This window comes from Panicum virgatum, chromosome 9N, assembly GCF_016808335.1.
Source record: "Panicum virgatum strain AP13 chromosome 9N, P.virgatum_v5, whole genome shotgun sequence".
NCBI classification, from domain to species: Eukaryota; Viridiplantae; Streptophyta; class Magnoliopsida; order Poales; family Poaceae; genus Panicum; species Panicum virgatum.
The window spans coordinates 2,883,777-3,021,288 of NC_053153.1; the positions used below are offsets into that span (position 1 = coordinate 2,883,777).

The window sequence follows — 137,512 nt, forward strand, 5'->3', positions numbered from 1 at the left end:
AATATTTTATATAAACATACCTAACTCACATTCTACATTTTTGCTACGGTGTGACAAAGAGACCAAGGCCCTCATAACCGCGAGACACGGCGAATCGATCCGATTTAACCTTGCAAGGTGGACCTAACCAACACGGCCCGTATTTGCCCCGTCGGACAATACAAACCAACCATTCCCCTCCCCGCCTCGAACTACAGGACCGCCCCACCAGCGTATAGTCAGCCGAGCTCAACGAGAGACCACCAAAAGTAAATACATGCATCCCAATTCTCCGCGACTACTCGACTCGCCCTAAGGGGTGGGAAGGAGTCCTGTACTTTCGAAGTAAGGCAGTACTCGGCTTACCGGTTTCGACTACCTCCTACTCCCGGCATGCAGTTAGTACAATTCAATCCCCGATCAGCACTGCCACAACGACCGGTCCTTAATCGACACGGGCGGGACTAAGACACACAGGAACCCTGTCCTGCTGCCATACCTATCCATCATCCCCGCCCGGTCTCACATCTGCATATCCATTTCAATCCATTTCTCAATTACTGAAGTATAACGACAATAATGTATCTTGCGAGTAACCGGCAATTACTCGGCTTCTAAAGTTTTCCTATAACTCGGGAGTGACGAGAAGTCACTCGTCTTCTATCGAGAACTTATTAAGCATAGCAGTTCTATCGTCCTATACATACTAGTACAACTCCAGGAATCTAAGGATCATGCAACTAGGGTTCCAATCAACTCCTGAAACATAATGCACAAGTAATAAAAATGTATATAGATATCATAATTTAAAATAATCGGACATGCACCGGGGCTTGCCTGGGATGAACACTGAGTCAGTGTTAGTTAGATGATACTCGCTTGGCGAGCACCTGCCTTCGGTCATGCACATCGGGATCCATCCATCCATCTTCTAGATGGGTCCACCATTCACCATCTTCTGGCTCGGCTTCAATGTCACATCCCTCACGAGGTTCATCTATCGTACCTAAATGAGGTGCAATAATGCATATGTATGAATGCACAGTTCTGAGTTGCTCAACCATATAGATGCTATTATTTTTCCTTCACGATAAAGTTGTAGTCTAACAAGTAACAAACAATCATATCACATGGGCAATCATTTATAGAGTAGTTAACTACATTTCTAACTACCCATGGCATCATGATCAACGGCACACAAGAAGTTCACTAACTGCACAAACAAGCAGTAGTTGATTCCTATAACATGCAGGTCATGGCTTGCTAATAAATAAACAACTCAAAGCACAAAAAGAAATACATTTAGCAAAAATTACCCTAAACATAACATGAACAGATTAAGCTACCCTGTAAAACTCATGCCAAGACATGTAGCCAATTAATCACAATAATTCAATCATTCAGACAACACCTAGAACAAGCTTAAATTATACAGGTCAAACTAGAGCAAAACAGAAGCTCAAAATTTAACATGAGGTTGACACAGAAATGAACTAGCGACTGTGAATTTTTCATGATTTTATCTACACTGAATTAATTCTGAGAAAATAAACAAAACAGATAGTAGATTAGCAAGATTCATTTTTAGCTCCTGTTCTTGTCATGAACTGAGGCTCAAACTTCCTGGACAAGCTAATCTAATCAAAAAGAACATGCAGAAATATTTTCATGATTTATTACTAACAGAAACTATTTACCATAAATAAAGTCTACTAAACAAGGATTAAATCAAATAAATAGCTACACCAGAGAACTGATCATGAAATTTTTATAGCAACACTATTGTCACATGAACAAACTACCATAAAAATTTCAGAGCATAAAAAGGCTCCAAGAATTAATTAAGAAAAAGAATAAACAACTAGCCTTTATGCACCTAGTAACATAAATCTAATTCTACAGCAAAAACTTGCAACTAACACCTACCATATTATGGTTCTACTGCATAGATCTCTTCAAGAGGATTCCAAAACAACAAGATTTTCTATTTTACGAATTTTCTACGAATTGATATTGAATTTCAAAGTTTATAGCTAGAAATTACAAAGAAGTCATTAAAGCACTATTCGTCTGAGTCACAGTCTATTCAAATAACCCCCTGGACTTTCTTGAATTTCAACCCGAGGTCCTTGGTCGCGAAACAGAGCAGGGGCGGTGATTTCGGGCTCGATTCCGGCGGCAGGGCTCAACGTCGGCATGGGGAAAGTTGGGGAAAAGCTAGAGGGACTCGAGAGCTACCTCTGGGTGGTCTTAGAGCGCGAAGAGGTGGTCCGTGGCGGCGGTTCCACGGCGGGCGGCGGGCGGCGGCGGTACTGTGCCGCTGTGGCGGCGTTCCGGCGACTCTGGACGGCGGCAAGCGGGTCGGGGAGCACCGGTGGAGGCCAAGGAAGCTAGCTACGGGCTCGTTTGGGCGCGAGAAAGGGTGGAAGAGGGAGCTCCGCGGGAGACCGACGAGCGGCGACGCTAATGGCGGCCATGGCAAGCGGCGCTCGCGCGAGAGGGAGAGGGAGAGGCGTGGGCAGCTCAGGCAGCATGGAGAGGGTTTGGGAGAGGAGCGTGCTGGCCTACGAGCGAGACAAGGACAGCATGGGCGGGGACGCGCGTCGTGAGCGCGCGCGAGCGGCGTTCGTGGCCAACTTGACCACGGCAACGACGCACGGGAGAAAGAGCAGAGAGCTACACGTGTGCTTGACATTTTTGACTCCATTTGAATCTTCAAACTTCGTTTAAGGCTCCTAATTGAGTGCTAATTGAGGGGTGTTACAATCCTACCCCCTTAAAGAAATCTCGTCCCGAGATTTAAGTGGAGAGGAAGTAAAGGAGAATAATCGATAAACTCAGGGATAAAATCAGCCGATGTGGATGCTAGTTTCTAGATTAAACAATATAGCTGATTTTAATGGTATAAATATTGCCAGCTGATTTGCTAATTCCTTACTCAACTTAGTGCTAAAGGATGTAAGTTTCATAGCAATCATACTATCATTACCTAACTAGAGATTAATCGTGCCACGGTGTGAGCTAATCAATTGTTTTTCCACACTAAAAAGCTCCAGGGCTTCAGCTTTTGCTGTGAATGACTGTAGATAATATATGTGGACACAATCACCATCAATCGTAATCAAAACACCATTACCGAGCATACGACGAGAATTCACATGTAGCATAGATAGGTCATGCATGGATAAGCATTATGAGAATGAGGGATAGCAAGGAGGTGATCTAAAAACGGAGGCATGACATGAGAAAAACAGAGACTAACCATCACAGACTGCAGGAAATAAGACTCTTGCTTAAGTTTCACACACAGCTTGCATCCACGGACAAGATTACCGGATTAACCATCAACATGAAATTCAGTCCGGCTGGGCAGCAACAGGAGATTAAGACCGATAATCATTCAGGAACCTTAGAGAACTATAAACGAACAAGCAGGATACATGGAACGAAACCGATATACTATCCAGAGACTTGGCTGACAGAGCAACGACATGAGTTACAAGGAAAGGATGTTGAGGCCATGATAGAAAAAGAGATTTAACTTTGCACTAGATCATCTTTAAGATAAGCGACAGAGAGGTTCAACAGTGAATGTCAGATATGATTTTGTCCAGCAGGTACATGAGCATACCACAGACATAAGCAATTATTGAGAAAACTTAGTTGGGATTAGCGAGTCAACAAAAGGTCTACATTATGCATAAATTCTGATTTTTGCAGCACAAACAACTATAACTAGCACTGCATATAAGAGTTTATAGCTCCAAACTTTGATCAGGGTCATTTATAGGACTGAAAAGGATACACACACATTTTGAAACCAGGATTTTCTATTAGGGAGGAAGGAGCTTCCACTTGCAAGTAGCTAGGGACGCATCAGTATGACAATGATGCTTTTAAGCAAACACCTGAACTTGATTCTTGCACGGCTCTTCAACTAGATTGGATAACTGGGTAATGTAAGGTTTTCCGATCTAGAAGAAAAGATCAAACAAAACAAAGAATAATGATGAGACAAGGTGATCAAGTTCTCATAGAGCTAAGATCACAACATGAGGAAAACAAATGTCGGCGAGATTCATCACAAGACTTATGGATAGTAAGAGAGGATAGTACGAGAGATTGATTTACGGGTGGTGTTTGGAACATCCCTGCTCAGAGTTTATTAGCTGAATGATTTGTATGATGCTAGTTGTAAAATATGTTCATTTATACCAATGCAATGCCAGTGTAGTGCCATGATGGAATGTTCCTTGCACAAAACAAAATGGTGCATATGACATGATGCATTTGCCATGATGTCGACTCAATGATGCACACATCATGATGCATAATAACGATACTCTTGAGTGATGCTCGCCATGAGATGCATGAGTATGATGCACGCACATATATGAGTTAAGGATGCACATGATGCCATGCCAGTTAGTGGACAATACCCAGAAACTCAAACTTAAACAACCCGTACGCACTGTTATTCGTCTAGGGCCTACCCCCTTAAAAGATCAAACCAGAGAAAAATGATTCCAAAGATTTCACAAAAAGAATTGGCGATGTAGTTTCGTCCACATGCACTCAAGCACCAGCGCGCACCTAGTAGCACAATCGCATGGTGGCCACACACGCGAGGCCCTAGGTTCCATCGCGGCACTAGAGATCATGGGAGAAATCTCCACCGCCTAAGAATCAATAATAGCACTCCGAATAACACGAATGGATAGAAAGAGATTATAGAAGTCGGAAGACACCAGAGAACGCACTCAAAAGCACGAACACACATAGTCAGCCAAACTACCACCAATGTCTCCCATGATCATGCAGTAACCTAGCACGACCCAACAATGCAAGACGATGTAATGCAACAAACGTGCGACCTCATTCCTGCAGGATGACTATAATATCTGTAATCAAGTCATTAATTTATTTATATTATTCGAGCAAGAACGTAAGTGGATCCATTTTAGGTATAGGAATCAAGGCGATCGATATAAACGAATATCAACACTATAAGAACAACAGAAAGTGTGTAGTCATCAAGAATAGCCAGGATGAATTATCTTTGAGCATTTGAATGAATGGCCCAGAAATGAGGATGCACGATCTCAAATTGATATTGACCAATTGTGGAAAAATAGAAATAGCTGAATAAATGGGAATGGGCATTAAGCCACAGATAGGATAATTTTAGCTCATGCGATGGTATGTTAAGAAAAATTGGCTAGGAGATTCTTCTTAGGATAATATCCTTATTTGGGCTTTCAAAGATAATGAGAATGTTAAGAAAGACCTGACCATTACTACTGAGTCGTAGCTATAAGCATAGAAGGCACTGGATCAAGGGGCCAAGTTTAGTCTGGAGGTCCATATGAACATTCCCCTAAGGTCGTTAAAATTTCTATAATATGTAAATCTATAATTTCTCACATCTTTCTCATAATCTAGTTGTTCAGGAAAAATTATTTGGATAGCTAGAAGTTGGACCGATAGTAGTGTAGCGCAAAATTTCAAAACAGCGATGTATGCTCTTAGTGAGCGAGTATTGGATGCACCAGAAAAACCACCAAAAACTCCACACATGATGATATGATGATGCATGCTCGTCTAATTTCGTCCTCTCCAAAATTTGCCAACATAATTATATGGCAATATACGTGGATACTCGGTGGCATACATACGTACTCTCCCAATTATATATCTAGTCGTTTTGTACTCGTTCTAACTCACGCAATCGTTTGTTAGTGTACCTGCAGAAAATCACATGATATACATATATATATATATATATCCACGACTGGACCCTTCGTGCCAGCACACACGAACGGCCCCCATGTGTCCTACGCCACATGGGTAACGCATATGCAGTTGCCCACATATTCACACATACATCACCATCTACTATAGAGATGGCGCCCATGCGTTTAACGCTGCATGGACAGCGCTGCATACGTTACTGAGGCAACGTATTCACTTCCCGTACAAATCGCCTTACGGGACACCCAAGGGTAAACGTGTCCCAAGGTACACGGTCATGGCCAATCGCATGACAGATTTACATCTCGTAACATTGCCTTACGAGATGGCCGTGATTGCAATCACACGGCGGGAAGTCCGCACTCCATATCAGGCGGCAGATAGCGACCGGCTCATTTGAATGGAGCCTTATCACATCCTCGTATGCTCATCATACGGGATCCGCGCACGTATGAAACACGTGGGCTATTCTAAGGGACTACCAAGAATGTTTACCTTGCTTACCTTAGCGTAGGTGCGTCGATACAATATTAAATAAATATTATGTAAGAAAGTAAGTTTTGACATAAATGTAATGTGCTGGAAATCAGTTGATATTATATAGAGCCACCTGATTTAACTTACACTATATAGGGCTTACGTACTAATCTTCCTTAAACCCTTAAGCGCAAAGAGGCGTATCTTTCTAAAACTCATTTTTAATTTTGAAAACACTAAAAATAATCATGCTAGTACCCTCCCTGGTGCATTTCAGCTCTGATACCAGCTGTGACAGAACCGCCAAGTTAAACGGCTTAATTAAGCGCAATGGCCATCATTTGAACGCATCAGGCGCATTAGCTTAATTAAGTGTAACCTGACAGCCTGTTTCCAACCCACAGGCCGATCGAAACACACCAGAAGTCTCGCGCGACGGCGAGCACAGACGGTACCAGCATAATATAATTTCACAAAAATAGTTAATAATATAAATATTTACAAAACAACTTTAAATTTAGAATTTATATAAAATAAATGACAGCAGCGGATGAGAATATGACCTGAGAGGAAGAAATTTGATTGAGAACCAATAAAACGAAATGATAACTATGAACACGTGAGGACGTCACATCGAGCCCACTGATGCGAATCCTGATTAGCTTCTATACCTGAAATAGGGTAAACAACAAACCCTGAGTATACTAATACTCAGCAAGACTTACCCGACCAGTGGATATAACTTAGCCCACATATCTAGACATGCAAGGCATTTGGCTGGTGGTTTATTTTGCAGAAAAAGCAACTAAAATAATTCCTTACTTTCATTATTTTAGCTCCAGGTTCTATATAAATTAACTCTCATCTAATATTTGCATAGACCTACTATAGCAATCATGGTGATGCAAGCAAAATAATTCAATGAGATCAATATTTTATATAAACATACCTAACTCACATTCTACATTTTTGCTACGGTGTGACAAAGAGACCAAGGCCCTCATAACCGCGAGACACGGCGAATCGATCCGATTTAACCTTGCAAGGTGGACCTAACCAACACGGCCCGTATTTGCCCCGTCGGACAACACAAACCAACCATTCCCCTCCCCGCCTCGAGCTACAGGACCGCCCCACCAGCGTATAGTCAGCCGAGCTCAACGAGAGACCACCAAAAGTAAATACATGCATCCCAATTCTCCGCGACTACTCGACTCGCCCTAAGGGGTGGGAAGGAGTCCTGTACTTTCGAAGTAAGGCAGTACTCGGCTTACCGGTTTCGACTACCTCCTACTCCCGGCATGCAGTTAGTACAATTCAATCCCCGATCAGCACTGCCACAACGACCGGTCCTTAATCGACACGGGCGGGACTAAGACACACAGGAACCCTGTCCTGCTGCCATACCTATCCATCATCCCCGCCCGGTCTCACATCTGTATATCCATTTCAATCCATTTCTCAATTACTGAAGTATAACGACAATAATGTATCTTGCGAGTAACCGGCAATTACTCGGCTTCTAAAGTTTTCCTATAACTCGGGAGTGACGAGAAGTCACTCGTCTTCTATCGAGAACTTATTAAGCATAGCAGTTCTATCGTCCTATACATACTAGTACAACTCCAGGAATCTAAGGATCATGCAACTAGGGTTCCAATCAACTCCTGAAACATAATGCACAAGTAATAAAAATGTATATAGATATCATAATTTAAAATAATCGGACATGCACCGGGGCTTGCCTGGGATGAACACTGAGTCAGTGTTAGTTAGATGATACTCGCTTGGCGAGCACCTGCCTTCGGTCATGCACATCGGGATCCATCCATCCATCTTCTAGATGGGTCCACCATTCACCATCTTCTGGCTCGGCTTCAATGTCACATCCCTCACGAGGTTCATCTATCGTACCTAAATGAGGTGCAATAATGCATATGTATGAATGCACAGTTCTGAGTTGCTCAACCATATAGATGCTATTATTTTTCCTTCACGATAAAGTTGTAGTCTAACAAGTAACAAACAATCATATCACATGGGCAATCATTTATAGAGTAGTTAACTACATTTCTAACTACCCATGGCATCATGATCAACGGCACACAAGAAGTTCACTAACTGCACAAACAAGCAGTAGTTGATTCCTATAACATGCAGGTCATGGCTTGCTAATAAATAAACAACTCAAAGCACAAAAAGAAATACATTTAGCAAAAATTACCCTAAACATAACATGAACAGATTAAGCTACCCTGTAAAACTCATGCCAAGACATGTAGCCAATTAATCACAATAATTCAATCATTCAGACAACACCTAGAACAAGCTTAAATTATACAGGTCAAACTAGAGCAAAACAGAAGCTCAAAATTTAACATGAGGTTGACACAGAAATGAACTAGCGACTGTGAATTTTTCATGATTTTATCTACACTGAATTAATTCTGAGAAAATAAACAAAACAGATAGTAGATTAGCAAGATTCATTTTTAGCTCCTGTTCTTGTCATGAACTGAGGCTCAAACTTCCTGGACAAGCTAATCTAATCAAAAAGAACATGCAGAAATATTTTCATGATTTATTACTAACAGAAACTATTTACCATAAATAAAGTCTACTAAACAAGGATTAAATCAAATAAATAGCTATACCAGAGAACTGATCATGAAATTTTTATAGCAACACTATTGTCACATGAACAAACTACCATAAAAATTTCAGAGCATAAAAAGGCTCCAAGAATTAATTAAGAAAAAGAATAAACAACTAGCCTTTATGCACCTAGTAACATAAATCTAATTCTACAGCAAAAACTTGCAACTAACACCTACCATATTATGGTTCTACTGCATAGATCTCTTCAAGAGGATTCCAAAACAACAAGATTTTCTATTTTACGAATTTTCTACGAATTGATATTGAATTTCAAAGTTTATAGCTAGAAATTACAAAGAAGTCATTAAAGCACTATTCGTCTGAGTCACAGTCTATTCAAATAACCCCCTGGACTTTCTTGAATTTCAACCCGAGGTCCTTGGTCGCGAAACAGAGCAGGGGCGGTGATTTCGGGCTCGATTCCGGCGGCAGGGCTCAACGTCGGCATGGGGAAAGTTGGGGAAAAGCTAGAGGGACTCGAGAGCTACCTCTGGGTGGTCTTAGAGCGCGAAGAGGTGGTCCGTGGCGGCGGTTCCACGGCGGGCGGCGGGCGGCGGCGGTACTGTGCCGCTGTGGCGGCGTTCCGGCGACTCTGGACGGCGGCAAGCGGGTCGGGGAGCACCGGTGGAGGCCAAGGAAGCTAGCTACGGGCTCGTTTGGGCGCGAGAAAGGGTGGAAGAGGGAGCTCCGCGGGAGACCGACGAGCGGCGACGCTAATGGCGGCCATGGCAAGCGGCGCTCGCGCGAGAGGGAGAGGGAGAGGCGTGGGCGGCTCAGGCAGCATGGAGAGGGTTCGGGAGAGGAGCGTGCTGGCCTACGAGCGAGACAAGGACAGCATGGGCGGGGACGCGCGTCGTGAGCGCGCGCGAGCGGCGTTCGTGGCCAACTTGACCACGGCAACGACGCACGGGAGAAAGAGCAGAGAGCTACACGTGTGCTTGACATTTTTTACTCCATTTGAATCTTCAAACTTCGTTTAAGGCTCCTAATTGAGTGCTAATTGAGGGGTGTTACAGTTTCTCGAGTGGTCAGTGGTGACTGGCGCCTGACGGACAAGCATGCAGTGGAGATGCAGGTGGGGCGGGGGAACAGACACGGACTACAGAGAGCCGCCGTGGCGGTTTGCCGTGGCCGAGGAAGACGACGGCGCCAAGGACGCAGGCGGACGGACGCCCAGGCCCAGGCCCAGCCTCCATCGCGGCGCGAATAATTGCGCGGTCGCTGGCCTGGATGCCGGTTGGGCGCTAGCGTGGCAGCGCCGTGTCGCTCACCGGCGGCGCCTCTCGCTCTCTTTAGAGCAGCTCCAGCGTATAATCCTCTCAAAACTTACGAAGGTGGACACATCATCCAGGTGCTGCATGGAGAAAAATGCTCCAGCGTATGGCTAACAAGCTAACTACTATTCCCATAAAAAATAATACTTATCAACTTTCCCCTACCAATAGCAACCTACTCTTGCGAAGATGAATGATAAAAAACTACTTTAGTTGAAGCACCCGGTGCAAAGTTGTAGCACCCCCTTAAATATACGCTGGAGCTGCTGTTACTGAGCTTTACCTGCCGTGGTAACCCCACGGGACGGCGCGCGCGCTCCGGCTGCCGTACCGTACCGACCCCTGCTGCTTGGTCGGGCAAGGCTCCAGCTCCGCAGCTCGCGCGGCAGATGAGATCAATCGGAAGAGAAGGAACGGCCGGCGTGGGCGACGGCGGTGGGAGGATCGGATGGATGAGCGCGGCGCCACCCGTGGCGTCATCTGGCCTGCAGCGGCGGACTGGCGGTCCACCGCCGCCGGCAGAAGGTCTGAAGGTGATGAGCTGCCGGTGCCGGTGTATACTGTATACCCGCGCGCCACCGATGACTCACCAAATCAATACGGACAGCCCAGAAGTTCGGGGCCTACGTTGCGCCCGTGGGTTGGGCTGCAAACGGGCCCTATCCGTGGGCCGCGCTGTGCAAGGATTTTGTTTGGAAGGCGGGAGACGGCCTAGTCGGCGGAGAAAGCCCACTGGAACGAGACCGCCGACCGCGACCGAGATGGGCGGCGGATCAGTTCACACTTTCTCGATCAGCCAGCTGACGCTGCGTATTGCCGCGTTTGCTTCTCGAGAGAAGAAAAGAAAAGGGCAAAGAAAGCAGCAACGCACGGAAGGCGTTTGCTTTTAAGAATTCAAGATCTAACAGCCGTTGGACTAGAATCTGAAACCGCGTCGCGGGAGAATTCAAGTCTGATCGCTGGAACCCGAGCTGCCATTGCTCGTACTGCTGCTGCTACTAGTGCTACCTGCTGCCTCAGGGCAGGCCTGGTCAAACTTCCCAGTCCGGTCGCATCCCATTCGAGCCAGCCAAGCCTCCACGCCTTCGCCGCAGCGACGTGCGCGTGCGTCGGTCGCCTCCCTCCCTAGCTCTGTGCCTGTGCGCGGCGGGGATGGCGATGGAAATGGAGGACGCGGCGGTCCCGGCGCTCGCGGTGGTGGACGCGCGGTTCTGCGCGGCGGACGCGGCGTCGCTGGCCGTGGCCAAGGCGCTGAGCATGTCCGGGAGCGACTTCGCCGTCACGGACGCGGCCACGGGCGCGCTCGTGCTGCGCGTCGACGGGGTGCTCTTCAGCCTCCGCCGCCGCTGCGTCCTCGTCGATGCCGACTGCCGGCCCGTCCTCACCGTCCAAGAATCGGTCTCTGCTTCTTCGCCCCTCCGATGCTCCTTCCTTGATTTCTTGATCTCCCTCTCTCCCTCTCTCTTCCTCCGCCTGCCGGCGTCCTGACGTGCGCTGCTTGGATGGGGATGGGAACGCGCAGGCCCTGATGCTGAGCACGCGGTGGAAGGTGTTCCGGGGCGACAGCACCAGCCGCCGGGACCTGCTGTTCACCGTGGTGAAGCCGTCCGTGATCCAGCTGCGGGGGCCGACCAAGGTCAGCGTCTTCCTCGCCAGCAACGACGCCGAGCAGGCCTGCGACTTCAGGATCACCGGCAGCTACCACGACGGCGCCTGCGCCGTCTCGCTCGGCGACTCCGACACCGTCATCGCCAAGGCAAGTAGTGTCCGCGCCGCTCTCCTCCTCATCGGTCAGCGTTGCTTGCTCATCGCGTTCCTCGGCTGAATGGATCGGTGCTTGCAGATCGACCGGCGGTTCAGCGTGGTGAGCGCGCTGCTGGGGAAGAACACGTACAGCGTCACCGTCAACCCGGGCATCGACTACGCCTTCATCGTCGCGCTCGTCGTCATCCTCGACGAGATGCATTACCAGAGATGACGCGCTTCAGTTTCCGTCCCGAGTCACCCTCAGGCTTCAGTCATTCTCGAAAAAAAAAACCATCAGGCTTCAGTTTCGCTGCTCCCCTGTTGTGTCTTCCTGATCGGGCTCTGCAATTTTGATCCCATTGTTGGTGTTCTGCTGCTCCATTTAGGGGTTTCTTGTGAGATGTGGGTGATTCATGTCTTTGCCCTTCTGATTTTCCGAAGGTTGTGATGTTGTCACAACGATAAGCGAAAAATTAAGATTGAAATTCGCGTTGAGATGAGGTTAAACCGCACTTGACACTACAGTAATTATGTTCTGTTCTTTTTGTACCGGATCCTTCCAAGAACCCGGAACAATTTTAGACTCTGTTCGATTGGCTTGTCAGCCAACCAGCCAGCAATTTTTTCTCTCGCACTAAATTAGCACTAGTGGGCAATGCTTTTCTCTCATAACAAATTACCATCAGTCATAGCCAGTCAAATAAAATCTTAATGATCAGCCAGCCGAATAAAATCTTAATGATCATCGAATGAATGGCTGAGTAGGCTAGTCTCAATTAGAGAAACGAGTGCCTCGCGGCGCGTAATTTATTTACTTGTTTCCGTTTGGCAATATAAGTTTATATAGAGGTTTGTAGTAGATATATAGACAAATGGATATACATAGACAGAAATAGAATATTTGTTTTTAAAGCAAAAAAGTAGTACCTGAAATCCGACGTCTCAATCTCGCCGTCGAAGGCGGCCGGGAGCGGTCCTCGAGCATCTCCTCACCATGCAATGCGCGGCTATCACGCCCGACCTGTGGCACCACAGCGTACTGGAGCGAGGCTGGGTCGCCCACTGGTGACGGCATGAACTCGCCGCACCCGTCGAGGGCGTGCCCGACGGCCCGCCGGAACTCGCAGCGTGGCTCTCCGGCCTAGCTTCACTGTCGTTGTTGTAGTAGAGCACACACCCATTCGGAGGCCACCAAAATTACCGGTCGAGAGTTCTAGATTTAGATATTTTGCAGTGACCGAATGGAGAGCTGACGTGTGGACCATTCGTGTCTCAAGGCCTCAAAGATAACGATGGCACGGCTAGTCACATGGACTGTCAATTTAGGATCGAATGGTGGGAATCTTTTTTACTGATGTGGCCGATCTGCCCTTGTGCCGACCTTCGGGGCATTCACATATAGAAATTAGGGCCGTGATTAGATTCAAAAATTTATCCCTAAAACGTCATCGAATATTTGAGCACATGCATGGAATACTAAATAAAATCTATTTACAAAACTTTTTACACGGTTAGGATGTAAATAGCGACACGAATCTAATGAGTCTACTTAATCTATGATTTTGCAACAGTGATATTACAGTAATCGTTCACTAATTATATGTTAATCATGAATTAAGTATGCTCATTAGATTCGTCTCGTGATTTACAACCCATCCATGCAATATGTTTTGTAAATAGATTTTATTTAGTACTCAGAAATAGCAAGATTCCCTTTCATCCGTAGCCAGACAGCGATTCTACAATAACCGTCCACTAATTTTGAGTTAATCATGAATTAAGTGTGCTCATTAGATTCATCTCGTGATTTACAACCCATCCGTGTAAAAGGTTTTGTAAATAGCTTTTATTTAGTACTTTGAAATAGAAAGATTCCCTTTCATCCGTAGCCATACAGTGATACTACAGTAACCGTTCACTAATTATGAGTTAATCATGAATTAAGTATGCTTATTAGATTCGTCTCGTGGTTTACAACTCATCCATACAAAATGTTTTGTAAATAGATTTTATTTAGTAATCCGAAATAGCAAGATTTTCTTTCATCCGTAGCCATCGGATCGCGATCCGACGGCCGGATTTTTCCGGCCTACGTGGCCTGCCTGTCCGCGCGCCGCCCCTCGGGGCTTTAACATATAGAAATGTCTTCGAAGACGACAATTCAGGCAAGTGGAGGACTCGCCCGTGCTCGGGGGCTCCAGGTGGGAGGTGTTCAGGGGGGACAGCACCAGCCGGAGGAACCTGCTCTTCACCGTCGTGAAGCCGTCGCCGTTCCGGATCAGGACCAAGATCTACATCTTCCTGGCCGGCAAAGCCCGCGAGGAGGCGCCTGACTTCGTCATCCGGGGCAGCTACATCGACGGTGCCTGCACCGTCTCTCCGGGCAACTCGGACGCCACCATTGCTCAGGCGAGCGTCATCTTCCAGCTCCAAAACCATGCTATGTTTCATGCAATTTTCATTCGATTTGGCATTGAGCTCATCATGCAAATGGATGGTCTCCATACCATACCATATCATATGAAATGGGCTCCGATGCCACTAATTGCAGCTTGATGGCCGTGTTCTTTTATCCCCAGCCGATGAGAGGCCCAATGCAACATGGCTTTAGTGCAGGGGGCCGGTGCCCGTGCCTGCCCCTGATTTCTTGATCGATGGTCGTGCAGATCACACACGTGTGCAACTGCTCGGTTTCGGGAGGAACATCTACGCTGCAAGGATCAACCCAGGCATAGACCAAGCGTCCGTCCTTGCACCGACCGTGATTCTGGACGAGATGCACTAGAACGTTCAGAATCCCGTTCCTCAGGAGGAGGGACGAGCGATTGCGTTTATTGTCTATATATTGTGTGTAATAACTATGCTGTAAGAGTTTCTTCACTTTCAAGTGATCTGTAGAAATCCCTGCAGGTCTGAAACTCTGAAAATCCTCTTGAACCCACACCAAGCTGCAGGCAAACTTTGACAACTTTAACCTGACATTTGACATAAAAGCGTCAGCGTTATCGTTTCAGGACATGTTTCCCTAACACCGATGGTTTAGGGTTTAGTGACAATTTGACCGCTAATTATGGTGTCAAACAAAATCAGTTTACAAAACCAACTTCAGAACCCCCGCGCTAGTGACCCTAAAGAATCTAATGAGGCATTTGGCCGCGCGATTAGAGAATGGTTACTGTAGCATCAATATAACAAATCATCGATTAATTACCATCATTAGATTCGTTGCGAAAAGTTACACCCATCTCTAAAAAAGTTTTGCAAATAGACTTTATTTAATACACCATATATATAAAATTCTTTTTTAGAATGGAATAGGGTAGAGAAACAAACAAGGCCGGCCTGACTCAAGATCCGTGGGCGCAGAGCCAGCATACCTTCTGTCAGGTCTCAGGATACTCTGAACTCTGAAGACGTCACTTCAGATGGCAAACCCGCAAGTATGTCCGGCTCAACGCTTGGGCTTGGCTGCACGCCCACGCGCTGCTGCTCGTCATCTCCCAACTTACATTGCAGCCAGCCCTCGCTGACACTGAACCCCTCCGTGCTGGACTTGCCGTGAAATCTCGTAGTAGCGCCAGGCACCATGCCAGTATTATACGCCTACTGCGAAACACAATCCAGTAATCTGATGAGCATCCAACAGTGACCCTCTCTTAGTCCCTTGTGTGGATCAAACCTGAATCTTGCTAGCGCAGAACAAGACATGCCGATTCATCTCCCAGTGAATCATAGCGTTGTTACAAGCAAAAACAAAACAAACTTGTGACTCCCTCCACCGAGTAGAAGCCGAACATATCTTGGCTGCATACGAAAGCCTGAAACAGAAATGTGGAATTCTACCATCGGTTTTGTCTACCTGCTCCCGCGTAAGGATCCAAGATACAGGCAGCACCTGGCTCAGTCCCTGAACTCGCAAAAGTACTCCGCACGCTCCCGGCGACGACGAGGTAAACCCATGGGACGGTTGCCCAGACCAGAGCGCGCGACGGCGCGAGGGCTCTTTTCCAAGGAAACGGCCGCGAGGTTCCCCTGCATCCTCTGCTGGCGTGCTCCACCACCCTCGACAGGTGCACCCAACCTGGGACTCCGGCGTCCGCTATGGCGGTGTGGCGCTGCGCAATCCAGCAGCCAGCTCAAGCGCCGGCCTGACGAGGACGACGGAGTCCTTCGATCTGGACCGCACGAATCCGATCCAACGGCTGAAAAGATCCAGGTGGACGGTATTTGAAATACCGTCCACCCTCGATCGGTATTTCGGATACCGTCCACCGTTGGAAGGCCGGCGAGGCTCGCCGGAGAGCCCGAATCCAGCGCGTGTATGGCCACTGGCCCGCCTAGACGCTGCTGCAGCTCACCCGCCAGCGCGTGGCCGTAATTCCTGGCCGCGCGCGTGACCAGCATCGCCGTGGCCCGTGGGCAACGAGGTGTTCACCGGCGATGAAGAGCACCTCAGGAAGACAGGAACAGCCTCGTCCGAGTCGTCCCCGCCGCACGCAACCTGCACGCGGCGCTAGCGCAGCTTGGGATGGACGTGTACGTGCGCGTGTCCACGGACAGCTCCCTCGCCGTGCCCGCCGGAGGCAACAACGAAGAGGTTGACCCAGCGGCTCCGGGGTCCGTTGCCCATACTCGGTTCCCATGGACGGTGGCACCCATGCCTGCTTTGCGAGGACGATCAGCCCCCGAACCCACGCTCGATCCGGGCCGCTCATGTTCGATCGGACGGATTTCAGGGACCCGGGATGGACGGTATTTGAGATACCGTCCACCCCCGGTCAATACCGTCCAGCCCTGGTCGTGGCAAGGGCGCGCCTCTGCTGCACACCGTGGCTCGCCGGAGAGCCCCCGCACCGCAGGGATTGGATAACTCCCTCCCCTGTCTCCTGGTCTCCTGGAATAGGTCAGCCTCCATGGCGTGCGTGAACACAGCTGTGCCCGTCTCGGCGTCTCTCCACCGCACGCAGTGGCTCGACGGGGTGCCGGGTGTCGAGACCCTGAAGGTCTCGCGATGCCGCGGCTGGCGCGCGCGTCCGACAGGCAGCACTGACGCTGACGTCCTGATCAGCCTTTCAAACGACGGCCACAACATGGTCGACGCCGGCGCCTCTTCCCGCCTTGGAGCCGTCAGCCAACGGGCTATGGCTGCATCCTCTGGTGCGCGTCGCGGAGCCTGTTGCTGGCGCTGGGCCTGTTCCGGTGCAAGAACCTGCTCGCCGCGAACTCCCGCTGCGGTGACATGCGCCGCGCCGCGCTGGGACACCGTCTCCTGGAACAAGGAACATATGCGTCGCGGCGGGGAGCTGTTCTTCGGTCTACATGAAGGCATGAAGCTAGATAAGGTATTTTCCGATTTAGGAACTAGGCATTCACATGGTAGTGTGTTATCCGACAGTGGGCGACTATAAGTAAATTCATTTGTGACATGATTTGCAATTACCAAAGCGAGTTGCCGCACGTGAAATTCTTCACAGCCGTGTGCAGCAATGATGCAAGCAAAATGTCTGCAATGAGGTCTAAAGTCAAGTTTTGAACCAGAAAATCTGTCCTGTATCACTGTATTGTATGGTGAATGACATGGCGTGGGCTGCACCGCTGCAGATCTGCAATCACCCGAAAGCCATGGCGCAGTCGGCAGGCTGGCCGTCGAGAACATGCGGTGCGTACTGGGACTGCCAAGGCACTGAGGCCGTTGGCAGAGCCACAAACTGTCTCCGAATAATCTCAAGGGGATCCTTCAGAAGCCAAACCAGGGCTCCTGATCACGATCACCAATTCTAGTCATTCCCTATGCTATGCTCTACACTGAATCAAGGTTCAAGGAATATGCAAGCTTCGCAATTGGTATGGCTTGGCCTGATACTTCGATCTCAGTTGAAATGCATGGCAGCGCCTGGGTCAGTAGTCTCCCTGACCAGCCTCAAGTCTGAACTCTGAACCGAGCTGCAAAGTAGTAGTACAACGCCGCCGCTGCGGTTGCGCACGCTGCGGAACCGTCCACTTCGATCCTGCGCCGCCATGGCATGGAACATGGAGCAGTAGCAAGGCCCGCACTCGCGGCGACGATGAATTACAAGCCGGCGGAACCACGGACCAGAGCGCGTAAGCTGCGAGGGCTGTTCTCGAAGGAAGCGGCGACGACGATCACGCAGGCGTGGTCCACCACACGCTCCAGAGGTGCGCCCGACCTGGGCCTCCGGGCTCCGGCCTCCGCCATGGCGCTGGCGGCAAGCGGCTTCCAGCTCCCGCGCGGCCGCACCTGCTGCCTGATAACGATGACCCAGTCCTCCGCCCGCTCGATCTGACCCGCACGTATTCGATCCAACGGTCAAAGGTGAACCAGGGGGACGGTATTTGAAATACCGTCCACCCCCCGACCCCCGGTCGGGATTTTCGAGTACCGTCCGCCTCGGCTGCATGTCGAGGCTCGCCGGAGAGACGCCGCGGTCCGCGAGTTGCTTGCCTCCCTCTCCTCCGGTCCTCCCTCTTAGAAGAGGTCAGCATCCGTGGCATCAAGATCTGAGCGCCGGGGCGCGAACAATTAACGGAAGAACTCCACCTCCGCCGCATGATTTGTTGCTCGCCGGAGCGCCGAACCCTACTGCCTGCGCCCGTCGGATAGTTTACAGCCGCCTCGCCATCCCTCGACGTCCTTGGGGCGTGCCTCCACCTGCCAGCACGTGTCGCCGCCGGTGACTGCGCGCTGCCTGTGGCCACAGGTCTTGCCCCGGGCGTTCTTGTACTTCAGTCTTCAGGCAGTAGCAATACCAGACCAGACGCCGTCGGGGCCGGGAGCCGGCTCGAGGTCGGCGACGAGCTCGGCGGGGGGCGGCGGAGCATACGTCGACGCTCGCGGTGGATGAAACGGTCGCCGACGCCTCCGTCGTGGAGGCCGCGTAAGAGAGCGACAAGCTCGCCGCCGCTGACGCGATCCCCGGCAGCCATGCTTGTCTCACGAGCTGTTCTCTACCGTACCGGCGAGAGGAGAGGAGGGTGGAAGAACGTATCGTGCGTGGACCGTGGAGTTGTGCCTGGCTTGGCGCAGTGCCGGCGGAGGCGTAGTTTGTAAGTAGCGTCAAATACGCGAGTTCGGCGTGGATTTGATTAGCAATAGCATGCGTCGATGGCAATCTTCCTGTGCTTCCCGACGTCGGTTACAAACAAGAAACAACTCCACCCTGTCCATTTCCGTGCTCCAATGCCAGCCCCGGTGTGGTGCCGTTCGTCGTGGACGGGGAGGCCAAGGCGCGGTGGAAGATCGCCGGGAGCGTCGGCGTCCACCTCTGGACGCGGCTGGCGTGCGAACTCCAATTCCAAGTTTTTTTTTAATGTTAATGCTCGCGACTTTATTTAAGGAGCCGTGCGATCACGGATCAGCAAATCGTTTGCCGTGCATCAACACAGCTTGGGGCGTGTTTAGTTCGTGAAAATTTTTAGGTTTGTCTACTGTAGCACTTTCGTTTTTATTTGATAATTAGTGTCCAACCATGTACTAATTAGGCTCAAAAGATTCATCTCATCATTTTCTGCTAAACTGTGCAATTAGTTATTTTTTAAAACTACATTTAATATTTCATGCATGTGTCTAAAAATTTGATGTGACGGAGAATTTTGAAAAAATTTTGGAACTAAACGGGGCCTTGGTAGCCTAAAATCCATGACTGGCTAGAGAATAGTGCGGTGCGTACTGGGATGTCTTGGATTGCAAGGGAAGGCACTAATCCTCGAATGTGGACTGTGACGCATGATAAGAAAATTGAGCTGACAGATTGGGGAGGAAAATGTAAATACCAGTGGAACACAATCAATCATGCATAGCAGTAACAATTGCTGCAAAACATGATTTCCGAAGTCGGTGTTTATTCATTTGTTTCAGAAATGATTAATCTATAAATTTTGATGTTCATAGGATCCACAGAATGGGTGGTTGTAAGCAAACTTAGATGTATTTTGTTGCAAAAGTTGAGATGCAAGCTCGCTTTGTAAAAAATCATACAAAAATGACAAATTCCAGTAGCATGTGTGGAATACAAATTCCCAGGAATTTTATCTTCTAGTGCACATTCAACTGGAATTTGTCATTTTTGTATGAATTTTTCTAATTGAGTTTGCATCTCAAATTTTGCAACAAAGTACATGTATGGATAAATTATGGATGCGCCTATATTCATTTTTTTAATTTTCAAGTATTACTTTTTAGATGAGTTTTTACGATTCCACCGAAGAAATGGTTTGAACTGAATATTTTCACAACCAAGGATCAGAGTTCCCGGAACTTACTCAGCCTTGTCGTGGGTGTCTGGAAGAAATTTTCTTTACCGAGCACTGTGTAGTGTGTATTGATCAGCTACAGGCTATGGGTATATTGATCAGCTATTGTCAACGGGTCAAAGAAACAGACTCCGTCCTGGTTCACGACTACACGATCAGGGGGAGGACGAGCGTTTTTTTTATTGTCTATATTGTGTGTAACTGTGCCGTGAGAGTTTCCCTTTCAAGTGATTTGTAGAAATCCCTGTACGTCTGGAAATCTGAATTCCCATATATTCACATGCAGGATGAAGGCAAAATATTTATCAGGATAACAAACAATCAATTCACCGGTGCATTACTGCATTCATGATCTTCAGTTACTAGATAGAATCTACTGGCAAATTTTTTATAACAACATACTGAGATACATACAAAAAAAAAGAAGATAAGTGGCCCTCTACTTGTTAGTAGGCAAACTGTCTAGTACTGCCTGAATGTGAGATTCAGGCGCCCAGGTCGAAGATTTGTCTCATCCGTCAGCCACTTTGGCGCCGTCTTAGGTTTCATGTTGGAAACCCCGTGGAATATCAGCCTCGATTTACCACCAAATATAAGGACATCACCAGATTCAAGATCAACCTTTGAAACCTTCTCTTCATCTCTAACATCACCATACAAGAATTCTGTGGTATCACCTAATGAAAAAGAAACGACAGGCAATCCCTTGTCAAGGCTGCTCCTTGATTCATCTTTGTCCTGTCAAATAGCACAATTGTAGAATCCAGTGAGCAATCACCAAACAAGATTGCAACATTATGTCATTTCAATTGCAGATAAGAGAACAAAGGATGCTGTACTAGAAATGTTCAAGAACAAGAAACTTGCATGAGTAAAGCCTGAAACTGAAGCTGCTTTATCTTGTATAGAAAAGTGCATATGCACATCCAAAGGGAGTGTTTAGTGAATTAGTCAAGCAGGAATCAGTTTTATTTTCCTTTTTGCATTTTTTTCCTTTAAAAACAAGTTCAGAACCTTGACTAGCTTGATCCCAACATAACATATAGTGTTTGAAACTGATATTTTATATAATTGCAGAAAGTGGTTCTTTTGTACCTGATGAAGACCTAGCCTCCCACTACTGTTGTAGAAGTTAACAAGGCAGATATCTGGTGACATCAGAGGAAGTTCTTCCACAGCATTGACAGCTCCTATGCGTTGTTTCAGGATTTCATGGGAAGCTTGAATGGCATCTTGAACATACTTCCTGAATTCTTCTGGTATGGTTGGTGGTTGAGCTCCATCGAACGGACGTGTATCACCATATGAGCGTGAATCCGGATCCCAGTTTTTCCCTAAGCACATCATCCAGAGTCTTAACATAGCCCCATCTCGGTAGCCAGGTCTATAAAATCCTCCTGAACCAACACCAAGCTGCTGGCAAACTTTGACAATTTTAACCTGACATGTGACACAAAAGCATCAGGGATATACATTCAACAGTAAGTGTGCATTGGTTGTATTTGAATGTGGTACTTAATAATAGCATATTATCATGGCAGTAAAATCAAAAGTAACAATGTACATTCATGGCAAATATAAAATTTCTGAGAATTATGTGAGCTGTGAACACAATATGCTAATAAAACGTGGAAGACAGAACCCTAAACAAATGAGCATGCAAATTCGCAAAAGGAGAAAACAGCATTTCATACTCTTTTATTGATCAGAAACGTTATGTTTCCTCAGATAAGGCACTATCTTCAACAAAAAAAATGTTTATGTAAATATAAGGGGCTACTTGGTCATGCTCAGATAAGGCCAAAGGGCCTACATGATTGATTTGAGATTACAAAAAAAAATAGTGCATGCAAACATAGACATACCTGATCATTAGGCTTTATGAATCTTTTCAACATAACCATCCCAGGTCTCAAGTACTGGAACGGAGCTACATCCTTGGAAAGTTCCTTGTCCCGTCTTTTTGCTCTGTTGATCTCGAGTAAAGAAGAATTCAACTTGATGGGGCATTTGTTACCACTCATGCATATGTCAAATGGGGAAGCTCCAGAGTCAGATCCCACAGATCCAGCACTATATGGACTGCTTCTGGAGTCTGCAGCTTTCGGTGGTTGAGCAGGTGTAACCAACTGTTGTGGTGAATATTTGCTGCTAACTGAAGGAGAGAATGTACATGCCCCCTGCTTTTGCCGTTCCGATAACCTTCCATAGACCTAATGTTATTGCTAGAATATTAGAAGCCGAACACATGAAAGAAGGATCCAAAGGTTTATCAAAAATATACCTAACATATACAAATAACTTGAGTTCAAATTTAAGCATCATACATCTTGTTATTCCAGTTCACCTGCAATACTAAAACTCATATTGCACAACAGCACAAGCAGACATGAAAATCACCAGTTCATCTCCTGATTTGCATAGAAAGGACGGCACTTGAATTTTGTGATTTTGTCCCCATGGGTTTACCATCTCGGTAGCCAAAGAGATGATTCTAATAAGCTCCCACTTCCCTACGAAACCACGAAGAACTAGCCCGCCTTGAGCTCTAGCCACCACATGACATCGCGCAACTTTTGCAACTCAACACTACATTATACTGTAGCAATCTGCCGCGAACCCTATCCCGTAACGGGTCGGAAATTACTGGAACCAGCGTTTTCGCGGTCGATATATAGAAACGTCGGGGGTGGGGATAGCTGCACTTACCGACGCATGAGGGGTAGGGGCCTTCCGCGGCTGGGCGGAACTCGCCGGTGTCTTCTCGCCGCCGCTGGCCATGGACGGAACCCGAGATGAGCGGAAGCGGAAGGCGGAAGGGCCGAAGGCGAGCAGTTTAAGGCGGCCAGGGGGGACGCTGGTTTGCGTTTTCTTTCGGTTGGGAAACCGACGATTTTATTTATGGTCGGTCACGCGGATTTGCGCAAGAAACGAAACCGACTCGGGTTGAATCGATTGAAAATATAAATACGAGTAATTTCGTATTGGACGCCCATATTTGTACAATGCAAATGTAATGTGGGCCGCTTGGGCTAAAAAGGCTTTTTTCTCATAACCGCAGCCCAGTAAAACGTTCTCAGAAAAGAACAGCCCAGCGGTCCGAAATGAAGGCCCGTCCTGCATTGGGGCTGATCGGTTGTGGGCTGATTTTGGCTGAATGTGAACAGTAGCCGCCATATGCCAACAGTGCTGGGCTTACACTTTTGAAATCAGGCTGATGGCGGCTGATTCCATTCAAAAAACGGCAGCAGTTTATACATTTGAAACTGAACAGCAGCACCAGCAGATTCACACTAGTACTCATTACCGCACCAATTATCAAATGAGGCACTAATCACAACAATTACAACGAATCATTACCACTTATGACCCCATCCTTAAGGCCTCTACAGTTCGCTACAGCATACATATAAGTAGACAATTTACAAAATTTGTAGCTGTCATGAGTCACTAATGACACAGTTATAGGTCTCACAACTGCATCCATCTCCTAGGCAAATTGCCACTACATTACTTTATAAATTCACCTAATCAAACTAATTTCAAGCAGTACCCATTGTAAGCAGGCAAATTCATCAACCTCCAAAAGCCATCTGCAACCCTCTTCCTTAACCAGCCAGTCCCTCATCCCCATGCTCCCAGCCCCTTCCATACCTCATTCATCAAAATCCTCATCCTCCATGTCCTCCCAGGAACTGCATGTTTACAATTGATTCATTAGTACAAACTTTGGCAGTCAACTAAATATTGATCATTGCAGACATGTATGTCAACTAATAAACAAGTTTCACATACTTGTTCCCAAGGAGTCCAAGTCCCAGCATAATCCACTCTCGGACTTCTTGTGTAGGTGCATCAGGACTCAAAGCTATTGAGGCAATTTGACTCAATTGGCCTAGTCCAGCACCTACCCTACGCCTCGGTGGATGTGTAGGCCCTTCCAGCTGATGCACAAAATTGTGAAGTGCCAGTCCAGCCATTATAAGCTGTGATTGCTTTAGTAGTGGATAATGAGGTACGCGATTCAACATTTGCCACTTCATTTTTGCTGCTCCGAAACTCCGTTCAATAACATTTCTCAGCCTTGAATGGTGCCTGTTGAACAACTCCTCTGCGTTTTGAGGCTTCCTTTTCTTGAACTCCTTCACATGGTACCTCCATCCTGGATGTGGCGGCATGTAACCCTCTTGACAAGTATACCCAAAGTCCACCAAATAATAGCGTCCTGCACACAAATACACACATTTTCATTACAAACCATAAATTGTACATGCATCGGGGTTTAATTTTGCAAACAAACCTTTTGATGGGTGCGGGAACTTGCTATCCATGAGAGCCCTCTACTTCAATACCCGCATGTCATGCGCTGAACCCTCCGTGCCAACACCAACATACGTGAACATTATATTGAAGTCACAAACACAAATGACATTGTAAGGATCACCGGGGTGTCCGACCCTAAAGGGGGAGGGGGTGAATAGGGTCGCTAATCGCTTTCTATCCTAGGGCTCAATCTATTTGCATAAGATAAACCTAACATGTCCTACACATGCTAGTTATGACTAAGTTTTATATATGCTATTCTCTACTTACCCCTAAAAGACTTGCAACCTATAGCCAATCCTAATCAAACTAACTAGGAAAGTAAAGGTACGCAAGAGAGCAAATGCGGAAACATAATACGGTAAGTAAAGAGGTAAGGGAGAGAATATGCAAACTCTCGTGAAGACACTAAGACACACGATTTAACATGGTTCGGTTAGGACACCAAGTCCCTCCCTACGTCCACGGCCACTTGTCCAACACGAACAAGTGTGATGCCAAGTCTCTTCGCTTGATCACCGTCTCGCGTTTGCCACCAAGGCTTCCGGCAAGCAAAACCTAAGTGGCGCCAAGTCACCAAGACAAGGCTACCGCCACCGTCTCTCTCAAAGCGTCACCAACGGCACCGTCTTCACTATTGGAGCTTCTCACCAAGAGGGGTCTCCTTCCCCGCACAAAGTGTCGTTGCCGCTCCACACCAAGTCGGAGGGTCACACGACGAGTACACGGTTGCTTGCCGCAGCAAGACTTTGCTCAAGGTTGATCTCGCAAGATCAAGTCCTCCCAAGCACTAAGCTTTTCAAGCTCACACTTGCACTAAGCTATTCTAAGCTTGAATGTGGCACTAAGCTCAATATGGTGGATGGAGTTGATGTTGATCTTCAATAGAACTTCCAGAGTCTCCAACAACCTCAAATGACCCGACCTTGGGGGTATATATAGGCAGCACAAGCAAATATAGCCGTTGGAGAAAAGCTGCCAGAAAAATACTTAACGCCGGTTAATCCGACGCACCTCCAATAGCCATCGTCGGTTCAACCGGTGATACTAAACTGCACGCCTCAAAAACTAGCCGTTACGTGTACGGGCAATCAACCGATGCTGCGTCGGTTTAACCGGTGAGTGTAGTTGTCCTGTGAACTCTGAAAAACCAACTCTCTGGACAACTGCACCGACATTCACCAAGACCCCATCGTCGGTTTATCCGGTGTATAGACCTTGCCTCAGCTTCTGGGTCCATTGCACCGACGTATTCAACTTCCCTAACGTCGGTTCAACCGGTGATACTAAACTTCCTGGTGTGCTCCAAGTCAATGCACCGACGTATGTGATTTTCTCAGCGTCGGTTCAACCGGTGATACTAAAGTATCTCTGTCTTGATTTCTTTGACTTGGATTTCTTCACGGTCTCTTCAATTCTTGTCCTTTGGATCGAACCACCGTAGGGGCGGCCCTTCGGGCCTAGCTACGCCTATATTCTCTTTGTCATCACTTGAACCTAAAAGCCTGAGAATAGTCATATTAACAATCATATTAGTCCAAGTGTTGTGTTGTCTATATCAATCACCAAAACATTATATTGAAATATGGCATGAGAGACCATTTTCGCTACAGACATTTTGGCTTCTCCACCCATGCCTATTAGTGAAGTCAGCTTGAACTCTTCCGGGAACACTCACCTCAATTAGCGTCCCATCAAAGGCTCATATGCAGCTATCAAATAGAGGTGAGTACTCCGCCAACTCCTCAGGCAATTCGGCATAACTGCTGTCCATCAGCCTAAGCACCGCATCTGCAAAAGGCATCATTGACTTGAGCACATGTTGCATCGTATATTGCATATCAAACAATCAAATGCTATGGCTATACAGCCACCAATCAACAATAGTCAACAATAGTAAAGTAACACAATACGGAAGGTTTCGAACAAAGCAAGTCACGGACCTGAGGTGCTTGTGTTGGATCTGCGAGGCGTACACGAGGGACTGGGTCTTGCAGGAGGCCGCGGCCTATGCGGATGCTGGCAGTAGCCGTCCGCGCCCGTCGCGGATGACGGCGGCGGAAGCAGGAGGCCACTCCCGGCGCGGATGGGGATGCCGGCGGCAGGAGTCCACGGCTTGCACGGATGCCGGCAGCAGCCGTCCGCGCCCGGCGCGGATGACAACGGCGGCAGCAGGAATCCGCTCCCAGCGCCGTATGGGGATGCCACACGCGGATGCCGGTTGCGGGCCCAGGGGCGCCCCTCGGCGAGGTGCGGATGGCGGCGGCGGCCTTAGCCCTGCGCCGGCCGCTCCTCGCGTGATTCAAGGCGGCGCTCAGAGGCCGAAAGCGCCGGCGGGTCACGACTGCTGCGGCGCAGCGGCGGGCGGGTGCTCCTTGCGGGATCCTCTGAGGTGGCCGCTGGGCCGTCAGTCCAGGGGCATCCCTACATGGATCTGCAACAGGGGGCCAACAACACGACGGAAGGAGGGCGACGCCGGGCAAGGAGGTGGAGGGAACGACGGCGACGATGGGAGAGAGGCGATTTTTTTCTGACGTCGGGGAGATGCGGGGGGAGCCTGGAAGGAGGGGGGCTGCCGATTTAGGTCAGCCAGCCGAACGGCTGAGCCTGGGCCAGCTGAACAGCTGGGCTGATAAGGCCATCGGCAATCAGCCTACTTCAGCCCAGACCTATCAGCCGAACAGCCCCATTGACGTTGGTTCTAAAAAAATGTTCGCTATCGCTACTTCGTTAAAAAAAGGGCAAAGCGTGATCAAGAAAATCCTAGTACTCACTTTAGAAAAAAAACCTAGTACTTGCAAGAAAAAAAATAGGTCATCAAGAAATCAGGAAAAAGAAGGAAGATAGCGAAAAAATTAATCACACATGTTACTGCTACTGGAGTAACTCCGATATATATATATATATATATATATATATATATATATATATATATATATATCCCCTGCATTTGCAAGAACAGAGTTTGCTATGGAACATTGTACAATGATTGTATCATAGCGTTATTAATATGCATTCAGCCCGGGAAACGACGCGGCATCAGCTCAAAGGCGCGAGGCTGGACGCCGACGCGGCCTCCTCCTGACGCCGAGCGCGGCGAGCAGCGCCTCCAGGACCCAGCCCGCCCGGCACCTCCTCCTCCCCTTCTTCATGTGGGACGAGTAGTACGACGGCGGCGGCGATATCGGCGGGAGCTCAGCGTCAGCGCCTGCCATCTCGGCGGGTGAGACGGAAGCCGTGGCGCCGGCGCCGGCGGCCTTGGGCGTGCCGGGCGTCGACTCCCACAGGAACGGCACGGCGCCCGGGCGCAGGCCGTAATACACCCGGAACGATGCGGTCGCCAGGCCCGACCGCTCCGCCGCCGCGGCCACCTCGCCGACGACGCTGCCGCTTCTCCTGTTGGAAATCGACGGGAGAGCGAGCTGCTTGGTGGAATCCATGGGCAAAAGCGTAGGTTCCAGTGGCAGGAAGCCTGCAGCGGCCAAGGTGCACAAACCTAGTATACAGGTCAAGGCAAGCACGGAGGCAAAGCTTGGGACTTTATATAGGCAGGGGCGGTTTGACTCGTGGCTAGGCTGGATCCGGTGTGAAGCTGCTGGCCTGGCTCGGCGGTGAACATGAGGCTCCGAGAGGCAGTGAGTTGGAAGCTTAGCTCCGATTTGATCATTGATCACCGATTAATATATATACAATCCACAAGCCTGTACTAGTCGTGAATAATGAGCAATGGGCAGTTGATGACGCGCCATTATTTTAGACAGGCTTCATTCAAGAGGAAACCGGATGGAGATGGGCGGTCGGACTCGTCGGCCCATTTACTGAAAAACCTCGCCTTCATCAGTACAGATGACAAAGATTTCGGCCATTATTCAGAAAACCGGCGGGTTGTGTTTCTCCTCCCTCCCTTTCGTTTCTTTATGTAGCTGGTGAAGAGGAGATCGAGTTGATTAGTGAGAGGGAGAGCAACGCGCTTGGAGCCTTGGACACTGACGCGAGGTGTGGTCGGTTACTCGGTTTGTTTGCTGAAGGTTCCTTTCCGACAGTGTCATCTCACCTCACCTTTAGAGGAAGCATCAGCTCTGGTGGGGTGCTCAGAACCTTTTACTGTTGTTCTCCCAAATGTAGGACTGGATGAGATCCTGGAACATCATTGGCAATCGAGACGAGACACACTGACAAACCACATGGAACCAAGCTCACACTATTATCAGGAGTACAGGGTTCATGGGCTTCCTTTTTCTGAAGCAGCAGGTTTGCACAGGAAGATCAACTAGTAGTCAGTAAGAGTGTAGTAACACCGTAGGTTTACAGGTCGCCAAGTGGAATGGTGTTCAGCCAGCCAGTAGTTGGCCTGTTGCTAATTTCTGAAGGACTTTTCGCCGTTCTCGTGCTGCGAATCCGTCATAAAATTCAGACAGGATCGTCCGTTTGTCCATATCACGCTCCAGGATCGACGCCCTTGGCCGATCGGTGACAAAAACGTCTCACCGAGCATGACTGAGATGAAGCTACTGAATACACTGGACACTTGTTTAATAGACCAGCTCGTAGCGCCCACCCATACTTGGTCAATGTCGCCGCGGTTAGGTTAACTAACCATATTGCCCACGGTGCCAAGGCTCCAAGCTGCTGTACCTGCTAGAATTTGAGAAAGTTCTAGCATAGCATCAACCAACCGGTAAACCTGCGGGCATGCGTCGTGTCGTATCGTATCCCATTGCCTGCCAGCGGTCTTGCTGGTATTCAGAAACCTACCAAACCCTGAAAAAAACTGAACCTGTTTTCATACGCTGAAAGTCTGAACATGCTTCGCGGAGTTACAGCGTCATGCCGTCATGCTAACTAACCCACTGCAGGTTTCGGAATTTGTGGGGCCTGCTCCCTTCCTGCCTGCTCAGTTGATGTGCCCTCGCAACGACGACGATGACTGCTTCATCAAAATGGAAGCCGCCAGTTGATACATACGTTCAGTTCTCTCCTCAAAGTTCGTTAAAAAAAAAAGTTCTCTCCTCAAGCTCCCGTTGCAACACAGAGTTTCAGGGTACTTCATAAAAAAAACCTTTCTTAGAAAAAATAAAAAACCTACATTAATCCTAGATTCCTCGCACAAAATATTAGAACAATATAAGTAGTACGAAATTCTCTATTTTTTTTGTCTTTCAGACACCCAAAAATTCTCAGGTTTCAAATGGCTTTTATCTTTTCGTGTTTGTGAGTTGGGCCATGCGCGTCCAGTACAGAGGCCAAGTTATTGGGCCGCGGCCTGTCCGATGCATGATTGTTGTGTAGTTTATGGATCGTGGGCCATGGCTGAGGGTTCATTTTTGAGTAGGTAAGGGTTTAGTGGAGAAACCGGAAAACCTCACCTCGCCGGCGGCGAATTCGTTGGCGGCGGCGGGAGGGGAAGCCACCTTCTTCCTCTCGCTGGTCTCCGTGCCTCTTCATCGGAGACCTTCACCGCCGGCGGACGGACACGAAAAGCCAGGCCTCCGTCCACCGAAGTCCGCTCTCCCTCTCGTCGAGAACCACATCGCCTTCATCCCCACCTTCCCCGCCATCTGCTGCTGCGTTTGTAGGCCTTCTTTCCAAGCGGCGACGACAGGGGAGTGTCGCCGCCCTTGCCAGTTCGTCGCCGGACGCTTTGCCGGCCGACAAGGTATGTCCGCCTTTTCCCTTCCATTCCTTTCTTGCTGTGCGAAATCGAACACCCAAACCCCCTAACGTGTGCTATTTGTATTCAGATCTGGGTCCGCCCCTGGTTGAACCAGGAACCCCATGACCACCCCTGGTGGCCAGAGGAATTGGAGCAGCAGTGGGCCTGCCAGTGGGAGGAAGAACAAGGAAAGAGGAAATGACAGAGCGAAAGGAACCAGGGTTGCAAGTTGGAGCAACAGCGAGAAGAGGGAAGAAAACAAAGGGCGTCGAGGAAATGCAGGATCAACAAGGCGTTCGAGTGAGGGAGTGCCTCGAGTTGCTGTGAAGGGTGTGTCTGGGTTCGACAGGAGGAAAAGGAAGATCGATGATGACTCGTGGGATGATGTTGCTGGTGGCAAGAATGTTTCGTCTTCCAAATCAAAGTTTACCAGAAAGCCTGCTTCCACCATAAGCCGTCGAAAAATTGCTTCTGGAAAATTTGGTAGATTGAAGTCTCAAAGTTTGTCTAAGGACTGCTCACGTGCAGGGAGGAGTACCAGCAAGGTTTCTGATATTAGTAGTGGTATCAGGGGTCGATCAGCGCTCAGTAAGAACTCTGGAGCATCACTAGGGAAGAGGTTTGATGCATCAACAGAATTCAAGCATACAAAAAGGGGTGCAGCTAAAGATGTAGCTTTGGATGAGGAGATTGCATATAGCAAGAAGTCAGATGACTCGGATCATATTACTGAAGAAGAGAAGCCTCGCCCTCGCCTTACTCGAGTGCTGGTCCAGAGTGGGAAGAAAATAAAGCCTGCTAAGAAAGATGTAGTTCCTGATGCTGAGGAACCTATTCCTCCTAAGAAGAGAAAGCGGATGAAGATAGATCCTTACGACACTTCGAACAAAAGGATTGAAGATTATCCTCCTATCCAGGCTGGTGCGAATTTTGTGCTACACCTTTTCAATTGTTTATATGACTATGCTTAATATTAGTATTTCTTATTGCACTTGCACTTATGTCTTGTTGGTTCTATTGTTCTGTGCACAACCAAATAAACCTTTAAACTGTAAAACATTCCTATTTCTTGAATGTTATCTTTCTCTAACATTCAAATAGTGTTCCAGTACCTATTTCTAAGCATATCAGATGAAATATTTTTCATTTTTTTAGGGTTATCAATGACGGGCGAGATGAAATATTGAGATCCTTGTATTATGTTGGTTTTTCGTTATACCAATGTACAACATTGAAAATATTTGTATGGTATGAGAACAGCCCTTTCTAAAAATTTGAACTAAAAAATATAAAAAAGATATCCAAAGGCTGCTCACACATTGGGACCTTTCATAAGGTCAGTTTAATATTAGATTGGAGAACCTAGCAATTTGGAATTTTGTTCCTGAACTCCTGACTTCTGAAATAAAATGAATTATGTCTTTACTTGCTTCCATTTCTTATGAATTGTAAACTCTTGGTCTTTTGAAAAAGATATCTATATTTAATATGTAATCTGGTGCTTTTTTTATATGTTTCATCTACCTTTTTGTTTTCTTTTAAAGCTTCCAGTGCAAAGAAGGTTCTAGCGAAGTGTGCACCTGAAGAGACCGAAATGTCTATAAATGCAAAATTCCATGCTATACAGCCATCTCCCTCAATACTTTCATATGTGGAAGATAATGTACGTATGATTGCCTCTTATCAACCTTCTCACATGCTATGGTTGTATGTGAAACAGACTCTTACCGCTGTTTGCAGTTACTAGGTCGCAGGCGTCTAAATGAGATAAAAAATGCTGGTTACAACGTCAAGATTTCTGCTCCTCTGGATAATGTTCCCTTCTCAGCCAGTACAGAACGTGGGCGCATAGAAGAAAGTGTAAGAACTATGCCATATAATCAGTGCCAGAAAAAAAATGTGTCTTCTACTTTTGCCTTGGATGGTTATAGAGCCATATCTTTAACATAGTTTATGATGTTATCTGGCACTTTGTTGTGTGAATTTAAAACTATAATTAGTGATTGTTATTCAATTAAAACAATTTACAGGTGTTCAGAAATAAGCTGGAATTCTTTGCTGCTGCCAAGATCTCTTCATCATTCCCTCCTCCTACACTTCCAGAGATTGCATTTGCAGGTAACTGAAGGAAACAAAAATGCTGTAGCCATGATATTTTAACCCACTGAAATCCCTGTTAACCAACTGAAATATTAGGTGTATCAAATGTTGGAAAATCCTCACTCCTAAATGCACTTACAAGACAGTGGGGTATTGTGCGAACATCAGATAAGCCAGGACTTACTCAGGTATGATGCAACGAAACTGTGGAAGAGTGGAACAGCAGGCAGGGTGTTGCTTATTTCCTTCTATTGACTTTGTGCGCTTAAATTTCTTTTTGGAATTAATAATTAAATGCAGAGTATAAATTTCTTTCGCCTTGCATCAAAGTTATGCCTTGTTGATTTACCCGGATATGGATTTGCTTATGCAAAGGAAGAAGTTAAGGAGTCATGGCAAGAACTTGTAAGTACCTTGAAATCTGAATTGTAGGATTGAAATGGATCTTGTAATGCTGCATTCTGCATCAGTTGGTCTGTTATTCTTCTTAAACCCACTGTTGCAACTTGTAGGTTAAGGAATACGTTTCTACCAGGGTTGGCCTAGAAAGAGTGTGTCTTCTTGTGCACACTAAGCGCGGAATGAAGCCATTGGACTACGAGCTTGTAGATTTAATGGAAAGGTGTGCCTTTGTTGGGCCTTTCTTTCAAGTTTCAAACACACGATCTCTTTTCTTGTTTAGTTCAGTTTTGAACAGTTTATGCTTTCGGCATGGTCTTGATGCAAGTACATTATAGTCGGTAAAATAAGAATAATTCATTATCATGTGCAAATTTTCTCAAAACATTTAATAACCTTTTTGATATAAACTTATACTAATGTCACCTCTGTTTCTGTATTTGACATTTTTCAAATGTGCGATTGTAGGCACAAGACGCCATACCAGATTGTGCTGACCAAGACTGATTTAGTTTTCCCGATAGATGTTGCTCGCCGTGCTATGGAAATCCAAGAGGTTCTTTTCCCAGTCCATCCTGTTATATTCACATTTCAGTTTATTAGCTAAACAGAATTGTTTGCACACTCAACTGCAGAGTCTAAAGAAGAATAAGTCAGTGGTAAACCCAGTGGTGAGCTTTTGAATTGACCTCTCTTCTTTTTTCCATACAGTATACACACACTCTTTGCATTTTGATGAATTATATTGTCGTCTCACACAATGATACTTCATGCAGATGATGGTGAGCTCTAAAACAGGAGCCGGCATACGCAACCTCAGAGGTGTGCTTGGAAAATTGGCTCGCTTCATCAAACCGTAGCAAAGCGCTGCAAGTTTTGGACTCTGCATCAATGGAGGCTAGCCAATCCTGGAGATAAAGCATTCGTTCTAGGTAGGTTAGGATTTTCAGCCTAGCTGTATCACGGGCTTAGATTCGGATTTGAGTGAACCGTTTTCCTTGTGAGGGGATTATGCCATGTAGAGATCAGATCACATTCACGATCAACTTGATATGTGCAATAATTGAGGTTTCCACATTTGGAGATATACTGTGCTCACAAAAGCGTAACGGTGTTTGTTGTCCCTTGCTGCTTACCGTTGTAATGTATTCGCTCCTTGATGTGGAGTGCATTTTCGGTGATGATTTATGAGCCACTGATGTTTATGTTCTTTGAGGAAAAAAAAATATATCGCTGGCCGTGTAAATTCTGCTTTAATTCAGACTCTCTTCAGCGCTGATCTGAAACGTATGTTCCTGTTGAGGTGAAGGCAACCCATAACTTGCACTAGAATGTATCATTTTCTCCTCATCTGAGCTAAGCAGCTGCTAGTTTCACAGTTCAATGCTCTGCTCTGGTGCCTTGCGCAGCTCCAAGCCCATACCCCGAAGAGAATGTCTGCTGTGGAAAATACAGGAGAGGCCGCTGTTTGTCAGTTCCAGAGCTGGTGCCAAATGCATCCATAAAAATCCAGTGCCTCGTAGCCACTAGCCACACGGAGGTCACACACGAAGAAAGACTCGAGAGTGAGACACCTCGAGAGGAGATGGCGAGCGTGGAAGCCAAGGGGGAGACAGTGATGGTCACCGGCGCCAGCGGCTTCATCGGCTCGACGCTCGCCCGCTGCCTCCTCGACCGTGGCTACAATGTCCACGCCAGCGTCCTCAACCCCGGTCAGTATACCAGCCCTTGTGTGCGTGAAGCCCGCAACAATGTCATGGTTGCTTGCTTGGGTTGCGATGGTTATCAAATCGGGCGGTGGCGGTGCAGATGACAAGGCGGAGACTGACCACCTCCTCGCGCTCGCCGCCGGCGCCGGCGAGGGCCGCCTCCGAATCTTCCGTTGCGACCTCCTCGACGCCGCGCGGGGCTGCTCGGGCGTCTTCCACCTTGCCTCCCCCTGCATCATCGACCCCGTCAGCGATCCCCAGGTACAATTGCCCATTTGCCCCGTACGTCATCGCTGTCCTCTCCTCCACCACCAGCCTGACCTGCTCCGCCTGTGGTCGCAGAAGTAACTGATCGTGCCGGCGGTGGAAGGGACGCTGAACGTGCTGCGCGCAGCCAAGGAGGCCGGGGGCGTCCGACGGGTGGTGGTGACCTCGTCCAACTCGGCCATCATGCCCAGCCCGGGGTGGCCCGCCGGCGAGGTCCGCGACGAGCGCTGCTGGACTGACATCGACTGCTGCGAGAAGAACGGGGTGAGCCTATCTATGCTCGCAGCATGTATGAAAGCTTTGCATTGGGTGAACGCAGACGAAGAAGAAGCTAAGGCTGCAGGATTTCCAGGATGCAACGCCTGCAAAGCTTCGATTTCGTAAGTAATCTCACTCTCAGCTCGCATCACACATCACATCTGCTCTGCGTGTAGCTTTGGTACTCTGTTTCGAAGACACTGGCGGAGAAGGCGGCATGGAAGTTTGCAGAGGAGAACGGACTGGATGTGGCCGTGGTTAACCCTACCTGTGTTATGGGCCCGATAATTCCACCAACCATCAATTCTAGCGTGTCCGTCCTTCTACGCCTCCTCCAAGGTAGTAATTCCTCCTTCAGGCATTTGTTTTGAACTCTTAATGCTACTTTTCATTCAAAATACGAAAATTTTTAGTTGTTATCTTCGATCATTTGGTCGTTCTAGTTTAAATATATATCTCTACGAAAAAATTATCCTCGTGTTTTGCTACGGATAGAATTAGTATAAATATCAGAGTATATAGTAATTGTTTATGGAGGTTTGATCTGGCTCGCATACGAGATGACTATGGCTCACCTGCCAATAGCGAAGACGGACTAAATTAAAATTTTACAAATAGGTATAGATAGACAAGACGAATCTCGCGCACATTCTGACCGCCTAATCTGGAAATGGACGGGTGATCACACTTTCTCCACAGCCTCAGCTTATAGGGCATTTTTCATTGGCCAATACTCCATACCAGGAGCTACAATCCTGAAAAAGACTCAGGCCCCAGGTAAATGCAAATTCTTTGGTTGGCTTGTGCTCCATGATCGTTGCTGGACGGCTGCTAGAAGAAAGAGACACAATTTTGCAGGATGATGATAGCTGTGCCCTTTGCTGTCAAGCTTCTGAAACAATTACTCACCTGCTGGTCAGCTGCCCTTTCTCCAAAGAATGTTGGTATGCTATTCTTCAATCTTTGCATTGGCAAGCTTTGTTCCCCGATCGGGACCCCTTTTCTTTAGCAGAGTGGTGGTCAGGGGCCAGGAAAAGGTTACCCAAGACTGACGCAGGTGTTTCGACTCCACAGTCATTCTCATCTCGTGGATACTTTGGATGGAACGTAACAAAAGGATTTTCAACCACCGTTCCAGATCAGTACAGCAGCTCCTCTGCTCCTTTCATCATGAAGCTGTTCTTTGGACACTAGCAGGCTACAAACAAGTTGAGCGTCTAGCTGTAGCTCTAGGTCGTCTTCCTGGTCGCAAATCTTTGGCTGTATTGTAATTTTTTTCTTTCTTTGAGCGGGATGGCCCATGGGTGCTCCGCAGTGTAACTTAAACTATTGTCTGTTTTTTCTTCTCCTCCTCTTAATGAAACACGTGCTCAGGCACGTTCTCAAAAAAAAAAGAATTCATTTGAAATCATTTTGTAGATTGAGTTTACGTCTCAACTTTTGATACAATGTACATCTAATGATGCATTATGGATATGCATCGTTTGAAATTTTTTGGATAATTGCAACTATAATTTTTGAAGGGATTTTCACGTTTGCATCGAATATTTTTCCTACTTCAGCCTCCCAATACGAAGACATCTACCAGAAAGCAGCTGCTCCGAGCAAGGGCGGCAACATAAACAGCAGAGAACGGTTCTTGATGCCCCCATGGACTCTGCCGGATGCTGCTTCAACGTATGGTAAATGCAGTTCTATCAGCACCGAACTGAGCATTTCCACTGGAGAAGCGAAGAAACACATTGTGGAATATCTATTCAGAATTTTCAGTAAATAGGTATATTCAGACGTCTGTGCCAGAAACTCTGTGGTACTAAACTTCAAGTAGTTGAAATTCAAATAACACAAATAGACAAAACAAATATGAAAATGGAACACAAAAGATTCAGAATAGTGCAAGCAGGAAGAAGTCAAAACCACCATTGATCTAAAATATTCAGAATCCATTCACATGAACCGAACTCTGAAATATCTCTCTAAAGTACTTGTTTCATCACATTTCAAAGAGATTCGACTAGGCTAGTGGCAGCTTATTTTAATCATCAAACACAAGAACTGAAACCTGAACCTGAATCCGAGTCGTAAACTATGTTCTTGAAACTGTAATCTGAATGTTTTGATTTCAGCAATGGCATTCCGATCACGTCTTCCACGTTCTCAGGCAGCTTCTGCATGATGCGAACCAAGAACTCCATGAAGCACACAGTGTCCAGCGTCTCCTTGTGCCCTTTCCTCCTGTCTCGCTCGTTGACGGGCTTCAGTGCCATTATATCCGCCGTGCGGTGCCGGCGCCTCCCTTCGTCTTGGTTAAGCTCGCCGACGACGCTCGCCGGCGACACGAGCGTCGGCTTGTAACCCCAGCACAAGGCGTAATCTGACGGGCACTCCGGCGTCAGGCTGCGCGGCAAGTTTAGCTCCCTCAGCTTCTTGGTGTCAGTACAGTAGAGGAAGAGCTTCTCGTGCATGCCGTCCTCCCGAGGCGACATGCGCAGGTACCTGTGGCGCACGTACATGGCTAGCATGCCGCCGCAGTCCCAGACGCCGGCGACGGAGTAGCGTCACAGGTGGGTACTGCGGCCATGATCGTAGATCCTCTGCCATTGGTGCTCCGCCGTGAGCAGCCACAGGGCTCTCCCGTGGCGATCCTCCGTGTCCACGCACGGACGACCCGACACCGCCATGAGCGGTGACACTGACACGGCGTCGGCGAGACCCGGCAAGTCGATGCTGGCGACCGTCTCGTCGTCGACGTCGAAAGCCAAGATCACCGACTTGTCAAGGTGTAGGAGGTAGATTTTGCCGTCCATGTAAAGTGACTCGCCGATGATTGTCCCGTCCACATTCTTCATCCCCTCCGGTAACAGCAGGGTCCGTAATCGTGGCTGCTCTCCAGCGCCACCGAGTGCATAGACCAGCAGCTCTTTTGGTATCTTCTCCCGGCATGTTAGGAGAAGCTTGTAGGTTTTGCTCCTCGGGCCGTAGCCCAACCCCAGGATGGCACAATCGTCACGAGCGGGGACAGGGACGGTCACTTCCTTCTCCTCGCCGGCGACGGTCGGGTTCCAGAGGACGCACGTGCTACGCCTCGGCCGGCCGGCGAGCAGCACGACGCCGTTGCACGCGTTGACGAACAGAGGTACAGGGGCCCGGCGACCGCGCGCACCAGGGCGTTGCTGCCGCCGCCGGCGACGTGGAAGCCGTGGTAGCCGGAGACGCGACCACGCGCGCCGGCGCCGCTGCTCCTGCATACCTTCGCCGTCGCGATGTACGCGATGCACGGGCGGGGCAGCGGCGGGCCGAGACGGCAGTGGAGGGCGATGAAGTCACGGCAGAGCATCAGGCGGCGGTGGTGGCTGGAGAGCGCCATGGACGCGACCGCGGTGCGCGCGGGGACGCGGGCGAAGATGCTGCGTACGACGTCGTCGCACATGCCCGGCGAGGCGGTGCTGGCTCCTCCTGTTCTCATCATCTTCCTTGTAGCCGCTTCGCTCGGCAGCGCCGCCTCCTCGATCTCATCCTCCTCTCTTGCCTTCTTCTTCGCCATGCTACCCTCAAATCGAATTGTAGATAGATCGACTAGGTCTCCTCCCTTATAGCGAGGAGACTTTATATTTAAATTTATAGTAATGCGTCGCGACGTGGCGTGATATAGATGGCTAAACGGGCTGTGTCTGATGGGCTACACAACGCATCCAATATGATGAGCTTAGTGTCAATGCTAGCACAGTATGATTGTAGTGTAGTGTGTGGGCCAAAATTCTAGAATGCAGTGCCGATACGAGAGCCATAAACTCCACCGTTCCTAAGCCTTCTTTCTTATCTAGCCGGCCACCAGACTTCTCTCTTTCTGGCTTCTCTCACACGGACGCGGGACGTCTCGTGCCTATCGCCGCTGCAGATGAGCCCTCTGGAGAGCAGAGGGTACATCTCGTGATCGTTGGTTCCTGTAATTTCTGTGTTCTTGCTACCGTGGTTTGCAACTAGTCATAAGGATGCCATTATTAGATAATAAAGGTACCGTTGGAACCATACAGTGTGAGACTAAGATCCAATCAAGTTCAGAAACAGGGAATTCTCGAAGGTGGCATCGAATTTCAGTTCCGAGTAATGAATTTCAGATCCAATCGGAGAGTTAAAAAATTCAAGGAGTTGCAAATATGAAACTTGATGATTTAAAGAAGTTTATTAAGTAGGCTTTCATCAACTGCAAAGTCTAAATCTGACATATCAACCACAAAGTCTGAACCTGAACCTGAATCTGAATCTGAATTGTAAAGATGACGCTTCACTCAGCCCAGCGATTATGGTCATACATCCAAAATCGATATCTAGCGCAACCAGCGGCATTAAGAATGCGTGAAAACTGATCGAAGGCATCAGGAAACATAGCAATCCAAGACCATACAAGACTTTTTATCACATTTGCAACCGGCAAAACCAACAGCTTCATATTGCAATATATCAGTGTCACCACGAACATGGATGAACAAGAGTGAGAGCAGTCAAAAAATTGTGTTAAACAAAATGAACAGGATACAGCAATGTTGCTCATCTCAAAAAAGGAATAGTCTATTATCCCATCGGTGACAAAACTAAGCCCTGAAACAACTTAGGTGCGAGGAGCAGCGGGAGCCACAGCGGGAGGTGCGCCACCACCTGGGCGGGGTGGACCTTGGCCTGGCCTCGGACCATCATCCTGTAACGCAGGTAAAGCAAAACAAGAAAGATTGTCATGAAGGTCCATAAGTCTGGCAAATATCATATAGCACAATAGTATTTATCCAAAAGAACAAGATATAACGTAGACATCTGGATCCTCAATCAGCTTTCAGTTTTTGGAGGCAAGGCAAAGAAGAGGATAATCGAACATCATTGACTAGTAAGACAGCGCATAATCTGAGAATAAAAATAGGTTTATCAAGTAAAAACAAAACTTTGTAAAATTTATACAGCAATGTGTGCATTCAGGAAGTTATGACTGAATAATGGATCAGTCTTGCAATGCACCAACACATGTTAATTTACGCTTTCGTTGACGCATCCATTGCAACATGTACACAGTGAATGCAACGCCTATAAAAGCGATGTAACAAGGCACTAAGACCAAGTGATAGAATTAAACCATTCATCATGTTTATATTACAAGCCTAAAGCAGCTATTAAACTCATAAACAATCTTAAACTTCAGAAAAAATATTTGATAAGCATTAAGGTTCTTGAGCTTTTGTTTTAAAAAAAAAGGTTCATGAGCTGATGGGCATGACAGAGAATTAAGCACTTTGATGATACACACATATGAATAATATCACACTAGCACTATAGTGGCATATCTAACAAATCAACCAAACAGCCTTAAGGACTTATTTTTAGATTGAAATATGTCAGCAGTAATGAATGGGTAAGGGTAAGCCAGTTTAAGAAGGCAGGTTAATGAGACAATTATCAAATACCAAGGATCACCTAACGGCATTTGACAGTAGCCAACAGGACATACAAGTAGCTCTATGAAGTACAGCAGATGGTACCATCTACTGAATGTAAAAATGTGTGAAATTTATCACAGTGTGTGCATTCAAGAAGTCATGGCTGAACAAGGAATCAGTCATCACATTTAAGGCTGCAATGCACCAACACATGTTTATCTACGCTTTCATTGACGCATCCATTGCAACATATGCACAGTGAATGCAACGCCTATAAAAGCGATAATAGCATAAAACAAACACCAAGTGATTGGATTAGACCATAAAAGAATGACCAGGTGATTGGAACAAACTGTTAAACCACCAGTCATGTTTGTAGTACTTTCAATGGAATTATCAGAAAATGACCTTCAATTTCAGCCAAAAAAAAGACAATACAGATGCAGTGAAAAGCATCCTTAGAATTATACCCTGCGCCTGAAGCGCTGCGGAGGCTCACGGTTCCTCCTGTTCTCACGAGAACGAACACGAACAATGTGTGCATGGATTGCGCATGAGACACAGTGATGAACCTTTGCGTACAGCTTGGGAAGAACATATCCTGAGCAAATGAACACAATAAGGGGATATTTTCACCAGGTAACCTATAATTTATCAGAACAGAATTAAGCAAAAATTGGCGAGGGAAACTGTACCATCATGCACACAAGCCTCCTGCACATCTCTCACCGCAGCCTGCTCAACGATGTTCCTCACTAAGAACCGTTTGATGGCCTTGTCCTGTAAGCAAAATAGGCCAAATGTCAAATATCATCTACAATATATGGCTGCAAATATATTTAAGACCCGACACTGCAATATAAAGCAAAATAGTATGTGCACATTGTCCAGTACTCCAATACTACCACCCACAGTATGCTAACAAAACAGTCTCTGCACATAGTCTTGACAGGAGACGGAGCTACACCTTGGGGCAGCACTTGGCGCAGTTGGAGCAGCGGATGTACTTGACGTGGCCACGCCCGTGCTTGTTGCGCCCGCCATTCCTCCGCTTGAACGTCTGCGCCCACGACAAGCAACAACGGTTAGACAACAACGGCAAGAAGTGATAGAGGAGGGAGATAGTTTCTTCGGGGAGCTCACCATTGCTGGGGCCTGGGGGGGAAGCTCGAAACCGCCGCGGAGGGCTATTCGCAGAGTAATGCGGCGACGGCGGCGGCGCGAGGGGTGGGCGAGACGGGGGCGGGTGGGCGAAGAATCGAGCATTTTATAGTGCATCTGTAACCCTAGTGGTCTTTAATGCTTCAGTGGTTTATTTCTGGGCCCAGATTAGCCTTTTTTTATTTTTATATTTAAAAAAACAAAATTTTAAAAATATATGTCGAATAGTGGAATTTTCAAAAAAAATACCTGTCGCCCAGGGGCGGGGTGCCTGTCGCCCATCCAGTAGGCGACAGGACCTAAATGTAAAAAAAAACATTTAGATCCTGCCGCTCAGGGCGCATTAAACAGTGAACTTGTAAAATCGATATAAAATCGTAGAAAAATCAGAAAAATATAAATTCAACTGTTCTGGATTCTATAAAATAATATCTACAACTTTTGTTACATAAAGTTTTTCATTTGATCAATGTATATAAATAAAAAAAATAGTTTTTGTACCTAGAAAAATCTGAAATAATTCATTTGGTCTAGTTGTACTTATCTAAAATTTACCAAACTTTTTTTATAGCTCTTAGGAAATAAAATAATGGTACTGCAAAAGTTATGGCTTCTAATACTCAGTATAGCAGCATGAATAAATAACTCATTTAAACTAGATATATTGCAAGATCTAATTTAAAAACTTATTCTATAAATATTTTCTGGGCCTACCAATTTTGTACAAGCCTATGCTCACCATATACAACACTCTGACAAAAAATGACATGCGTCTAAAAAATGAATCTTGAGATTTAAAAAAAAATACATTAATAATGTTATAATGATGCTACGAGATCATTAGGGCGGCCAGGCTCCTGCCCGCCCCCCTTGTCTCCGCCCCTGCTTAGACCTCCTCCAAAGCATCGGCGATTTCGTCGGCTGATCTGGACGAGAGAAACAATAAATAGAAGAAAAAGCTATCGCATGAGCTTCTCGATCCTTGCGCTGCCCCTCATAGCTCGTCGGCAACTGTGGCACCAGCTAGCGATGAAACGAGCGCTAGTGAAAGAAGTGAAGGAATTTCTTAGATTTCTCTCTCTGCCACCTCAGCTCAGGCTAGCGACGTCGTCCGCTTTTGGAGGCGGCCTTATGTGCTACTCCCTCCGTTTCAAATTATTGGTTGTTTTAATTTTTTTAACATATATATCATGTCTTATTGCATAGCAAAATTGATGTATTTAGAAAAACTAAAATAACTAATAATTTGGAATGGAGAAAGTATTTATATTTCAGTCGTGCGGATACAGGCAAACGGATGCAGATACACAGCTACTGTCAACCGTTGATTCAATGATTCAGCTGGTACAAACATCATTTGCTCCACTTCGACTCTCACACTGATCGTCTGTCAACCTGGGAATGCAGAGAATAACCAGCCAGTGATGTGATTTCTCTGAACAAGCGGTAAACAGCAAGGACTTGAGGCATGAAAGAATGAGCTAAAGAGGAGGATGACCCAGGGTTAACAGTAAACTCTGGAAGGTAAGAGCAAACCACAGCAGGGACTGCAAGTTCAGAAGAATGAACCAAAGGCGGGAGCCCATGATTATGAATTGTGATAACAAAAACAAACTGTGTGGAAGATAATCACGCCAAACTCAAAAAATTCATAGGCGAATATTGTTTAATGGTTCTCACAAATACCATAGAATAGGAACACCTGGACCTTTAGGCACTTATTAGTACAAGGAAAAATATCAGTCAGGAAAGCAATGCTACATTTGTTTCCTGGACAACGCCCAGCACATGCAGGTCTGACGGTGATGAAAAGATACTCGTAAATCCAACATAAGTATATCATGATACTTGACATCTGCATTGCTTTTCCAGTTCTTCAAACTCAGCGCCTACCGCTCCGCCTTTTGCTCTTCCTCCTGCTGCCCTTGTCATCAGAATCACTATCTGATGCAGATACAGATTCAGACGAAGCCGATGATGTGCTGTTCCTCCGGTGCCTTCTCTTCTTTTGCTTCCTCCTGTGATGCCGCTTCTTGTCCTCTGAGTCCGAGGAGCTGTAACTTGAACTGCTTCTGGAGGAATATTCAGAGGCAATCACTGATGATTCGGAGTCAGAGTCAAACACTGAAGCATCACTGCTATTGCTATCAGAATCACTAGGTGAACGGTGCTTCCTCTTGCTCTTTCCCTTTCTTCTTTCAGATTTTCCTTTTTTCCTTTTTTCTTCCATCAACTTCTTCTCTGCTTCCCTCTCCTTTATAAGATCAGGATTCTCAAACTGATAAGAAACTGGTACACTTTTCTTCAACCTGGGATTCTTAAGCTGCTGTGTTCTGGAGGGACGTGCCATGTATACCCGCTCATTTTTGCACTCATAGGTCCAGTGACCATGCTGGAAACACTTCTGACATTGGGTATATGCCCCACCAGAAGAAGCTTCTGAAGCTTTTGGCTTCACGGTACCCAGTATCGCAGCCTTCTCTGTACTCATCAGATACATCTGTCTCTTAGCTTCCTTCCTCTCCTGCCAGCGACTTGGCCCCTCTTCCTTCTGCCCATAGGCATTGACATTGCGGGCTGCAGCAGCCGCAGCGCGCTCAGCTTGAGCCCTGCTCAATCCCTTAGCCGCTGATAATGTGGCTGCTTTTATCTTGTCTGCTGCAGCCTGGGACTTATCATCATTTCCAGACATCTCGATTCAATCAGCAAGAACCAGATTATCCCAAATCAGCAATCCCACTATCCTGCAAAATAAGCATACTGTTCAGTAGCAAACTAATGAGGCAATTTGATATCTTCAGTAGAATGTAAAACAGGATCAACCTCGACCCAGCTGAAATGCGGACACTTTATATTTTGGTTCTCACACATTGACCACCAAACATCACAAAGTAATAGCAGATATTGAAATTAATATGCAAATTTGTATATCTTCCATATTTCAGTTTTTACTGCAGTTCCATAGGCAGCATGTGAGTATTGAAAGTTTTATAATGAACCGATCATGTATGGATTAATTTACCATATTAACCATATCACACCAAATTCAATGATCATATACCAAAAAACTAAAAGATCAGAATCAGCAATCCATCACTAACACTAACACTAACTACTGCATACATATATAAACAAAGTATCAATAGCATAGAAGACACTGCAATATCAAGCACTCGGTTCAGTCAGCCAGAGCCAAGGGCTGTAAACAAGTACTACAGAAAGCATCAGCACTTTGCCGGAAATGAAAGGCACATAACACCTATCAGTCAATGTCCACATTTAGTGATAGATCAAACCAAGCAATTAAAAACAGCCTTGAAGGCGACAAGGTTGGGACGGGGAGGCCCCGGTGAGCTACAAGGTGAAGTGCCTGGTGGCTCCGAGTTGGCGTTGTCGGCGCCGTGATCCCGTGGAAGAGGTGCCATCGAGGCGGGCACGAGTGCAGCCAGGAGGCAGGACATGGGTTTCGCTACAGGGGACTAAACGCAACCCCAGGTTTCCAACGATTCAACGAATACTCGAGACACCCTCACCACCCATGAACCAAGATCCACGCGCGCAGCAGGCGGGAAGCGAAGAAGTGGCGTGGCGGCGCGGGGAAGGAGAGGAGGAGCGAGCTCTCTTACCAGCCGGAGCGCAGCGGAGGCCGAAGGTCGGCGGGAGAAGGGGCTAGGGGTCGGGGATGACGAGGCCGCCTGGACCCCCGTTTGATTTGCGGGTCAGGTCAGGAACGGGAGGGGACGAGTGTCCAGGCGATTGGCCGAGCTCGTCGCTAGCTGCTCGGCTTGCTTGACCAGCCACGAACGGGGACTCGGGGAGGTCGCCGTTGGCCTACTCTGCCTCCCCCTCCATGGATTGGGCAGATCCCCCCTCGCGTCTCCCCTGCTCTCCACCCCCTTCAATCAGCTTGCTCCCTTCAATCAGCTTGCTGCCTGGTGCGACGCACGCAGGTACAGCTTGGGCCTTGGGACTCCTCTCCGAATCTCCCTTGTCTGCCGCCTCCGGCTAGTCGCGGTCGCAGAGGTGGGCGGCGCGGCTAGGGTCGTCGCTCGTCGGCCGTCGAAGCGACAGCGAGGCAGTGGTGATTTGTGCGTGCCCGACCCGAAGCCGTGAGGAGAATAGGAGGGGATTGAGGGCTTGGGGCCTTTGGGCCTGTTGCCTTGCTTCCTGCCTTCTTTTGGGCTTGGGCTAAGCCGGCTGAACTTTTAAGGCAAAAGTCTATTTTACCTCCTCCAACTATCACTAAAGTTTGATTTTCCTCTTACAATTATAAAACCGGGTATTTCACCTCCCTCAACTTTTTAAACTGTCCATTTTACCTCCTTCGAAAGGCTGTTTGCTACAGTAACCATAGTTTTGTCTTTTTCTTTTTTAAAAAAATTTCAGTTGATTTTTTTAAAAATCATAGTAAATCACAAAAAAATCATAAAATAGAAAATCCAATTTTGTTGGACTCCACACGAGTAGATATACGCAGTGAATATATTATATGGTATACTTTAGTATAAATTTTTTACTGTAACTTTAGATATATATTTTTCTATAATTAATTTATACGTACAGTTTTCGTCGTCCCATTATGGTCAAATTTTTATGGTGGCCTAATCATTATATGATTGAGCTATAGTAAAAATTTTATGATTATTAGATCATGTATGACTGAGTTATAGATTTATCTATAGATTCGTCTAGATTTTTCTATAGATTTATCTAGTTTATATAGATAAATCTATAGATCAGTCAAACATGATCTAATAATCATAAAATTTTTACTATAGCTCAATCATATAATGATTAGCTCACCATAAAAATTTCACCATAATGGGACGACGAAAACTGTAGCTATAATTAATTATAGAAAAGTATATATCTAAAGTTACAGTAAAAAATTATACTAAAGTATACCATATAATATATTCACTGCGTATATCTACTCGTGTGGAGTCTAACAAAATTGGATTTTCTATTTTATGATTTTTCAAAGATTCAACTGAAATTTTTTTAAAAAAGAAAAAAAACAAAACTATGGTTACTGTAGCAAACAGCCTTCAAAACCGCTCGAGGGAGGTAAAATGGACGGTTTGAAAAGTTGAGGGAGGTGAAATAACCGGTTTTATAGTTGTAGGAGGAAAACCAAACTTTGGTGATAGTTGGAGGAGGTAAAATAGACTTTTGCCAACTTTTAAAGATAAAAAAAGGAAAAATGTTTAGTACAATTTTTTCCAATGGGTTGCAACCACTTTCATCCCTTGACACCGTCACCGTACTTGCTGGCAACCGGAGATCCGATGGGAATCTATCAGATGATCTGTTGCAACATCAAAATAAGATATATTTTAAAGTGCAATATTAAAAATATAATAAAAAACTAATTAAGTCGTTTGACTCTTGGATTACAAAATTACTGCCACAACATGCAGGGGCGAATCCAGGAATGAGGAACAGGGGGCTGGTGACCTTCTTCTACCATGAGCTCCTCCATTTCTTCATCAATGGTGCTAAAATTTTTAGGGAGGGGGGCTGTGGGGGGGATCCACGGTTTGCAAGGTAGTAGGAGAGCTCCAGCCCCCATGTAAATCCGCCACTGACAACATGGACACTATATTTCAAACAACATTCATCGTGAAACATATGAAAATAATAATTAGAATACCAAATATAAACTCCTGAAACATATGTCTCATCGTCCGATTTTTCCCGTCCGAAAGTCTGCCTAGCATTTCCGCACACCGCACCTGCAATGACCCCCTCACCCCTCACCCCTCACCTTGTGAACAAAAAAAAAAGTAAGCAAAGAAAAAAAAACAAGTGCATGCGTGACTCAGAAATCACAATATCCCTTCGGAGGTGGGTAGAAAAGTACGAGATGATGATGCAGGGCGCGACAGTGACCCTCGGCCCTCATCTTATAATACACTCCACCGCTGTGGCATCAGCTGACCCGACCTTCTCCGAGAGCTCCATCTCTTTAGCTCTTAGCATCAAAGCAAAAGGCATGGAAGGGTGGTGCCATGATAGGAGGAGCTCAACGGCACCGGAGAGCTAGACGAAGGCCCAGTGATGGGGACGGAGCGGGCGGAATTAAAGGGGGGCATGCAGCCTTGTCTGGATTGCATAAAGGCATAATGCAGTCAAGTCCCGTGTTGTTTCTGGAGAAGATCAGAAGAGAACAAGAGGCCTCCATGTTAAATTCCTTGCACGCTTTTATTTTTTATTTTAATTTTGGGAACAATCATTGGGTTCCGTTTGGTCAGGCTTGGCTTGACCCCATGCTGGTGGCTCCAAGATCTTGGAGCGTGGCCCCCTCCTCTCCTCTCCTCACACGTCGGCTTTCAGAGTAGGTATAACAATGAGCTTAAAGCCAATCTAGTCAGCATTTTTGCTGATGTGGAAGAGAGAAGAGAGGAAAAAGAAGAAAACTTGACTCTTCTTCTAACACTAAGCTTGGCACAGAAGCATAGACATTTGTGAGCCCAAATAAAAATACATGTGAGGAAGAGTAGAAAAAAGAAATTAAAACATCACATCACATAATAATAAAAATGTTTTTAGAGACAAAAGACAATTATTATATCACTTAGCTCTTATCACTTGGTTTATAGCCAAGTACTTGACTCTATTATTAACCATGCTCTCAGTACATCACAGAGCTCTCAAGTATCTGAATATCTGACTGTGCCAGTATCTCGGATAATTACAGATCTCCTTAGGTTCCAATCGAACAGTGACATTTGTTTACTGTCTCGAGGTCGAGGCTGGGTTCCACGGATGACTAGATCACCGAGACGACAAGTGGCGATTACGTAATCGAAGTTGCAAGCGGTGGGCGACAGATTTCGCCAAACCTAAACCCGTGGATCGGTGCCCATTTATAGAATTATAGGTAGCTAGGCTTGTTAGCAACGTGGCTAGGTTAGGGCCTACTACCTAGCTAGAACTCCAAGATTCGGTGGTCGTTGCTCAAGTGGTGTTAGGTACTCGCTCCGTAGTCATATTAGTTCAATTCGGACCTAAAAAAACCACTAGTGTCATGTCATATAGAAATTATTCATAGAAACTATATCTTCAATGGATAGTTTTTCAAAATAAATTAATATCTAATTATATCTCTTCTCTCTCATATTTCTCTTCAATCCTCTTTCTTTTTGTCTTGGTTTGTATGTAGACATGATTTTTTGCATGAGATCTGATTTCTTTATTTTTTATCTTCTCTCCTCATTAACTTTGTTGCTACATCAACTTTTTACTTATATAGCAATATATTTAATACTATGAAAACCAACCGAGTTGGAGAGGGCTGAGACTGCTCAGTTATCGTTCTGAGCCAAGAGCCCGTTTTCATAAAGATTGTCGTCGCTCGGGGTCGCAGATGGACACGATTGCCCCTGGCCTCGGCGCCCGTTCCGCAGTCGCCTCCCTTGGTTGCTCGTGCCATGGAATCCGGCGCCATGAAAAAAAGAAGCCACATACGCTTTCTGCAGATCTTCAGCACACAGCTCGAAGACCGTCGCAGTCATCGCTGGCTATATTTCAACTCTCGTGTAGCCATCTAGTAGTCTACTAGAGTTCTAGACCCAAGAAGGCCAAAATACAATTTGTACACAATACAGTGTGCATCCGGAAAGTCGTCGACCACGCCAATATATGTACACAGGCACACAGCAGGAAAGCCAGCACAACGGAGGGGCTGCGACGTGACAGGTGACGCGACGAGCAGCTCCGGGTCAACCCCCTCCCTCCGGTTCCGTCGGCCAGTTGACCGTGCGAGTTGCGGGGGCGCGAAGCAGCTCACCAAGTCACCAGCCACCACCGCAACGCTCCGGCTCCCGGCGGGCAGAGCCGAGGCGCCAACAACCGACAGCATCGCATGATTCCGGTGGCGGCCGCCTCGAGCGGAGGCGGAGCTCTCGTCGCGCACGGCCAAATTTTATGCCCCCGGCGCTCGCATCACGTGCGCCGGCGCCGGTACGCCGTTGAATTTCCTGGGACGTGCCGTGCGTGGGGACGCGCGGAATTCCCCGCCGCGGCGGATACGTTTCGCGTGCACCTGCCGAACCGGCACGCGCGGCGGGTGGGGCACGGGACGTCGGGGCGCGGGCAAGCTCGCCGCCGGTGGCGGAGTCGCACGGCGAGGGAGACCTGGATCCCGGCGACGGGCAAGGGGCGGAAGGGGAATGGAACGGTGGTAATTAAAGAAGGCGGAGGGTCCCGCGTGATCGGCGTTTTCCGTTGGCGGGCGAGTGCGGGTGCGGGAAAAAAGGGATGTGGACGGCCCAAAACCACTTGGAATCCGGGCGGGCCCACCGAGGGAAGTGATGTGGAGGAGCCGTAGCAGTCGCGGCCCCCACGTCGTCGTTGCGCTCGCTCGTTTCCCTCGGCCCCAGTCAAATACGCCCACTGAGGACATGGATTTGGCTAATGGTCCACCGGGCAAATGCCCCCGGTTAGTTCTCTCACGATGCGCAGCGGACCTCGCAATGCTAATGCTACTCCAAAGCTCTCTCTGCCTTTTATTCAAATCATGTGTTTCTACATGGCAATGGCATGTTTTGTGTTGTATTCCACCCGATGCATCTTTACATACATAAACATAGCTGACATGTTCGTTCTAATGCATCATTATCCCATCCACACTATACCATTCCATAAACCTTTACGCGGTCGTTATGTATGAGTTAATGCATGACGATTGATACATCATCTATATGCTATCAGTCTCCTGTTGACTACCTGACAACATAATGTGTTCTCTTTACTTGTTCGTTATGACATCCTTTTGTATCATTACGGGTTTTTTTAGTAAATAATAATTAATATGTTATCCTCGCAATACTTGTATCAGATCCACTATATCGACCAATACATCTTACACGGTACTTGCATTACTCACGTGTTCGCCCTACTTTGTCGTTACCCTACCTCTTGCATCAGTATGCGTGTCTTAACACATGGTAACTAATATGTTATCTCTATTGTATCATTGTCTTATCTGCTATACCGTCCGATACACCTTAGCAGAACGTGCCGCTCTAACTCGTCGTTATCCTGTCCCAACATTGGTCCGTGGCTTAACATTTGGTAACTGGCATGTTATCTCTACAACATCATCAGTATCTATCCACTAATCATTGGATACACCTTTACATAAACACTAATGGCGTGTTTGTTCTACATCAACATTATCCTATCCCATGTATCATTATACATTATTTCCGTAGTGTGTTTCACAAAAAAAGATGTATCATTATACGTGCCTTCTCGTACGGTAACTCACTCATGTATGTTATCTCTACGGTATTGATTTCTTCTCATATCATTCCTCATCTTTTTGTTTCTTTGTGAAGGGTAAACCCATTTCAAAGCTGTGGAAGAGAAACCAGTCACCACATACCACATGGAGCACCAAATGCCACAGATCTTAGGGTACCTAGTACGGTGCGTTTGGGAGAGATATTTTGGGCATGGGCGCAATCTGTGGTACGAACACGGGGGGGCATGCCAATACACCTACCGGCTGCTTCCACTCCCCTTGCTCCTATGCCTCTGCTTTAGCCGAGCGGGCTTCTATAAAAAGCTGCCCACTACCGGGCTCCCCCCTCCCCCGATACCTTCTCCCCCCAACTTTTCCTTCCCTTCCCTTCGCCGCACGACGACTGACGACGACCACCCCCAACCCCACGCCGGGAAGCCGCACCAAATCTCATCCTCTCTCCTCTAGGGTTAGGGTTCCGCCCCCACTAGTGAATTTTGCTCTACTTTCTCGCATTTCTTGAGTTCAAAACCACCGCTACTTTCCGCTCGGTTTGTTATGAAAATTCGGTTATTTTCGTTTTGCTGCGATTTCTCTGTTTTTCCGGAGCGTTTTTCGGTAAGAATCGCGGCTCTCTGAGGCGATTAGTGCTTCGCAGCGAGCTTGGGCTGTATTTTCGTTTGTTTTTGTGTAAGAATTTTGCGGTTTTTGTGCGAAAAAAATTCAAAACTCGCCGTCGTTTGTTCATCAGGCGGCAGTAAAACTCTGGTGGTGGTGGAATTTCGTGCCTCGGCGTGGCCCCCGTGCTCCGATTCCTGATCACCTGCGCGCACCCTATGAGCGCGGGGCGCGCGGATTGGGGCTCGGGCTGCTCGGGCGCGCGCGCGGGGTGTCCGTGTTAATGCCTCGGCTGTCCTGCAAGTTCGCGGACCCCGAAAGTGTCGTTTCCTCCTCCGCGGCGGCTGCTGCTGCGGCGCGCCGCGTGCGGCCAGACACGATGAGCTGCGGCAGCAACGGGTGCCGGGACGGCGGCAGCAGTGGCAGCGACGACTTCAGGCGGCCGCGGCCCAGCAAGGTCGCGGCTGATGATTCGGTGGCGCCGGCACGGAGCTCGGATGCGGCGGCGCCTGCTCGGAGCTCGGATGCCACGGCGCCGGCGTCCTGGATCGACAGGAAGCTGCTTGTTGATCCCAAGATGCTGTTCGTTGGGGACAAGATTGGGGAGGGAGCTCATGGGAAGGTCTACAAGGGAAAGTAAGCAAAGATGCTTTTGAGACATGCATACCCGTGCTTAATTTTGGCATTTCTGTACTCGATGCCATTGTTACTTTATCAATTGAGCCGAGCTTGAAGTATCTGCTTTAGTTGTCATTTTAATTCTCGTCAAACTAAATGGGTGTTGTGCACTAGATCCTTGCAAAGAATGGGCGCTTCAAATTCATTAGGTTCGCAGAGTGCCCACATCCTGAAAGTATATCCTGTTCCTTCATCAGTTGTACTAGTAATGTTTGGTTGAGATTTTAGTATGAAGAAGGATCCTTTGATCAAAGCATTAGTCATGAGCTGTGCTAACCTTCGGGACCTTCAAGAGAATGTTAGCCATGATGGTAGGAAACCTGCAACGATCTCTAATATACTGGCCTGGCGCACTCAGAAATACTATTCTGCCGTAAATGGGGTTGGTATCACCACAGATTTAAATGACATTCTCATCACTTGAAGAAACTCAGGACATTTACTTCCTCATGTTGATGCTATAAACTTATTCAGTTAGTTTCTTTTCATTTACCATTAGTATGTTTAAGCCATAGAAATAATCGACTTTTCCATGTATGCGCCGAACAGGTATGGTGACCAAATTGTAGCAATAAAGGTTCTTAACCGTGGCAGCACTCCTGAAGAGAAAGCAACACTTGAAGCCCGTTTCATTCGAGAAGTAAATATGATGTGCAAAGTGAAACATGACAATCTTGTCAAGGTACTTACTAGTTTGAATGACGTGTTTGTGTGGCGATATAATCTACAATTTCTTTTTGGACCTTCTCACAACACTTTATGCATCCTGCAGTTCATTGGTGCGTGCAAGGAACCATTGATGGTGATTGTTAGCGAGCTACTACCTGGGATGTCACTGAAAAATTACCTGAATAGCATTCGGCCTAGCCAACTAGATACACATACTGCAATCAGCTATGCCCTAGACATAGCTCATGCAATGGACTGTTTACATGCCAATGGCATAATACACAGAGACCTGAAACCTGGTGAGGAGGCTTAAGTTATTTGACTTTTGGCTTTGTACATTTTGACCCTTTGACCGATAGAATAAGTCCTTTTCTGTTGGCGTAACAAAAACTGTACTGCATAGCTTGCTGATATATTATTGTTGGTTGCAGCTTTAATTTAAGATCTCTTTATGTTCATTTGGATGTATTTTTTTTGGCCAAATTATGTTTTTTTAATACATTCTTTTTAGCCACGTAAAATTTATGGCAAGGTGTTTGCGCTACTTCTATTTTGTCATTTTCTACATTTATTGTAAGGTCTACGGGATATTCATCTGAATATTCTTGAGTCTACATCAGCACCAGCTTTACTTTCCTGCTCATGTTTCTATTTCAAAATGTTGCAATCTCTTTGATCTTTTGCTTTGCTTCCTTGACCTTCTTGGTTGCTCCAGTAGGTGGTGCTTTCTATGTTGCTTTAAATTCTTTATGCTTATTTTCTGTCTCTTTTGTGCAGATAATCTATTGCTTACAGCAAACCGTAAGAAGCTGAAACTTACTGATTTTGGACTCGCACGTGAAGAAACTGTGACTGAAATGATGACGGCTGAAACTGGGACTTACCGATGGATGGCCCCAGAGGTTGTAAACACTATTTTCTGCATTAACTTAAAGCTAGTAAAATTACATACCGAAACCAAAACCACCACATACTTACTCTTACAGTAATATGGTAGCTTTATGGTCTTGTACTTATTCAATAAAGAATCAGATGCTCCAGTACTGAACTCTGCAATTGTAAAGGCTTGCTCATGTTCTTTCTTCATGTGATTTTGCAGTTATACAGCACAGTCACACTTCGACGTGGTGAGAAAAAGCATTACACAAATAAAGTTGATGTGTACAGCTTTGGCATTGTTTTGTGGGAATTGTTGACCAATAGAATGCCATTCGAAGGCATGTCAAATCTACAAGCAGCATATGCTGCTGCTTTTCAGGTACACATGAAAATATTGCTGCCCATACTTGCACAAGTTAGTAATGCCTCCTTTTGTGGATAAAGTTGCTAGCCTCTTACTACTTAGTAGTTACTTAATTAACTGCTTGTGTTTTTGAATTCCTCACTGAAAGATTTGATTGACTGCCTAAAGCGTGAATGCTAAAATGTTAAAGGTGAAATGGCAAATAATTTTATGTTGAATTACCGCAATGAAGCAATAAAATTTTATGCTGTCATGTAGGGAAGTTTCGGAATTTCAAATTATACCTTTTGTTTCATGACATGTCTGCGATATTTGTTTGACCACATGCATAAATTTGAAGAACCAGATGCCATATCATCGTCTAACTGCTCTACATAGCTTGTATCATAGCATCGTCCAACTGATTTACATAACATTAACACCTTTCTTTAACAAATTTTCCACTTTATTTTGTAATATTTAACATAATAAACTCCTATCTAATAACCATTTTTGACATTATTATCAATTACGGTATACATTTGTTTCCGATTGCAGTCTACTGGTATAAATAATACTTTCTCTTGCTCATATCAACAGCAAAAGCGCCCACCACTTCCCGAGGAGACACCCCAGGAGCTTGTGTTCATAGTACAGTCATGCTGGGTCGAGGATCCTAGCATGCGACCCAGTTTCAGCCAGATCATCCGGATGCTTGAAACTTTCCTCATGACAATACCTCCTCCACCATCTTCGGAACCAAACGAAGATGAGGAATCAGAAGAAACAAGGTCGTCACTGAGCAGTAGGAGCTCCTCTGGCTCCTCGCTCGTTTCGCGTGCGACAAGCAAGCTCTCTGTCGTCCGCCATCTCTTCGCCTCAAAGAAGGCAGGCAATGGGAAGGCGTGATGCGTCTCAGGCGCCCTGATATGTTTTCCTTTGGTGCTGTAAAGATGCTAGCCTAGGTCATGGGTAATACAAGAGGGATCTTGTTCGGTGTAGAGTAGCTGTTGTATTGATGATACAAAGGAAAGTCGAAAGCGCAACTTTTGCAAGCTATGTATAGCTCGCAGCTTACTATAACTTGTCCATGCTTGTCTTCGAGCAATTTTCTCTTCACTGCATATTTGGCGCCACTGGTATGATAGCTACTGGTCTACTGGCAAATCATGATATCCAAATAAACCCTGACAGGATGATTCTACGGTTTCAATCCATAGAACACATCCAGCTCCAATCATTTTGTTTACCATGGATATATGCAAAAGCACTTTCTATTTCGTCAAAAATATTATTCGAACACAACTATATTTCATACTTCTGGTGCTATATTATCAGATAAGATATGTTAAAAAAATGTACGCTGCCTTTTAGATGCCTAGCACAAGTCATTTTTTTTCTTGAGGTGCAGCATAAGTATATTGGGATTTTTTACGTTTTAGAACTGGATGCCTGTTAGGAGTGTAGAAACTTACATAAACATGTGGTAGTTCCAATTCTATTTGTTATGACAAAACGTGGAAAAAAAATTCTTCAGACTTCAGTCTGCTGAGTGTGAGACTTGTTCAAGCCGGTCATCAGATGAGCTGTGAGCCTGTGAGGCTGTGACCAGTGCAGCGCGGGCGCAGAGAGCTGAAGCGTGGAGGCCCGAGCCCCAGTTCGGCAGTTCAGCAATCCCCGCCGCGCTTCCAAGCTCTTCCCGTCTCCAGCCGCCGCGCCATGGCTTCTGCGGGGGCCAATAGCGCGGCGTCCTCCTCGGGGGGGCCGCCCTTGCCGCTGCCCTTTCCCTTCCCCGCCGCGGCCCACTTCCCCTCCCGCGGCGCCGTCCCTTTCCTGCCGCAGCACCAACACCCGCCCGCCACCTCCGACGGCGGCGATGAGGTTGAAGAAGACGAGGGCAGCATGGACGACGACAGCGGCGAAGAGGACGAGGCTGAGCTGGCGGATGGAGCAGCCCACGGCTCGCAGCAGCGACGCGCCTCCTCCGCTCCAGGTGACTCAAGGGTTTGAGCAGCGAATTCAGGCCTTCATATCTTACAAGTAGAGTGAATTCTGCTGCTTGTAGGCGAGGAATCGTTAAACCTAACTCGTGCGGATCCATGATCGCGCATGTCCATCAGGGACTCTGACTCTGAGTAGTGAAATTGCCCCTATTTCCAAGTTAGGATTTGAGATGCTTCTGTATCTGTATGAAGGTGATCAACTGATCATTGCTGCTTGCTGATCGCGCACCAGGTATTGTGCGGGCAGCGATGAACGGGGATAATGGAGTGAGGCATATCCAAGAGGGGCATCAGTGGCAGCAGCAAAGTCATCTGTATAACCGTGGAACTGAGCAATATGGTTGTACTTCATCTGGCGGAGACGAACCTGGTACTATCCCCAGAGATACGAGAGTGGAGAATGGATACGGAGTTATCGGGAGAAGAGAGGGGGGCCCTGCATCTAGCTATTGGGACTTGCTGAGAGCTTATCTCTCTGATCCATTGACGTAGGTACCTGAAAATGACTTTGTTGCTCTCCAGAGAATTTAGTTATTGTACTAGATATTAGAGATAATTTGGCTATTTGAACTTCTTGATCCACTTTTGTAGTGTAGTAGATATTAGAGATAATTTGGCTATTTGAACTTCTTGATCCACTTTTGGACTTGCTGAGAGCTTATCTCTCTGATCCATTGACGTAGGTACCTGAAAATGACTTTGTTGCTCTCCAGAGAATTTAGTTATTGTACTAGATATTAGAGATAATTTGGCTATTTGAACTTCTTGATCCACTTTTGTAGTGTAGTAAAACATCATCATATAAAATTGATATCGTTTCAAATCAATGCTAATATCAAGCATCTGCTAGCAGATCATCACACTATATGTTCATGGTTTGCTAGTGTTTCCTTCTGGCTAAATGATTGCTGGGCATGTTTAGCACTGAAATTTCTCAGAACCAAATCAACTTTGCTTCTGACATAGAAATGATACTTCTTAAGTTTCCCAAAATCTCATTTCTTCTCTCTTCCCACATCTATATCTGCAGAGGTGTTCTCATGGATGATGCGATGATTCTATCATGTGGCCATTCTTACGGACGTGGTGGGATGCAGCATATCTACAGAATGGTATGTCAAAGGATCCTTACCCACCTGATATTTTATTAGCTTTTGGCTCTTGTACCTATAGACCATTACAATTATTCTCTATGCTGTACCTAATCCTGTGCTTATTAATCAAGATGTTCGTGGCCCAAGCTTTCTATATCAATCAGATCAGATTAAACTGGTTGTTACTTTGAGGTGTAATGGTTTCCTTTGTCTATTATATATATAACCTCTGGTTTGGCTCATAGCCAGCAATACGCATGCCATTCCAAGAACTTGTATGCTACAAAGGCTCCAACACTTCTTTTACCATTCATTGAGTATAGAGCTCTATGAAGGGGGGGGGGGGGAATAGAGGTGGTTATAGCAATGTTTTGTAGTTATTCATCTGTGGATATCGTGCATAACAAATCATGCAACCTTCCATGTGCAAGGACAAACATTACTGAATAATCCTGGAAACTGCAAACCCTGATAACTCACTGCTTATTGTAGTGGTTTTGTGAAATTTCAAGTGCTTGGTGAAAGTGATATAGAATGGTTTCTATTCCATGTGTGCAGAAAGCTTGTGGTAAATGTGGGCAGCCAATTACCGAGGACAAAATTCGACCAAACTTGGGTATGAGTTTAGTATCAACCACAATGATATATGTATTCATTATATTGTGCCAATGAGCTAACATGTTCATGCTGTTTAATTTGGTTAATGTCTTGGCCATTTGCGTATGAATGTTTCATCTCTTTAACCATGACACCAACAGCTCTTTACCCATCACAGCATTTTTGGTGGTTGTGGATCAAATACTAAGGATATATGTGTAACTTAAAGATTGGTATCCATTGATTAAATAGTTTGTATTGCTAATGCCTGCCTGCCCTTATATCTGCTTCCTTCTACTAGCAGCTTGAACACTAGTATGCATGTACTATTCAATGCCTTCTAGTAAACATCCCCTGTTGTTGGGCATGCCTTTTACACTAATAAGAGCTGTGAATCATTCACACATACATGCGTCACAGTTCATACAATCTGTTATTTTGTAGCCTCTGTTACATCAAAGGTTTTTGGGTATGTTTTCAGCTCTTCGCCTTGCAGTTCAGGCATTTAAACGCGAAGAAGATTCAGCAAAGACATTGAAAAGAAGAAGAGAGTGCCTTGAACAGGTATACACCCTTTTTCCAGTATATCAATTATGCTTCAAATTTTTGCAGCTGTATGTGTTGCATGTTCTTAAATCCATTTCTACTCTATGTGAGGACAAATGTGGCAATGATGATCCAAATCCTACTGAACCTTCTAGAGGGAAAGGTGTGCAGTTTCCTTTTTCTGTGTTTGACCGTGTCATAATCAAGGTATTTTATCGACAAGTTAACTAAGCGGCAGAGGCTTTCATTCTCTCTATTTTCTATTGTTTAATAACTAGTTTCCGAAGTGGATTTTTGCCAGGGAAACAAGAGGACCCCAGAACGATTCGTGGGGCGTCAAGCAGTTGTGACAGCACAGTGCTTAAATGGATGGTTAGAAACATTTCGTCCTTCCTGACCTTCTTACCTGAATCAAGAACAATCCTTGTGTCGCGTCGTCTGAAAATCTGTTTCTTTTCCGTAATCTGCTCACATGCATAGCAGGTATGTAGTGAAGACTTTAGACAATGCAGAGAGCGTGAAGTTGCAGTACCGTTCCTTGGCAAAGGTTGCCGATGGCAATGGGTCTCCTGTTATGGCCTCAAGCAACGCCCAAAATGCAAGCTGGCTATAGGGTAGAATGCGGGCTATTTTGCAGCGGTAGACCCTTCCAACACCCGAAACACTTCTTCGATTCATGTAGAAGCTGCTGCGCTTCTGTAATGGTGCCAGCAACCAGCATGCTGGATTCAGATTCGATTTCTTTTTTTTTTTTTGACCCTTTTTGTCTCCTGGAGACACGGATCTTGTGAGGAGCCTTTCTTTATGTCAATTGCAAAAGCATGTGACGTCACCGATTAGGGAGCATCTCATCAGCTATCTGTTTTGGTGATAACATCATAGCAGCATGTGATGCCCAATGTCCTTGCAAACTTTGTGTTGTAAGCTACCACTCCAGCACCCTACCATTCAGGTGACTCTGAGATACTGAAGGAAAGATTTGCATTCAGGTGCGGTCTCGTTGTGTAGCATCAGGACGGAAGGGGAAAAAATCACAAGTAGCATCAGAAGTATACTTTACCCTTCTACACCAAACATCCAGGCATGTTCTTTTCATAGTCGCCTGTCACGTCTGCAGCCTGGAGAACTGCGGAACGAAGGAAGAAATCATGCAAGTCTCCCAGCACTTGCGACGTGTCGCCTCCCAGGCCGTCCGATCCGTGTCGTTCCAGAAGGATCCGCCTCCGAATCAACGGCGGACTCTGACAGCCGGTCGCGCCGTGAGCCGGTCGCCCGCTATAAAGCTCTCCCCTCCTCCCAAATCCAGCCTCTTTTCTCTCCGCTCCTGGCTCCGCCTCCACGCCTCACAGAGGATAGCGAGAGAGGGAACGGCGGCGCGGAGCTAGGGTTTTGATCTCGCCTCGCCGGGCTGCGCCGCTGCCGCCATGGACAGGGAGCTGCTGGAGACGTTCGAGGCGGCCAAGAAGGCGGCTGACGCGGCGGCCGGGGAGCACGACTCGCCGGAGGCTGAACGCTGCCTCGACGCCCTGCGCCGGCTGCGCGACATCCGCGTCAACACCGACGTGCTCGTCTCCACGCAGGTGAGCGGCCACCCCGATCCAATTTTTCATGGTTGCGAGTAAATCCCTCTCGTGTCGTTTCCTGTGGATGCGTGCGACGGCGGCAATCTAAGTTTGAGCGATGTGTCCTTCGCATTGAATTTGGGTTTTCTGTGGATAATTATCGGCTTGGTTCGTCGAATTGACGTGATGCTTGGGAGGGATTTTTTTTTTCCGTTTTCCCTCTTTAAGGCGACGTGGGGAGATACGAAGAACTCGTCCTTTGATACGAATTAGATCTAGTGGGTTTCTGTACCTATTTGGCGTGGATAGGAAGATATGTTTTCTTCTTTTCTGCTCAATTTGATGTTCATGTTTTAGGGCTTCCTGATTTAGGGATGTTTGTAGGCATTTAGGCAACTTTTCAGGTGTCTGGGATTTCTGAAATGATGCAGCTTGTACTTGGTAGATAAGCAATGTGTTGCTATTTTCTGGCTGAATTGCTGGGGCTGTATAACTCCATTGCATTCAATATCAAAACTACATCACCCCTTATTCTTCTTGATCGGTATTCTGCAAACAGTGGTGCGCCAGGCTCAGATCTTGTCTGGTCTTATTTAATAGCATAGTTAATCTGCTTTTTAGTGGGAAGAATTAGTTGCTCAATCTGTTGCTTGTTTGGTAAGAATGTGCATTGGCTTGTGTTTGTTTCAGGTTGTAGTGCAGAACCGGCAGAAATCATGTGAAACACGTGATGCCGTATTTGTGGATTGATGATTTAAGAAAAAAAGAAGAGTAGGCATGATTATTTAGTTGGCTGATTTTGGCGGTAAAGTTTGTCGGCTAGTGGCTAGTTATTCGTTCTAAATATCTTCTTTTTTTATGCAAAGCGTATTCAGTTACATAACATTCGATTTTGGACACCCTCACAATGAGAAACTTCTATAGATATTCTGACAGCCAGAACTCCTGATCCATTCTTTTTAACTAAACTCTCAAGTAAAATAAGGTTGGAATGTAAACTTTAATTCATCAACTTAATACTTGCGTGTTGAACAAGCTTTCTTTTTTTAGCCTGTTTACTGTTTTCCGAAGACATGCTGGTTCCCATTTATTTTTCATCTGCTGCTTCTTACCTCCTTGTATGCTATGTTTTTGTTTGTCAGGTTGGCAAACGTCTTCGACACCTTACTAAGCACCCTCACTCTGGCATTCAGGCAGTTGCTACAGACCTTTTTGGGTACTGGAAAAAGGTTGTTCTTGAAGAGACAGGAAAGAAAAATGGCAGCTCAGAGAATGAAAGATCAAGTGATTCTTCAGGGAAGATTGAGAAGGCGAGGCCTGTGAAGATTGAAAGAAATTCTTCATCATCAAGCATGAAGATTGAAAGATCAAGTGATTCTTCAGGGAAGTTTGAGAAGGAGAGGCCTGTGAAGGTTGAAAGAAATTCTTCATCATCAAGCATGAAGGTTGAGAAAAGAGATGTGGATGTTAGAGGTCAGAGGCCTGACAGTGTCAAAGTTGAGAAGACCGCTAGTAATGGTTCCAAAGCTCAACCTGCGAAGGTTGAGAGAGTTTCCAAAGAAGTCAGTAGAACTCCTGATACAAAGAAGACAGCATCTGTCCCCACTGGACCTCCAAAGCTTACATCCCTTGTCAAATGCAATGATGCTACCCGAGATAAAATCCGGGAATTACTTGCTGAAGCTTTCTCAAAGGTTCCTGGAGAGACTAGCAATGATGACCGGGATGAAGTGAGGAACATCTTGGATCAAGTAAATGCATGCGACCCATTTAGAGTTGCTGTGACAGTGGAGTCCGCATTATTCGAGAAGCTTGGACGTTCTACTGGGGCCCAGAAGGCAAAATATAGGTCAATAATGTTTAATCTGAGAGCAGATAACAACACTGATTTCCGGAGAAGAGTTCTCATTGGTCAAGTGAGGCCTGAGAGGCTTCCAGACATATCCGCCCAAGAGATGGCTAGTGATGCAAGGAAGCAAGAGAATGAGCAGATCAAGGAGAAGGCTCTGCTAGAATGTGAGCGCGGAGGAGCGCCTAAGGCAACAACTGATCAGTTCAAGTGTGGCAGGTGTGGCCAACGGAAGACAACTTACTATCAGCTCCAGACTCGGAGTGCCGATGAACCGATGACAACATTTGTGACATGCGTGAACTGCAATAATCACTGGAAGTTCTGTTGAGTGCCATCCTGCTAAAATGCTCGCTTAGTAGCGCTGAGCACCAGCCTACTAAAATATGTGCTCTGTTAGCTAGGGCTGTCATTCGAATTTAACTGGGCAGGTTGGAATCAGTTTTTCGTACACTAGGAGCCTTTTTCTTCTTCCCTTGTTTTTCTTTTTCACTTTGCAAACCTGATTTATTCAGATTGTACTAGTTGACCGCATAAATGTTGTTGTCTTAATTATCATCATTTGCAGTACCCATCAGTTTTGGATGGCTATGTGGTTCATTGTAAATGAGATAGCGCTGTTGTTTTACAGAAGTTCGTATGAAGACCAGATGCATTCATGATGCACCAGACGAGGCTGAGCCCATACACCAGACGAGGCTGAGCCCTTCTTGGTTTCTGTTTCCTTGTACTGTTGTGAAGTTTCTTTGAACTATGAAGTTAATGACACTTTGTTATCCAGAAAGGGCCTTGGCATGGACAAGAAAAATAAGTAATGGGTTGGGAAGCATTAGAACTGCACTCTGATGTTGTTTTCCTTGAAGGCCTCGAGAATCAGTGAAAGGCTGTCCTGTTGCGATGTCAGGGACTATTGGTGGTGCGTCTGTCGTTGTGTTGGATATTTGGAATTTTTATACTTTCGCTTGGCTTGTCAGCCAACTAACTAGCAGTACTATTCTCTCATACTAAATCAGCACCAGTCAACATTATTATTCTCTCATAACAAATCAGCACCAGTCATTAGCCACAGCCAAACGAACACAGCGTATACCTATTTTTTCGACGTACACTAACTACCATCGATTGAGACCCACCCATCATATTTTTCTCTTTTTCTTCTCTCCTTTTCTTTGGCTCATCTCTCTCTCCGCCCCCTCGCCGCCGAAGAGTCTGCTTGAGCTCCACCGCAGCCGGATCCGCCCTCTGGCCTCCCTCTCCCATGGTGGCAGCGCCGGCGTAGACCTCCGCGGGGCCCTGGCGGGTCCACGGAGCCGTCGGGTGCCCCCCTCCCTCCGATGAAGCTACAGTAACGGTCGCGTTCATACGTATTAAAATTATGGCACGTAACCATGCATGCCACCACGCGTATGATCATCAACCTAATACCATGAAAGTCTAGTTGCATTTCTTGGACAGAGACACAGAGATATTATTGTAACAAAACATTAGTCAATTCGTTAATCGTATGGCAAAATACGAGAATATCCTTGCCGTTATCTCCTTAACCGGAGATTATTCCTATCAGGTGCGGCGACGCTCGAACGACGAAATTCCAAAACTGCCCCTCGGCCTCGCTCTCCTTTTAGGTTTCCTCCAACGGGGCCTGTAAAGCGCCCCCCACCCTACCTAGGGGTCTTTGGGGGAGCGAGCGGTCCAACGGCTCCCCTGTATATGGGGGGAGTTGAAACTCCCTCCATATATAGAGTGAGTTTCAACTCCCCCTATATCTCTAATCACACCGTTTCTTCATGATATTAATCTCGTTTGAGCCTCGTAACATGATGATAATGCGTATTATGATAGTATAAATATTGTATGATTTTTTTTAAATTCAAAAATGATAAATAAATAGTTAGTTAATGAGTGATAGTATATAGAGGGAATAGATATGGGGGAATAGTTGTAGAGGAGGAGTTATAGGGGGAGGAATTTTTTGGAGGAAGATAGTAAAATATAATAAATAGTATGTTTGGGGGGAGTTGGATGGGGGAATGATCGGAGATAGCCTTAGACCGTCCACAGCGATAGGAGCAAATGGAGGAGTAAATCTACTGTTTGACACTGTAGATGTACTGTTTGACACTGTAGACAGAGAGAGCGTGGGAAACGAGGCAAGAGCAAATTTGCTCTTGCCCTTGCCATTGTGGACAGCCTTAGTCCCCCCTCTCAACGCAATTCTCCTTCGTCTCCCCGCTTCCACCGCAACCCCCCAAGGCTCTTCTCGCCGCCGCACCAGCTCGTGGCACCCTAACCCTAAAACCCTTACCCCTCGCCTCCAACCCCACGCTCCCATGGAGGGGCGCGGAGGCTAAGCATAGCCAACCCATCGCATATCCCCATGGATTGAGTCGTCGATTCCAAGGCATGGGTCCAAACCCTAGCCTGCGACAGCTGGCCGCTTCGGCGGCGGAGGTGGCGTTGACGGCGTCTGAGCCGCCGCCGCAGCCACGGGCGCGTGTGGTGCGTATCCTCGTGCACGATGCTGACGCTACCGATTCGTCCTCCAGCGAGGATGAGGCGGCGCGGCCTCCTCTGCGCAGGGCGAGGGGTGGCAGCAGCAGCGTGGGCGCGAAGCGCCGCGTCATGGAAGCGGCCGGGGCTAATTCGCCCGTTCACTTCCGTGGCGTCCGCCGGAGGCCGTGGGGGCGCTGGGCGGCGGAGATCCGCGACCCGCACAACCGCCGCCGCCTGTGGCTGGGCACCTTCAGCACCGCGGAGGAGGCTGCCGCCGCCTATGACACTGCGAACCTCCGCCTCCGCGGTGCCAGCGCCCCTACCAATTTCCCGTCCGCTCGTTACGCGCTGTCGCTGCCACCAGAGCCAGCCAAGCCTATCATCTCGCTGACTCCTGAACCAAGAAAGGTGATCACCTTGCCACCAGTACCTGTGAAACCGACCGTCCCTCTTCAGGTGAAGGAGGGTGGGAACTATGACGGCCAGGTGGAGGGAGGTTGCTCGGAGCTCAAGGCTTTTGCACCAAAGCCAATATGGGAGATGATCCCTGTGAAGCGCAAGAAGCGTTCGGGCTGTGGCAATGGCAGTTGCCTGCGCATCGCCATCCGTGCTGCTTCTGTCTGCGTGGAGGAGGTTGGCGGGGCCTGAGGGCCCAAGTACCTGTAATTACTATTGCTAGAAGCTTATTATCTATGATCTATCTCTATAGCATCATTAGAACCTGGTATTGTATAATTTTGGTTAGCGTTAGACTGTCGATGTGAAAACATATGGTTCAGGATGCGATATGATTGGGTGATGCTGCTATAATGTATATATGGTGTTCTGTTACATTCGGAAATATGTTCCTGATCTGTGTGATGCAATATGCCGTGCTTGAATGTGGAATTGAACTGTCATATACAATCTAATCTCTTGATGTGAGAACTAATATAATGTTTTCGACATAGTAGTGGTACATCATTGCTTATAGTTGGTTACTGGGATTGTCTTTGTGGAGTGCAAGGTATTGATCTATTCTTGAATTGTTTGTCTGTTTGTGTGCGTGTCAAGTTCGTGGGCTTTTTCCGGTTACACTGCTAGTGTGCAATTAAATGTGTTGTCGTATGTGGGCCCATGCGGGTAACTATGACATGAATATTCCTCTTATTCCATGATTTCCTAGAATTTGTATCTTGCAGTCATGTCCGAATTGTTCCTCTTCAATTATTACTTCTGGAATGTTTCTCTTGATGTTGATAATGTTTTGCTACTCTATTCACTTTATGCTTGGCAAGGTGCCATCTTTATAGATGACCGATGATGGCTGGTTGGATAATCCATCTGTACTCTTTGCTCGATACACATATTTCTGTGCTATGAAAAGTTCTTTTAAGAAAATTGTATCCTCCTTGTGATGATTTTAACTAGAGCAGATGTGGTCAGTCGGCAGAAATGATTATCATGTGTCCTTCAGTCCAAAGCTGTTGCTTACTTGACTTGGTCATGTGAGTTTCAGTTGTTATCCTTTCAAGATTTGTACTGCTTTTCTTGGTGACATTGCGAAGGCAATGTTTTATTTTATTGGCATTTTTGGAACAATGCTGTTGTCTTTCTTTATGCTGGCTGCAAGGCTGAATTCAATATTTGGTTTGTGGTCGCTGAGATAAAAACATGATTTGCACAACTTTTCTTTGACATATGCACGCGCACACATCTGTATCGTTATTTTCTTTTTTTAATTTGAGTTAGTGGCCAGTGCTGGTTACTTTGACCTGTACAGCATCTCTTAGTTTTTGGTCCTGCGCGTATGTTTGCTTCAAAGATGAAGACACAGTATGCTCGTAGTTCAGCTGTTGGACCCTTGGAAGTGAACGTCTGCAAGTCTGTTTTTTTTTTTTGAACATGTCTGCAAGTCTGTTGATCTTGAGAGCACCTGTAGGTTACGTTGCTATGCATGGCCTTGTACCATACATGATACAGCCCTTGTTCAGTGTTAGATTTTACTTCTTGGTTCTGCATTTGCTAATTTGCTTCTTGGTTATGCATTTGCTATGTCACTTCTTGCTTGGTTCTGCATTCGCTATTCTACTTCTTGATTCTGCATTCGCCATGTACACTGTAGTTCTGCTTCTGAGTTACCTTGCTCCGTATCTGCGCGTAGTCATTGATGTAGATAGAGTGCCCTTGCGCCTTGTATCTGCGCGTAGTCATTGAACAATGTCAATGTAGCGGTGAGTTTTGCAGAGCTCCATCCGTGGCAGTGCGATCCCGATCCTCTCGGTTTCGCTTTGCCCTGATTCATGCACCGAACAAAATTCAGGAGACATGTTTCTGGATAGCTGAACACGGTACAGTTCGCATAATGGGCTGCCAGGCCTGACATAGGCAATGAAGAAACTGTTGCCATCACCCAGGGCCGTGTTTGGTTGCGTAGCACGCACAATTCCTGAGATAAGAATCTCACATGTATGGAGTATTAAACGAAGTTTATTTGTAAAAATTTTTCACGGATGGGTATAACTTTTCACGACGAATCTAATGACAGTAATTAATCGATGATTGGCTACAGTGATGCTACAGTACCATCCTCTAATCGTGCGGTCAAAGGCCTCATTGGGTTCGTCTCGCGAAGTAGTGCAAGGTGCAAGGTTGTGGAGTTAGTTTTACAAATTGCCTTTATTTAGTACACCTAATTATTGGTCAAAATTTTTGTGATACTTTGCTACTACCAACCAAACAGGGCCCAGGTCTTCACAGCCTACAGTCTCGAGACCATGCCGTTTTGTACCAGCCATCGTTATCGCGCTCAGTGCGCTACTACCTACCTGTGCCCCAGGAAGCCAGCAACATCTTGCAGGCCATGATACACAAAAATATAATCGACTAAGAGCCAAACATGCAGAGTGAAGAACAGAGGGTTTTATCCTGACAACTGCTAGGCTATGTCAATCCTGGTTGGATTAAGGCATTGTAAGTTCACGGTCCCTGTGACCAAACCAGATATCAGAAGGTACAAGCTGACAATCCTTTCCTTATTTTTTTTATTTTTTGCAACTCCATAATGTTAAAAGGTTATAATACAAGGTTAATAAAACACCTAAAGCTCGCACACTAGGGCCTCTCTAGTTTAACATGCAGTTTGCAGTTCACCACCATACCACCACATACTAGGGTTAACCGTCAATAACAAATAGAACGAATGTTCTAGACCATACAGCAACCAAGCCGGATCCAACCAACGATCCATAGCTACTCTCATCCTCCCAGCAGTTTCCCCTGTCTGAAAGCGGAAACTAACTGATACCAGACTCAGCTAGTGAAGGCACATTGCCCTTCACGCATGCCGATGACAAACATTGCCCAAAGGCATGGCATTCCCTTGACAACGGTATAGCATACCTGGATAGTGCCAGGTAGGATGGTATAGTTGCTTCTCTACTGACCTGTTTTTGCGCGTTTCATACCACCGTTGCTGAATGGAGAGACGCTCCCAGGATGAGGGCTGTCCTCTCTCAGGGTTGAATTTAGCATTGCCAGCTCCCTGAGCTGTTGCCTTTTGTAGAAATCTTGGGACTCATCCTGCAGCAGATACCAAGATGACCTTGTAAGCCAGGCATAAGTGAACCTCATTTGTTAATATATGAAACTTAACGATTAGCGAGAACCAATTGTACACCATGTGAAAACGTCCGCAAGGTCCAGACTAGAACATGTTAAAAAATTGGAACCAATAAATGGTAGGCAAAATTCAAGAAAAGAGTTGTGTGACAAGTAGGGGAGCTACAGGTAAGCCAAAGGCATTTTTTTATCTAGGAATGAATGATGTGGCAATTCTTGGGGATCTTCTTCACACCATTCCTTTTTTTTAAGAAAAAAAAGCTCTTTCACGTAAATTGTCCCTGACATGTTTAAATTGCTATTTTCTTGGCTTTTCTCAGAAATCAATTATATTGCATTTCCTGCTGAATTGATCCTGGAGATTAGTAAAGGCCTAACCATATAAAGATCTCTCAAGTACAAATATTTCCAGTGGGCAGCAGGGAGGGGCGTCACACTGTAATCTAGCAGATATAGATATACCATGCACATAGTAATAGGGTGCATAAAAATCACTCACCACGGGTTTTAGCAATTCTTCTATAATCTCCTGTGCATGTCTCAACCTTGCATCGATGATACTAGCAGGGAACTCAGCCTCAATCAAGATATGCAGCGGATCACTCAGGTGCTCATAGCCTGGTTTTCCTCGTAGTTTGTCCTCCTTGAAAAATCATGAACCATATAGGTAAAGCTTGTTGCAATGAAGCAGAATCAGGAAAGCAACAAGCAAAAGCAGAGCAATAAAACAATTATCTGTTTAGCAGGGTCGAATAGGGATAGAGGAACTCCAATTTATGTTAGTGAGAAAAAAGAAATGACAGGTAACCTAGGCTAGAAGTACAATGCAAGATTGCAAGTGTAAAAGCAACCAGGTATTCAGGTGAGTTGCAGAGGAACCCTTAACATTTGCATGAAATATACAAGTGTTTGGGCACATGAGAGAAACTTTGATTACACCATTAGAAGTTCAAGAAAACAAATTGGAATTTCTAGGCTCCTGAACTATATATTTTCCAGAGAGCTCCATGAGATACACTACCTTAATTTGGCGGGTGTAAATAAGGACTGAAAACTTCTCTTACCTTCCCTGGATCTTTGATGGAACCCTTTCCTCTAATGAAAACACGACATCCAGTGGATGCTTCTACCCGCTTTAGAGAATTACCTCTAGGTCCTAAAATGCGCCCCACAAAATTGAACTGGGACAGAAGTGAAAATAATATCAACATAAAGCTTAAAGTTTAATACTCTTTTGTGTGAACTTCAAGAGAAACTGCACAAGTTGGAAGAGGGCATACATTCGGATAAGAATCAACTGGGACGTCCAGACGAAGAATCTTCTTTACAACATGCGAGCTAGGACTTGGTGGTGCTCCTTGCCAGTCCATACTGGTTCCTTGAGGAAAACCTAATCTCTTTTGTATTGTTCATAAAAGGCAAAGATATACTTTATCAGTATTCGTGACAAAAAAAACATCTTAAAGCATGTGCATAACATGAATGCCAGTACATCTTGAATGCATTTATCATATTAATGCACTATGGCTCTAAAATATCATTATCAAGCAGATACGAGGTTCATCTCTATCAATGATAACAACCAGGACTCCCAGAGGAAGAGCACATTCATTTGTGCATGAAGTACAGAAGAGAGTCAACCACTTGATTGAAAATACATTTTTAAGTGTTACCTCTTGTAATCCGCTCCAAGGACTGAACCCATTGCCAGGGAGATTAGATCTGGGGTTTGGAGAAGACATTGGACTAGGACTTCTAAATCGATGCCTGTCGAAATCGCCAAATCCATGGTTGTGGACAATGCTTGATACCCGCATAATCTCTGGGTAGAACAAAGGCCCGAAGTTCATTTAATCTTTTATAACAAGAAATAGATAATTTGTTGATTAGAGCTAGACTAACAAAGGTCAGAAGATGGCACTTCCACTCCATGAGAATCGACACAAGAAATGATCAGAAAATACCAAAACATATGGACATTGATGTAAATCATTTTGTTATGCCTGCAATATATACAGATGATCACTAGGTTATAGGAATAATTTCTTTTACAGGATGGTCCAACCAAATAACACTTAGTCAATTAATAAACACTGGACCATCAATCTACAATGTTAAAAATAAAGGGAATCTCCTATAAGTCATGGTCAGATAATATGCATTGCACACAAGTTGGAGTCAGCTGACAGGGCACGATTACCCCATCAAGCAAAAAAAATTTAGGTCACCAATGCAAAAAAAAAAAGACAAAAAAAGGTATGCCGGTTCCAGTATCAGCAATAGGAAAAGATTGTATAATATGAAGAACGATTCCTTTATAATATTAACAAATCTGTTCATAACTAGGCCGGAAATTTTATTTCTAATAAGTAAAGCAGTCATGCGTATGCTCTGTTATGTCTTCACCATCTTGATGGTAGTGTGCACTGAAAAACATATGTTGATCACCACCAATAATATCTACCACTTGTACAGTACAGGAGATTTATCATTGCTTTTATGTACTTCTGTGAAGATCAACTGTAGCCTGTAATCCAAACAAGTTAATAACATATGCATTCCTTTGAAGCATACCAAATAGAGATGGAACCAAGTCACGAATGGTTCGACGAAGATGTTGATCTGAACCATCAGGACTACAGAGTAAAAGAGCCAGATCGATCATCGACGACACCAAATGATGGCATTATCTCTTAGAAGCCTGATCATCTAATCTAACAAATTGATTAAGCATCGCAATACAAATCTAAAGGAAAGAAACATAGGGAATTGTAAGGACCAAAGATCATAGACAGAGAAGCAGCAGGCAATGCCATCCAAACTGAGTACTCACCCAAGGCATTGGGGGCGCTAGTAACCAAAGAAAACTCTCATCACAAAGCAAGAAAAGACAAGGCGGAGATGAAAAGATCTCACCTTGACTCAACAACTTGTTGCATATAGGCAACACCTGCATGAAAGGCCCCAGCTTCTGGTGTTCGGCGAGCAACTCGGCTAAGTACTGACTGCAAGAAACCAAACAAACCGATGATAATTGTTAGAGCCATCACAATACCATCAATTAAACCGAATAAGAAAAGGGGGCAAAGAAGCTTGGCATCAATAATTGTCGAATAAAAAACAGAAGAAATCCATGCGCCGCTCTACCTATCAACATCTGGATTGCTTCTAATCTGAGGGGAGAGGTTTCGCGCAGGGGAGAACCCCTGGCTGTAGAGCCCCGACATGGCGGCGGCTCTGGAGAGTGAGGGTTGCAATCGAGGAGGAGGTGAGGTGATTGAGAGAGATACGCAGCCAAGAAGTGGAGGCGAGGCGAGGAGATGGTGTGTGCGGTGTGGGGTGGTAGGAAGAGAGGTAAAAAGGCTCGCTGCTTTAGGGTGCAGCCTGCAGCGGCAGCAAGCAGCGTAGGGGGAGGAGAGAGAGGAAGAGGGGTTGGCAGGCAGCCGCTGCCGCTCTGGAAACCCTTCTCTCTCTCTCTTCTTGGTTGCAACACGACACGACGGAAATTTTGATCAAAACAAAAACAAAAATAAAGAAAAAAACTTGAGAAAAATGTCCTCCCCCTGTTTTCTTGAGTCACGTCAACAAGTCGATGTCTACATTTTACTACAATCCGATTTGCGAATTTTTTACGGTTTATACGGTTTATATGTATACGATCGCACTCGTATAATGTATCTTCGATTCCTTAAAAATAATATATATGACATATTACTACAGTGAGACTTACAATCAAGTTCATTATTTTTTATGTCACCTTTAGCAAGAAGTATGTTATAACTCTCTGCAGACATTACACATATTGTTTGTATATATAGTTGTACAAGTGCGTACTTTTTTTTTTTGCAAAACGGTTTCCTATCTACCATGACGACATGGATGACAATTTAAAAATGTCGCTATACAAGTTTACGTGACATATAATTATATCTACCTGTAAATTAGTCATCATGGCATATAGACTTTTGTCGTATAAGAAAAACGACATCTTTTTCGCGTTTGTAGCGTCACAGATAATTGTTTGCTGCACATACACATTGAGCATTTGAGCTGTCTTAAAGTTGCAACTATATTCGTATAAATATGCAGCACAAGAATTTCAAAGTTTCTAACGGTTAGGCTTTATAAAGGTTTTAGACTACTATTACAAACCAATTATATTTATGTTCTCTCGTATTGTAGTGCCCCAATTTCATCCATGCCTATGTTACCCGACAAACCACCACAGCCCAGTGTTCGTTTCCTCAAATCCCATGTCTTTTGGTACATCAAGTGTGATGCAAAGCTGGGAATCTTGGACAAGCCAAGCCCTGATGCTACTGTTCTCAAGCTGTCCATTTTGTCATTAGAGCATACTCAAAAATCCCCTTTCCCTGGCTTTGGTCTTCCATCCAGTACATATGTGTTTTCTAATAACTCAATTTTGGCTGTCAAGCATTTAGTGGGCATGGACCCTCATGACTAAGACTGTATCTTATTGGATTCTTGAATGGTATTTGCTCCAGCAAGCTAGCCACAGGGAACTTTCATGTTGCTATTTTAACTAGCCGTGTGCGTAGAGGCTCACAGAAATGGCCGGGTATCATCATTTTCCTCGGCAAAATGTGTCGGTTGCTGGTGAGCATGGCTGTCCCCATCGGTACACAGCGGCAGGATACTATCAACAGTCGGGGGAGTAGCTTGTAGAACTTAGAGTCAGCCATTGTGTGGTGGATACAGTACAGACTTTTCCAGGCTATCGATAGCGACACCCCTCTATTGCTCGGGAAAAAAATGAATAAATTGTACTCCCATCAGCATAAGTAGAATATAGCGCGCACTTTTTCTTCTTCTTTTCTGAAAAAAATACGAATTTCCTGCAGAACTATCACATGGTTATAATTTTACTACTATAGAATTTGTATCTTTCTCCATGTTCCGAGCTTCGGCTGATTGTGGCTGGTAGCTGGTGCTGATTTGTTGTAAGAGAAAAGTACTGCTAGCTGGTGGCTGATACTGATTTGGTGTGAGAGAAAAACACTGTTGGCTGGCTATCTAACAAACCAGCTAAATATGTCCCAGTAAACTACGTACCCTTTTATAAACTACCATTACATCCAATTAAAAACATCAAGGATATTAAATTATATCTTTTTTGCAAAAGTGTAAAACAAGGAGCATATAGAATCTTAGCTATTTATTAATCAGGATATTTTATCTGTAAGCCAGCCAATCCGTTCTAAAAGAATCCCAAATGTGCATATTTCTTATTACATCGATCACCCACAGTAGGCAGCTCATAACAAAATAAAAAAAATCTCCCTAAAAATCGTAGCCAACACCTCTCTCTAAGCTATTACTAACTACGGATGAATCGAACTAGCAATGCAAAAAAGGGGCCATGAATGCTTTCTTTCTTTGTACCAAATGGGGGAAATGTTCATCAATTCTAGGTAACCATTTGGTACATAATTGTGGACCACAGTAGCCAGCTGACAGAGGCAAGTGTGTCTGTCAGACAAAATACAAATGTTGGATCCAAAGGAATAATATGGAAATATATAGTTTTGAGAAATTCGGCGAGGTGTTAGTACTGGTATGTAATCAAAATATGAAAATAGTAATACTGCCAACCGATTTCTGTGATAAGTTGTTGTGATCTGGTTATCTCTCTCTCTCTCTCTCTCTCTCTCTCTCTCTCTCTCTGTTCAAGTGAATGTACTCTGTGTTGCCACAGTTGCTGCTTTCTGTGCCATGAGTGATCTTTTCAGTATATGTGCTGCATTTGGTAAGCAGGTGAAGTTGGAGTGCCTGGTAAGTCTGTAAAAGCTAATGATGTAAGCGCCCTGATTTCCTCGAGGAGGCCTGACTGACGAGAACCAGGTAAACTGGATGCTCTGATCCGGGCATCAACTTTTGTGTTGGCCCTTCCCAGTTGCTGCTTCACTCATCAGCCTTCACATGCGTCCTGCAGGCTGCAGCTCCATGCATGCTCCGCCGGTCTATGGCAATGCCATGATTCAGATTTCAGAACAAGAGGAGAGGAGAGAGACAGAGAGAGCATGTACTCCTACCAACACACGACCTTACTGTGAAGTAAGTTTATACCTTGCCAGTAAAATACTAGCAGTAAGGCACTGCGAGCTACAGTCAAAACACCGTACGCAAGCAAAGCATTGCCAAGAACCCGTTTGAAGCATGGGAAATTCCCCATGTCCGCCATTGTCTGTGATCGGTCGGTGCTGCTGCCACAAGCTCCGTGCACATGTTCTTGGAACATGTACGACGTTGACTCCAGCTAGGCACAGGCACGCCTAGCTAGTAATGCTTGGCTGTGCAGGGACGAACGCACAACACAACACAACAATACTACGTCCAGACAGAGAGCACTACAGTACAGACACCTACACTACACTTTTTTTTTCCACGTAGGGCCAGTCCGAATTTCATTACTGATGGGTAACGAAATTAAATTACAGAGTCTTCTAGGATAACAAAGTAAAAGAACTGAAAGGAAGTTTAACCCAGCTACAAATTCTGACGCAAACGTGTCCAGAGGCAGAAAGGTTCCGACCTAAACATAGCGATCTACTAGACAACCAAAAGGGGAGCAGGTACTGCCGCAACTACAGCACCACAAACTTGCTAAACAGACCTATGACAGTAAAAAGAAAGCGCTTCGATCACCGCAATAGCACCATCCCTGCATCATCACCAGCAAATTGAGTGTGGAAGTGCAGCGCCGTCTTCAGAAGAGCCGCTGCGCCTGTCTCCAGTTCCTCCTTGTTTTGACCTGCTTGAAGACCTGCCCAGTATTTTAGAAAGGAGCTAGCTGAGCACACAATCTCAGTAGGCGATCTAATTGATTTTTTCTCAAAGCAACTATTATTTCATGTTGTCCAAATCGCCCAGCAAATGGCAGCTAGGCCAATTATATGAAAGTGTTTCCTGTTGGGCAGTAAAGCAGTTATCCATTGCCAGAATTGTCCAAAGGAGGTGGATCTATGACTTGCTTCTAAAACAAAAGCCAGCGGACTCCAAATATATTTAGATGAATTGCATTCGAAGAAGAGGTGATCAATTGATTCTAACTCATTGCAAAACAGGCAATGCATATCACCTGACCAGTTTCTTTATGCCAAGTTATCTTTTGTGAGGATAGCGTTATGTTCTATCAGCCAAAGCCAGATTTTGATTTTCAGGGGGAGTTTTGCCTTCCAGATTAGATTATATTGAGCTCCCTATTCATTGGAGCAGAGTTGCGCGTAGGTAGATCTAACAGAAAAGAGGCCATTGTTCTCCCAACTCCATTTTGGTTTGTCATCCTCTATGTTCACAGCAAAAGCAGAGACGGTGCAAAGAAAGAGAAGAAAATTAAAGGCAACTGTCGCATCGCCCGGTACGGTCCTGCTAATCACGTTGGTTAGCTGCGGCGCTTCGTCCTGCTAATCCCCCTTTTCCGGACACGGTGAGCGACCGGGTGGACCAAGAGTCCAGGAGGGCGACGCAATGATCCCGTCGACAAGAAAGGGGCCAAGCGAGCGACCCCAAAGACCGAGCTGCTGCGGAGGCAGAGCCAGGCCACGCACGGCGTGGCGTATCTGGGATGGCATGCAAGATGCAGCAGAGACGAGCGGCAGCATCTCTCGCTGGTCTGCAGCGCCGGAGGAGATTCGCGCGGCGTCGCCTGCTCGCCTCGGCATAGGATTCCGTTGGAGACGGGCCGGGCGGTGCTGTCGCCGGGAGGCAGCGCACGGTGCCGCGCCCAGCCGCCGCCGCGCGCGCCTCGGCTCGCTATCCGACACGTACACGAGGACACGGCACGCAGGAGAGCATGCCGCCATGGATCGAAACCGACGGCCCAGGCACGCGCGGCGGAGCTGTAGCAGCGGATCTCCACCGTCAGGTCGCTAGCTAGGGGCTCAGGAGTCAGGACTCGTGCGGGCGGCCACCTACCGCACCTCCCCGGGCGCGCACATGGCGGCGTCATTGCGCGGTGGTGCATCCAATGCGCGCGGCCGGCCGGCCAACGGATCGCGCGACGCGCTAAATACGACATGACAAAGATATCTACCGCTGTACGGCGCCTTGCCTGTCTGCCTGCGGGGTTTTGTAATTGTATCCTGCCCGGCTCCGGCCTGCGCGCAGAGCATCCAATTCTCCTGCCTCCCCGACACTCCACCGGCAGCCGCAGGCCGCGCCCGGCCGATCCATCGGTCGATCGGCGCAGTGAATTCGTGGGGAGAGGAGTGTGGCTGGGCGCCGCCGGCACGTCCGTTTTTACGGCGGCGCCGTGGTGGCGACCGTAGCATACTAGCATTCGTGGGGAAAGCGTAGGAAACGTCTGACCAAATACGTGCACGCAGCCACGGCCACGGAGAGCTCCGGCGTTTCGTCGGAAGCATCGTCTCCCTTAGCTTGCTTTCTGCGGCATCCCTTCCCATCCATGGCGTGCCGCGACCTGCGCCGCAATACGTCGGAATCCATGCGGGTCCACGCGACCACGTCCTTCACCGTCGCTCCGTCGAATAGCTTGCGTGCACGGTCGCCCTCGGCAAGCCTAGCCGTGACGGCGTGCCCATCGAGCGCGACGGTGTACCGCGGAGCACGACGGTCAAGTCTTAAGTGGCAGGTCAATGTCGATCCATGGCGGCCGCCGCGACGAGGCACCGGCGTCGCTGCATTAGGATTTCCCCCGAGCAACTGCTGGCGCGCGGCGAGGCGTGGAAGAGCGAGCTCGCCCGTCTCGCAGACGGCCGCTGCCCTCGCAGCAGAGGCCGGCCATGGCGGCGGCGCAGGCGAGAGACAACACGGCGTCCCAACGGCGGATCAGGGGCGGAGGGCACAGGGAAGCTGGGAGACGCAGCGTAGAGAGCCGCTCGGATCAAGGATTGCTCGAGCAGCTCGAGGGCGTCTTCCTGCCACTGGGTGGCTAGCTGCCCTCGCCGCAGAGGCTGGCGATGGCGGCGGCGCAGGCGAAGAGGCAACCGCCCTTGCGGACTTGCGGTCTTGCGGCCGCGGAGCCCCGGTTACGCTCAACACGCAGCGGCCTGCCGGCGGGGCAGGGCACACTCACAACGGAAGCTGTAAAAGCTGCAGCGATGTGTGGTCGACGTCGAGCAGGCCAATGTCAGAAGGCGCATGATGACCACGCGGCAGATTATCGACGCCGGCGGGCCGGCGATGGACCTCGCCGTGCTCTCTCGAGATTATTATCACTTTAATTGCTGGCTGAAACGATACGCGCACGAGGCAGGTCACGTCAGAAGCATTCTGCTATATGCCTGGTATGCGTCCCCGACACATCTGAGGAAGTAGCCGATGTCAATCCGGTGCCGGGAAATGAAATGTGCCTAAAAATGGAGAAGAAAAAAAATTATTGTCAGAAGTGGGATTTGAACCCACGCCCTCGTTAGAGGACCAGAACTTGAGTCTGGCGCCTTAGACCACTCGGCCATCCTGACCTTATTGTTCAGCTACTCATTAAAATTTATAAAACTGTTTAACACTTACGCTACTGATCAACAGTGTGTGTGCTGCACCTTGCACAACGTATAACAGAGAGACATACGGTGTTTTCGAACCTTATGCACGATTAGGAACAGCAGCTGAGTCACCAACAATGCAACATGCCTGGATGATCTTAACAAAATTAGCGAAGATGAGCAAGGGTTCTACACAAAAGTGATAGGGGGGGGGGGGGGGGGGGGGGGGGGGGGGGGGGGGGCTTTGAGCTGAAGATGAGGTTGCCGAGCTCCTCCAAGTATGCACACGAAGGAGAGCATGCTGCCGCTGGGGAACTCAGTACACTCGACCAGCAGAGAGCCTAGACCCTAGCGCTAAGACATGAGTGAGTTCACGAAGACACACGGCTTTCATCATTTATTGGTGGTAGTAGACAGGTTTTGATAAATCCGATAGGCCAAGTACCAGCCAAAAAAACTAGAGCAATTTTGAATTCAAAATGTTGGGCACCATTGATTTTGGGGGAAAAAGGAGGGGGGGGGGGGGGACGCTCACCCAACAAAATAAAAAATCCCTCAGCGCTGGTGCTCGCATTATGATTTCAAATTACTTTTAAAAAAGGAATACTCTGAGCAAAAAAAAAATTATGTTCATTCCTAAATCAATATTTCGACCTACCCACAAGTCGACTTTAGGGTCTTCAATTCACATGGTATTGCCCTGGACCCTGGTGAATGATATTGGAGATTGGTCTCCAAGCTTTTAGAACCTATGACAAGATTTAACCGCAATCTACAAAGCAAAACAGCAAAATTTTCCACGACTGGGCTACAGGCGTACCAACCTAAACTGTAGGAACAATTGGACAGAGAACACACGATACTCTGAGCTTATTGATATGCGATGCCAGCAACTCTTTCCAAAATATAGCATAGTGTTTTGTCAATTACAGTTTACAGGACAACATTTGACCGTTCAAAATTTCACACATGATCTACACTTTGTTACAAAAGAACATCAGAAAAAAAGGCTTCCAAAGGGCAATTCGCAGACATGAGCACTCTACCTGCAAATCACCCATGAAATCACTGCAACTGATGGAAGATCCTACAGGTAAAATGACAAAAAGTCATAAGAAACTTGTGTCGCATGAGTAACGGAAGCAGAATAAATTTCCTGCGCACACACAGGATACATCCTTATTGAAAAAACACAGGATGCATGACTAAAGGTCATGTAACAGAACAAATTTTCTATTTTGCTAGTTCAATATTTTTCACTGCAACATCTGTCCACTGTAACTATTGCAGGGATTAGTTTTTCGAAAAAAACAAGTGCAGGGACACACACTAAGATCCTAGGCAACAATCGCTGATAAAATTATTTCAGCTCTAACCAAGTAAGCATAAGAATGCTAGTTTATCTTATGATTCGAGTCTAGAGCAGCATATGGAAGGAATGTATTTAGTTCATTTGGAACTTCAGAATTCAGACATCACATAACAATTCATTTACCTAGACAAGTTCAATGTATGCCATAGGTGCATTGTCTCCCCGTCTTGGAAATGTTGGGACGATCCTTGTGTAACCACCCTCTCTGTCTCCATACCTGTCTGCAACCTCAGCAAACAATGCATGGACGATATGCTTCTCATAAATGAATGCCAGAGCCTGCCTCCTCTTGTGAAGAGATCCATCTTTTGCCAACGTGATCATCTTCTCAACATACTTTCTCATTGCCTTTGCCCTCGGCTTTGTAGTCTTTATCCTTCCATGCTTCAGCAACTGTGTTGTAAGACCACGCAGAAGTGCTTTCCTCTGATCTGGAGGCCTGTTAAGTTTTGGAACGCGTCTCCCGTGCCGCATTGCAACTATCCTTCCACGAGCATCAACACTGAACAACCGATGCTCAAAGCTTGAGTTCTCTACAATACATTTGACAAAACCAGTGGGTGAGTTTATACAAAAGCAGTTTTTTATTAAAAACAACAGCCTAATTTATCAGGGCTGCAATTTTCTAATGAATTCTGAGTGAAAAGGCTGATCTGTTGATATATTTTGGCATGGTAACAAGCAAAGTGACAATGTTAAGACAACAAATAGGTAGACAAAACTAGTTACAGAAGATGTGCACACTATCATTTTAGAATGGTCAGCCAGATTGTATTACATGTGTGGTAACAGCAAATAATGACAGGATTGCTGAAAAAACTTATCAACTTGTATTAAATAACACATTAAAAACAACACTACAACTTTGATGTGTTGAGCATCGTTAAACTACTAGAAGCATAAATTTCATGTCAATGACATATTATGTCACATTTAGTAGTGCGTTAGCATGCGCTAACAATTGACGCTCCTAAACTTGCAATTGTTACATAAAAATTAAAAGCTCTGCCCCATTCCTCGAATCGCTTCCACCCCCTCCCCCGCAACTAGCACATTGCAATGTCGCGTTGACCCACTAATTTAAGAGACTTCAGTACGATTCCTTTACCGGCACCAAGGGATAGAAGATTCGAGACGGGCGCGAGGCCGGAGAATGACCCGAGGCAGCCGACCGACGCCGCCGCGGGCGAGAAGGACGACCGGAGCCTGCCCGCCGGAGACGGGCGGAGCGTGGTGAGGGCCGCACGGAGGGACGCCATGCGCCAGGTCGAGGCGGAGATCGCCGGCGACGGGGAGGCGGAGGGGAAGGCCGCCATGGCGGAAGCGAGCGGGGCGAGCGGAGGCGTGGGTTTGGCTGGAGAGGTAGGCGAGTGGCGAGGCCGGCTCGGCTTTGAACCGGATAACGTTTGCTGAGGAATTTTTTTAATTTTTATATTAATTTTTTTTCCGATTTATCAAAATTATATGCCGATTTTTTTTTCAAAAATATCATCCTGCTACCAATTCATCCGGCGGAAGGTAGGTACCGCCGGATGAACCGGCGGCAAACATACCGCCGGTTCATCTGGCGAAAGGTTATTGTAGCGACTTACCGCCAAATCAACCGGCGGTACTGTAGCAACAAGTCTAGCGTTGTTTAGATGAAAAATTCCCGGTGCACTCCTGATGAGCAACACGACTTGTTTAGATCTGATTTTTTAGATCTAAATGTTGTGTCGATTATTTAAACACCAGAATGATTCCAAATGAAAAAAAGTTTGAATTACAAGTGCACCTGCCGCCGGTTCATCCGCCTTCATTCCGCCGGTTGAACTGGCGGTAGGATGTCATTTTTGGAAAAAAAAAATCGGCATATATTTTTGACAAATCAGAAAAAAATAATATAAAAATTAAAAAAATTCTTTGCTGAGCTCGTGCTGCGGATTGGGTTGCGCCTTGCTGGGCCAGATGTAATGGGCTTCCGTATCAGGCCGAGTGGGCTTGAATGTGAAATGTGCCAAATGGGCTTGATTGTGAAATGAGATTAATGGGCCCCACAGTATCTTCACGTACCAGGTCGTTGTCAACGTTTACGCTACCCGGGCTGGCATGTGGCAAGTGGCATGGTGTTCGTCACTTCTTTTTTTTTCCTTCCTTTTTAAGTTCTTTTTTATTTTGTTTTTGTGTAAGGGGGTGCTCTTCAGTTTTCACTTCTTATTGCCCACATGCTGATATGCTGACATTTTACCTAATCCAGTGTACTTTTGCTATTACTAGGTTGCTAAAGAAACCAAGGTCCGCCTATAAAATTCAACTAGCAGCAATTGGTACGAAGAAGAGTGGTTGTTGTAATTTGTTCAAAGTCGCCAAGTCACAAAGTCCACTGGGGAAACTCACAGGAATCAAAGTGGTTGAGTTGCTATGGTTAGAACTGGTTACCTTCCACTCCAAACACTAGATCTGCTAAAAACAAGAATGCAAAAGAGCAGCAAAAATGCTATATATTTGCCAGGGGTCCCACCCGTCAGCGAGCCCACAACGCAGCACGCCCAGATTTCCTTATCGTGATGACACCCACGAGTGGCCATCGCGCTACCCACATTTGGGTTGGTGCACGACAGCGATAACTGCACCCATCCTACCATCTCCTTCCTGGACTCGCCTCTCGTACGCCCACCACTGAAACCTGACCGCGGGCCCCACATTTCTACGAAGTGGCGACCACCGTGGACCGAGCCCATCCAACATCGGGGGGTTGGTGAGGTCAGATGACTGGATCTTCTCGTATAAACCCACCCGCACCCACTTCCCCTACCTGCGCCCCCCGTCCCCCCTTCGCCATTAGAGAGCGCGCGCAGCGGCGAAGCTCCTGAGGTTCGAGATGAAGGTGATCGAGAAGATCCAGCAGGCCGCGGCGGATGGCCGGACGGCGTTCTCGTTCGAGTACTTCCCGCCCAAGACCGATGAGGGCGTCGAGAACCTCTTCGAGCGGATGGACCGCATGGTGGCGCACGGCCCGTCCTTCTGCGACATCACCTGGGGCGCCGGGGGTTCCACCGCCGACCTCACCCTCGAAATCGCCAACCGCATGCAGAACATGGTACGTGTGTGCGTGCCGCTAGCTCGCCCGACCGCGCGCGCGATCTGATCTGATCTGTTTTTTTGCCACCGGACAATGATTGGCTTAACTGTTGGCTTCGGTTCGATCTGGCTGGGCGCGGAGTAATGCGCCGGTAGATGTGGTCATATGCATTCTCTTTGTTGTGTTAGAGAACGGGTTTGGGTAGTTAGGTTTGCTGGATTGATTGTGCGTGAGAGGGAAATGCGTTTCATGAATGCTGATATTTGGGGTGGTGGTTGGCTCTGATTGAGTTCGATTTAGTGTGGATTTGGGAGAAATCATCATATGTTCTGTGCTGGATGTTTGGTGGTTATTCTGTTAACTTCAATTTTATTGACTGTTGTTCGTTTGAATCGTTTTTTACATAATTTAGATTTTCCATAGTCTATTTCAACTGAAAACTAATGGGCCGTATGATAGGATGTTAGGACGTGGGTGTGAAATGGTGCCATTTGGGAACTTTAGAGTAATGTATTCCATGTTATTTAGTTTGTCTGGTCCTGTCCGTACAGTGAGTGCTAGTTAGAGGCAAGGGTGGTAACGGATATGGCCCTACTGATCTCTTCGCAATTCAACTTGACCCCTATATGTTTTTAGTTCAAAATTGTATAAGATTAGAGCCTGAGCCTTTTAGGGCCCAGCCTTTAGATTATCTAAGCCAAATTTTATGGCCCTTTACCACCCCTAACTTAGAGGAAGTCGATGCTTAATGCACAAAGCAGTTCTCTGGAAATGTGCCATTTTAATACTCAGGTTTTGTACTTGAATCCATGTACTCTGACTTCCGACATTTTTAATGTCTGTGGTGAGTCATACATTAGTGAGCAAGGTCCTGGTGGATTGAATTTGAAATTTGCTTGCTTAGTTTTCTTGATAGATTATCAGAGGATGAGTTCAGATGTCACTGATTGTATTGCATTGCATGTCTGTGATGCTACTGATGGTGGGCTTTGGATGGAATGTCAAACAGGGTTTGCCTTGGTTCCCAGTAGAGCTAGTGTTCCTCAGCTAAAATTTTGCTGATCTCATATATAGCACCGAGTCGTCACCAATGTTCGAGAAATTGTTTTTAAATGTACGTTTAATCGCGATTAAACGCAGATCGGACCCCAGCATAAACGCCCAATTAAACGCTCGGTGAACAGTCAAACCAATGAATGGTGAAGAAAACTAGAGGAGGGATGAGATTTGGACTGCAAAATGGATCATTGGAAAAATGGATCATTGGGGGTGTGAATCCATCTAATATTACCTCATGGTGTCCATGTCGCTCGATTTTGCCGGCCCTCAGCTCGATTTGTGCCTCCAAGTCGTGCCCGCAGGTGGCGCGCCATGAAGGCAGAGCAGAAGGGAGCAGAAGGGAGCGGAAGGGGCCATAAAGGCAGTGCGCCGTGGAGGGGAAGGCGGGGAGAGGATGAAGCTGGTGCGTCAGCGAAACATGGCAGGGGGAAGGCGTGAGATGGGAGAGGCGAGGAGGCGGCCCGGCGGCTGCTCGAGGAGGACGACGGTCGACAGGGAGATGTGGTGGGCTGGCTGGGCCGGGAAATAGCAGGCCGGTGGCCCATCTTTTCCTAATGTCCTTCAGTTTTTTCTTTTCCTTAATTCCTTTTACCTTCTCTATTAAACCAGTGATGAATCTGTTAAGAATCTGGTTAGGGTCGGGCACATATATGTTGATCTGGATAGTTTAGACAATAATAAATGATTGCACAACATAATATGTTATATGAATATCTATTTTTTCCACTTATAAATCCAAAAATTAATATATATATTGGAAAATAATATTAAATTCACAAACGCTTAATCGCGTTTAATCTACGTTTACTCAGTCTGGGCGCTAAACTCTAGCCTAGCGCCCGCCTAGCGCCCAATTCAGGCTGCTGCATATCAGGCCTGAATATTAGTCTGAGATGTATGACCTTGGTTGGATTTGACCATCCATCTTTACTGCTAATCTGTTCTGAACTGCTTCAATAATAGTTCCTTGCATCTTTGATTTATCTCATGCACCACATCCATAAGAATCTTGAATGCTTATAGTATTTTATAATCGGTTCTGTTTTGTAGGTGTGTGTGGAAACTATGATGCATCTGACATGTACAAATATGCCAGTTGAGAAGATTGACCATGCTTTGGAAACCATCAAATCCAATGGGATTCAAAATGTTTTGGCACTTAGAGGGGATCCTCCTCACGGGCAAGACAAATTTGTGCAAGTTGAAGGTGGATTTGCTTGTGCTCTTGATCTGGTAAGATTGCATTTAAGGCAACAGAACTTGTTAAGTTCAGTTGCAAGACATGGGCATGATGACTAGCTTATTGCTGCCTCATCGGCTGTTATATATTGGAAACTAGATTGACCCGTCAAAATGCTCAAAGAAACCATCTCATATTCAAACTGTAAACTGTCTTTTACTTGCAGGTGCAGCATATTAGAGCCAAGTATGGTGATTATTTTGGCATAACTGTAGCTGGTTATCCAGGTCAGCTAAACATTGCTTATCTAAAGAGAGGATGGTTTCAAATCCCAGCCTTGTACATTGGATGCTTTATCTGAAATACCTTTTCCAAATGTCAGAGGCACACCCTGATGCGATACAAGGCGAAGGAGGTGCTACATTGGAAGCATATACCAATGATCTTGCTTATTTGAAGAGAAAGGTTCTCTTTACTTTCTTGATTTTCCTTTTGCTTTTCAATTCAACGTGGTAGTACAATACATTTTTGTTGGTTCATTACCAAACAGTATATTGAACACAAATGTGTAATGCTGTAAATGACGGCACTTGCATGTTTTGTAAGCATAATATTATTTTCTTTTGTCAGTTTCTCTCTCATTATACATTTCCCTCTGTAGGTTGATGCTGGCGCTGACCTTATTGTCACACAACTTTTCTATGATACCGACATCTTTCTCAAGTTTGTGAATGACTGTCGTCAAATCGGTATTACTTGTCCCATTGTTCCGGGCATAATGCCGATAAATAACTACAAAGGTTTCGTGCGCATGACTGGATTCTGTAAAACTAAGGTAAGATCTGTTGCTGGTAGCTCCATCATTAGTGATTTCTTGCAGACAATTCCAACTGGCAATTTGACATGGACTTATGCTAAATTAGCTTTCCCACTTTGCTTGCATTTTGTTATCACAATTCCTGATTTTGAATATAGAGTAGTTTTCCCACTTGCATGTAGGTGAATCTAGCGCAAACACCATAAGGTATTTATCAAGATAAATTGAAACTGTCAAATTCACGCCACGGTACTGTTAATGTACAAATACTCCCTCTGTTTTTATTTACATGTCGCATAGGTTTGTCCTAGGTCAAACTTAGCTAACTCTGACCAAATGGAGGGAGTAGTTTATTGTACATGATGGTAAATGGGCGACAAACGCCATCTCCTCAAGATTAATGCATAGTTTGAAAATTGAAACCATTGTCCTGTTAATGGCAAGGTCCTTTTTTTTTCTAATGTTTGAGTTTCTCACCAAAAGATTTGAATGTCTCAACAGATACCTGCTGAAATCACTGCTGCACTGGATCCTATTAAAGATAATGAGGAGGCCGTCAAAGCATATGGAATCCACCTTGGAACTGAGATGTGCAAGAAAATTCTAGCTAGTGGCATCAAGACTTTGCACCTTTACACACTAAACATGGAGAAGTCTGCGTTAGCAATTTTGATGGTAATTTCCATGTATTTCTTTATTTTATATTTTGTTCTGGACAGTTGCTAACAATTATTTTATCCCCACCAGAATCTTGGATTAATTGAGGAGTCCAAGGTTTCAAGGCCATTACCATGGAGGCCGCCAACTAATGTTTTCCGTGTTAAAGAGGATGTTCGACCTATATTCTGGTAGTTGATTGAAGTTTATACTAAATGGGTTCAGGTCTTTGTGCCATGCTAACCCTGTCTAAAGTATGTCGTTCACTGTGCAGGGCTAACAGACCAAAGAGCTATATTACAAGGACTCTAGGTTGGGATCAGTATCCACATGGACGGTGGGGTGATTCCCGAAACCCATCATATGGAGCACTTACTGACCACCAGGTAATTTCAGTAACCTTTTGTTCAGGTCTTCAATTTTCTTGTGTTTACTGCAATTTTTTTTAACATACTCTATGCAGTATGCACTTTTTCGTTACACCAAAGAAGTCTTAGAATGAACAATTACATATGATTCAGAGATATCAGTATGGAAATATTATGGACCCCAAGAGTTTCATGATAGGCTTAAGGCTTGGTCAAAATAAGTTATTCAAGATTACTTAAATTGCATTCTGTTATCACTGTTTTTCATAATATCCTAGTTGTATGTAATTACCTGCTCATTTTAAACAGTTCACAAGACCGCGTGGGCGTGGTAAAAAGCTCCAAGAGGAATGGGCTGTTCCACTGAAATCTGTGGAGGACATTAGTGAGGTAAAAAGCTCCAAGAGGAATTGCGTGATGCATTATTGGTCTGCATGACATACAAGCTGTCATGTTTTAATCTTTTGCTAACCCTGCTGAATTCTGATCTTCTCTATGTTATTTCCAGCGCTTTACAAACTTCTGTGAAGGGAAACTTACAAGCAGCCCATGGTCAGAGTTGGATGGTCTTCAACCAGAGACAAAGATTATTGATGACCAGCTGGTGAAGATTAACCAGAAGGGTTTCCTTACCATCAACAGCCAACCTGCTGTAAATGGGGAGAAATCTGACTCGCCTACCGTTGGTAAGTACTAAGTATGATGTATTTTGTTTTCTGCTCGGTGGTCCTGGTGCAACAGCCAACCTGCTGTGAGTATGATGTATGTCATACAATTTATTGCAGGGATACTCAAATGCCAGTAATTCATGTTTTAGTCAGTCTTGAAATCATAATATAGTAGTTGTAGGTCGAGTTGACTTGACTCATGTCCGTTGTAATTTACAAGCATAGTGCCAACTAGTCGCAGGGAGAATCTCTGCCATATGTAGCAGTTCATGGTTTCCTAAAACCTCCAGAAATGCCATATAGCTCGTTCCTGTCAAGTATGAAGTAATTCTGTGAGCCTTTTTCTGACCTGTGTACTTGTGCCCTGTACTGCAGGTTGGGGCGGTCCAGGAGGTTATGTTTATCAGAAGGCCTACCTTGAATTGTTCTGCGCGAAGGATAAGTTGGACCAACTAGTTGAGAAGATCAAAGCATTCCCTGCTCTCACATACATTGCTGTGAACAAGGATGGGGAATCATTCTCCAATATTCCTGCGAACGCCGTGAATGCTGTCACATGGGGTGTTTTCCCTGGCAAGGAGATTATCCAGCCTACAGTTGTTGATTCAGCAAGTTTTATGGTTTGGAAGGACGAGGCATTTGAAATCTGGACGAGGGGATGGGGCTGTCTATTCCCCGAGGGTGACTCCTCTAGGGAGCTACTAGAGAAGGTACTTCTTTACCACATTCCTATAGACTTCAGCGTAGTATCTGTTCCGTATAGTAATCACAGTAAAATAAGCATAAAAATTGCAGTCAAGCAAGCAAAGAATGTTATTGTAACTTGGCCTGCAACATTTTCTCAAGCCTGTCGTTCCTGCATTGGTGCCATATCTGCAGTTCACACTACCACTACATTGCACTTTCTGCAATGAGCCCAAGAACCTCTTGCCAGAGAAGCCCAGAACAGATAACCCCTTGCAGGGCTTGTCTTAAATGGCATCTGTATTTGTTTTCTCACCTGCAAATCCGCAAATTACACTGGGAAAACCAACCTGAACAGATTGCTCGTCTTTCTGAAGTGCATTCCCTAACAATATTTCTTTGCTGCTCATTTCAGGTTCAGAAGAGCTACTACCTGGTGAGCCTTGTTGACAACGACTACATCCACGGGGATCTGTTTGCCGCCTTCAAGGAGCTCTGATGATCCTCGGGGATCTGTTTGCCGCCTTCAAGGAGCTCTGATGATCCTCTTATTGTCTGTATTGTTGTTGTATGGTTAAATCCGACAAATATTCTTGCTTCCCCGACCAGTGTCCGATCGCCACTAAAGCTTCTGCTCATTTTACCTCGGAGGAATCCCCTAGCCTGATTTTTCCTGATTTCTTTCGCTCATGCGAACCATACGATATCAATAAGATCCAAGATGTGTTCTCTATCCATTTCCTCCCATGTGCAAATGGCGCAATGGTTAGTTTCAAGATGTATGTAAGATCCATTTTCGTCGAAATTGCTGGATGCCCCCAGTGATCATCAAGAAAAAAAAGGACGAGCTGCTGGTATTGTACTGAATTTGTGCCTCTGCTTGATGGAAATGTGGACCGAAATAAGATGTTCGTATCCCCCATTCTCATGGGAACGCCCGGGACTTTATTGCTCAACTTTTGCGGGCGGCTATTCACACATCCCGTTTCGAAGAAACTTGGAATTTTAGAAACCCTCCTCACAAGTCTTCATGTGAAACTAGCCGGATTTTTCAGAACTCCCGTCCTCAAAGGAAGTTCTGGTTCTAAGCTCCAACAGTTCAACCGCAATGCCTGGCTATGCCTGTTGCAGACATACCATCGTTCGTTTGTTATGATTATGAAGGTGCTGATTTTGAAGTCGCCATTGTCGCTGCAACTCTGCAAGCATGTGAGGGACCGAAGCTGGCGACCAGAGGCGGGTGAATGGGAGCCGATCAAAATTTCTGCCGAATTTGATCCGTCGGCCTATATCCCGAAAATCACCACAAGCCCTCAAACCTAGGATGAGAGAGTAGCTATGGACTAGCTATCTCTAAGCAAAAAACCATAGGAAGAGAAACGGAAGCAATACGAGAAAACTCCCCAAATAGCAGCTCTGCTGAGTCAGACCGGTCTGACCGCTAGCTCAGACCGGTTGGGCTGGAAATTGAAATTCCAGACCGGTCAGACCGATCTCTCCCAGACAGCCCGCAACCAAAGCTCCAAATGGCAAATCTCGAGCAAACGAAGTCTAAATCCAACGGAACTTGGAGGATACCTTCACACCTGTCCCGTGAACATATCCCCAAGAGATCTCTCCAAAAAAATTAAAGGAACTTGAGAAATTGGGGGAAGATCAAAGTGGATTGGGGTTTTCTCAAGAACACAAAACTCCAATAACTCCAATTCGTGAGAACTCGCGATTCCAGGGGGTTTGGCACTAGGTTAGATGCATCGGAATCGTCACAAAGAGTTCAGCAAAGCACGAATTCAAAGGGTTGTCTCCTCCAAACACAAAACACACCAAAAGAGGAGAATTCGAAACCAAAACGCAAGAGAGAAGGGAGAGGACGAGAACTCAGCACACAAAGGTGAATTTCAAACGAATTTCATTCATTAATCTCAGAGGAATTCACCTATACAAAGGCTAGAGCCTACCACACCATCATCCACCCTCTAGATTGGAGAGATTAGCTATAATCTAACCTTCATTTGCGTTGGAGACCTTGGCCCTAACCTGGAGCAGGGGGAAGGGGAAGGAAAAAACCGAAAAAGACTCAAGAGACTCAAAGCCCACGACCTGGAGAAGGGGCGACTTAAATACTCGGCTGCCGCGGCCAGACCGGTCCATGGGACCGGTCAGACCGGTCGGGTCTGCAGCAGCCCGCTGTACAGACTCAATCGACGGCGGAGTTTCTTTCTTCGACTCGAAGTCTTTGCTGCGATGCCGCCACGTCGACGAAGTTCTGGTCCGCGGTTTTGGAGGGTCCGCGAAACCTAGGTAGGTGGCCGGTTTTGAGAAACCCGCCAAAACTTCACGCGCGGGAAGATTCCCGTCTCCACGCCGTGGCCCTAGACGCCGTTCCCGCCTCGGCCTCCTGACGGCTCTAGACGCCGCCCGACGCCCGTCACCTCCTCGCCCGCAGTGAGGCCCTAGACGCCGTCAACGCCCGTCGCCTCCGCCAGTCCCGAGACCGATGCCCGTACCTCCACGACTTGGCATCTTCAACCTCCGTCTGCCTGCTTGATTTTGTAGCACAAACCAAGAAAACCGCCTTCCGTCGCCGCTTGAGCCCTCGATCCAGGAGTGGACGCCATAGCTGTCGCCCGGCCTGAGCTCCTCCATGGCAACTCTCCGTCGACACTCGACGCCCGTGTACCTGCAATCCAAAGATCAAGCGCACGATCACACCGCACGGTTGACAATTCACTCATCACAGACAGAATAGAATACTCAACATTCCTCAACATTAGACAAAATAGGGAGAGCAGGGCTCAGGCACGGTGGTTGTAAACAGGAACAGCAAAATTTCGTCGGTTCTGTTGAAGAGGAGGAAAGAGCTACACATATAGTACGATCGAGTATCTACCGTCTGCAGCGAAAGGTGAAAACGAAAGAATGAGCCGGGCGCCACCACCAGGGCCGGCTCCATGTACGCGACACCGACACTCTTAACCCTGCAACCACGACCAGGTTCAGGTTCAGGTTCTTCTTCGACTCCTTCGCTGTATTTACAGAGGTCGCCGCCGCAGCCTTGCGGCGTCGTCTCCTCTCCTCGTCGGCCATCCACCATCCTCGCATGATTGCCGTGCCGCGTCAGCTCAGATTCTCAGAACGGGGCCAACCCCGCGGCGCCCGCGGGTTGGTTCCCCTTGACCCTCGGCGACGCGAAGAGCGACGAGTAGAAGTCCTCCCCGGGCGGCGGCAGCATGTCGAGCCCGCTGTACATGCTCTGAATGTCGTCATAGCTGAGGTCCACGAACAGGTCGCTGTTCTTGGCGGCGTTGTTGTTGTTGCCGTCGTCCGCCTGCGGCTCCTTCTTGGGCACCATCATCGCCGCCGCGGGGTCCTGGAACGCCGGGAACGAGTCCAGCTCCGGGAAGGGGTCGTTGTCCACGATCTCCGACTCCGGCGTGCGCGTCTCGCCCCACGAGTGCGAGTGGGAGGTGGTCATGTCCATGGCCTCCTCCTTGGCCACGGCGCCGGCGGCGGACTCCTTCCCCAGCTGCATCTTCTCCCACTCGTTCTTCTTGTTGTACAGGCGGCACAGCACCCAGTCATCCAACTGCACGAATCGACCGAGATAGAATTTAAGTTAAATTTGTTCAACCACCCAAACCGATCAGAGCGACCGTCTTCAATTTCCAAAAGAACAAAATTATTAGTTATTCAGAGAATCAATCGCTTACCCTGAGCGACCCCTTCTTGGCTGCGGCGGCGCGGCCGGCGTCGGCGAGCCTGTACTCGTGCATGATCCAGTCGGTCTTGACCCCGCGCGGCGCCTTGCCGGCGTAGAACACGAGCGCCTTCTTGATCCCCAGCGTGCGCCCCCGCGGAGCGACGGGCTTGTCGGTGCCGGTGGCCTTCCAGTAGCCGTTCCCGGCGGCGCGGTTGGGGCGCAAGCCGTTGGGGTACTTGCGGTCCCTGGGCGTGAAGAAGTACCACTCCCGGGTGCCGAACAGCGCACGCTCCGGCAGGTCCCAGGGGTCCAACTTGTACAGGTCCACCTCCGCGATGATGGGCACCGGGAGGCGCTGCCCCGCCGCCTTCCGGCACAGGTAGTGCTCCACCAGCTCGTCGTCCGTCGGGTGGAACCGGAACCCCGGCGGGAGGTTCAGCTCTGCCTCCGCGTCCCTCTCCCTCCTCACCGGCACTCCCATGGCGATCGCTGATCGGCCGGCGAAGATGAAGCTGCAATTGATCGGCAGACTGAAGCTGGCTCCTTGATTTCTCCCTCCCACTCTGAAACCGCAACGCTCTCCTCAGCTCCGGCTGCTGCTGCTGGTTGAGAGCGAGCTCTGGCTGTGTCCTTTGGATTCGTCGATGTTCTTGAAGCGGAGACCCGCGGGCGGGGGAGGCATATATAGGGGCAGAGCCGCGGAGGCGGCGGTCTGGAAGCTGCGGAGGGGGGAGGGGAGGTGAGCCGGGGGTGGTGGACTGGTGGTCAATGCGGGTCGGCGGCTGCGGGAAAGCGGAGGTGGGTTCGGGAGCGGGAGGGCACGTGTGGCGGGGGAGCGGGGTGAGGTGGTGGGTTCGAGGAAGGTGGGGGAGGCTCGTGGACGGCCACCGGGATTGGACATGGACGGGGCCGGGGCGGGTGGCGTCACGGCCGACCTCAGCTGAATTGGGAGGACGCATCGATGCCGCGCGCCTGGCTGGTCGCGGCCTCGCGGCCGGTGCGGTGGTTCCTCGGTGGCCGCGCGCCTCTGCAGGCGTGCAACGAGCCAGCGAGGGGCCGAGGGGCGCGTGGTTCGAGACAGGTGGGTATCCTTTCTGTGGCTGGATTGGAGGCAACGTTTTTTGGGAAAACGTATTTTTTTTGTACAGGAAAATCAGGAATGGAAAGGGGAAAAAGCTGGGGGCAACAAGCGATGTTCCACTGGTTCGGTAGGCTGGAGTTGGAGACTGGAGCTGTAATGGTGTGAGAGAAAAATACTGTTGAGTTGGCTGGAGCTGGAACTGGTGACTGGAGTAGTGTGAGAGAAAAATAATGTTAGGCTGGAGTTGCAGCTGTCGAATGGTGTGCTTGTGCATGTGCACACATCAGGAGCTGCGCCCGGGGGATAAGAATTCCGTTCCTATTGGAATTGGGTGCATGGCACTGGAAAAACGAGGTACAGTACACATGTCTCCAGTCCGGAAAGGATGCCTCTGTGCGTTGTCAATGACTGGTGCTACGTGCTTATCGCCTCCCGCTACATTCCCTTTGCGTCCTGCTACTTCTTTTTCACGAATTATGAACATACGACCATGCTGAAAGAGAGAAAAAACACAAATCCACGACCCACATGTTTCTTTCACTGCTCGCACTTTTTTCTGTATACATAGGCGGGTAAGCTCAGATGGTCAGTGAATCAGTGATCCCGGGGCGATGGCATGTACGAATACTCGTGTCACAAAAAATGGCCCCCAGCCATCCAGGCATCCACCATTTCGTCCGAGTCGCGATCACGCGCCTACCAGGGGGCGGCCACATGCGCGCCCGCTCGGCGTCCATCCAGAAGATTCGACCGCTGCCTCAGCATCCCTATCCCCTCATCGCCCCCGGCAAAATGACGTGTACTCGTACGTGGTAACGTGGAGGCCAAGCCACCGCGCCGCGCCGGACACATGCCGGAGACGCAGACGCGCGCGCCCGCCGGCCGACTCCCGGCCGGCGCGGCAGGCAATGATGGGGCCCGGGTCGAGGCGGGCGATGCGCTCCGGCCCCGTTTAGCTCTCAAAAAGTTTCTCTCATTATCCATCACAACAAATTTTTGGAGGAAAAATTGATCTCATAGCACTGAAAGATCACGACTTCCGTAAAATACCACCGAAAGCACGAGGCCCCGTAAAGTACCACTGAAAGTTGCATCCGTTACCCAAATTTAGCATTCCGTTAGTTTTTTTTCACCAAAGAGTTACAGTCATCTGTTTTCAGCAGAAAAGGACATAAAATGACTCATTTGCCCTTGGCCCCATAGAAACCTTATCCTCTGCTTCCTTCGACCGCTCCCTGCTGGTTTTTCACGCGAGATCCCTTTGCACAACTCCGACCCCGCCCCTCCTGCGTTGTGTCGCAGCACGCCGGCGCCGGCCCTTTCCTCCCAGGTCGCCGCCGCCCCATCCCTCCAGCGCCGGGCCCCCACGCCGGCGGCGTCCCGCTCTGCCGCCTCGCCGCAGACGCATCTGGGCGGGCAAGAGGGAGCGCGCCCGAGCATCCCCGGCGGGGGTGGCCTTAAGGCCGGCGCGCGTGAAGCTGGGGCACCGCCCGCCAGCAGAGATGGAGCCAGCAGAGCTCCCTGAAGGGTAAGAATCATTCCCATTCTCCCATCCCTCCCTCTCTGTTACTGCACATGGTTCCTCTAGGTTTAGAGTTCCTCAGGTTGATAGTAGATGGAAACGGATTTGTTGGTCAGATTCGGACCGATTGTGGTATGCATTGGATATGGTCAGTAGTGATTCACTGAAAATTGCAACAAATAAGACAGATAGGTAGGTAAGGTAAGAAATGTTGTTGATTTGTGCACTGTTACTATTTCAGGATCGATGAGATTGATGCTTGTAGAGTTGTGGTTGATGTCTGCTCCTTCTCAACAATTGAGGATGGTCGATCTGTGTACTAGAAGGGCAGACAATTGGAATGGTGGGTAGATTCAGAGAAGTACTCCATCATTAATATGGAGAATGATGTTGCAGAACACTTCCATTGGTCAATTAATCAAGAGGCAAATTTTTGGTTTGAGGATCAGAATGGTCAAACAAGTCGACTTGCAACTGATCAGCAGCTTATAGCCTTGTTGCGGGCTTCAAAACTTGTGAAGTTCATCATGACTATTGATAGATATGAACATGGTCAGAATATGACTCAAATGGAGGATCAAAGCCTAGTGATAAATGATGATGGTCAGTTTGAAGGAAATGAGCAGCAACTTGTGGTCAGTAATGCCGAGGATTTGGTACAGGTCTCATCTCGAGGTGTGATCGCAGAATATCAAGGTAAAGAATGGGCAGATGAACCGGAACTTGAGATTACAGTAGCGGGTCCTGATAGAATAGAGGAGGAGGAGGAGGAACACTATATAGCGCGTGGTTTTGACCCTAAGGGAGATGATCCTATTGGAGCTGACGAAGAATGGAGATATTTCAAGAAGCAGCAAAAGGCACCAGAAGGAGGAAGTAATGAGAAAGTGCAGTAGGAAAAGAATAAAGGAAAGGTCTATGAAGGCACAGATCCTGATGCTGTACCAAGTGATGAAGCCACTATGATGAGAGATGCTCCATATTTTGCACACACTACCTATGACAGAGATAACCCTGACATAAAGGCAGGTTCCACATTTGCTGACAAAAATGCATTCATGCTGGTTGTCAAACGATATGCCATTAAAAGAGAGTTTCAGACATTTGTAGAGCATAGTGACAAATCAAGGTATAGGGCAAGATGTGCAGATTCAGATTGTGAATGGAAAGTTCATGCAAAGAAACTGCGTGGCTGCCCTACATTTATGGTATTTATGCACTGTTTTCAGATTTGTATATATTTGTCTACCCACATGTATTTTCAGATTGTATATATTTGTCTATTTTTATGTATTGATTATTTATTCTTTTTTCAGATTGTTTCCATTTCAGAAGGTCATACATGTGCTAGCACAAGTCAGGTGAAGGATAAGGAGGCTACCAAAATTTGGATTGCTGATAGGGCAAAAGAGGTACTCAAGTCCAATCCAGCCATGGGAGCCAAAAAATTGAAAGATCAGCTTGAACAACAATTTCCAATCAAACTATCATATAATAAGGTGTGGGAAGGAAGGCAACATGCTCTAGTAGGATTTCATGGCACTTGGGAGGACAGTTTCAAAATGTTGTGGCATTTCAAAGCGGAGTTAGAAGCAACATGTCATGGCAGCATAGTAGAGATTCATTGCAAGAAGAAGAAAGATGGCCGAGTCTACTTCTCTAGGATGTTTGTTGCTATCAAAGCATGTGTGGATGGATTCCTTACTGGATGCAGGCCGTATCTTGGAGTTGACTCCACTCATCTCACCGGTAAATATAATGGACAGCTAGCTGCAGCAACAGCAATTGATGGTCATAATTGGATGTATCCGGTGACATATGAGATTTTTTTACAAGGAGACAAAGGCTGATTGGACTTGGTTCTTGATGCAATTGAAGAGATCAATTGGAACACCTCATGGACTGACCATCGACACTGATGCCTGCAAAGGTTTAGAGATAGCAATCCACAAAGTCTTCCAAGATAAAGTTGAGCATAGAGAGTGTTTTAGACACCTCATGCAAAATTTTAGAAAGCATTTTGAAGGAGATGTGTTGAAATACATGTGGCCATGTGCTTGGGCATGTACAGAAGGCATAAGTGGCTTTGGGACAAAATTGTAGAGAATTGTCCAGATGTTGTTCCTTACTTAGAAGCAGAGCACAAACAGATCTGGTCACGTGCTAAGTTCTCAGGAGAATGCAAGGTTGATTATGTCAACAACAACATATCAGAATGCTTCAACAGCTGGATTAGGGAGACTAAAGGTTTGCCTGTGGATACTCTTATGGACACAATCAGGGGGATGATCATGGAAAAGATAGCAATTAGGCAACATATAGCTGAGAGACTTGAAGGGCCAATTCTTCCTAGTGTTATCAATGAGCTCAAGATGAAGAGTAGAAATTTGAAGTACACGATCAAGGCGAGTAGTGGGCTAAAGGCCGAGGTATCTGGATTGACTAAGGACAACTACCCTTGGAGGCATGCTGTGGATCTTGATATGAAAACATGCTCATGTGGTCAGTGGCAGATTTCTGGTAAACCTTGCACCCATGCTATCTCATTCATAGGTTCGCTTAGAAGGGTTAAACTAGAGGACTATGTGCATGATTACTACTCACTTGAGCATTTCAAGGCTACATATCAATTTGTGGTTAATCCAATGGTTGACAAATCAGAATGGCGTGTGGGTAATCCCGGTTTTGAGATGTTACCTCAAAAGCTAGAAAGGTCTGCTGGTAGGCCAAGAGTGAAAAGGATCAAGAGTCGAGGTGAGCCGGGTAAAAGGGGATCTTACCAATGCAAAAGATGCTTCTAGTTTGGTCATATTGAGAAGGGATGTCGTGAGCCTCATACTGAACTTGGTGCTGAATTACCACCTTCACTTCCTGCCAAATCTAAGTAAGCTGAAACTCCCTTCAATTTTGTTCCCATTTTGTTACTTTGAAATCTCTATAGCTGCATAATGGCTTGACTAAATTGTTGCTGTGTAGGAAGAAGAAAGGAGAGGCTAGTACTTCAACATCCAAGAAGACTTCCAAAAAGTCCAAGAAGGCTGGTACATCAAGCAACACTACTTCAGTGGCTCAAGCAGCATCAACCCCCTCCACTATCTTAGTCTCTGAAGCACCAGTTAGTCCAGGACCAATAACAAGAAGGATGGCAGCTTCTACTTCTACTCCAACAAGACCTTCCGCTTCACCATTGAGTCCAGGGCCCATGACCAGAAGCATGGCTTCACAACTAGACATATCACCAGGAGGCATTGCTAGGAGGCGCATCATAAGCTAAGCATGGCTGTTGTGCTGTATTGTTAGTACAAAATTTGTGTGTGGTGTATTCATGTTCTAAAACAATTAGTGTGCTGCAATTAGTGTGCTGAAATTGGACTAGGTGCTTCCTGTTTGTGTAAGGAGATCCCTTGTGTAAGATATATGGAACCAGACCACTTGTTTGTGTGAATTTGTTGGCTTTTGGATGTGTTAACAGGAACCACTAGTTATGGTTCGTAATTTTCAGTGCATATGTTGCCATTGATAATGTTCTTTTGTTGAAATGGTGCAAGTATTAGCTCTATGCTTTTTTCTCATGTGTTGTGCCTGTTTTCCTGTGAAAAAATGGTTTGGGGGTATATATGTCCAAGTTAATAGATCCAGACCTGAAATCTAACAAAATGTTAAATTTGGGTAACGGATGCAACTTTCAGTGGTATTTTACGGAGCCTCGCGCTTTCGGTGGTATTTTACGGAAGTCGCGATCTTTCAGTGCTATGAGACTAATTTTCCCTTCATTAGACACATGCATGAAATATTAAATGTAGTTGAAAAAATAAGTAATTACCACGATCTGAATCTTTTAAGACTAATTAGTCCATAATTGGACATTATTTATCAAGTAACAATAAAATGTGCTACAGTACCAAAATCCAAACTTTTTCACTAACTAAACACACCCAGTATTTTTTTTTTGAAAAAAAAGGGCGACACGATTATCTTATGGGCACGTGTGCGCGGCACCGGACGCGTGTCGACACGAGTCCCGCCCCCGTGACCCCGGCGGCGGCGCCCGCACGGCAAAAGCGGAGTGCCCGGGCAGCAGGCGGCGGCTCGAGGCGCCGCGCGCACCGGGGGGTTGTGTGGCGTCGCCACGCGGCGGCACGTTGTGGAGTCGCGGGGGTGGGACGTGGTTGGCTGCGGGCGGCGGCCGGGCGGGGAGTTGGGCAGCGGGTACTGGTACGGCCCGCGGCGGCGTCGCTGTCGGGTGTCAGTGCTGGCGTGCGTGCTCGCCGGCTCGGGGGCTGCGCCCGCGGCGACTGTCGTGCTCATCCGGCGCTCGTCGGCGGCGGTTTGACGGGCGGCGGGGAAATATCTCAGCGGCGGCGTGGCCGTGCCGGCGTGCGGCCCCGCGTGGCGGTTCGTTCGTGCGTCGCGAACCCACCGCGTGTCATGCGCCAGCGGCGTACGTGTGGGTTAGGGCATCACATGTTTAAAGAGCACGGCTGACACGGCAGGGGGCCGAGGGAGATCCGTGCTCTAGGGGGATCGCTCGTCCTCGCTCTCGCTGCTTATCTTGTCCGTCCGCGAGCGGGGTTTGGTTCTTATCCAACTGCACCGGAGTACCGGACGGCCGGTCCACGCCGTCCGCCAGGATCAAAAGCAACCCATGGTGGTACAAGCTGAGCTGGCACGCGATCGGTCCAATTGTCCGGTGCGCTGAACCTGGGCGCCGTACTAGCTGCTCGTGTCGTGAGAACGCGAGCTGATACCTAGATCTACTGATACCCAAGCTGCTTGCTGGTGGCCACGCTGATCTGATGACACTGTTGCAACGGCGGCTTTCACCAGTAGCCAGTAGGCTTTCCTCCGGGTTGACATCGAACCTGGACAGGGTTCAGCCGAGACGTTCGTTTCGGCCGGTACGGTGACTCTCCCGTGTGAACTTGACATGGCATCTCAGTCGGCACTGGCACGGCGGCCGTACGTGGGGCGTGCTCCTCGAGCTACCACCTACGAGTACCACGCGTTGCGGCTGGCACGGCAGGAAGTGGGGAGCTGCGCGTACGGCGTCGACATCAGAAAAGCTGTACTACCTCTCCTGTTAGCGGCGAGCTTGATGATGATGCCTATCCAGATCAGTAGGTCAGCATGCCAATCCATTCCGTACCAGCCGGGAGCACGTGACGCGTGGGACGAGCTCGGCCCTGTTGCTTTCTAAATTTTATAAGATTTTCCATCACATCGAATCTTTGAACGCATACATAAAATATTAAATGTAGCTAAATAAAATAACTAATTACATAGTTTGTCTGTAATTTACGAGACAAAACTTTTAAGTCTAGTTAACCTATGATTAGATAATAATTTTTTTGAGGGATAACGGGGGAGGATCCCCACCAATATATTGCCAGAGTCTCTTGCAGACTCAATAAATCTCGGAGGGTTCAACAATTGTTACATAGGGGAAAAACTGATGTATCTAGGGGGTTTACATATTGGAAGAAAAAACATTACACCAGGCCTCTGCGACGAGCTTGTCCTGTCGTGGCAATCTACATCTCCATAGATGAGCTTCTTCCTTGCAGCTGAGTAGGAGACGAAGGAGGGACGGGTTTTGGCCTCGGAAGACAACATCATGTCTATGTTTCCAGAGCTGCCAAGCACACAGCAGCAGGAATGTGGAGTAGTGTTCAACAGGTATTGTCACAGGGCATTCTAGCAGCCAGAGTTGTGACACCATTGCGTCTTGCACCGGGACACCTATTTTTGTCCAAAACTGTTTGGCGAAGTGGCAGTGTAGGATGAGGTGGTCAGGGCTCTCCTCAGCAGCATGGCACACCTCACATTCCGGATTCTCAACGACTTTCTTGACGAGCAGGTTGGTTTTGCACTGGATTTTCTCCTGAACCAGCAGCCAAGCAAAGAAGCGAACACGCGGTGGGGCACAATTGATCCAAACAAATTTGTAGAAGGGGCAAGGTGTATGTTCCTGCAGACTCATCATAGCAGCGTAGATCGGCCTGGCACGCAGCGTGCCATCTTTGCTCACCATCGGGCATAACCGGTTGTCAGGGGTCTCTTGTAACACGACTTCTTCGACGATCTCTTCCAGTATGGCAAACTCGGCGGCGGCGACATGAGAGAGACGGGTGACAAAGTGATCGCGCAGTGGTCTGGAATATACTTTGGCAACCGATGCATTCTGGTCATTGGTATGACTGAAAAGAGAAGGTAAAGCTTCAGAAAGTTGGCCGACGGGGAGCCAGTGATCAAACCAGAAGGAGGTGCGTAGCCTGTTGCCAACAGTGGTTGTTGTGATTGCTCTGTAGATAGGTAGCAGGTCCTGCAAGTTCTTCCAGTGTGCTCCAGCATAGTTACTTTCCAGGGAGGCAATGTCAATCCGAGAAGACACCCATTTTTCCCAAGCCGATTCCCCAGGATGGTGTAGGCGGTGCAAGTGCTTCAGCAGCAGGCACTGATTGAGGATTTGCAAGTTCTTGATACCGAAACCGCCCAGTTCTTTGGGCAGGCAGGTCTGTTCCCAAGCGACAAGGCATCGGGCACCAGTCGTTGTAGCTTCACCTGACCAAAGGAAAGCCCAACGTTTTTTGTCAAGAGCATCGATCGTCCCTTGCGGAAGCTGCATGGCGGAGAGGGTGTAGATTAAAGCATTGTCAAGCACTGAATTGACCAGGACCGCCCGGCCCATGTAGTTGAGTAGAGATGCTTGCCAACCGCCCAGGTATCTGTCAGTGCGGTCAATGAGTGGGGTAAAGGCGCTCAGATTGAGTTTGACATTGGAGAGCGGCATGCCCAAGTAAGTCTGCGGGAATTGGTCTCTTCGGCACCCTAGCACGGTGAGGTAGCTTGGTACATCCTCCTCCGGGACATGCATCGGCACCACTGTGCTTTTGTGAAAGTTAATCTTGAGGCCGGTCGCATCAGCGAACTGGTCAAGGAGCAACTTGAGTTTCAGGACATCCTGATCCGCAGCCCGCAAGACTATCAAAGTGTCATATGCATACTGGATCACAGGGCATGGTAGCGCATCGGATGCCGGGTGCCGCACACCACCATCACATTTGATGAGGCATTGTAGGACGTTTGCCACCAGCAGGAACAGATATGGGGTCCCCTTGCCGGAGCCCTTTCTTGCAGGTGAACCAGCTGCCCGGACATCCATTCAGTAGGATTGCAGACTTAGAAGTGGTGAGGATGTGTTGAATCCATGAGCACCATGTGGCAGGGAAACCTCTGCATTGAAGTATTTTGAGCAGGCTATCCCAATTGACGGAGTCAAATGCTTTGGCGAAGTCCAGTTTGAGGAAAAGTGTTGGCAGGCGCTGTTTGTGGCAGTGCTGAACTAATTCCAGTGCGTAGATGAAGTTTTCATAAATTGAGCGGCCTTTTATAAAACCTGTTTGATCCATGTCAATCAGCTTGGGGATTTGCACCTGCAGTCGTGAGGTGAGGATCTTGGCAATGATCTTCAGGGAGCAGTTCTGCAGACAAATAGGGCGATGGTCCCCTGGTGCCATTGCTCCCAGCTCCTTGGGCAGGAGCACAATGTAGGCTCTGTTCACCCGTTCAAGATCCACTGTTCCAGCAGCAAAAGCATCCACGAAGCTCATAACCTTATCCACAACGGTATCCTAGGCCGCCATGTAGAAACCAGGATCAAAGCCATCCGGCCCGGGAGCACTATTGCGGTTCATCCTGTACATTGCTGCTTTCGCTTCCTCCACAGTGAAAGGCGCTGACAGTGTGTCCAGAGTTGGTGACTCGACCCCCCTGTAGATATCCTCCAAACTGAGTTGCCAGTGTGTTGTGGCTGTTGTGCCCATGATGGAGGAGAAGTATGCCGTCAATGCATTTGTCTTTGCATCATGTGCTGTGAGTTCACACCCATCAACTGTAAGCGTCTTAATCTGATTCCGGCGTAAGCGATTAGTGGCATGAGCATGGTGGAAAGCAGTGTTGGCATCGCCCTCGCAGATCGCCTTGAATTTGCTCCTTTGTTTCCAATAGGCTGCCCGTTTCCGGATGGCCAGCTGCAAACGATCAATGCAGGCATCCCGCAAGAAACGCTCCCCTGCAGACAGGCCACGATACTCTTCTTGCAAGTCAAAGTAAGCTATAAGAAATTTGCAGTTTTGCATGACAAAAGGTGGAGCCCTCTTACCCCTGGACCAAACCTTTGCTGCATTTCGTTATGCTTTGAGCGAGCTCACAAGGTCCCTGGCAGCATCCTGAATGTTGGGGGCGTTGTTCCAGGCCGGAACGATGCATGGGAGGAAGTCGCTGTGTGTGAGCCAGGAGTTTTCAAAGCAGAAGGTATTTGTTTTGGGTATTGTGGTGGAGATCCTGACAACCAGTGGGGTGTGGTCAGATGTTGATCTGGTGAGAGAGGTTAGCGTGGAATTGGGGAAGCGCGTGCTCATATCCGTGTTAAGGAAGACTCGATCAAGACGTGCAAGTGTGGGGTTTTCCCGGCGGTTGGACCAGGTGAAAAGCCGGTCCAACAGTGGGAGCTCGAGGAGGGCTAGAGAATTTATAGCATTGTTAAAAAGCTCGGTGAGCCGGTGATCAACGTGTGCATTGTTTTTGTCAGTGCCGGATCTGATAAGGTTGAAGTCCCCAGCAATTACCCAAGGCCCACAGATTTGTGGGGCGAGCTCGGCGAGATCGTCAAGGAAAAAGGTAGAGTCCCGGTGGTCGGAAGGCGCATACACGTTCGTGACAATGAAGCTGATATTGGTGACAGTAGAGGATAGCACAATGGTGAGTGTGTGCTTGCGCATGATGAAACTTTCTAAAGCTAGCGCATTAACATCCTACGCAGTGAGAATCCCACCTCGGCTCCCTCCAGCGTCCACGCAGAGGAAGTCGCGTAGGGAAGGCAAAAGGAAGGAGCAAGCCTTAGCAACAGAGGTGGAAGAGAGTTTCGTCTCTTGCAGACAAACAACAGTCGGTTTAGCCATAGTTAGCGTGTCCCTGACCGCATCACACTTGTCAGTGTCCCCAAGACCACGAACGTTCCAAGAGAGAAGTTGAAACACACGGCCGTTTTGATACATCTAGGCAAAGTGCACACCCAGGTGACATGGGGTAGCGCATGCATCTCCTGCCATCCCAGGAGAGCTACGCACACACAAACAGAGAAAACTAAAATAAGGGACAGAACAACGACACAACCCCAACAACTAAACGACAGGCAATGCGACGCAGCGCATGCACACGCAACCGCTGACCAGACATGTTCAGGGAACACTAAAGCTAAATGCACCGACCCAGGAACAGTGCTACTGCTAACTGAATGTGGCAAAGCAGTCCGCGCAGTGGAAGTAGCAGTTTCGATCATTCCTTGGCCTGTAACACCTTATCCAACTCAGATGTTGCCGATGAGCTGATGCCCGCGGCAAGTGCAAGCTTGCGCAGGTCCTGTCTTCCCACTGGTTTCTTCTTGTGCAGCAGGCCGTGTTTGATCACTTGGTCCTGGAGATCCCTAGAACAAGAGGTAAGAGTGTTCTTGAGCATCTTGAGCTGAGTGGCTTTTGCTGCCATGGTGAGAAATCCGGCCGGTTCTTTGGCCTTCAGGCGCGAGCTTGGATCACGACGTGGGGGTGGGCAGCGGCGAGCAGGCATCTTGCGCAGGCGTGTAGTATGGGCGTGAGTAGCAGCTTGGGTGTGTTCAGGTGAAGAGACTGGCGACGGTGGTGGTGGTGGAGTGGTGTCATCCAAGTGCCAGGTAAGCAGCAGCAGGTTGCAGAGCATGGGGGATGCGAGGGTGGGCGAGCGCGGCGAGGTGTTGATGATGATTGGGAAGGCAGGCAGGCGTGCGTGCGGGAAGGCGTTGATGAAGCCATGGCAGAGGATGGCTGCGCTGAGGAAAGCTGCAGGGTGGAGAGGAGTGGTGGCGTGTTGCAGTTGGTTGTCAAGTGGCGGCGGCTGCGGTGGGCCGAAAGGCTGTGGTGGTGGCGGTCGAGGTGCAGTGATTCCAAGGACGAGGAGCGCGAACGTGCAGGAGCTGGCAGCTCGGGTGAGCACTTGAAAGGCGGCGGCTCGGCGCTGGAGGACGCCAGCATGTGCAGGGGGTCGAAAGTAGAGGTGAACGGCGGGAGCTGTAGTGGCATAGGTGGCGGAACCCGTGGCACCGGCGGCGGGTTCACGGCGTGCGCGGTTAAGGGAACCGGGTGGATGGGCATGCGGGTGGCAGGGATGTTGATGGTGGGGCGGCGGGATGGGTGGGGGGTTTTCTTTCTAGCTATCGGCATGGGGCACCGATAGCTGCGGTGGCCGCTGCCGCGGCAGCAGATAGGGTCGTGGCAGTCGCGCACCTGGTGGTCGGCGGCGAGGCACCGGAAGCGGCCGTTGTTGGAGGAGAGTGGAGGGAGGCGGCGTGGAGGGAGCTGTTTGTGGGTTGGCGGGGTGAGCAAGGCGGAGAGGTAGGGTTTTAGGGTGGGGTGGTGGGGCACAGTGAATTCGGACGGGACGTGGCCTCGGGCTTGTTGTGGGGAGGTGAATGGTCGCCAGCCCCAGGTCGACACGTATCCCGCTCCGCAGTAGGAGACAGGCCGGGGCGTTGGGGTGCAGAGGAGGTCTCAGCTGGCTTCCATTCAGTAGTAGCAGCAGTGCGGGCGGGAACCAGCTTGGGGAAGTGAATGTCCTCCTGCCCTAGAGCCCCGTGCAGCGAACCGGCCCGCTGAGCAGTAACTGTGCGCTGCCGCCCGAACTGCGCAGTAACTCTTTGGTTGGTCGGCCGAGCGCGTTGAGCATTGATGGCATCGTCTTCCTCCGGTGGGAGTTGGAGCACAGAGGCCATGGCGAGTTCACTGGAAGAGTGAAGTAGGAAACGAAGCCCATTGAACTGCAGACTGCCACGGACGAGGACAACATTTGCCACATTCGAGTTAGCGAGCCTAGCGTGGAACACAAACGGATAGACCTCGACAGCGATAACCCTAGCAGGGGACGCGGTTAGCAAGAAACTGAGAAGGTTGGAGACGTACGACGCATTAAAGCGGCTCGAGCGGCATGGTGGGGTTAGCCAGATGTGCGCGGGTGGGGAGCAGGAGGACGGGGAGACGGCACCTGGGATCGCCGTGCTGTAGTAGTCTGAGAGAAGCAGATGTTCGAACTGGACTCCGGGCCTGGAACTGAGCTCCCGAGTTGTGGAGCCTGAGGGGGCCTGCGAGCTCGCCGGCGAACGCGAAAGCAGCTCCGGCAGGTTGCAGGGTCGGAGGGCGGAGCTGTGCGTGGTTTTGGTGGTGGTGGCGGCGGCGGAGGCGTCGGCCGGGGGATCCGGACGGCGGAGGCGTGGGCGGCGGGGGCGGGGTCGCCCGTATTGCTAGGGGCGAGATGAGACATCACCCTCATAATAATTTTAAAATACAAACGAAAGTGCTACAATGCTTTACATCATAAAATTTACGCAACTAAACAAAGCCTCGGCCCACGTGCCGGCTCCGATCGGCGACTCCGTGTCGATCCAGCCGCAAGCGTGTTCGTGAGCTCTCGTCGTTGACCTTTGTCGAGGTTACTGAGCTGACGGCAACGTCACGGCACAGTCAGCTCCAGCTCTCCAGCCGCAAGCTCGGCAGGGCTGCACCTGACCCCAGAAGTTCGAAGCATCCAGCCGTACAAGGCTCTCGCGATTAGAAATGACCCCAGAAGCTACTCCTGCTTCAACTATCGTACTTCGTTCATAGAGTTTACCGTAAGCACCAGAGATTCATCTGAGTCTCAGAATTACTCTCAGATAATCCAATGTCGTCAAATAATGATACTCTCTAGACAGTTACTTTCATGTTGATTATGTGAAAGTGGTTCTTTAAAATAAAACCAAAATGCATGGGGGCTGGGAAAAACCTTGCTTGTACTGATCGATTTTTCTCATAATTTGTCTATTGATTTAGTTCCCACGCAGAGTCATTCATTTATCGTATAGTTTGTCCCAAATGATCAACCAGTTCCACTTATATTTCTAGTCATAGAATCACTTGCCTGAATTGAAGTTGGAAGCGGTGCAGCTCAGCCGCGGGAAAAAAACCTACTTAGATGTCAAATGGAAACGGAACAGATGAGTAGTGAAAGTGAAACTAAGGGCAGAACAAGGACACGACACCGATCTGATTCACTGTACTGACCAAAACAGGCGGACGAGCTTAAATACAAGCTCAAGAACGTCTTTGCCAGCAATAAGTCTTGAGATAAACACGGTACAACGAGAGCATCCGGCTGTATGGAGTACATCTAATCCTCCTTGTCGCTTAGACAGCAAAACTTCCTCCAAAGACAAACTAGGGTGCATAACTGGATCAGATCTGATCATCCACGAGACAACGGTAGCATCTAGCGCTTCCCGCCACCGCCGCCAAGCTTGGGGCCCTTTGCAGGTTTTGGAGCATTGGCCTTCCCGCCAGTCTTATGAGATTTCGCCGTCTCAGCCTTCTTAGCTCTCTTCTCGTCCTTAGTCTTCTTAATGCGTTCCTTGATCTCACTGTTATATAAAGATTCCAATTATCAGTAAACACTCCTCTCTAAAGACATGTACAGAACTATGAGTTGCTGTTCAGAGACAAAATAATGGCTACACGAGATACTCCTTAGTTTTCATCCTAGAACATTACAGTCAATTCCTTTGGATTTCGACAGCAAATAGAAATAGAAATTTTAGTTTTGTGGCAAGCAACTACACTATGTCACCAAAACTCATCATTATTATACTAGTTTTAATAGGCTAAGCTACGAGAAAAAAGAAGAGGCAATAACATCTTCAATCACATACTCTGCATATTTGAAGTTAACGGTGTTTCAACTCCACATCAGACAATAACCAAGTCATGTAATAGTTTTACCGTAAACTTACATTCGAAAATGTCACTTTTGTACTTAGGTAACTCATTTAATGTGTGCATACAGCACCTAGAAGAAATGCAGAAAGGGCGTCTTACCGAAGAGCTGCTTCTCTGGCCAGTGGCGGAGCTTCCGATATGGCAAGGTGTGGCCATTGCCATACCTTGTTTTAGCTAGCAGTGTCTTATCCTACATGTTTTCTTCAGTATTTTTCTCTATAATACCATCATAAATCAAGGCTTGGAGCTCTGTCTAGCCTACATGTGCCATAACTCAGCTTTAATCTGTCCTCCGCCACTGTCTCTGGCGGCATCTCGAACCTCAGGCTTCTCTGCTCTCTTCTTCTGGATGACGTCGAGGGAAGCACCTACAATAGACCGGGAATATGGCTTCTTGGTGGTGCGGCGCCTCTTCTTGACAGCCTCAGCATGGATATCCTGTAACCATGTACAAAAGAAATAATGAGGAAAAGTTACATGCGCCTCAGGACAGATTGTTGTGACATAACTTTGAAAAAAATTGGCCAGGTAAACAATTGGACAGGATTTATGCAGTATTTAAAATCTGTACTGCAGATAAATCTTGACAAAGATTGCAAGTGATTCACTTAAGTCAACATGTCACATTTCAGGATTGTGACTAAACATGGGCAAGTAACACCAGTAACCAATTAACTTGTTACGCTGCAGAAATACCAAAGAGTGATAAAGCCCAATGGCTTTCTGATACTGCCCAAAGAGTGAAAGCTCAATGAGACAAAATTTTAACTACATGATCATTGTACTCTTACATAGTTCAAGGCAACACTAATATTTATACCACGTATATGATTAGATATAAGATGAAGTATAATACGTGCAGTTACAAAAGAAGACATTTGCAGACCTTCTTGTGCTGCTTCCTGTACATGGCTGTCCATGTAAGCTTGGCCGGCTTGAGGCGATTGTGGAAGTAGCGTTTGCACTTGGAGTTAGCGAAAAGGAAGACCTGAAATTTGATTTGGGCATGCAAAACACTTAGTTTAGTACCACAGATTATAGTTTGAAGGAAATAAACTACAGGAATCCTAAGAAGTACCTGAGAGTCTGCACGGATGAATCTGATACCCTTTCCTGGGTATATCTTGGCACCACTGAAACGGCATAGCTCTGTTCTGTGTTGGCACAATTCATCAAATATGTAATGATTTTGCATTCTATGACATGTGTGCACAATGGCAAAGCAGAGGATCAACTAAAGAAGCAGGAACTAAGTTCAGAAGTACATACTTGAGAACCATCTTCTCTGCCTTAACAAACCTTCAATCCTCCTCCTAAATCCTAATAATTACAGACAGTGATATCAGAATCTAATATTGCAAGACGTATTGCGAACTACAGGGTCCACATGATATCGAATGTGGAGTATCACAGAACTCTGAACAAAGTAGCCAAGAGGCATATGCTACATTGCTAATGAGCAGCGCCGCAAGCTATCCAAATTACCACCCGTTGACGATCAAAATTGGCATTAGACAATACAGACCGGTCTGACCGGTACGCCCTAGCGGTCTGACCGGTCAGACGCTGTAGTCGGTCCGGCAGCAGCCGACCGATCTGACCGGTCCAAGTGGAATCCGAGTACAACTAGGGATTTTAATAGATTTAGATCTTGTAATAGGATTTCTTGCGGGATAAGTCCACCCCACCCTATAAATATACTGAGTCACGGCTGATTAGGGAATCGAATCGATCAAATCAATACAACTTTTATCTTTTTACTTTTTTTTTGCCCTAGCTTTTTCCCATCTACTATCTGCTGTTCCTCCTTCGTCTCTACGTCGATTGAGGGCGTTCTAGGTGGCCTGCCGATCCTAGAGCAACCCTGCGTGCGCCTGCCCCGACGGGTCCTTCCCGGGCGACGTTCGTTGGTCTCACCGCCGGCCTGCCCGGCGACAACCGGTCTGACCAGTATACCCGACCGGTCTGAGCATCAGCGCTGCATCGTGCGGTCGCTCGTTGCGCGTTCAAGTGTTTTCATGTGTTGGCCCTAGTTCTGCGCCAACATATTTTTGGCGACTCCGCTGGGGAAAGGAAGAAATAAATTGGTTGCCATGGCAGGTATTCCTAAACCTGGTGAAGTTGATTCTGCCAATATCCGGAGGCCGAATGTTTAACAACTTTCGGTTGAGCATCAGAAGATTCTTGATGGCGTCTAGTGAAGAAGATCCCTGAAGATTTATTGAAGGATTCAACACTCGGGGGGGGGGGGGGCAAGAACAGAAAAAGGGCGCCAGGTCTGCTCAGACCGGTCAGGAAACCGGTCTGCCCGGTCACTCTGGGAGTTCTGGAAAGAATTCCAGAAACAATAAGGAAAAAGAAAGGCCGAATTTTAAAGAACTCTTGGCCAAATATGAGAAGAAAGGAGTCGTCCAGAAGCAGAAGGGACGACCAGATAAGGTTAAGGATACAAAGCCATCATCGTCTCAAGTGCAATTGAGTTTGAGCCAAGGTAATTTATTTAATGGGCCGATTGCTTTCTTTTTACTTTCTTTTTGCCCTAGCTATTTCCCATCTATTATCTGCTGTTCCTCCTTCGTCTCTACGTCGATTGAGGGCGTTCTAGGTGACCTGCCGACCCTATAGCAACCCTGCGTGCGCCTGCCCCGACGGGTCCTTCCCGGGCGACGTTCGTTGGTCTTGCCGCTGGCCTGCCCGGCGACAACCGGTCTGACCGGTATACCCGACCAGTCTGACTGGTCTGAGCATCGGCGCTGCATCGTGCCGTCGCTCGCTGCGCGTTCAAGCGTTTTCGTGTGTTGGCCCTAATTCTGCACCAACACCACCTGAGCCAATCTAACAAGACTTTGGGTACACAAGTAACTGCACTGCGTATGAGCATAAAACATCATGATCTTATTGCTGCTAAATTACACAACCAAGGGACAAGGAATCATCTCCAGACCATCAAATATTACAAACTCGTTCATAAATTTGCATAGTTATTTACCCCGTAAGCCTTCGTTCTGCTCCTACACAGGATCTAAAATAACCTTTTGCAACATAAGACAAATTGTATACTGCGCATCCAACGTAAGAATCAAGCAACATCGAAACAGGACCCAGAAGGTTGAGGAAGGATCGAAGAAGTAGACTCACCGTGGAAGCACCAGGTGCCCGGGCCCGGCTGCGGCCTGCGGATTGGGGTGACGGTGACGGAAGCTGGCGCCTTCTGAGCTAGGGTTTTCTTTCGATGGAACTGGTGTCGCCGTTGCTATTTCAGCAGGGATTCGATGAGGACGATCGGGGCCGTCCGATCTGGCTGGACACCAGTGGACGGGCCGGTTGTCGGCGCGCCAAGCAACCTCTCTCTTGGGCCAGTGAAGGACTCCAGCAAGGCATCTGATTTTGGAGGTTGGGCCGTATAAGGGCATCTGATTTTGGAGGTTAGTCTGTTAATGTAGAAGTGAGAGAGAAAAAAAAGACTATTTTATACTATTTGTCGGGTACCACAATATGGGGCACCCTAACTTAAGGGTAAAAACGCCCTAAAAAACGCAAAACGCAATTAAGCAACCGGGGAAGAAGGATTACTCGACGGCGATCCTGGAGAGGAAGAAGTCGCTGAGCCGGCTGATGATCGACAAAGCCAAGGCGAGCCGTCTTTCTCCGATCCGAAGGGGAAGAAGGACTACTCGACGCCTAAATCCCCTCAAGGTTCCAAAGAGGATCAATACACACTTAGCCCACGACCCAACTCCGAAGTGCGGCCCATCCAAGGCCCCCTCGCAACCCGCAGAGTAATCTCCGCCTCGCCCGAGGCCTCCCCGCCGAGGCCTCCGGTAGCGCGCTACATCTCCGCCTCGTTCGAGACCCCCCCACAGCCGAGCCCTCCGCGGGGCCTCGACGCTGGGTGAAACTCTGCCTCGGTCGAGGCTACCCCTCGACAGACGGAGACTACACCCACCCGCTCGACGGACAAGCGCATTTATTGCCAACCACTCCACCGCATGGCGCGGGAGTCAGACGGTGTCAGCTGCAACTTCGCAAGCGGACATGACCGGAGTCCCGTCTGCCAACTCCGACCACTGTGTCGCCATTCCCGGCACTGTGCAGACCTGCGGCGCGCTGTGCGGACATGCTTGACGCTACTCCCGCCACTGTGCTGCCAACTCCTCGCACTTCCTCTTTTGCAAGACCCTCGGTGAGCATGGGAACAACCCTCGGACGCTGTACGACCCTTGACCAGAGCAAGACCGCCGTTAGCAGGACCCTCTGCGCTTCACCGGGGACGGACGCGGAGGACAGTACGCTGTACAAAAGTCGACACGCCACCCACTGGCGCCACAGGACGCCAGCGCATTCTCCACATGGCTAAAAGGCTTCCAAGGACGACGACCACGCCCGACGCCATGCCCCACAGTGCTTAGCAATAGCAACTACCCACTGTATTCCCCCGATTCGGGGAGAAGATGACGCAATCAGAGACTTTCCATGCATGTACCCCGCCCCCCCTTGAGCCTATAAAAGGAGGGGGCGGGCCTCTTCTCAGAACTCCACGGGCAGAACACACAAGAACTCTCGCTCCCACACACCCGCACTCACTTGAGCTCGATATTGGCATTCGCCTCAATCAACTCTAGCACGCACAGAGACTTGGAAGCATCTCTCCCTCTCTCGCCAAGCTTGTAACCCCCTACTACAAGCACCCCGGTGCAATACAGTGCTCGCACACCCTGTTGGATGTACGGCCGGTGGCCGGAACAATGATAAACTTTGTGTCTTCGTATTATCTCTTGCATCAACCATTTAGAGATAGGGACATGCAACATCATCACTAGTTGGTGCTAGGCCGCGAGGTCTGGACACCGACAGTTGGTGCGCCAGGTAGGGGGCGCTGCGTCACACTCATCCTTTGTTCCCTCTCGTTCTCTAGATGGCAGACGGGCCACGCTTGCTCCCGACAGGCACAGTGCTCCAGTTCGGGAGCCTTGAGTTCATGGCAACCGACAACGGTTACGACATGGAGCTCCTCCCGCCCAAAGTCAACCTCGACACTCTAGCTCCACCACCCCGGCGCAGAAGGCGCGCGGGCCAGCGCGCGCGGCAAGCGCTCATGGAGCGGCGCAGAGCGGCTCGCCTCAGCTCCCCCACCTGGGTTGAGGCTGGCGTAACGTGACCTGTCGCCATGGCAGAGGACGCCACCTCTTCACCATAGAGGGCAGCAGTGGTGCCTCCCGAGGAGAAGGCGGCCAGGACGCCGCTCTTTCCCTTCGGGATGCGCACTCCTGCTGCGACCTATGCGTCATCCGTCAGCACCAACATGAGCGCGTATGAGGACCTACCGGTGCATCACCTGCTCTCGATCCGAAACCTCATCACGTCGACACCTGACAGATCGTACCCCGACTCCGCAGATGAGGGGTACGTCTTCGTGCGCGATCACGTGGCCCCGGAGTGGTACTACTCTGGGCTTCGCGATCACGAGGCTTTTTGGTCGTTTCAGGCTGCGGCGGACTACCGCCTCACCTGCTCCGACGACTCCAACGAGGGAGATTACGATCCTACTCGGGAGTTCTTCATCGTCGAGCTAGAGGAGCACAACGACGATGCGCCAAACGACGCATCAAACGCATCGGTAGCACCGCCGGTGGTGCCTGCGGCGCCCAGACTGGCCAGTTCGGCAAACTCAGGACTGCGGCGGCACAGCTGGAGCATCTCCGGGAGCTTGAGGCCAAGCTCCAGGAGGAGCGCGAGCAGACACAGAAGCTACGCGCCACGCTCGAGAAGGAGTGTTTCGGTCGCGGTGTGGGAGCCCGAGAGGCTGGATGCATCGCCCGGGACCGCATCATGGCGGATGACGGTGTGGAAAACTCACTGGCCCTGGACAGGGCCAGCCAAAAACTCACCACTGCGGCTATTCTACTCCGCGCAATGCCTAAACCCTCTACGCCCAAGGGTCGCAACCTGCGCAAGGAGGCGCAAGCTCTTCTCGAAGCTTCTGCGGTGCAGCAGGCGGAGAGCTCTGCGTCTCGAATGCGCTCGGCAGCCTCAGCGAAGGCTGATGGAACTGCACGACGAGACCGGGAGGACTCGGTGCACACGCCACCAGCGGGCCGGGATAAGGCACCCTTGGTACGCCCAGCGATCGGGGCAAAGGCACCCTCGGTGCACGACCGTGTCAAGATGCCTCCTATAAAGGAGCGCATCCGGGACACGCGTGGGCACACCAGCGATGGCGACGCCTGCAACATCCTCAACAAGAAGAAGCAGGACAGTGCACCCCACAGCTACCACCCTCGATGTGGTGGCCGCTACGATAGCAAGGAGGATAGGAGCCCATCACCGGAGCCTCCGGGCACTCGTGTGTTGAGCCGGGAAATCCACGCTGCTCCGTTCCCCTGCGCTTTCGTCAACCCACCACCCATACCAAGTACTCGGGAGAGACGAATCTCGGGCTCCGGCTTAACGACTACCGCCTGGCTTGCCAACTGGGTGGCGTGACTGATGACGCCGTGATCATTCGCAACCTGCCTCTACACCTTGCAGATTCTGCGCAGACATGGCTCGAACACCTTCCCGCGAACTAGATCCACGACTTGGACGACCTGATCAGGACCTTTGTGGGCAACTTCCAGGGCACATACGTGCGCCTTGAGAATTCTTAGGATCTCTGATGGTGCCATCAGCAGCCCGATGAACCCTTGCGCGACTACATCCATCGCTTCTCCAAGCAGTGCACCGAGCTCCCTAGCAGCACCGACTCCGAGATCATCAGTGCCTTTCATATGGGCACAACATGCAGGGACCTGGTGCACGAGTTGGGACGGAGCCGTCCCTCCAGTGTGAACGAGCTGTTCGTTGTCGCCACCAACTTTGCCTCCGGCGAGGATGCGGTTCGTGCCATCTTTGACAGCAAGAAGACAAAATGCGAGGAGGAGGCGCTCGCAGAGGGCAACAAGACCAAGATCCCCGCGAAGAAGAGAAGCGGGGCAAGAAAGGAAAGAAGAAAGCCCCGCAGAACCAGCGCGGTTAGGGGCAGGAGGAGGACTCCAACGAGGCCCTCGTCGTCACCCCCGATCGCAAAGGTCCCCGAGGCCCCCCTCGGGGCGGTGGCCTATTCGACGACATGCTGAAGAAGCCGTGCCCTTATCATAAGGGCTCGGTCAACCACACCTTCGAGCAGTGCGACATGCTCCGCAAGTACTTCAACTGCCTCAGCCGAAAGGACGAGGACAAGAAGAAAGAAGCGGAGGACAAGGGTGGTGACGGCTACCCCTCGGTGGAGAACGCGTTCTTCATCTTCGGCGGGCCAACGGCAAACATGACCTCTCGGCAGCGCAAGCGTGAGCGCCGAGAAGTCTTCTCCGCCCACAAGGCCACGCTGTCCTACCTCGACTGGTCGAAGGACACCATCTCCTTCGGCCGCGAGGACCACCCCGACTATATCCCGAATCCGGGACAGTACCCACTTGTCGTTGACCCAGTCATCGGCAACACTCGCTTCTCCAAGGTGCTCATGGACGGAGGCAGTAGCCTCAACATCATGTACGCGCACACCTTGGAGTTCATGGGGATCAGCCTGGACAAGCTGCGCCCCAGCACGTCGCCGTTCCACGGCGTTGCGCCGGGGAAGCGAGTCCAGCCCCTTGGTCAGATCGACCTGCCCGTCTGCTTCGGCATGCCGGCAAACTTCCGTAAGGAAGTACTCACCTTTGAGGTGGTGGGGTTGCGGGGAGCATACCACGCCATTTTGGGGTGGCTCATGCTACGCCAAGTGCATGGCGGTCCCAAACTACACCTACCTCAAGATGAAGATGCCGGGTCCGAAGGGCGTCATCACCTTCGGCCATCGTTCGAGCATGCCTACGAGTGCGACATCGAATGCGTCGAGCGTGCCGAGGCCCTCGCGACGGATGAGGCCCTCGCCGCCGACTTGGAGAAGATGACGAACGAGGCCATGGACTCCACGCAACGACATACGGGCAGCTTCGAGCCTGCCGAGGGTGCCAAAGACGTACCCCTCAATCCGAACTCTCCCGACGGCAAGGTGTTGAAGATCAGCGCCACCCTTGACAGCCAATAGAAAGTGGTGCTCGTCGACTTCCTCCGTGCCAACGCAGACATCTTCGTGTGGAGCCCATCGGACATGCCTGGCATACCGAGGGAGGCCGCTGATCACACCCTTGACATCCAGCCCGACTCCAAGCCGGTGAAGCAGCGCCTGCAACGCTTCGACGAGCTTAAGCGCCGGGCGATCGGCGAGGAGGTGCACAAGCTTTTGGCAGCCGGATTCATCAAGGAGGTATTCCATCCCGAATGGATAGCTAATCCTGTATTAGTTAGGGAAAAGAATGGGAAATGGAGGATGTGTGTAGATTTTATTGGTTTAAATAAAGCATGTCCGAAAATTCCCTTTCCTTTGCCACGAATTGATCAGATAGTTGACTCAACAGCAGGATGTGAACTTTTATCATTTCTTGATGCTTATTTCGGTTACCATCAAATAAAGATAAAAGAGTCCGACCAGCTCATGACTTCTTTTATCACTCCTTTCGGCATGTACTGCTACGTCACGATGCCATTTCTCCTTAGAAACGCCGGAGCTACATACCAGCGATGTATGCTCCACGTGTTTAGAGACCATATCGGGCGAACCGTAGAGGCATATGTTGACGACATCGTCGTAAAATCCAGGAAGGCGGATGACCTGGTAGCCAATCTCAGGATCACGTTCGATTGCCTTAGAGCCAAATGGGTAAAGCTCAATCCGGAGAAATGCGTGCTCGGGGTACCTCGAGGCATGCTCTTGGGCTTCATTGTCTCCCAGCGAGGCATCGAACCCAGCCTTGAGAAAGTCTCCGCCATCACTCGAATGGGACCGATTCGAGACCTAAAGGGGGTGCAGAAGGTCATGGGTTGCCTGGCAGCCCTTAGCCGCTTCATCTCACGCCTCGGTGAGAGAGGCTTACCTCTGTACCGACTCCTGAGGAAAGCCGAGCACTTTTCGTAGACCCCCGAGGCTCAGGAAGCCCTTGACAAGCTCAAGGTGTCGCTCACTCGTGCCCCAATCCTAACACCGCCTATGGGCAGCGAGCCCCTCTACCTATACGTAGTAGCAATGACCCAGGTGGTCAGTGCAGCTATCGTTGTGGAAAGACAAGAGGAGGGACATGCTTTACCTGTCCAGAGGCCGGTGTACTTCATCAGTGAAGTGCTGTCTGAAACCAAGATGCGATATCCATAGATCTAGATGCTACTATACACAGTAGTTCTGGCTCGGCGCAAGCTGTGCCACTACTTTGAGGCTCATCCCGTCACCGTGGTCTCGTCTTTCCAATTGGAAGAGATAGTCCACAACCGGGAAGTCACGGGTAGGATAGACAAGTGGTCACTTATGCGCCCCGCAAGGCGATCAAATCCCAAGTCTTGGGAGACTTCATTGCTGAGTGGACCGACACTCAGCTGCCCCAACCTCGATGGGTCGGTGATGAAAATTGGTGCAGGCGTGGGCCTCCTTTTCGTCTCGCCCCTCGGAGTACACATGCGTTACGTGGTGCGCCTGCACTTCCCGGCGTCCAATAACATGGCGGAGTACGAGGCCCTTCTCAGTGGTCTCCGCATCGCCATCGAGCTTGGCATCAAACGGCTTGACATGCGGGGAGACTCTCAACTCGTCATCGACCAGGTGATGAAAGAATCTAGCTGCCACGACACAAAAATGGAGGCGTACTACAACACAGTGCATCGTCTCGAAGACAAGTTCGACAGCCTCGAGCTCAACCACATCGCGCGCAAGTACAATGAGGAAGCGGACGAACTAGCCAAGATTGCGTCCGGACGGACCACTGTGGCCACCGAGCCCTCGACCGAGGGCCCCTCGGCGAAGGGGTCCGAGGCTGTGGAGACGGAGACCGAGATCTCCTCGGCGGATGAGGCCGAGGTAATGCAGATTGACGAGGCCCCGCTTTCTCAGGACTGGCGCAACCAGTATCTCAACTGGATAATCCGAGGGGGGTCTACCCTCGGATCGTGCTCCGGCGCGGTGCATCACCAGGCGGGCCAAGTCTTTCGTCCTGATCGACGATGAGCTATACAAATGCAGTCCCTCGGGTGTTTTGCAACATTGTATTCCCATTCCCGAGGGCAAGGAGCTGATCTGAGACATCCACGCCGGAATCTGTGGCCACCACGCGGCGCCACGCACCCTCATGGGCAATGCGTTCAGGCAGGGCTTTTACTAGCCCACAGCAGTCGCCGATGCCACTGAAATCGTGCGGACCTACGAGGGTTGCCAGTTCTATGCCCGTAAGACACACCTCCAGGCGCACGCTCTCCAAATCATCCCCATCACATGGCCTTTCGCCGTGTGGGGACTGGACCTCGTCGGGCCATTGCAGAAAGCGCCTGGGGGCTTCACCCACTTGTTGGTAGCAATCGACAAGTTTTCCAAGTGGATCGAGGTTAGGCCCATCGGCAAAATCAAATCCGAGCAAGCCGTGCTGTTCTTCACCAATATAGTCTACAGGTTCGGGGTCCCAAACTCGATCATCATAGACAATGGCACCCAGTTCACACGAAAGAAGTTCTTGGCATTCTGCGACGACTACCACATACGTGTAGACTGGTCGGCTGTGGCGCATCGACAAACGAATGGTCAAGTAAAGCGTGCCAATGGCATGATCCTATAAGGCCTCAAGCAAAGTATCTTCAACAAGCTAAACAAGTTTGGCCGGAGATGACTCACAGAGCTACCTTCGGTCATCTGGAGCCTAAGAACAATCCTGAGCATAGCTACCGGCTTCACCCCATTCTTCCTTGTCTATGGCACCGAGGCCGTCCTTCCCACTGACTTGGAGTACAGGTCGCCGAGGCTCAAAGCTTACCAAGAACATCAGAACTAGCAAGTATGCGAGGACTCACTGGATCAGGTGGACGAGGCTCGAGACGTGGCGCTCCTACACTCAGCGCGGTACCAGCAATCCCTGCGGCGATACCAGGCACAGAGGGTTCGATGCCGAGATCTCAACAAGGGAGACTTGGTGCTGAGGCTTCGGCAGGACAGCCGAGGGCGCCACAAGCTCACCCCGCCTTGGGAATGCCCTTACATCGTCGCAGAGGTCCTCAAGCCAGGCACGTACAAACTAGCAAATGAGAAGGGTGAAGTCTTCACCAGCGCTTGGAACATTCAGCAGCTACGTTGCTTCTATCCTTGAAATTCCAAGCTCTTTGTACATGTTTTGTACTTGTATTTCAAGTTTCCAAAATAATAAAGAAGTATGTTTTACTTGCAATTTTTGGGGAATGATCCGAACCCTCAGGGGCTCGGACGCGCATGTGACACTGAGGTAGATTTGGCTTTACCCTCGGCAAAACCACCCCCCAAACGTCCCCGAAACGCTATCATTTTTTCAAAAAAAATTCGTACCTAAGCCTCTCGTACACTTAGAAAAAACGGACGCGAGGCATAAGCAACTACGGAATGGGGCTGGCCGAGCTAGGGGATTGCCTACACCTCTGAGATACGGCATCCCCACTCACCTCCCTACCCCTAAGTCGCTTATGAACGCGAAAATCCTCACATAAATTTATCTAAGCCACACACGAGAGCACGAAAATATAGTAAATAAAACGATTGCGCGAATACACAAAGCCTCGAATGGCACCACTGTCAAATTTACATCTTCAATTTCTTTACACAGAAAGACAATTGAAAGAAAATTCTAAACTATTTACATGGGCTCCACGGCCCAGATTGTCTATCTATTGCCCTCCCCGTCGCGCGGGCCCTCGCCTTCTTTGTCATCAGCGTCGGGGAGGAGGTCGCCCTCGAAAAGTTTGGCCAAGGCGGAGGCGGCGTCCTCGGCAACTGCATTGGCTTGCTCCATAGCAGCGACCGCGGTGTCTTCATCGTCGTTGGGGACAATGTAGCCCGTGGCCAAGTGCTCGAAGTCGATGATGTAGTGCGTCAAGATGACGCCGAGGGCTTTCTGGACGCCGAGGCGGAGGGCGCCCTTGAGGCGCTCGGTCACCCGACCGCCCAAGGACCTCAGACGACTGGCCAGCAAGTTGCCAGACGTCCCCTCCCCCTCGAGCTCCTGGCACGCGGCCACATCGGCTCCCTCCAGGTCCTCAAAATCCTTCTGTGTCGATGTGTTTGCCACCTGGAGGGCGTCCTTCACTGCGGTCTCGTCCGCTACCGCCTTCTATAGTGCTGAGTTTGAAACGAAGATAAGTTCCGGTGAACTATAAATAACTTAAGAAAATTATGCCTTTGGCACTTACCCTCGGTACGCTCCCTCTCCTTCTCCAGCTGTGCTCGTGCGGCGTTCACCTGCTGCTGGAGTGCCGACAGGGAGGCCTCTCTCTCTTTGAGGGCGGTCTCTGCGTCGCGGAGGGCCACCCCCTGCGTCTCGAGGAGGTCGTCCTTCTCCACCAGGGTGTCGGTCAGCGCCATGACGACCGCCTCTTTGCGCTGGAGCTCAGCCGCCCTCGCCTCGAGCGCCTCAGCATTTTGATACTGTGTGGCCGCCTGCGACTCGGACTCCTGAGCCTTTTGCTCGGCCTCGGCTCTCTGTGCGTCACGCTCGCCGTTGGCTCGGGCCAGCTCGTGCTCCAGCTCCAGGTCGGACACTAGAGCATTGGCTTCGCCCAGTCGCACGACCAGGCTGGCATTGTACCGCTCGAGCCAGTTCACCCTGGAGTACTGCCGGGCCAACTCGACGCTCTTGTCGCGCGACATTTGCATCAGCTGCTGCGAACAGAAGGACGTGAGCGGATGCCATATGAATGCGATCAGAAACGGATAAGTCACAGAAGAGGCACTTACGTTGCTGATGCTGAAATTCCTCCCCCTGTGAAGCTGCAGGGCACGAGCGGTGTCGGCCTCGATTTGAGCGCCAACATCGAACTGCACCTGCCAGATGTCATCTTCCTCCCGCTCGGCGCGGGCAAAATCCGAAGGGACCCCGAGCTGGATAATCACCCAGTTGACACCTTGACCGGGCCCCTCGGACAGTCCGACACCGAGGCCACCCTCGGAGGTGGAGGCGATATCAGCGAATGCACCGACAACACTGGGTGCGGCGTTCGGGGCGACCTCCCTCAGGTCCTCGAGCCACCCCGACGCCCCCATCTTCGGCATCTCCTCCGCCGGCATCTCCACCACCGGCACCACCTCCACCGGGGTCGTCTGCGCCGTCACCACCGCTGCCGCTTCCTCTTCCCCGGCCCTCGTGGGCTCTGGAATGGGAACCTCTTCCTCCACTTGGCCGGTGGGCCGCTCCGATGCGGCCCCGCCGGTCTCCCCTCCTTCTCCGGCCTCCGGCCAGGCGGCATCTTCCGTGCCGCCCTGGCCGGCATCTTCCTCGATGTCCGGCCGGGCGGTATCCTCCACGCCACCCCGGCCGGCCTCTCCCGGCGCAGGCGGACGCCGGTCGGAGCAGCGTAGTGGGCGCTGCTCGGCACCCGGCCGAGCAGCGCCCACTACGCTGCTCCGGCCGGCGTCCACCTGTGCCCGGACTGCCGCGACTCCTCGGGCAATCGCCTCCCGGTACCGCGCGGCGATCTCCTCCGCCGACGGAGGCCCTCCGGTCGGGGGCTGCGCCGCCGAGTGTGGCATAGTACTTGCCCCCGACTTGAGGGCCTTGGTTGGCACCAGTGAGGGAGCAACTGGGGCAACCCTCAGGCTGAACCGAGCGAGGAAGGGAATCGAGATCAGCAGGGATCAGGGAAACAAACAAGGACAAAAAAGAAATGAAGAAGTACTTACCCCGAAATAGCACTCATCCTGTGCTTCCTCGAGGTGCTCCTTGGGGCTCGCGTCACCCCGTCGGCTCCCGTCGATTGGCCGGAGGGCGGCGCCCCAAGCCAACTTGTCCCCTCGGAGGCGTCGCTCACCCGAGGGTCACCACGCCCACCACTGGCGCAGGCGTCTGCTCGCCCACCGCCGTCACGGGCACGGGCGTCCTTTCACTCACCGTCGTCGCCGACGCGGGCGTCCTCTCGCCCCCGCTGTTGATGGCCCTTAAGTCCTAAAATCAGTCGTCAACCCCTGCAGCTTTTCATAACATTTCATCACCAAACTTATTTGTAGGGCTTATATCTAATCAAGTTCCCCGAGTTTTGGTGAATCATGGTCTGCAGGCACCCATAGTCGAAATGCAAGGGAAAAGATAAGTGAATGCAGAAGAAATGAACAGATGATCCAGTCCTGCGTTACACTTACAAAAATGGCCAACAAACCATAGGAAACGGGCGTGACAAGCAAGATGCACCCAAGGGATAAGGTTAGGTCCCACCTGCCAGCTAGCCATAGGAAGGAGGGCCTGGGGGAGTGCCGTCTGGGGCCGGCCGACCCCTAGGGTCGCCCGAACCCAGACGGGAACCCGTCCAGGTGCGTCTTGGGGAGGAGTAGCGCCTACTCAACCTTGATTCCTTCCATATATGCATACAGTGGGAACCGACCTCCTCAGGCTATAAAAGGGGACCTCTCTCACCCCTCATTTCACACACCATCCAAGGGAGTAGAGTAGTGCCACATTGCAAAGGCGACGCGCTAGTTCGCTAGTGTTTAGAATAATGGAGGAGAGTGAGGAGTAGTTCGGGGAAGCGCCGGCCTGTCGGTGTTCTTCTTCAAGCTTGTACCTCTACAAATACTAGCTTCTTTCAGAGTAAAGTAAGTTAGTATTTGTGATTCTCTGTTCTTGCATAGTACTTATCTTTGAGTGAGATCAGTTCTCTTACTCGCGGGATCGTCGCTCTGTTTTATACAGAGTACCGTAGTTTGCTACGGGGTACCAAACGTAGTTAGACTATGGTAGTAATCAGTAGAATAGACATGGTGTCTATGCTAAGGGTTACCTTCGTTTGCCTTATATCCCACAGTCTGTGAGGTAGTCCACAGGTGGTGACAGCCCTGTTGGTCCTTAGTAGCCCTCCACGTTCGGATATAGCGTAGAGCCGTTGGCCGGAGTCTCCACATCATTTCAGGGGTAAGCCGGTTCCTGAAGCGAGTATCTAGCCCGAGAGATCGACCTTAACTCATCCTTAGTGCTACCTCAGGAATCCTCTCTATCCCCGCCCTTTATCTTGGTGTGTCCTTGGACCGACTTAGTAAGAAGTTAGTGCACACACGTTCCCTGTGGATACAATACCCTTGAATACTCTTGGGTGAAAGCTACAACGGTATCCGTACGCTTGCGGATTTATTCGCATCATTAAAATACCCAACACCCGCCGTTACGGGCGCGGGCGTCCTCCCACCCGCCGACAGCGCGGGCGTCCTCTCGCCCGCCGCCGACGCCGAGTGTCGGTGTTCAGACCTCGCGGCCTAGCACCAACTAGTAATCGATGCTGCGTGTCCCTACCCCTAGATGGTTAATGCAAGAGGTAACACAGTAACGAAAGGGTTTATCCTGGTTCTGGCCGCGGAGCCGTACGTTCAGTAAGGGTGTGCGAGTGCACTGTATTATCTTGCACTGGAGTGCCCGTAGTAGGGGGTACAAGCGAGGCGAGAGAGGGAGGGAAGCTCCCAGGTCTCTGCTAGATGATTGAGGCAAGTGCCTATATCGAGCTCCGGAGAGCGTGTGTGTGTGCTGCGAGTTGGGTGGCGATGAGAGAGCCGATCCCATGGGAAGGAGCCCGCCTCCTCCTTTTATAGACATAAGGAGGGGCGGAGTACATGCACGGGAAATCTCTGGAGTCGTCGTCTTGTCCCCGAATCATGAGAGAACAGTGTCCGGTTGCTGTAGAACGTATATTGTGGAGCACTGGAGGGTATGGCGCTGGGCATGGCAGTTGTCCTGGGATCCCTTTAGCATTGCGGGGATTGCGCCGGTGTCCTGCGGCTCCAGTTGATGGAGTGGTGGGTGCTGTAGAGAGTACCGTCCTCCGCGCTTCACCTGGCGGAGCGCCGAGGGTTCTGCTGACGGTGGTCTTGCGCTGGTCAAGGTCCGTACATCATTCGAGGGTTGTGCCCATGCTCACCGAGGGTCCTACGGAGGAGTAAGGTATGGGGAGTTGGCAGCATAGTGGCAGGAACAACGTCAGGCATGTCTGCACAAGGTGTCGCAGGTTCCCACAGGGTCGGAACAGCGCCGGGGATGGCGGCATAGTGACCGGAGTTGGCAGACGGGACTCTGGTCACACCCGCTGTTCGGCATGGTGGCCTGACGCCGTCTAGCTCCCGCGGTTTGCGGTGGAGAAGTTGGCATTAAATGCATCTGTCAGTCGGGTGGGTGAGCAGATGGGTTGCTAGTTCCATCTGCCGAGGGGTGGCCTCGAGCGAGGCGGAGCTTCCCCTGAGCCGGGGCCTGCGGAGGGCTCGGCCGAGGGGGTCTCGAGCGAGGCGAAGTTTGCCTGCTCTCCGAGGGTAGGTCCGCTACTCTCGAGCAAGGCAGATATGTAGTGCTCCGCTGGAGACCTCAGTGGGGAGGCCTCGAGCGAAGCGGAGACCGTCCCACGGGTTCAAGGGGACCTCGGTTGGGCCGTAACGTGGAGCAGGGCCATGAGATCTGCAGATGCAGATGCCCCATGGCTAAAGGGCTTCTTCATTGGTGGCTTCTTCGTTTCCAGGATCGCTGTCGAGTAGTCTTTCTTCCCCTTCGGATCGGAGAAGGACTGTTAGCCTTGGTTCGGTGTGACTGCAGAGCCTGACATGGTGGTAGGCACTGTGGGCCTGATTGCCTGATTGTGTTTTGCATTTTTGAGGGCAGTTTAGTCCCTGGATTAGGGTGCCCCCAAATTATGGTAACCGACAATAGCCCCCGAGCCTTTGTAGGGATGAGTATTAGTCCTATAGAGGCTTGATCCCTCGGAATTGTGACTCGGATGCTAGGTTGTGGGTTTTGCTCCTCGAATGTGTGAAGTTTCCTCCGTGGGGGTGCGTCAGCGCACCCGCGATTGTAGCCCCCGAGGCCTTGGAGGAGTGGAAGTACTCGTCCAAGGGCTATGAACGCCGCGTTCGCGTGGTCGTCCGGGTAAGGTAGCCTACCCAGCATTCGTTTCAGCCAGCCTCGGCATTCCTTTCAGTCAGCATCGGCATTCTTTCAGCTGGTAGGGTGGCCCTTGCCCTCTACGGACCGATCCAAATGGTTTATTAATGGTGCAAGGAGGTTTGTTTGACACGTGGAATTTCACAATCGGTGGCAACCGATTTATTCGAGGGTACGGCCTTGGCCGTGGGTGCGAGGAGCCCCCGAGCCCTAGCCCATGTGAAGGCATTCAGGGGAACCCTTGACTTAGCATTACGACCCTCGTCGCCCTGCCGCAGGGAGGAGGGTTGAAGCAAGCCATGCTACCCATCCCCGGGCCGCGAGCCATGGATGCTTCGGTGAGCTGTTAGCGGGTAGTTCAAGCAGACATCCGTACCCTGTTCGATAAGAGTCGGATCATGGTCCGTAGACCCATCACATAAAGCACTCGCAAAGGTTCGCTAGGCGGGGCTCGGTCCCATTAGATCGGGTCCGAGGGCTCGATGCTCTCCCTCGATGGGATCCCCCTTACTAGGCACCCTCGGCTGGCCTTGAACACTACGTAGGACATCTCGAACTCCACGTTCGAGGGTAGCTTGTATGGAACATCCATGTTATCCCTGACTCTGGTGATCTGGGGCGTTTGTCGAACCCTCGGTTGGCTAGCCTTCGAACCCCTGATCAGTAAGGCCTCGGAATAAAGTTCCTTCGATGATAAGGGACCCCCGGAGGGAATATTCCATCACAGTCCGCATACGGCGCTAAGTCGTGGGTCGCGTGCGGGTCGTCCGCCGGTCGTGGGTGATGTGGCCCGGCGCGTGCGGTGCGGGCGCGCCTTTTCAGGCGGCAGCCTCGGGTAGACAGAATGACGCGAGCGGCGACTGGTTTATGTGACGACGCTACAGTGCCACTGCGCCGCATCGGTTACCGCACCGCGGTAATTATCGTGCATGCGCGCGGGGGTTTACAGGCGCGGGGCCCAACTGTCAGCGACAGCAAAATCTACCGCATTTAATGCAGCGGGTTTGGGGTCGCTGCGGAGAATCCACCCAGCGCAGCGATAAAAAGGAGAAGTGAAGGGGTTCGTTCGGCTTACCTTGCCATTCGTCTTTGCCTCCCCTGCTTTCTCTGCCTCCCCTTCATCAGAAGCCCAGAGCCGAGAAGCGAGAAGAAGGAGAGGGAGAAGAGGAGTGAGCGCACCTTTCCCTTTGTTCGAGTCTTTCCTCCATCCTCCCTTGGTTGAATTGATGGCGCAGCTGGCCGATCCGGTGCCGTGGGGCAAGTCCACCGCCACCACGGCGTTCTTGGAGACGTTGGTTGCCGACGGGGTCTTGCCGCCGAACACCGACCCATCGCGCCCGTTGTGGATCGCCCCGACATCTGCGGAGAGGGAGCCGAAGCCCCTGAGCGACTATGTCGTCAGCTTGGCGTGGCTGCACGAGCAAGGGTTCGGCGTTCCCGCCGGGCGATTCGTCCGCGTGTTGTGCCACCACTACAAGGTGGAGCTGCACAACTTCTCTCCCAACTCCATCTTGCAGGGGCAGTTTTTGTCGCTGTCTGCGAGGGCTATTTGGGGGTGGAGGAGCACTGGGAGCTGTGGAAGCACCTCTTCCTCGGGGTGCTCTACACCGAGCACGTCCCGCAAAGCTCGAGGAGGGCCGCCCGCATCGGTGGCCTCACGCTGCAAGTGCGTGAGAGGAGGGGGGACCTGTACATCCCCTGCAAGATGACGACGAACAACGCCGGGTGGAGCCGAGGGTGGTTCTACCTGTGCAACGACGGCGAGTGGCTCCCAGTGTACACCGTCAAGGTCCTGAGAGACAAGCTGGACAAGTGGGGGTACGAGATGTCACCCCCCCGAGCGCCAGGCCAAGCTCGGGGTGTTCACCGACGCGCTGCAACACCTGGTGCGCCGGGGGCTGATCGCGGCCGCCGTTATCGCCAACTTTCACCGGCAGAGGGTGCTCTCTCTGATGGAGAGGAAGCTGGCGATCTACCTGCTGACCCCCAGGCCGCACCCGAGGGTTCGCGGATGTCGGGGGAGCTGCTCTCCCGCGACGTTGCTGCCCAGAGGGCGACGAGCGCAGTGGCGCACTACCCCTCTGATGCCTCGGAGCTCTGGGCGATCAAGATGCGCCCCGCGGAGGGGTACATCCAGCTGGTGAGTTTTTCTTTCGGTTGACGATTGTTTGGCGTTGCTCCCCTTCCCCTCCCTAATCTTAGTCATGTTCGCAGGGACTGACTCGCACCGGGTACGTCTCGGACCCTCCACTCCTCGAGATCCGCGACGCGAACCACCTGCGCGCGCAGGCAGACAAGAGGAGGAAGGACACAGAGAAGGCGACCCGTGAGAGGAAGAGGCTGAGGAAGGAGGCGCATGACAAGGAGAACAGGAGGAGGGAGAGGAAGGCCTCTCGCAGGAGACCACGCCGGAGTCCACCCCGGAGGCAAGCTCCTCGTCCGGCGGGGTGGACTTCTCGGAGTTCGAGGACATCGAGACGGAGCCAGCCGGAAGCTCTCCGCCAGTCCAGCAACGGGCCGGCATCGAGGCCTCAGCGCCGGCGGCAGGCGAGAAGGTCCCTGCGCCGGCAGTGACTGACAAGGCACCCGCATCGAGGGCAGACAGGAGGTCGCCCATGCCGGCGGCGGGCAGGGGATCGCCCACACCGACAGTGGGCCGGAGGTCGCCAGCACCAGCAGTGGGCAGGAGCGTGCCCGCGACGGCGGGCTGAGGAACACCCGAGTCGGGGGAGGGGCTGGCGAGCGGACGTCTGCATCAGCGACGTCGGTGGGCGGCAAAACGCCCGGAGCGAGCGCGGAGACCCTCGGCAGACAGCGCCGAGGGTACAGGCTAGTCCAAGGGCGACGCCCCCAAGTCGGTCGTTGGGAAGCAGCGGAGTGCTGCGAGCCCAGAGGAGCGGCTCGGGCAAGCGCAAACTGAGTGCCATGTCGAGGTAAGTAATTCTTGTTCCGCTATTCGCATTTGTTTGTTCGATTCTCCGATCTCAGCTAATCTTGTCTTTCTCCCCTGCTTTGTCCAGCCTGAAGGCTGCTGCCCTGGATGCCGCCCCGCTCGCACCGTCCAAGGTCCTCAAGTTCGGGGCAAGGGCTACGCCACGCTCGGTGGTGCAGCCCCGACCGGAGGGCCTCAGGCGCTAGAGGCGGCCACTGCGAATCTCCGAGAAGCGCTGATCCGGGGAGCCCAGAGAGTCCAGGTGCAGACGGGCACGAGCGATGCCGGCTAGAGCAGCGCAGCAGTGGCTGCTCGGTCGGGTGCCGAGGGGAGGCCGGCCAGTGCAGCGAGGAGCATGCTGCCCGGCCGGACCCCGGAGACGAAGCCGGGTGAGGCGGCGCAGAAGATGCCGCCCAGCCGGGAGCCGGGGATGATGCCGGCCGAGACGACGCAGATGACACCGCCCGTCCGGGAGCTGGAGGAGGAGAGATCGGCGGAGACGCATCGAAGCGCCCCGCCAGCCCGAAAGTGGAAGAGACCCTCACCCCTGAGCCCACGGGGGCTGGGGACGAGGGTGCCACAGCGGCGGCGGAGGCGCAGACGGCGCCTGTGGTGGAGGTGTCGACGGAGGAAACGCCGTCGCCGCCGGCGGCACCGGTGGAAGCAACGCCAGGGGCGGAGGCGCCAGCGGTGATGGAGACACCGGCGGAGGACCCCTGGGAGGTCACCGTCGCTACCGCTGCTGTCGCGTCAGCATTCGAGGGAGGCTTAGACACATGGCGGCCCAGGTGGCCCGTGCGCGAGGGGACTTGGGCGATGGCCCAGCCTGGGATCCCCCGGGTGTTCGACCGTAGCGAGCGGATGGAGTCCGAGGCCTGGGAGGGTTATGACCAAGCCAATTATGACATCGAGCGTGCCCTCGCGTTTGCCCTGGACATCCACCAGGGGTTCCATCTTCAAGTCGGCGACGTAAGTATTGTCCTGCAACTTATCCCTTTGCGCTGTTGTGGTTTTTTGCTCACGTCCTTCCTCTTGCAGTGGTTGAAGCAGATGTCGCACGACAAAAGCGACGAGTTGTCCCACCAGTTCACTAGGGTGTACTGGCTTGGGGAAGACAATGCCCGCCTGCTTACTCAGATACGCGAAGTCAACGCCCTGGTTGTGGCAGAACCGCCCGAATTAATCTGGGCTCAAGTGCGCTAACCATCACCATAAAGGCAATACAGGTTAACACGCACTTCAAACGGAGTAATCCGGCAGTGCTGTCGGGTAAAATCCCGAAGAATCCACATATGCGTCGATTGAAACCCAAAGCTTACATGCAACTCACACGAAGGTGAGTCCAGAGAGTACAACATTTCACAATTATATTACAATACAGAGTCTTAACTTAGTTATTACAAACCAAGTTTGAAAACTTAGAAAGGTTCTTGAAATTCAAAATTAAAGTAGTACAGAGTTCAACCACAGCGGAAAATAAAGCGAGTTCTAAATGACGATACAAGATGTCAAGATGAAGCCCGAACATGACATCACTCATTGTTATCACCATCGGCCGGAGTCGTGTCCCACTCCACCGACCAACCAAGAGGCAATGTACACGGCCAAGTCAAACTAGCAACCATGTTGTAACGAACATGGCACCATTTATGCCATTTCGAGTGATTTTGGTGATCGAATGACAACACAACACTTGGACTAATATGATTGTTAAGATGATCATTCTCAGGCTTTTAGGTTCAAGTGATGACAAAGAGAAAGAGAAGATAGGTGTAGCAAGGCCCGAAGGGCCGCCCCTACGGGGGTTCCGCCTCTTCGGTCAGTAGCACCGGAAGAACTGACGCATGAAGCACCGGTGCATCCGATGGTTGTCGGAAGAACCGACGCCATGGTATTTTGGTGCAGAAGGAAATCGAAGCCAAGTCAGCCTATAGGCACCGGTTGAACCGACGGTCCAAGAAAGGGCATCGGTGCATTGGGCGTACTATGTACCAGAGACGTTGTCAAGTGCCCAGGAGAAGTTTCTTCAGCACTGGTTCAACCGACGGTGCATCGGTGCATACCATCGGTGTAATGACGTCAGCGCCCAGGAGAAGATCCTTAAGCACCGGATGAACCGGTGATGCATCGGTACAAAGCATCGGTCAATCGATGATCATTGCGTCAGCTGTCAGGAGTTCAATGGCTACTTCGTGCTTAGAGTGACCGGATGAACCGACGCTACCCATGCCAGAGGCATCGGTTCTTCCGGTGATACGCAGATTTTCTGCTGACCGTTGGAGCAACGGCTACAAGACTTGGTGGCCTATATATACGCCTCACCCCGGCCATTTGAAGATTGCTGGAGTTGCTAGACATCCCACACACACCCAAGAACATCTCCAAGCCATACCAAAGCATCAAGATCATATCCTTAGCCCTTAGCACACTTTGAGAGTGTTGTGTAAAGGATTAGCTCTTAGGGAGTGAGATTGCAAGGCTTCGAGCCTTTGTGCTGTGGTTCATTAGCGAACCAAAACAAGAGTTTGGTGCGCCGGCACCTTGGAGCGTGAAGCTCGCCGGCAACATCATTGTGCGGGGCGACGTGGAGACCCCCATCCTTTGTGGAGAAGCTCCTTAGTGGAACCCGGGGCCAAGGTGACCGTGATTGTGTTCACGGAAGAGACTTGGTGGCCGAGTAGCAATACTCTTAGTGAGTGCTACAACAACGTGGATGTAGGTGTGCCTTTGTGGCTAACCGAACCACGGGATAAACACCCGTGTCCAGAGTTTGCTATCTCCTATCCCGCTCTTTAAGCTTCCGCATTTCATACTAGCAATTTGTGTGCCTTTACTTTCATAGAATAGTTTCTTGATAGGGAAGGCTATAGGTTGCTAAACTCTTTTGGGATAGGGGTTTCACACTAGAACAACCTAGTTGCACATCTAGATAGCATGTTTTAGTTTAAGTTTTGTGCAAACTAGTTGGAGCCATAGGTCTAAGTTTTTAGAGTGCCTAATTCACCCCCTCCCCCTCTTAGGCTAGAGCACCCGATCACTTTCACATGTCCTCAAATGTATCACCCGAAACAAATTGAGCCACAAGCAAGGCTGAGTATACTAATACTCAGCAAGGCTTACCCGACTATGGGTATACTTGGCTCTCTAACTTGACATGCAAGGCTTATGGCGGGAGGGGTTTGGTTTTGCCGAAAAGCAATAAAGAGTAAGTCCTTATTTTCAGATTTTAGCTTTCAAGTTCTAGTTCACTTAACCATTCTACATTAGCATCTATCCAATAGCATATATGGTAGAAAATAATTATCTTTCATCATCCAACCAGATTCATCATCATATATTCCACTTGTTACTCTATGTGGCAAAAGGGTTAAGCAGTCCCAATATCCGTGAGAGGCGGACGATTCAAATCGAATTTGTTAACCTTGCAAGGCAGACCTAACACACACGCATGGGGACCCAGTCACCCACGCGACATTTTCCCTTTCTTTCCGGCTTATGGACCAGGGTCATCGACTACAAGAGCCCCACGCCACGGTCGACGCCGGGTCGTGACCACGCTTGCACCCGCATGTGGCCGCATGAGAAACAACGTTCCAAGAGGGTGAGGGAAAAGTCCACTCCAGGGGCCGATCAGGTACTTAAGCTTACCGATTACCATATTTCTCGGCATGTGGTTAGTACGTTCAAACGCTTAACCACCACTACCACACACTGCGGCCTTAACATTTTTTACTAAACAGACGGGGCATCAACAAGTACCATAGCCCCGCCCATGGACCTTATGATTGCAGCATGTAGTAGACATTCAACTCCTATGAGCTCGCGAGTGACAGGAAATCACTCGACTTCTACCGAATCATTAGCATAGCTAACTAGCGACCTAAACCAACTAATGTTCAAGCATAGGTACCTAGGATCATGCAACTAAGGTTTCAATCAACTCCTGTAAACTTAAATGCACAAATATATAGAAACAATAAGTTGCATAGAGTTGAAAGTAATAGGTCATGCTCCGGGGCTTGCCTTCCCGAGCGTAGCTAGCCTTGGGCTCTTCTGAAACTTGGTTTGGGTCCTCCGTGGCTTCAGTTAGATTCACTTGAGCTTCACGCTGCTCACTCTCGGACTCTGGCACCAGCTCGTACGTTCCGTCAGCGAGAGTAGTCGAATCTGTATGAAATGCATACATATGAGTTACTTTGGTGATATTATTCATTTATTCTTTTTTCACTATAAAGTTGTAGTCCAACAAAACCCGAATTGGAGAATGAAACACTTTCATAAATACTTTATTGGGCAAACATTCGACGAGTAGTATTTTATTTATACTTAACTCACAAAGGAGCTGGTTTTGCTGTTTTTCTTTTAGAAAAATGCAGAAAAAGTATTTTTCATCATATTAACACATGGAAAACAAGGGAAAACTATAACTAAAGCTAAAAGCATAGAATGGTGCTGATATTTTTATGAGAGATGATTTACTAAGTCACTAGTGTGCAGTAAAATTTTCAGGTCATTTGATGTAACAAATAAATCAGAAAAACTCATGAATCTATTACTATTAGTGTACAAAAACAAATCTCTAGGGTAGAGAATGCAAGTTCTGGTAATGAAATTTTACCAGTAGGTTAGATTCCTTAAGATGAGCTTGTGGTAAAGTTTTCATAATTTATTGAGCTATACAGCAAGCATAGGAATTTAGATTCCTTTCCTAATTATTTATCTTACTAAAAATCTACAGAGTAAACTACTTAGTTTCAGTGGCTAAAATTTCACATACCTGTTCATATACTGAAAACCAAGCTCTAGTAAAAATATGAGATTTTTCTAATAAAGGAAACTAGAGCTTTCGATTTACAAAATTTATTTATGAATAAATCACAAGGACTAGTTATGCATTACTAAAAATTCCCAAAATTTTTCTATAGCATCTAGAAACTAATATCAGGATTTTTTAAAAATGTCAGATTAATTAAACTAGTATAGCACCCTATGGATTTAAATCTATTTAACATAGGCATAAAACAAGATCTAATGAAACATATAGCTAGATTTGTCAAAAAGTCCTCAAATTTTTACAGGGAGCTACTCATCTAGGTTGCAGTACACTATCTAAAAATAAGCTAAATATAATGGGTAGAACTTGAGATACATACAAATGTGGATTAAATTAATATGTAATCCGGAGATAAAACTATTGGTCAAAAGCAAAAGTGGATGTAACAAAAGTTGTAGATCTAGTTTCAGGGATTAAAAAACACTTGAGTTTGCATTTTTCATATTTTTCTACGAATTGTTATTGAATTTCAAGTTTCGCAGCTTAATGTTCATGTTTAGTTTGCAGTTTAAACCCTGAAAGTTTTGTTTTCTTTGCAGGGAGGCCCCTGGCCGGACTTGCAGAGCAGAGGACCGGTGGCGGCCGGTTTTCCGGCGTGCTTGCTCGCCGGCGGCGAGGGAGATGTGGGGGAAAAGGGAGAGGGGACCGAGTGCTACCTGTTGGTGCCTAGGATTGGGTCCGGGGCGGCCTGTGGCGGCGGCGCCATGGAAAGGGGCGGCGGTGGCGGCTCTGTGTCGCCAACGGCGGCTCGCAGGTGGGGTTTGGAGGGGGCGGCCAGGCTTGGCGGCTTCGGTAGGAGGTGGGAGTCGTGCTGGGGTGCTCTATTTGGAAGGGAGAGGGCTGGAGAGGCGGCTCCACGGAGCAGCGGCTCCGGCGGCTGCGAATGTCGACGGCGGCGGTGTTCCGGCAGGTCTGGGCGGCCGGGACCTCGCCGTGGAGCTTCAGGGGGAGGTGCGGATGCCGTTTCGGGGGTTGGCTTGGGCGGAGGAGGGCTGGAGAAGGGAGCTCGGCGGTGGAGCTCCGGCGGCGGCCATGGCGGGCGGCGTTCTCGGTGGGGTGGGGGGCAGGGTGGCTGTCTAGCAGCTTGGGGAGGTGGAGTGGGTGGTAGAAGATGCACCTGGGTGGTTGGTCGAGGTCGGGGCGGTGCGGGAGTGGGTGCTCCGCATGGAGTGCGAGCTCGACGGCGGCAATGGCGGCGGCTGTGGCTCGCGGGCGCGCGAGCAGTGGCTTGCCCTTGCTTTTATAGGCGGCATGGTGAAGGAGGAGGGGATGGAAGCGGGCAGGGAGGCCGGGCAGCTCGGGCAGGCGCCAGAAAGTGGCCCTTGCTTGGCCGGAGACGCGCGTGCACAGCGGTGGCCGCGAGCGCGCGTCGCCGAGCGAACGTCGGACAGTGGCGTGCTCGCTGATCGCAGCGACAGCGACGGCGCAAGCGGAATCAGGGGCAGCGGTGCGTGCTCATTCGGGAAGCAGCGCAGCGGCACAAACTTCCCGAGCAAACGTCGAGCAGGCGCGCGTGCGGCATGATGGCCTGCGCTGTGCGCTCGTGTGCAGGGGAGTGAAGAAGAGAGAGAACTGAAAGAGTATAGAGAGAAGTCAAAGAGTTGACTTTAATTTTTCTCAAAATTTTCAATTGAAACTCAAAAAATTTTGAATACGAAAAGTGTTCAAAATTCAAAATTCGACAACTTTTGTTTCAGGCACAAACTCGTTTGAAGCCTAGTTTAAGAATTAAATTTAAATGTTCAATGAATATGAATTATTGCCCTATTCGAGTTCAAATTCAAATTTCTCTTCAATTTTTGTGTAGCAACTTGAAAATCCTTGAACACGAAAGTTTTTCAATATTTAAAACTATACAACTTTGGTTTTGGGCAAAAGTTTATTTGAGCCATGGTTTGAAAATTATTTTCAAAGCATGTTGGTAAAGATTTGAATTATTTCATCATTTCATGTGACCACTTTAAAATTTGAATTTGATTACTCTTGCAAAAAATTTAAACATCACCTAGGGTGTATATCATTGCATTCTATTTGTCATTTCATGGCGATTGTGAACAAATGTATTTAAACCTATAAAAGATGTATTTTACCTAAAGGTACATGCACATACACATGCATTTATTTCAACTTTTCTTGGTTAATTAGGCATAACGCTATATTTAATTTCTCTTGCCTAGCATTTTAATTACCTGGGTTGTCAAACTGGTGGACGACTTGGAGGAGTGGGACCACGTGCGTGAGGAGGAGCTCGCCCAAGCCCGCCTCGAGCGTGACTTGCAGAGAGCTGCAGCTGAGCATAAGGCCCAGGAGGTCGAGGCGCAGGCGGCCAAGCTGCGGCAGAATGCGGCTGCGCTGGAGCAGAAAGACAAAGCGCTCGAGGCGAAGGAGGCCGAGCTCCAGCGCAAGGAGGCTGAGCTCCAAGGCAAAGAGGTGGCCGTCACGACGCTCACGAAGGCCCTTGTACAGAAGGACGTTGTCCTCGCGGCATGGGAGGTGGCCGTTCGAGACGCAGAGGCTGCCCTCAAAGAGAAGGAGGCCTCCTTGTCTTCGCTCTAGGAGCAAGCGGATGCCGCACGGGCACTACTAGAGAAAGAGCAGGAGCGTACCGAGGGTAAGTATCTAAAATTTCGCTTAAGTTGATTTTTAGTTTGCCGAAACTTATCTTCGTTTTCTTGTTCAGTGTTGAAGAAGGCGGTGGCAGATGAGACCGCGGCGAGGAAAGCCCTCCAGGTTGCGCACACGTCAGCGCAAAAGGACATTGAAGACCTAGAGGAAGCCGCTGTTTGAGGTCGAGGGGGAAGGGGGCTCATCTGGCAGCTCAGTGGCTAGCCGTCTGAGGTCCTTGGGCGGCCGGGTGACCGAATGTCTCAAGGACGCCTTCCGCCTTGGTGTCTAGAGGGCCCTTGGCATGGTGTCGACACACTACGTCATGGACCTCGAGCGGGTGGCGACGGGATACGTCATCGCGCCTGGCGTCGAGGGAGATGACGCAGTGGCTGCAATGGAGCAGGCCGATGCCGCCGTCGAGGGTGCCACCTCCGCCTTGTCCGTGCTGCTCGAGTGCGACCTCCTTCCCGACGCCGAAGACGAAGCCACCAAGGGTGCACGCGACGGAAAAGGAGGTCTGTAGAAGTTCTGAGCCGTAGAGCCCATGTAAATGAATTAGTATTTTGCTTCACTTATCTTTCTGTGTGAGAAAAACTAAGGGATGTAAATTGTCAGTGCGGCCACTCGAGGCCTTGTGAATTTTGTGCCAGCGTTTTCTTTACTTTGTTTTCTTGTTCTCGTATGCGTCTTAGATAAGTCTCTATGAGGAAGTGGGGATGCCGTATCCCGGAGGAGTAGGCGGTCCCATGGCTCGGCCGATCCCGTTCCATAATCGCTTACGCCTTGCGTCCACCTTTCTAAGTATACGAGAAACTTAGATACGAAAATTTTTCGAAAAAACATTGGCATTTTTGGGGACGTTCGGGGGTTCCCCCCGTAGTAGCCCCCGAGTGAGGTTTGGTTTTGCCGAGGGCAAAATCAAGTCTACCTCAGTGCTCGTGCGTGTCTGAGCCCCCGAGGGTTCAGACAGTTTCTAAAAAATAAACAAGTAAAGCATACTCTTTATTGCTTTAGGAAACATGAAATACAGGTACAAACTATGTACAAATAGCTTGGAATTTCAAGGATAGAAGCGACGTAGCTGCTGAATGTTCCAAGCATTGGTAAAGACTTCACCCTTCTCGTTTGTTAACTTGTATGTGCCAGGCTTGAGCACTTCTGCAACGATGTACGGGTCTTCCCATGGCGGTGAGAGCTTGTGGCGTCCTCTGTTGTCCTGCCGAAGCCTCAGCACCAAGTCCCCTTTGTTGAGGTCTCGGCGCCGAACCCTTTGCGCTTGATATCTTCACAGGGATTGCTGGTAGCGTGCTGAGTGTAGGAGCGCCACGTCTCTAGTCTCATCCACTTGGTCCAGTGAGTCCTTGCGGGCCTGCTGGTTCTACTGTTCTTGATACGCCTTGAGCCTCGGTGACCCGTATTCCAAGTCGGTGGGGAGGATGGCCTCAGCGCTATAGACAAGGAAGAACGGGTTGAAGCCCGTGGCTCTGCTCGGGGTCATTCTCAGGCTCCAAATAACCGAGGGTAGCTCCGTGAGCCACCTTCGGCCAAACTTGTTCAGCTTGTTGAAGATTCTCGGCTTGAGGCCTTGTAGGATCATGCCGTTGGCACGCTCCAGTTGGCCGTTCGTTTGTGGATGCACCACTGCCGACCAGTCCACGCGTATGTGGTAGTCGTCACAAAACTCCAAGAACTTCTTGCCTGTGAACTGGGTGCCATTGTCAGTGATGATCGAATTCCGAACCCCGAACCTGTAGACTATGTCGGTGAAGAATAGCACGGCTTGCTCGGATTTGATCTTTCCGATGGGTCGAGCCTCGATCCACTTGGAGAACTTGTCGATTGCTACCAACAAGTGGGTGAAGCCCCCGGGCGCTTTTTGTAGTGGCCCGACGAGATCCAGTCCCCACACGGCGAAAGGCCATGCGATGGGGATTGTCTGCAGAGCGTGCGCTGGGAGATGCATCTTCCGGGCATAGAATTGGCAGCCCTCGCAGGTCCGCACGACCTCGGTGGCATCGGCAACCGCTGTGGGCCAGTAGAAGCCCTGCCGGAACGCATTGCCGATGAGGGTGCGCGGCGCCATGTGGTGGCCACAGACGCCGGCGTGAATGTCTCGTATCAGCTCCTTACCCTCGGGGACGGGGAAGCAATGTTGCAGAACGCCCGAGGGACTTCACTTATCCAGCTCGTTGTCAATCAAGATGAAAGACTTGGCCCACCTGGCGATGTGCCGCTCCTGAGTGCGGTCTGAGGGTAGGACCCCTCGGATCATCCAGTCGAGGTACTAGGTACGCCAGTCTCGCGAGGGCGAGGCCTCGTCAATCTCCATCACTTCAGCCTCATCTGCCGAGGAAGCCTCGGCTTCTGTGTCCATGGCCTCGGACCCCTCTGCCGAGGGGTCTTCGGCCGAGGGCTCGGTGATCGCAGCCCCCGAGGGCTCGGGTGCTGCTCCAATGGCTTCTGCTGGATTCTTGAAGTCGGCGGATGGCTTGGTGAGGTCGCGGGCAAAGATGTTCAGGGGAACGGTGGTTCGCCCAGATGTGATCTTAGCCAGTTCGTCAGCTTCCTCATTGTACTTGCACGCGATGTGGTTGAGTTCGAGCCCGTCGAACTTGTGCTCGAGGCGACGCTCTGTGTTGCAGTACGCCTCCATCTTCTCGTTGTGGCAGCTGGCCTCCTTCATCACCTGATCGATGATGAGTTGAGAGTCTCCCCGGACGTCGAGGCATTTGATGCCAAGCTCGATGGCGATGCGGAGGCCGCTGAGGAGGGCCTCATACTCTGCCATATTGTTGGACGCCGGGAAGTGCAAGCGTACCACATAGTGCATGTGCTCTCCGAGGGGCGAGACGAAGAGGAGGCCCGCACCTGCACCGGTCTTCATCACCGACCCATTGAAGTACACAAGCCAGCATTCTGCTTGAATCTGGGGTGGAGGCAGCTGAGTGTTGGTCCACTCGACAATGAAGTCTGCCAAGATTTGGGATTTGACCGCCTTTGCGAGGTGCATAGGTGAGAGTCTCTCCCATCAGCTCCACTGACCACTTGGCTATCCTACCCGTGACCCCCCCCCGATTGTGGACGATCTCTCCTAGGGGAAAAGACGAGACCCCGGTAATGGGGTGAGCCTCAAAGTAGTGGCGCAGCTTGCGCCGAGCTAGGATCATTGCATAAAGCAGCTTCTGGATCTTTGGATACCGTATCTTGGTTTCAGACAACACTTCACTGATGAAGTACACCGGCCTCTGTACGGGCAGAGCATGTCCCTCCTCTTGTCGTTCGACAACGATGGCTGCACTGACGACTTGAGTCGTGGCTGCCACATATAGGTAGAGGGGCTCGCTGTCCATTGGTGGTGTTAGGATCGGAGCACAGGTGAGCGATGCCTTGAGCTTGTCGAGGGCTTCTTGGGCCTCGGGGGTCCACGAAAAGCGCTCAAATTTCCTCAAGAGCCGATACAGAGGCAAGCCTTTCTCACCGAGGCGTGAGATGAAGCGGCTGAGGGCTGCTAGGCAACCCATGACCTTCTATACCCCCTTTAGGTCTCGAATCGGTCCCATCCGAGTGATGGCCGAGACTTTTTCAGGGTTGGGTTCCATGCCACGCTGGGAGATGATAAAACCCAAGAGCATACCTCGAGGACCTCCGAACACACACTTTTCAGGGTTGAGCTTTACTCCTTTGGCCCTAAGGCAATCAAATGCGATCCTGAGATCGGCTACCAGGTCGTCCGCCTTCCTGGACTTTACGACAATATCGTTGACATACGCTTCTACGGTTTGCCCGATATGATCCTTAAATACATGGAGCATACATCGCTGGTACGTAGCTCCGGCGTTTCTAAGGCCAAAGGGCATCGTAACGTAGCAGTACATGCCGAAAGGGGTGATAAAAGAAGTCGCGAGCTGGTCGGATTCTTTCATCTTGATTTAATGGTAACCGGAATAGGCATCAAGAAATAACTATTTGATCAATACGTGGCAAAGGAAAAGGAACTTTCGTACATGCTTTATTTAGACCAGTATAATCTACACACATCCTCTATTTCCCATTTTTTTCTTAACTAACAT

General features: G+C 48.9%; 16 protein-coding genes, 1 non-coding gene and 1 pseudogene across 29 annotated transcripts; 9 read left to right on the forward strand and 9 right to left on the reverse strand.

Annotated features, from left to right (window-relative positions):
- Positions 1-11,046: 11,046 nt before the first annotated feature.
- Positions 11,047-12,404, forward strand: LOC120689476 (protein LURP-one-related 15-like). Its single transcript, XM_039971743.1, has 3 exons — positions 11,047-11,537; positions 11,662-11,895; positions 11,983-12,404. Exons 1-3 carry the CDS (start codon positions 11,292-11,294, stop codon positions 12,115-12,117), a joined length of 615 nt encoding a protein of 204 aa, XP_039827677.1. The 5' UTR covers positions 11,047-11,291; the 3' UTR covers positions 12,118-12,404.
- An 8,053-nt stretch (positions 12,405-20,457) lies between these two features.
- On the reverse strand, positions 20,458-23,033 carry LOC120689477 (alpha-ketoglutarate-dependent dioxygenase AlkB-like). The gene is made up of 4 exons (XM_039971744.1): positions 22,866-23,033; positions 22,022-22,369; positions 21,252-21,596; positions 20,458-20,894 (listed from the first exon to the last, which is right to left on the reverse strand). The coding sequence occupies exons 1-4, from the start codon at positions 22,935-22,937 to the stop codon at positions 20,619-20,621; spliced, it is 1,041 nt and encodes a 346-aa protein (XP_039827678.1). The 5' UTR covers positions 22,938-23,033; the 3' UTR covers positions 20,458-20,618.
- A 4,354-nt stretch (positions 23,034-27,387) lies between these two features.
- LOC120689478 lies at positions 27,388-28,336 on the reverse strand. The gene has a single exon (XM_039971745.1). It carries the CDS (start codon positions 27,917-27,919, stop codon positions 27,524-27,526), a length of 396 nt encoding a protein of 131 aa, XP_039827679.1. The 5' UTR covers positions 27,920-28,336; the 3' UTR covers positions 27,388-27,523.
- Positions 28,337-29,793: 1,457 nt separating this feature from the next.
- On the forward strand, positions 29,794-33,812 carry LOC120689479. Its single transcript, XM_039971747.1, has 11 exons — positions 29,794-30,135; positions 30,221-31,053; positions 31,677-31,795; positions 31,873-31,992; positions 32,163-32,250; positions 32,329-32,420; positions 32,533-32,637; positions 32,745-32,854; positions 33,100-33,187; positions 33,267-33,302; positions 33,408-33,812. Exons 2-11 carry the CDS (start codon positions 30,255-30,257, stop codon positions 33,489-33,491), a joined length of 1,641 nt encoding a protein of 546 aa, XP_039827681.1. The 5' UTR covers positions 29,794-30,135; positions 30,221-30,254; the 3' UTR covers positions 33,492-33,812.
- Positions 33,813-34,183: 371 nt separating this feature from the next.
- LOC120689480 lies at positions 34,184-36,253 on the forward strand (annotated as a pseudogene).
- Positions 36,254-39,261: 3,008 nt separating this feature from the next.
- On the reverse strand, positions 39,262-41,545 carry LOC120689482 (40S ribosomal protein S26-like). Its single transcript, XM_039971749.1, has 5 exons — positions 41,432-41,545; positions 41,256-41,348; positions 40,984-41,068; positions 40,759-40,889; positions 39,262-39,561 (listed from the first exon to the last, which is right to left on the reverse strand). Exons 1-5 carry the CDS (start codon positions 41,432-41,434, stop codon positions 39,475-39,477), a joined length of 399 nt encoding a protein of 132 aa, XP_039827683.1. The 5' UTR covers positions 41,435-41,545; the 3' UTR covers positions 39,262-39,474.
- Positions 41,546-43,064: 1,519 nt separating this feature from the next.
- LOC120689481 (zinc finger CCHC domain-containing protein 10-like) lies at positions 43,065-45,590 on the reverse strand. Its single transcript, XM_039971748.1, has 2 exons — positions 45,076-45,590; positions 43,065-44,193 (listed from the first exon to the last, which is right to left on the reverse strand). Exon 2 carries the CDS (start codon positions 44,139-44,141, stop codon positions 43,332-43,334), a length of 810 nt encoding a protein of 269 aa, XP_039827682.1. The 5' UTR covers positions 44,142-44,193; positions 45,076-45,590; the 3' UTR covers positions 43,065-43,331.
- Positions 45,591-51,024: 5,434 nt separating this feature from the next.
- On the forward strand, positions 51,025-55,005 carry LOC120689483 (serine/threonine/tyrosine-protein kinase HT1-like). 4 transcript variants are annotated; one of them, XM_039971753.1, is made up of 7 exons: positions 51,054-51,168; positions 51,451-51,953; positions 52,545-52,677; positions 52,768-52,963; positions 53,442-53,566; positions 53,764-53,922; positions 54,487-54,990. In XM_039971753.1, exons 2-7 carry the CDS (start codon positions 51,601-51,603, stop codon positions 54,793-54,795), a joined length of 1,275 nt encoding a protein of 424 aa, XP_039827687.1. In that variant the 5' UTR covers positions 51,054-51,168; positions 51,451-51,600; the 3' UTR covers positions 54,796-54,990. The 4 variants fall into 4 exon arrangements, with proteins under 4 accessions (XP_039827684.1, XP_039827685.1, XP_039827686.1 ...); XM_039971750.1 differs by having other exon boundaries at positions 51,025-51,168; positions 52,545-52,963; positions 54,487-54,981; XM_039971752.1 differs by having other exon boundaries at positions 51,049-51,953; positions 54,487-54,981.
- Positions 55,006-55,443: 438 nt separating this feature from the next.
- LOC120689486 (U-box domain-containing protein 62-like) lies at positions 55,444-58,977 on the forward strand. Of its 9 annotated transcripts, none has more exons than XR_005681223.1 (8): positions 55,444-55,879; positions 56,122-56,377; positions 56,920-57,001; positions 57,542-57,599; positions 58,062-58,144; positions 58,239-58,333; positions 58,414-58,498; positions 58,607-58,636. XR_005681223.1 is itself a non-coding variant. In XM_039971761.1 (8 exons), the coding sequence occupies exons 1-7, from the start codon at positions 55,606-55,608 to the stop codon at positions 58,474-58,476; spliced, it is 912 nt and encodes a 303-aa protein (XP_039827695.1). In that variant the 5' UTR covers positions 55,446-55,605; the 3' UTR covers positions 58,477-58,498; positions 58,610-58,977. The 9 variants fall into 9 exon arrangements, 8 of the variants coding, with proteins under 8 accessions (XP_039827694.1, XP_039827695.1, XP_039827693.1 ...); XM_039971761.1 differs by having other exon boundaries at positions 55,446-55,879; positions 58,238-58,333; positions 58,610-58,977; XM_039971757.1 differs by having other exon boundaries at positions 55,452-55,879; positions 58,238-58,333; positions 58,428-58,498; positions 58,607-58,977.
- A 208-nt stretch (positions 58,978-59,185) lies between these two features.
- Positions 59,186-62,165, forward strand: LOC120689485 (transcription elongation factor TFIIS-like). The gene is made up of 2 exons (XM_039971754.1): positions 59,186-59,706; positions 60,831-62,165. The coding sequence occupies exons 1-2, from the start codon at positions 59,551-59,553 to the stop codon at positions 61,866-61,868; spliced, it is 1,194 nt and encodes a 397-aa protein (XP_039827688.1). The 5' UTR covers positions 59,186-59,550; the 3' UTR covers positions 61,869-62,165.
- A 1,566-nt stretch (positions 62,166-63,731) lies between these two features.
- LOC120689488 (ethylene-responsive transcription factor CRF4-like) lies at positions 63,732-64,957 on the forward strand. The gene has a single exon (XM_039971765.1). It carries the CDS (start codon positions 63,941-63,943, stop codon positions 64,676-64,678), a length of 738 nt encoding a protein of 245 aa, XP_039827699.1. The 5' UTR covers positions 63,732-63,940; the 3' UTR covers positions 64,679-64,957.
- A 1,069-nt stretch (positions 64,958-66,026) lies between these two features.
- LOC120689487 (KH domain-containing protein SPIN1) lies at positions 66,027-71,107 on the reverse strand. 2 transcript variants are annotated; one of them, XM_039971764.1, is made up of 8 exons: positions 70,778-71,107; positions 70,547-70,635; positions 69,304-69,452; positions 68,911-69,027; positions 68,695-68,811; positions 68,130-68,273; positions 67,456-67,591; positions 66,027-66,209 (listed from the first exon to the last, which is right to left on the reverse strand). In XM_039971764.1, the coding sequence occupies exons 1-8, from the start codon at positions 70,855-70,857 to the stop codon at positions 66,148-66,150; spliced, it is 894 nt and encodes a 297-aa protein (XP_039827698.1). In that variant the 5' UTR covers positions 70,858-71,107; the 3' UTR covers positions 66,027-66,147. The 2 variants fall into 2 exon arrangements, with proteins under 2 accessions (XP_039827698.1, XP_039827697.1); XM_039971763.1 differs by having other exon boundaries at positions 66,175-66,305.
- Positions 71,108-76,989: 5,882 nt separating this feature from the next.
- On the reverse strand, positions 76,990-77,073 carry TRNAL-CAA. Its single transcript has one exon. It is a non-coding gene; the product is annotated as a tRNA-Leu (tRNA).
- An 886-nt stretch (positions 77,074-77,959) lies between these two features.
- LOC120689490 (50S ribosomal protein L17, chloroplastic-like) lies at positions 77,960-79,874 on the reverse strand. The gene is made up of 3 exons (XM_039971766.1): positions 79,575-79,874; positions 78,590-78,999; positions 77,960-78,181 (listed from the first exon to the last, which is right to left on the reverse strand). Exons 1-2 carry the CDS (start codon positions 79,780-79,782, stop codon positions 78,590-78,592), a joined length of 618 nt encoding a protein of 205 aa, XP_039827700.1. The 5' UTR covers positions 79,783-79,874; the 3' UTR covers positions 77,960-78,181.
- Positions 79,875-81,270: 1,396 nt separating this feature from the next.
- Positions 81,271-87,697, forward strand: LOC120689491 (methylenetetrahydrofolate reductase 1). Its single transcript, XM_039971767.1, has 13 exons — positions 81,271-81,545; positions 83,637-83,819; positions 83,993-84,053; positions 84,149-84,231; positions 84,428-84,601; positions 85,085-85,258; positions 85,331-85,431; positions 85,515-85,626; positions 85,918-85,998; positions 86,117-86,294; positions 86,652-86,986; positions 87,376-87,450; positions 87,492-87,697. The coding sequence occupies exons 1-13, from the start codon at positions 81,327-81,329 to the stop codon at positions 87,498-87,500; spliced, it is 1,785 nt and encodes a 594-aa protein (XP_039827701.1). The 5' UTR covers positions 81,271-81,326; the 3' UTR covers positions 87,501-87,697.
- A 1,159-nt stretch (positions 87,698-88,856) lies between these two features.
- Positions 88,857-91,397, reverse strand: LOC120689492 (NAC domain-containing protein 2-like). The gene is made up of 2 exons (XM_039971768.1): positions 90,671-91,397; positions 88,857-90,546 (listed from the first exon to the last, which is right to left on the reverse strand). Exons 1-2 carry the CDS (start codon positions 91,139-91,141, stop codon positions 90,091-90,093), a joined length of 927 nt encoding a protein of 308 aa, XP_039827702.1. The 5' UTR covers positions 91,142-91,397; the 3' UTR covers positions 88,857-90,090.
- Positions 91,398-95,314: 3,917 nt separating this feature from the next.
- On the forward strand, positions 95,315-96,212 carry LOC120687218. Its single transcript, XM_039969209.1, has 2 exons — positions 95,315-96,017; positions 96,205-96,212. The coding sequence occupies exons 1-2, from the start codon at positions 95,315-95,317 to the stop codon at positions 96,210-96,212; spliced, it is 711 nt and encodes a 236-aa protein (XP_039825143.1).
- A 9,238-nt stretch (positions 96,213-105,450) lies between these two features.
- On the reverse strand, positions 105,451-107,417 carry LOC120689493 (60S ribosomal protein L24-like). Its single transcript, XM_039971770.1, has 6 exons — positions 107,366-107,417; positions 107,175-107,250; positions 106,983-107,084; positions 106,396-106,534; positions 106,196-106,205; positions 105,451-105,741 (listed from the first exon to the last, which is right to left on the reverse strand). The coding sequence occupies exons 1-6, from the start codon at positions 107,374-107,376 to the stop codon at positions 105,594-105,596; spliced, it is 486 nt and encodes a 161-aa protein (XP_039827704.1). The 5' UTR covers positions 107,377-107,417; the 3' UTR covers positions 105,451-105,593.
- Positions 107,418-137,512: the final 30,095 nt, after the last annotated feature.

Coding starts and splice junctions, on each gene's coding strand:
- LOC120689476 (XM_039971743.1), top strand. CDS start 11,292: ATGGCGATGGAAATGGAGGACGCGGCGGTCCCGGCGCTCGCGGTGGTG. Junction 11,538..11,661: donor TCCTCACCGTCCAAGAATCG/GTCTCTGCTTCT, acceptor GGGAACGCGCAG/GCCCTGATGCTGAGCACGCG. Junction 11,896..11,982: donor CCGACACCGTCATCGCCAAG/GCAAGTAGTGTC, acceptor CGGTGCTTGCAG/ATCGACCGGCGGTTCAGCGT.
- LOC120689477 (XM_039971744.1), bottom strand. CDS start 22,937: ATGGCCAGCGGCGGCGAGAAGACACCGGCGAGTTCCGCCCAGCCGCGG. Junction 22,370..22,865: donor CCCCTACCCCTCATGCGTCG/GTAAGTGCAGCT, acceptor CAATAACATTAG/GTCTATGGAAGGTTATCGGA. Junction 21,597..22,021: donor TCATAAAGCCTAATGATCAG/GTATGTCTATGT, acceptor GTCACATGTCAG/GTTAAAATTGTCAAAGTTTG.
- LOC120689478 (XM_039971745.1), bottom strand. CDS start 27,919: ATGGATTCCACCAAGCAGCTCGCTCTCCCGTCGATTTCCAACAGGAGA.
- LOC120689479 (XM_039971747.1), top strand. CDS start 30,255: ATGACCACCCCTGGTGGCCAGAGGAATTGGAGCAGCAGTGGGCCTGCC. Junction 32,855..33,099: donor CTTGTAGATTTAATGGAAAG/GTGTGCCTTTGT, acceptor GTGCGATTGTAG/GCACAAGACGCCATACCAGA. Junction 33,303..33,407: donor AGTCAGTGGTAAACCCAGTG/GTGAGCTTTTGA, acceptor TACTTCATGCAG/ATGATGGTGAGCTCTAAAAC.
- LOC120689482 (XM_039971749.1), bottom strand. Junction 40,890..40,983: donor GGAGGCTTGTGTGCATGATG/GTACAGTTTCCC, acceptor TCATTTGCTCAG/GATATGTTCTTCCCAAGCTG. Junction 39,562..40,758: donor CGCAGCGCTTCAGGCGCAGG/GTATAATTCTAA, acceptor CCTGCGTTACAG/GATGATGGTCCGAGGCCAGG.
- LOC120689481 (XM_039971748.1), bottom strand. CDS start 44,141: ATGTCTGGAAATGATGATAAGTCCCAGGCTGCAGCAGACAAGATAAAA.
- LOC120689483 (XM_039971750.1), top strand. CDS start 51,601: ATGCCTCGGCTGTCCTGCAAGTTCGCGGACCCCGAAAGTGTCGTTTCC. Junction 51,954..52,544: donor GGGAAGGTCTACAAGGGAAA/GTAAGCAAAGAT, acceptor TGCGCCGAACAG/GTATGGTGACCAAATTGTAG. Junction 53,923..54,486: donor CATATGCTGCTGCTTTTCAG/GTACACATGAAA, acceptor TCATATCAACAG/CAAAAGCGCCCACCACTTCC.
- LOC120689486 (XM_039971755.1), top strand. CDS start 55,606: ATGGCTTCTGCGGGGGCCAATAGCGCGGCGTCCTCCTCGGGGGGGCCG. Junction 57,002..57,541: donor TGCAGCATATCTACAGAATG/GTATGTCAAAGG, acceptor CCATGTGTGCAG/AAAGCTTGTGGTAAATGTGG. Junction 57,600..58,061: donor CAAAATTCGACCAAACTTGG/GTATGAGTTTAG, acceptor GTATGTTTTCAG/CTCTTCGCCTTGCAGTTCAG.
- LOC120689485 (XM_039971754.1), top strand. CDS start 59,551: ATGGACAGGGAGCTGCTGGAGACGTTCGAGGCGGCCAAGAAGGCGGCT. Junction 59,707..60,830: donor ACGTGCTCGTCTCCACGCAG/GTGAGCGGCCAC, acceptor TTTGTTTGTCAG/GTTGGCAAACGTCTTCGACA.
- LOC120689488 (XM_039971765.1), top strand. CDS start 63,941: ATGGGTCCAAACCCTAGCCTGCGACAGCTGGCCGCTTCGGCGGCGGAG.
- LOC120689487 (XM_039971763.1), bottom strand. CDS start 70,857: ATGTCGGGGCTCTACAGCCAGGGGTTCTCCCCTGCGCGAAACCTCTCC. Junction 69,453..70,546: donor CAACAAGTTGTTGAGTCAAG/GTGAGATCTTTT, acceptor TGTTCTACCCAG/AGATTATGCGGGTATCAAGC. Junction 69,028..69,303: donor CTTGGAGCGGATTACAAGAG/GTAACACTTAAA, acceptor ACAATACAAAAG/AGATTAGGTTTTCCTCAAGG.
- LOC120689490 (XM_039971766.1), bottom strand. CDS start 79,782: ATGGCGGCCTTCCCCTCCGCCTCCCCGTCGCCGGCGATCTCCGCCTCG. Junction 79,000..79,574: donor TCTTCTATCCCTTGGTGCCG/GTAAAGGAATCG, acceptor AATGTATTGTAG/AGAACTCAAGCTTTGAGCAT.
- LOC120689491 (XM_039971767.1), top strand. CDS start 81,327: ATGAAGGTGATCGAGAAGATCCAGCAGGCCGCGGCGGATGGCCGGACG. Junction 84,054..84,148: donor AACTGTAGCTGGTTATCCAG/GTCAGCTAAACA, acceptor TCCAAATGTCAG/AGGCACACCCTGATGCGATA. Junction 84,232..84,427: donor TTGCTTATTTGAAGAGAAAG/GTTCTCTTTACT, acceptor TTCCCTCTGTAG/GTTGATGCTGGCGCTGACCT.
- LOC120689492 (XM_039971768.1), bottom strand. CDS start 91,141: ATGGGAGTGCCGGTGAGGAGGGAGAGGGACGCGGAGGCAGAGCTGAAC. Junction 90,547..90,670: donor CCAAGAAGGGGTCGCTCAGG/GTAAGCGATTGA, acceptor CGATTCGTGCAG/TTGGATGACTGGGTGCTGTG.
- LOC120687218 (XM_039969209.1), top strand. CDS start 95,315: ATGTGCTTGGGCATGTACAGAAGGCATAAGTGGCTTTGGGACAAAATT.
- LOC120689493 (XM_039971770.1), bottom strand. Junction 107,085..107,174: donor TCATCCGTGCAGACTCTCAG/GTACTTCTTAGG, acceptor ATCAAATTTCAG/GTCTTCCTTTTCGCTAACTC. Junction 106,535..106,982: donor ACAGGAAGCAGCACAAGAAG/GTCTGCAAATGT, acceptor ACATGGTTACAG/GATATCCATGCTGAGGCTGT.